General features: G+C 46.2%; 4 protein-coding genes across 6 annotated transcripts in view; 2 read left to right on the top strand and 2 right to left on the bottom strand.

Annotated features, from left to right (window-relative positions):
- Positions 1-18,033: 18,033 nt before the first annotated feature.
- Positions 18,034-56,590, top strand: sirt2 (sirtuin 2 (silent mating type information regulation 2, homolog) 2 (S. cerevisiae)). 3 transcript variants are annotated; one of them, XM_052044372.1, is made up of 17 exons: positions 18,034-18,132; positions 19,630-19,687; positions 25,767-25,804; positions 27,468-27,516; positions 31,786-31,902; positions 32,754-32,795; positions 33,750-33,856; positions 35,831-35,887; positions 36,608-36,676; positions 38,885-39,014; positions 40,543-40,602; positions 41,601-41,656; positions 44,806-44,882; positions 47,519-47,570; positions 49,292-49,359; positions 53,051-53,117; positions 55,723-56,590. In XM_052044372.1, coding segments are annotated over exons 4-17 (1,101 nt in total). In that variant the 5' UTR covers positions 18,034-18,132; positions 19,630-19,687; positions 25,767-25,804; positions 27,468-27,515; the 3' UTR covers positions 55,921-56,590. The 3 variants fall into 3 exon arrangements, with proteins under 3 accessions (XP_051900332.1, XP_051900329.1, XP_051900331.1); XM_052044369.1 differs by lacking the exon at positions 18,034-18,132 and adding an exon at positions 18,242-18,340; XM_052044371.1 differs by lacking the exons at positions 18,034-18,132; positions 19,630-19,687 and adding an exon at positions 23,905-24,172.
- Positions 56,591-68,580: 11,990 nt separating this feature from the next.
- LOC127586237 (insulinoma-associated protein 1-like) lies at positions 68,581-69,711 on the bottom strand. The gene has a single exon (XM_052044039.1). The coding sequence runs from the start codon at positions 69,709-69,711 to the stop codon at positions 68,581-68,583; it is 1,131 nt and encodes a 376-aa protein (XP_051899999.1).
- Positions 69,712-72,278: 2,567 nt separating this feature from the next.
- On the top strand, positions 72,279-121,123 carry LOC127586387 (ras and Rab interactor 3-like). The gene is made up of 11 exons (XM_052044311.1): positions 72,279-72,654; positions 78,975-79,170; positions 83,798-83,906; positions 90,184-90,256; positions 91,906-91,997; positions 95,752-96,138; positions 97,892-98,578; positions 108,708-109,013; positions 114,394-114,525; positions 116,463-116,626; positions 120,042-121,123. Exons 1-11 carry the CDS (start codon positions 72,605-72,607, stop codon positions 120,342-120,344), a joined length of 2,499 nt encoding a protein of 832 aa, XP_051900271.1. The 5' UTR covers positions 72,279-72,604; the 3' UTR covers positions 120,345-121,123.
- Positions 121,124-124,464: 3,341 nt separating this feature from the next.
- Positions 124,465-130,806, bottom strand: part of kptn (kaptin (actin binding protein)) — a 21,480-nt gene continuing 15,138 nt past the window's right edge. Inside the window, exons 10-12 of the mRNA XM_052044246.1 lie at positions 130,514-130,649; positions 128,160-128,369; positions 124,465-125,738 (exon numbers count right to left, since the gene is read on the bottom strand). Of these exons, the coding sequence (XP_051900206.1) occupies positions 125,562-125,738; positions 128,160-128,369; positions 130,514-130,649 (523 nt within the window). The 3' untranslated portion in view covers positions 124,465-125,561. The remainder of the gene's footprint in view (positions 125,739-128,159; positions 128,370-130,513; positions 130,650-130,806) is intronic.

Here is a 130,806-nt window from a genome sequence, read left to right on the forward strand (position 1 = left end):
AGAGAGACAGGCGCAGAAAGCGGTAACACCCCCACGCCCTCCAGTTCCTAACTCCTGTGAGATTGCATCCACTGTCAGAGCGAGAAACGGCAGGAGCATCCACACCATGACAAGTACCATAGAACAGTACAGCACAATACAGGTCTTTCGGCCCATAATGTGCCGACCGTTAAACCTCGCCTAAGACTATCTAACCCCTTTCCTCCCGCATATCCCCCATTTTAAATTCCTCCATATGCTTATCTCACAATCTCTTGAATTTGACCAATGTACCTGCCTCCACCACCACCCCAGGCAGCACATTCCACGCCCCAACCACTCTGGGTAAAAAACCTTCCTCTGATATCTCCTTTGAACTTCCCACTGTCACGAACCAGCAACAAAAGAAACACACTGAGCATGATTCAGTGTTAAAAACTATTTTATTAGTCACTACTTATGATAATACGTAAAATAAAAGTAAAAATGTCAGTATGCTAGAATTCAAAAATGTTAAACCTCGAACGTTAACCCCAAAACTAAACTCTTCGTGTGTGTGTGTGGCAAAGTCCAAAACTCCCAGTTCCGGAATGGTTCTTAAAGTTCAGTTCCGCAAGCCATAAGGTGAAACATGAGCAAGGGCTTCTTCAACAACCACCGTTGTCTGAAGATAAGACGTAGATGTAGAAAAACAGAGAGAGAGTAAATACGAAATCCAAATGTTCCACGATGGAACCCAAACGACACTTCAGTGTTTACTCGGTAGTGACTTCCTCACCCCGAAAAGCATCCGAATCGTGGTCGTCCACACACAAATACCTGTTTCCTTCTACAGGTCGGCAACAAAGTGAACTCCACCGGATTACTTCCAATTTCCATACATGGATTTCAGTGGCAAACACAGTTATTGTTTCTCATCCATCGATAGAGAAAACTAGCAGGCTGGTGTCTCTCTCCCTTCTCTCTCTCTCTCTCTCCTTCTTCTTCTTCAACAACGTCATTACGTCCTTTATCTTCTATCGACGTAAGCACGCCCCACACACACATACACACACACTCTCTATCTTAAAGGGACTTTCACTGAGTCCATAACACCCAGCCATTACTTTAAAGCCATGCCCTCTTGTATTGGTGCCCTGGGAAAGAGGCGCTGGCTGTCCACTCTATCTATTCCTCTTAATATTTTGTACACCTCTATCATGTCTCCTCTCATCCTCCTTCTCTCCAAAGAATAAAGCCCCAGCTCCCTTAGTCTCTCCTCATAATGCATACTCTCTAAACCAGGCAGCATCCTGGTAAATCTCCTCTGCACCCTTTCCAAAGCTTTCCAACCATGGGGTCACTGCTCCCGTAAGTCCATCAAACTGGCCCCAAAAACACAGAAAAGTTGTTGCAATTAAATCAACGCTGAAGATCTCACGGATTTGCAGAGGTACCTTTTCTCAGACAACCCGGCCAACAGAAGTCAGTGTCCAAGGGTCTGAACTCCTTTGCAGTCTGCCAATAATTGGCACCTGTGAAGAGACTCTTGGCTAGTCTACCAACAAGCTCTGCAAATGATTTGATGAGAAAGACCAGGAGGTAGTTAACTGCATAGACGAGGTGGTCCTGGATTGGAAACTCTGCTATGCTTAAAGGGGGAAAAACAGCTGTACGGGCACCTTACGACTGGGGTGCTGCACTGTCAGAGGAACAGTAATGAGGGCATGCTGCACTGTCAGAGGAACAGTAATGAGGGCGTGCTGTACTGTCAGATGAGCAGAACTGAGGGAGCGCCACATTGTTAGAGGGGCAGTATTGAGGAAGCACTGCACTGTTGGAGGAGCAGTGCTGAAGGAGTGTTGCACTGAAGGTGTGCTATAACTGTGCACACAAGCAAACATCTCACTGATTCTTGCAGATGTTGGTTGAGCGAGGAATGTTAGCCAGGACCCTAGGGAGAGCTGGATGTAAGATTTCTGAAATGGTGCAAGATAGATCAAAGTCTTTTATTTTAACTCCTTGCTTGTGTGCACACAGAAATTTAAACATGAACATTAATCACACATGTATAATACACAAAGTGTGCCTCCTGAACACTTTTACTGACTAAGTGGGGGTGCCCGATGCTCCTGTTCGTACTTCCACGACCCTGCATGATCCCTGCTCTTTGAATTTGTTCAAGTGCTGCGATGGGATTTCTTTCATCCAAGCAAGTGGCTGCTGTAAATAAAAAACTCGCTCAAAGGGTGACACCTCCAACGGTGCAGAATGGCAGGCTGGTAGGCTGCAGAGCATAAGAAACTAGGAGCAGGAGAAGGGTACTCAGCACCTCACGTCTGCCCCACCATTAAATATGACCATGGTTGATCTGCCCCAGGCCTCAACTCTTCTTCTGTGCTGGTTCCCCATAGCCCCCATAACTCCCTGAAGTTTCAAAAATGTACTTACTTCTTTAAATATCCCCAATGATTCAATCTCCACAACCCTGTAGAGAATTCCAGAGATTCGCCACCCTTTTCAAGATGAAGTCTACCCTCTTGAAACTACGTCCCTTGTTTGAGATTCTCCCCTTAGTGGAAATATCTCGATACCTACTCTGTCATACCCACTCAGGATGTTATATGTTTCAATAAGATCGCCCCTCATTCTAAACATAGAACATATAGAACATAGAACATTACAGCACAGTACAGGCCCTTCGGCCCACAATGTTGTGCTGGCATTTTATCCTGCTCTAATATCTATCTAACCCTTCCCTCCCACATAGCCCCCCATTTCTCTATCATTCATGTGGCTATCTAAGGGTCTCCTAAATGTCCCTAATGTACCTGCCCCCACAACCTTTGCCGGCAGTGCGTTCCACGCACCCACCACTCTCTGTGTAAAAAACTTACCTCTCACATCCCCCTTATACCTTCCTCCAATCACATTAAAATTATGCCCCCTCGTGTTAGCCATTTTCGCCCTGGGAAAAAGTCTCTGACTGTCCACTCGATCTATGCCTCTTATCATCTTGTACACCTCTATCAAATCACCTCTCATCCTCCTTCTCTCCAAAGAGAAAAGCCCGAGCTCACTCAACCTATCCTCATAAGACATACTCTCCAATCCGGGCAACATCCTGGTAAATCTCCTCTGCACCCTCTCTAAAGCTTCCACATCCTTTCTATGATGAGGTGACCAGAACTGAACACCATACTCCAAGTGTGGTTTGACCAGAGTTCTATACAGCTGCAACATCACCTCACGGCTCTTGAACTCAGTACCCCGACTAATGAAGGCCAACATTCCGTACGCCTTCTTAACAACCCTATTAAGAATTTCCTCCCACATCCCAAAAATGAGCAGCTTGGTAGGTTAATTGGCTGCTGTAAGTTTCCCCTAGTGTGTACATGAGTGGTAGGATCAGGGGAGAGTTCATGAGAATGTGGGGAGAATAAAAATGATGGGATTTGAGATAGGGAGCAAGCCAGCGCTGCTGCAGAGAGAGGTCAAAAGCAGGTATGTGTCCTTCAGCCCTACAGATCTCTGCACTTTCATGGTTCTGGCCTCATGTATCACTGCTTTCCATCACTCCACCCAAGATCTTGAGCTTGGGAACTTACTTTCTAAAACTCCCTGCCTCTCTCTCTCTCCAGATATTTCCTCATGAAGCTTCCAGTGTAATGCCTTGGGATATTTACTTGTGTTTAGAACATTATATAACTACAAAGTATTGTCTTAAAAGTATTTCTAAACACTGTACCTCCGCCCTTGCTGGCGGCACATTCCAGATCACAAATAACTGAATAAAATAAATTTGTCTTATCATCCTCCTCTGGATTTTTGCCAATTAAATTAAATTCTTTCCCTCTGCCTGCCTTTGTCCTACCAGTGGATGTAGCTTTTCCCCATTTGCTCTGTTCAGAACCCCTACTCCCAGCCTTCCCACAGTTTTCCATGAGAGTCACTGACCCTGGGAATTAACCCATCAGTGGAGTTTTGACTTTCTTTTGTCTTATTGCTGATTTTGGTTCCAATACAGAACTGTACAATTATCCTGTTGTATGAACAACAGCTTCTTAACAGGCTTGGCTCTTGCTTTTAGAGTCTGCCTTCTATGCCCTAGTCACTACAATAGCAGAAACCTGAAGAACTACAGAGGCTGAAATAAAAACAGAAAGTGCCAGAAACACTCAGCAGGTCAGGCAGCATCTGTGGAGAGAGAAACGGAGTTAATGTTTCAGCTTGATGAGGATATTTGCTACTCTAAGGATTTTTCAATCTCATTCATAGATGCTCACAGCACAGAAGCAGCCCTTTGGTTCACCATATCCATGCCAAGCAACAATTACCCATCTACACTAACCCCATTTACCCACACGTGGTCGGTAGTCTTCTATACCTTGGCAATTTGGTTGTGCGTTTCTTGAATCACTGTTCTCATTAAATCCTGAGATGCACCCTTAATACCACACATGGACAGGTGCCCAATCTTTTCCTCTCTCTCTGCAACAGCTCCAACTTACTCAATCTCAAAGCTTTCCTCGTCCACAGTTCCACTTCATCCATCGCTGCATTTAGTGTTTTAACAAAAAACATTTTTCCTTCCTTTAAGACATCAGAGATCATAAACTTAGCTACTCCAATGAAGGCTAATCAGCCTGTAGCATTCACACATTTTTTTTCTCCACAGATCCTGACTGACCTGCTGAGTATTTCCAACATTCTCTTTTATTTCAGATATCCAGCAGCTGCAATGTTTGTATCCCACAGTTCCAGCATTCTTTTAATTTTCTCTCTCTTCCATCAAATTAATTTTCTTCAATGTAAACCTCCTCCAGACAGACCAGCTGTGATTAACAATCCTTCACCTCCCTCGCTCAGCAGGCACCACCACCACTTATGTCATGCAGTCTCTCCTGGTCCCCACCCTATCACGAACATTCCCCCTGATTTCCTCCACCCTTCCCTCCAACTTAAAGCATTTCTAGCCTTAGAACCATAGAATCATAGAACACTATAGCACAGAAAACAGGCCATTCGGCCCTTCTAGTCTGTGCCGAAATTTTATTTTGCTAGTCCCATTGACCTGCACCCAGTCCATAACCCTCCAGACCGCTACCGTCCATGTATCTATCCAAGTTATTCTTAAAACTTAAGAGTGAGCCTGCATTTACCACGTCAGATGGCAGCCCGTTCCACACTCCCACTACTCTCTGAGTGAAGAAGCCTTTCCTAGTTCTGATGAAAGGTTGTTTCCCTGAAATGTTAAATCTGTTTCTTTCTCCACAGATGGTGCGGAACTGGCGTGCTGAGTATTCACAGCACTTCCTCTTCTTGGTTGAGCAGAAACCCACACGGGGTTCAAGTTCAAGTTCATTGTTGTCATGGGCATACATACACAGGGTATAAATGCCATGAAAGTTAGCTTTTTGCAGCAGCAGCACAAGACATACAAGACGAGGACAAACATAAGTTACAAGAAACAAATTAACATAAATTATACATAATTTACATGTGTAAAATAACAACAAAAAAACATAACAACATAAGTGCAAGATTGAGAGAGAGAAAAAATAAGGTCCGAGGTAGTGTTAAGGTTTTTAAGGTGGGTTCAAGACCCTGATGGCAGTGGGGAAGAAGCTGTTGTTGAACCTTGAGGTGTGGGTCTTCATGTTCCTGTACCTCCTGCCTGATGGCAACATCGGGAAGAGGGCACGGCCCGGATGGTGAGGGTCCTTGATGATGGATGTCGCCTTCCTGTGTCAATCATGAAGGACAATTTAGATGTTGCCACGATTGACTTCTTTGGTTTTATTATTGGCGCCAGGGGAACGATTCACCAAAACTTCAAGCGGTGGCTAAATGGCTAAAGTTGTCCCCTTAATAACTACTGGTATTCTTCTACCTCCACAACAACACCCACTTATCCATTCTCATTTCACCAGAATGCCTGGTTTAACAACCTAGCCTGCTGAATGACCTGGTCCTTCGCAGTGAAGGACCCTGTGGCAGCCTTCAGACAGTACTAGTCTTGGTCGAGCCTGACCACTTCGAGATGGCAGGACTGCTGACCTAAAGTGATAACGGGGCAGGACAGGTGGCAGACCTGGGTCAAGAGATGGTACAGGCCATCCTCAATGGTGTACAGATAATAGAGGATCGCACCCTCACCATTGACCAAGTCAATCACAGGGACTTTCACCAAGCCCAGAAAGGAGGTGCAGTGAGTGCCCTGCCACGTGTACAAACAGTGGGTGGTCGAGCAATTCCGCCACAAAGTTTCCCAGATCTAGAGGTGAAGTCCCCAAATGGAGAAACCAGAGCCAAATCAGCCCTGGAGAGGAAGCAGGAATGGTGTCCCACCTGTTGGCTGAAGGGCTTCACCTGAGCAATGCATGGTGCAGGTCGATGGAAGGTCATTGACCTGAGAACTCTCTCTCTGTACAGATGCCGCCTGACCATCTGAGAATTTCTGCTTTTGGTTTTTAACTCCTCAGATGTGTCACCTGAACTGCTCGTGGCACTTAGAGGGTGAAAACATTTCTCTAGTTTGTGTATCTGTTGGAGGGAACTGGCTGAAGTTGGCATAGGACTGGTGTGATGGCCATTGAAGACATTGGTTTAGAAGAGTCCACCAATGTTGGACCTTATCCTGGACATTTTATAAGTATACTAAGGGCAAAAGAACAACCAAGGAAAAAGTAGGACCCAATGGGGACAAAAGGGGAAATCTGTATGTGGAGCCAGAAGGTATAGGGGATGTCCTAAGTGAATACTTTGCATCAGTATTGTGAAAGGAAATGGACTTTGTAGTTGAAGGATTCAGTAGAGGCGAGGGTGAAATTCTAATGCAAGTCTCCGTAGATAAAGAGACTTCAATCCCTAGAGATCCCTAAAGAGAAATCAATCCCTAGCATGCTTAAAGATGGATAAGTCCCCAGGGCCAGATGAGATTCATCCCAGGCTGCAATGGGAAGCAAGCGAAGAGATTGTTGGGGCTCTGATTGAATGTTTTAAATTTTTCCTGGCCACAGACAAGTGAGGTACCAGATGATTAGAGGATGGAAAATGTGCCTTCCTCCTCCTTTTCGAGAAGGGCAGTGGGAAAGGCAGTAATTTCAGACCCATGATCCTAACATCACTAGCTACGTTGGCCCAATTTCCTGACGCTCTCCTGCTTCCCCCTTGAGAAACTTTCTTAAAATCCACCTATCCAATCCAACTCCCTTTCTCAATCTCAGACTTACTGGTTTGGCTTTCATTCCTGCCTCCTCATTTTTTCTCCATGCCTGTCAAGGCATGCATTATATTCAAAGCACAGGTGGCCCTTTTTATCTTAATTTACCACAGCTTAGGTGTGCCCACAGTCAAAGCATTTTTTCTCATAAAGATTGACATATAATTAATGGCCCCACCGTTCATGCTGGTATTTAGGTTCATCGACCAGCATAACCCTCTATCTACTCCTCCCTCTTGTGCATATACCATCTCCGCTTAAATGCATCTATACTATTTGTCTCAGCCACTCCCTGTAGGATTGAGTTGCACAATCTCACCACTCTAGGTAAAAGACTTTCTTCTGAATTTCCTGTAGATTTCCTGATTTGATTTATTTTGATATCTTTATTAGTCACATGTACATCGAAACACACAGTGAAATACATCTTTTGCGTAGAGTGTTCTGGGGACAGCCTGCAAGTGTCGCCACGCTTCCGGCACCAACATAGCATGCCCACAACTTCCCAACCCATATGTCTTTGGAATGTGGGAGGAAACCGGAGCACCTGGAGGAAACCCACACAGTCAAGGGGAGAACGTACAAACTCCTTACAGACAGCAGCCGGAATTGAACCTGGGTCACTGGTGCTGTAATAGTGTTACGCTAACCACTACACTACCGTGCCTCTGGTTCTGTTCTTCACCACAACTGGAAAAATTCTCTCTGCCCTCACTATATCAAATCCTTTTATCATTTTAAAGACTTCTAACTGCACATCCCTCAGCCACCTTTTCCCAACAGAAAAGAGATTGAATCCGGGTATTCTGGTTTCTTCCCACATTCCAAAGATGTATGGGTTAGGAAGTTGTGGGCATGCTATGTTGGTGCCGAGAGCATGGTGACACTTGCAGACTGCCCCCAGAACATTCTATGGAAAAATGCTGTGTGTTTCGATGTACATGTGACTAATATAGATATCTTATCCTCTCCACACAATTCTAATATCATCCTTGTAAACTCTTTCTACCCTTTCTATAACATGGTGACTAGAAATGTATATCGTGCCCTGAGTGTGGTCTAACCAGGGTTAGTATCTTACCTATTTTTTAGTTCTACCCCCCACCCTAAAAATACACCCGAGTGTTCAGTTTGCTTTTTTGCCACCTTATGGATGAGTGCTTTGTTTGTTTTAGGTTTCTTTTGGACAGTGTAGGAATTCAAAGACAAAGCAATCAGAGTGGGCGTGAGATGGAAAATCAAAGTGAGAGGCAACTTGAAGCTCAGGATTGATTGAGCAGAGATGTTCTGCAATGCAATCACCTAATCCACAGTTGGTTTAACATTGTCGAAGAGAATGCTTCATGGGAAGATGCCATGAGAATCAAACTGGACCAGAACATTCACATGGGGATGGTCCCCAAAGAACGGTGTTAGGGGAGAAAGGATAGTGGGTGTATGTCGCACCATGTTGGAGCTGTTCAAGCTTTTCCACTCTCTCCTCTCGTGGTGAAGCTTCTTGATTTTTTTAGGTGCTTTTGATCAAGGTCACTGCTTTGGGGTTGTCGTGAAAAGGGTCATAAGTCTTGCAAAGCCATGACCCAAAATGTTGACCATCTCTTTGCCTCCACAGATGCTGCCTGACCCGCTGAGTTCCTCCAGCAGTTTGTTTTTTGCTCCAAGTTCCAGCATCTGCAGTCTCTTGTGTCTACGCAAATCATGATTCACTGAGTTGTCATAGGACCATGGGTCCCTTCGGATAGTAACGGGGAGGGCAGAAGATGGACAGAAGCAGTGGATGCGACACCTAAACTCCCCTCCACAATCAGATCATCTCATCTATTCAATCAGCATCATCCAAAGGCCTTGAATATAACCACCTGGAATTTTGTATCAAGATTTTACAGGGATTCAGGGCTGGAGGAAATTAAACGTCTACTGAAGGATTTATTAATATACAAGTATCAGAGTCAGAATGAGATTTACTATCACTGACATATGACGTGAAATTTGTTGTTTTGTGGCAGCAGTACAGTGCAAGACATAAAATTACTATAAGTTACAAAAGTAAATAAATAGTGCAAAACAGAAGGAATAACGAGGTAGTGTTCCTGGGTTCATGGACCGTTTGGAAATCTGATGGCGGAGGGGAAGAAGCTGTTCCTGAATCATTGAGTGTGGGTCTTCAGGTTCCTGTCCCTCCTCCCTGATGGTAGTAACGTGAAGAGGGCATGTCCCGGATGGTGAGGCTCCTTAGTGATGGATGTCGCCTTCTTGAGGCACCGCCTCTTTAAGATGTTCTTGATGGTGGGGAGGGTTGTGCCTGTGATAGAGCTGGCTGAGTCTACAACCCTCGGCAGCCTATTGCGATCCTTTGCATTGGAGTCTCCATACCAAGCTGTGATGCAACCAGTCGGAATGCTCTCCACTTTACATCTATGGAAATTTTCAAGTCTTTGGTGACATACCAAAACTCCTAATGAAGTAGAGCCACTGGCGTGCCTTCTTTGTGATTGCATCAATGTGTTGAGCCCAGGATAGATCCTTTGAGATGTTGACGCCCAGGAACTTGAAGCTGCTCACCCTTTCCACCGCTGACCCCTCAAATGAGGACTGGTGTGTGTTCTCCCGACTTCCCCTTCCTGAAGTCCACAACCAGTTCCTTGGTCTTGCTGACGTTGAGTGCGAGGTTGTTGTTGCGACACCACTCAACCAGCTGATCTATCTCACTCCTGTATGTCCCCTCATCGCCATCTGAGATGAATCAGATATCTGAAACATCTGATGTCTGAAATATCAGACTTGGTGATCAAAAGCTCAGTTAAAATGGAGCATCTTAAATGCAGAGAGGGAATTGGGAGAAGGATGGTGTGAGGGGGTTTAGAGAGGGAAATCTAGAGTGTGGGGCCCAGGTAGTTGGAGGCACAGCCACCAATGATGGAGCCATTAAATTTGAGATTACACGGAAGGTTAGAATTGGAGGAGTGTACAGATCTCAGAGGGCTATGGGTTTGGAGGAGGTAATAAAGAGACGGAGAAGAAAACCTAAGTTGGGATTTGAAAACAATGAGAAAAGTAAATAGACATAGAAACATAGAAACGTAGAAAACCTACAGCACAATTCAGGCCCTTCGGCCCACAAAGTTGTGCCGAACATGTCCCAACCTTAGAAATTACTAGGCTTACCTAGAGCCCTCTATTTTTCTAAGCTCCATGTACCTATCCAAAAGTCTCTTAAAGGACCCTATCGTAACCGCCTCCACCACCGTTGCCGGCAGCCCATTCCATGCACTCACCACTCTCTGAGTAAAAAGCTTACCCCTGACATCTCCTCTGTACCTACTCCCCAGCATCTTGAACCTGTGTCCTCTTGTGGCAACTATTTCAGCCCTGGGAAAAAGCCTCTGACTATCCACACAATCAACGCCTCTCATCATCTTATAGACCTCTACCAGGTCCCCCCTCATCCTCCGTTGCTCCAAGGAGAAAAGGCCGAATTCACTCAACCTCAATGTGAGGTGTTGTCAGATCAGAACCTCAGGGGTGAGGGTGAACAAATCTTCATGCAAGTTAGGACACAGGGCAGCAGGATCCTGGATGAGGTCAAGTATAGAGAGGGAGGGAGTGAGAGGATAATCGGGAATAATCCCAGGCCATCTGCAGGGATTTATGTTGACCTTTTTTGGAAGGCCCAGTCCCTGACAGGGAAATTTGACTCTGCCTGTGATCACACGCAGAATTCCTGCCCTTCTGTACTGTGGAGTAGTGAAATCTCCTCCAGTGAACCCTGTGTTTCCCTGGTGAGGCTTCTTGACATGTTTATGATTATGATCAAAGAGGTAAATTTTAAAGTGTTGTAAAGGAGGTGAGAGAGGTGGAATTCTTTAGGGAGGGAACTCCAAATCTTAGAGCCAGGCCAATGAACGCACAGATGCCAGCAGCAGAGAATTTGAAGCTTGGATGGTCCAAAGGCTCAAAGGAAGAGTTCTCAGAGGGTTGTGGGGCCAGAAGAGCACAGATACATGAGCAGATGGAACCAATAGGGTGATTGAAAACAAAGGTGAGAACTTTGCAATTGAAGCATTGTTTAACCAGGGGCAAGTATTGGCCAACCAGCACAAAGATTCAGATTCAGATTCAGATTAGTTTGTTGTCATATACACCAGGGTGCAATGAAATTCCTCGTTCGTGTGAAGCTCACAGAGTAAACAGAAAATACGGTAATAATAAATACAGTGACGAGCACAAACCATGGTGCAAAGTGAACATCGAACACTACAGCACAGTACAGGCCCTTCGGCCCACGACGTTGTGCCCACATTTTATCCTGCTGTAACATCTATCTAACCCTTCCCTCCCACATAGCCCTCCATTACTTTATCATTCGTGTCCATCTAAGAGTCTCTTAAATGTCCCTAATGTATCTGCCCCCACAACCTCAGCCGGCAGTGCGTTCCACGCACCCACTACTCTCTGTGTAAAAAACTTACCCCTGACTTCCCCCTTATACCTTCTTCCAATCACGTTAAAATTATGTCCCCTCGTGTTAACCATTGTCGCCCTGGGAACAAGTCTCTGACTGTCCACTCGATCTATGCCTCTTATCATCTTGTACACCTCTATCAAGTCACCTCTCATCCTCCTTCAACCAAAAAGAAAAGCCCTAGCTCACTCAACATAAGACATGCTCTCTCAATCCGGGCAGCATCCTGGTGAATCTCCTCTGTACCCTCTCTAAAGCTTCCACATCCTTTCTATGATGAGGTGACCAGAACTGAACACAATACTCCAAGTGTGGTCTGACCAGAATTCTATGGAGCTGCAACATCACCTCGCAGCTCCTGAACTCGATACCCCGACTAATGAAGGCCAACACACCATATGCCTTCTTAACAACCCTATTGACCCGCGCGGCAACCTTGAGGGATCTGTGGACATGGACCCCAAGATCCTTCTGTTCCTCCACACTGCTAAGAGTTCTGCCATTAACCTTGCATTCTGCCTTCAAATTCGATCTCCTGAAGTGTATCACTTCACACTTTTCCAGGTTGAACTCCATCTGCCACTTCTCAGCCCAGCTCTGTATTCTATCAATATCCTGTTGTAATCTCCACCAACCTTCTACACGATCCACAACACCACCAACTTTTGCATCATCAGTAAACTTACTAACCTGCCCTTCCACATCCTCATCCAAGTCATTTATAAAAATCACAAAGAGCAGGGGTCCCAGAACAGATCCCTGTGGAGCACCACTGGTCACCGACCTCCAGGCAGAATATGCTCCATCTACAACCACCCTCTGTCTTCTATGTGCGAGCCAATTCCGAACCACACAACCAAGTTTCCCTGGATCCCATGCCTCCTGACTTTCTGAATAAGCCTTCCATGAGGAACCTTATCAAACGCCTTACTAAAATCCATGTACACCACATCCACTGCTCTACCCTCATCAATGTGCTTTGTCACATCCTCAAAGAATTCAGTCAGGCTCGTGAGGCACGACCTGCCCCTCACAAAGCCATGCTGACTGTCCTGAATCAGCCTATGCTTCTCCAAATGCATAAATCCTGACTCTAAGAATCTTCTCCAGTAACTTGCCCACCACTGAAGTAAGACTCACTGGTCTGTAATTCCCAGGGTTATCCCTGCTCCCTTTTTTAAATAAAGGAATAACATTTGCCACCCTCCAATCATCTGGCACTACTCCTGTGGCCAGTAAGGATGCAAAGGTCATCACCAAAGGCGCAGCAATCTCTTCCCTTGCTTCCTGTAATAACCTTGGATATATCCTGTCCGGCCCCAGTGACTTATCTATCCTAATGTTTTTCAAAAGTTCCAGCACATCCTCTTTCCTCACGTCAACATGCCCTGGTGTATCAGCCCGTTGTAGGCCATCCTCACAATCGTCAAGGTCTCTCTCACTGGCGAATACTGAAGCAAAGTGTTCATTAAGGACATTCCCTACCTCTTCCAACTCCAGGCGCGTGTTTCCTCTTTTATCCCTGATCGGTCCTACCCTCACTCTAGTCATCCTCCTATTCTTCACATACGTGTAGAACGCCTTGGAGTTTTCCTATGCCAAGGCCTTCTTATGCCCATTTCTAGCTCTGCTAAGTCCATTCTTAAGCTCCCCCCTGGCTACCTTGTAACTGTCCAGAGCCCTGTCTGATCCATGCTTTCCAAACCTCAGGTAAGCTTCTTTTTTCCTCTTGACAAGATATTCTACATCTCTTGTCAACCTCGGTTCCTTCACTCTACCATCCTTACCCTGCCTCAATGGGACAAACCTATCCAGAACCCATGCAGGTACTCCCTAAGCAACCTCCACATTTCCGCTGTGCACTTCTCCAAGAACGTCTGTTCACAATTTACGCTCCCAAGTTCCTGCCTAATAGCATCATAATTCCCCCTCCCCCAATTAAATACTTTCCCATATCATCTGCTGCTATTCCTCTCCAAGGCTATGGTAAAGGTCAAGGAGTTATGGTCACTATCTCCAAAATGCTCTCCCATTGAGAGATCTGAAACCTGATCAGGCTCATTGCCTAGTACCAGGTCCAGAATGGCCTCTCCTTGAGTCGACCTGTCCACATACTGTGTCAGGAATCCTTCCTGGACACACCTAACAAGTAGTGTCCAGGACTACTAGAAGTAGTGCAAAAAGAAATACTAAAGTGAGAATAATGGAAGAGGTAGAATTAAGATAAGACAAGATATCTTAGTCACATGTACATTGAAACACACAGTGAAATGCATCTTTTGCGTAGAGTGTTCTGGGAGCAGCCCGCAAGTGTCGCCACGCTTCCGGCGCCAACATAGCACGCCCACAACTTCCTCACCCATACGTCTTTGGAATGTGGGAGGAAACCGGAGCACCCGGAGGAAACCCACGGTGACACGGGGAGAACGTACAAACTCGAGAATGTGGCAGCACCACCAGGAAGGGCATGTGAGAGAGATGATTGGTTCAGAATTCTGATACCAGTGGGGAAGAAGCTGCTCTTGAGTCTGGTTGTCCAGACTTACAAGCTCCTGTATCTTCTCCCAGAATGTAGAAGAGAGGAGCGGGGAATGGACAGAGTGACAGGCATCCTTAACAATACTGTTAGGCTTCCTGAAGCAATGCACCATGAAGATGGACTGGATGGAAGGAAGTGATGGGCCTGTGGCGGACTGGGCAGTATTTACCGCTCTCTGCAGGTTCCAATGGTCCAGAGCAGAGCAGTTGCCATTCCAGCCGAGATGGTGAGTTAGATGCAGGCAGCAGAGTCTCAGACGACCTCTGGTTATGGATGGTAGAACAATGGAGACCCATCTCACGGTCTTCTTCTGAGCTGTCTGATCCTATGGCAGGTTCTAACACTCATCTGTATTGAGCTGGTTGGTCTTAGTAATGCAAGGAGAGACAATAAGAGAGAATAATCTCAACATTGCTGAGAGAGATTGGAATTGGTTTATAATTGGAATTGGTTTATTATTGTCACATGTACTGAGGTACAGTGAAAAACTTGTCTTGCATATCATTCATACAGATCAATTCATTACACAGTGCATTGAGGTAGTATGGGGAAAACAATAACAGAATGCAGAATAAAGTATCACAGAATAAAGAAAGTGCAGTGCAGGCAGACAATAAGGTGCGAGGTCACGATGAGGTAGATTGTGAGGTCAGGAGTCCATCTTATCGTACTAGGAAACTGTTCAATAGTCTTACAACAATGGGATAGAAGCTGTCCTTGAGCCTGGTGGTATGTGCTTTCAGGCTTTTGTATCTTCTGCCCGATGGGAGGGGGGGAGAAGAGAGAATGTCCGGGGTGGGTGGGGTCTTTTATTATGCTGGCTGTTTTCCTGAGGCAGTGAGAATTGTAGACAGAGATAAATAGAATTACATAATTGCACGATAGTATAGTTAACATAGAAACAAGCCATTCGGCCCCTCTGCTCCACAACGGTCTTTCCCCACACTTCTCTAACCCACCCATCAGCAAATCAGTGCATCATAGAGTTGTACAGCATACAAACAGGCCCTTCAGCCTAGTGCGTCTATGCTGTACTATTTCCTGCTCTTCTTAAAAGGTCACAGGACCTTTTATGCCCATCTGGTGGACCAGCCATGCCACTGAAGGACAGTACCTTTGACAGTGCACCACTTCCTCAAGCACTGCTCCGCTTAGATATTTGTGGTGGCCCAGTGATACAACTGGTAGAGCCACTGCCTCACAGCTCCAGAGAGCCAGGCTCAATCCCAACTTTGGGTACTGTGTGTGTGTGTGTGGTGTTTGCATGTTCTCCATGTGACCACGGAGATTTCCTCCGTGCTCTTGTTTCCTCCCACGTCCCAAAGCAGTGTGGGTTGGTAGGTTAATTGGTCATTGTGAATTGTAGCTGGAACAACACACAATACACTGGAGGAACTCAGAAGGTCAGACAGCATCTATGGAGGGAAATGGACAGTGGACGTATCAGGTCAAGGCCCAAATCTGGTGGGAGTTAATGAGAACTCTCACAACTAGTGGGAGTTGGTGGCAGAGTAAAAAATTGAACAAATGTAGGGTTATTGTTGACAGTGAGCATGAACTCAATGGGCTGAAGGGCCTGTTTCCATGCTGTATGGCTCTGTGATTCCATGGCTTGTGCTGTTTTCTCTGGAAGGGGACTTACACCCATGACCATCTAACTAGAAAGCAAGAGTGCAATCCATTTAGTCACAGGTGCTAAGTCACCCTCCTCACTTGGAGCATGTACTACAGTGAGTAAACGCAGTTCCTCACACAGACTCCAAGCTCTTCCCCAACCTGATACCTCTGTCACCGAGGACCAGGGCAGCTGATAATGGCTTAATTTTACCAGAACATCACTTTGCATATGAGTACTCAAATCAAAGCTGTAAGGAAAAAGAAGTTGTAATGCCTAATGAGCTTGGCATGCCAGAAATTACAGAGCTGGTAGTAGCTCCAATGGTGGGAAATGGGAGGGGTAAAATCTGAAAGCAATATAGTGAGTGGAAGGGTCTTTTCAGCATTTCCTAAGTGATTTTGAAAGTGAGAATGTGAATTTTGAATTTCCCCGTGTTACATTTCAGCCAAGCCTGTCAAATCTGGCTGGACCCATTTCTGCACTTCTGCTCCCACTATCAACTGACCCATCCACTCAACAGCATTCTAGCCTCCATATACCACATGAACAATAATGAAAAAAGAAACCCTTACAATGTTTTAATGCTCTCATTCCATGTGAGTCTTGCTTGTGATTGTACTCTGAAGGATAACCATTCACTCACTGAGCAGCCCCAGAGTGATTACAACTCAAAGCAACCATACACTAAGTTGCTGACCAATAAAAAAAGATTTGTCTTTATGATTTCATTCCAATGATTGTGATGTTTCAGGGTTTTGTTGCCATGGCTTCTCTACAAGAATCTTCTGGTACCAGACACTTGCCTGCTACTTAGATAAGCCGCTGCATGTATTTTCACTTTTTTCTTTGAGATTTGGCAAGTGATATTAAGGGACTTTTGCCTCCCACTCTGGTTCTGACTGGTCCATTCCAGTCTGAACGATTGAGTAGATAGGTTTCAGATTAGTGTGTGGACCTGACAATTTTTTCCAGTTGTGTGTGTACCGGTGTGTAAGTATGCCTAGGCAAGCCTTTGTGTGCCTGGTCACATCTTTGTGTAAATGTGTATGAACGTGTGTTCATACTTGAGCATTTTGTGTGCCTGTTTGTCAATGTACATTTATTATGACTGTGTGTTTCACTATGTTTGTGACTTCGCATGCACACAATTCTATCTGCATGTGCAACTGAGTGCATGTGCCTGTGTCTGCTGATATGTTTGTGTCAATATGTGCATTTCTTTGTGTGTAGATGTGTGCATTGGTGAGCAAAATGAAATAGTTGGGTTTTCAGTGGATTTCTCTTTTAAGGACAGGTTTCACAGGTTGAAATCTTGATATCATATCGCGAATGACTCACCTCCCAACAACAAGGCACAAGTGATGAGTATGATGAAAAGTGTCCACTTGCCTGGATGAGTGCAGCTCCAGCAGCTCTCAGGAGGTTTGATACCATCCAAGACAAAGCAGCTACTTAATTAAAACCCCATCCAGCACCCTGAGCATTTATTCCTTCCATCATCAGCACACCATAGCTGCAGTACCATCCACAAACTGCGCTGCCTTTGCTCACTTGGACTGCTCCAATAGCACCTCCCAATCCATGCACAGGGGGAGCAGGTACAATACCCTTTGCAGGCTCCCCTTCAAATTGATGTTCCTGTCCCTTCCATTGTCACTTGTCTAAATACTGCTTAGCTTGTCCCAGTGGAATTGTGAGAGCTCCTTCACCAGGAGAACTCCAGTTGTTCAAGAAGGCTGGTCACCAACACCGTCTGGGGCCAATTAGTGGAGGGCAATAAACTCCCGTCTTGCCAGTGATGATCACATTCGCAAATACACCAGGCTCAAGGACAGCTTCTACCCCACTGTGATAAGACTATTGAACAACGAGATGGACTCTGACCTCACGATCTACCTTGTTGTGACCTTGCACCTTATTGCACTGCACTTTCTCTGTAGCTGTGACACTTTACTCTGTACTGTTATTGTTTTTACCTGTACTACCTCAATGCACTCTGTACTAACTCAATGTAACTGCACTGTGTAATGAATTGACCTGTACTATCGGTGTGCAAGACAAGTTTTTCACTGGACCTCGGTACAAGTGACAATAATAAACCAAAACATAAAAATTAAAAGGTTTGGAGGTGGTGTGGTATGGGGAAAGAAATAGTGCCATTAATTTTCGTAAATTTAGGGTTTGCAATTTTCTTTGTTCACCGCAGCAGGTATGATCTCCATTACGGTGATAGTTTTCGTTATTCTTCTCTTCCTTATCCGGTATATCGTCGATAGATTGAAAAACGCCTCCCAACCAACCTCCACGCAACGACTGGAACTGTATTCGAGGTAGGAACCTTTATTAACAACCACAGTTCGCCGGCCGGAAGTATTGTAGGGTGGGTAAGCATCGAAGGGGGAAGATTTATTCCACGGGACCCGAGCTCAATTACGTTTGGAAAAAGACCCCGTTATGTCGGTATTTAGATCCGCGGGTATAAGCGCGTTGGAAGGAACAGCGAGCGGTCACTTCGCCGACTCCTCGGCTGCGTCAAACGTAACTTCACCCGACATTATTAGTCAGAAAAGAAAATGGCGCCGCCGACGTCCCTGAGATGATTGACAGACCCGATAGCCTATCACAGCTGCACTCCTGTCTGCGTTGCAGCCAATCGTGTTTGGAGGAACGGGGATTTGACTACCCCTCTAAAGCTCTCTTAAAGCATTAAGGCGTAATTAATGTCGGCAACATTTTAATTTGTTATAAACAAATTTTAGCCTCTTTTTAAGATGATTGATAAAACCTGCTTTTTAATCCAGATTTTGGTCAACAGCTTTTCTGTTCTAATTGTGCCCTTTCTTGTATAATTTTGTACAATTTATGTTTTTCTTGTGAATGTTGTGTCTCTGATGCTATGTTCCTGTGATGATGCTGCAAGTCAGTTTTTCATTGCACTTGTGCACACGTGTTTGTGCATCTGACAATAAATTTGACGTTGAACAGCCCTCATATAAATATTGGCAGGCATGGTAGTGTAGCGGTTAGCATAACACTTTACAGCACCAGCGACCCGGGTTCAATTCCGGCCACTGTCTGTAAGGAGTTTGTATGTTCTCCCCGTGTCTCTGCGTGGGTTTCCTCCCACATTCCAAAGACCTACAGGTTAGGATGTACATGTGACTAATAAAGATATCTTATCTATTGCTTGGCAATTCTTTTGTACAAGATTAGGCACTTTAAATGCAAGACATTATAATTATTAGAATCCTTTGCCTTAATTATAAAGACATGAGAAATGTGTGTAGTACTGGTCACCACATTACAGGAAGGATGTGGAGGCTTTTAAGAAGGTGCAGATGAGGTTCACCAGGATGTTGTCTGGATTAGAGGATATAAACTATAAGGAGAGGTTGGACAAACTTGGATTGTTTTCTCTGGAGTGTTGGAGACTGAGGGGAGACCTGATAGAAGTTTATAAAGTTATGAGAGAGAGAGTAGATAGAGTCTTTTTCCCAGTGTGAAAATGCCAAGTACTAGAGGGCATAGTTTTAAGGTGAGAGGGAAAATTTAAGGAAGATTTACGTGGCAAGCTTTTTTACAGACAGGGGTAGGTTCCTGGAATGTGCTGCCAGGGGAAATGTAGAAGCAGACATGAAAGCAAGTTTAAGGGGCATTTAGACAGACACATGACCAGGCAGGGAATGGAGGGATATAGACTATGTGTAGGCAGATGTGCAGTTTAAATTAGCATCATGGTTGGCACAGATATTGTGGGCTGAAGGGCCTGTTCCTGTGTTGTACTGTTCTATGAGTCCTGGCCATTCTTACTCAGTCTTTTCCCACAGGACAGATGTCTCAACCTAGGAAATGATCCGGTGAATCTACTCAGAATCTGGCCTCAAGGCAAGTATATATCGTTTTAGTAAATTTACTATAAGACCTTTGAAGTCCAATCTGCCTGCAATGAAGACCAATCTACCATTTACCCATGGAAACGAAATAACTGCAAATGCCTGAGATCTAAAATAAAAAAATAAAATGCTGGAAATACTCAACAGGTTAGGCTGCATCTATGGGAAGAGGAACAGAGTTAACGTTTCAGATCAATGATGCTTTGTTAGAACTGGGAATGAGGGAAAAGAGCTAATAAGCAAATGGCTGGCGGAACTCAGAGGGTCAGGCAGTATCCATGGAGGGAAATGGACAGTCAATGTTTCGGGACTTCCAGATGAAAGGTCTCAATCCAAAACATTGACTCTTTGTTTTCCTCTACAGATGCTGCCTGACCTGCTGAGTCCCTCCAGCAGTTTATATTTTGTTCCTGATTCCAGCATCTGCAGTCCCATGTGTCTCCAGGAGAGGAAAGAGCTTTGTTAATCTGTGATGAGGGCTGGGGTGTCTGGTAATGAGCTGCCTTTCTCTCCTTCAGCAACACAAAACGCGCTGGAGGAACAGCGGGTCAGGCAGCATCCATGGAGGGAGATGGACAGCTGACGTTCTGCGTTGAGACCCAATATCTTTTCTCTCCTTTCCAGTTCTAACAAAAGATCTTTAACCTGAAACACTAGCTCTGTTCTTCGTCCCACAGATGTGGCCTGACTTTCAGTATTTCCTGCATCTTCTCGTTTTATTTTACATTTACTCATTGTAGGAGCGAATGAGAAAGGCAACACTGAGTTGGTGTCCGAACAACGAGCGATTTATTGAAACTGGTGTGTACCAGGTGACCAGACAAAGCTGACCTCCCCGGAAACTCTTTTGGGACAGCCTTGTACACCTCCCTGCCTACGTAATTGCACAGAAAACACAATTAACTAAGTTTTTGTTGTTACATTTCTCCATTTACATCATTGCACAGACTTAATTAACAGTAAAACTAGAATAAAGCACTTATTTAGCTGTAAGTCTAAATTAGTTAACAGCAAACCCAAGTTTCAGCCACAACAATAGTGGCATGCTATAACATAATCATCGAGCTTCCATACCCTTGGTGCAGCTACAGCTGTATCCCATCTCTCTATTGTTGAACCTTATCAGTGGTTCCCTGTCACTACATCAGCACAAGCTACATCCTACTTTACTAGTTATTAACCCTCTCTATTCCTACCACTACAACACTCCTGAACTCGCTCACTGTACCTGTGTGTTTACTTCCTGGACCCCTGGGGCACCACAGCTTTTAAAAAAAGAACTTCTCCACACCAACACTTAGTGGTTTGTCACCATTTACAGTTTAATAGGAAGATTAACTCTGGCTAGGGCTCAGGACTGTGATCAACCTGGGTATTGCAGGATGTTGACTGAAATTAAGTATGAATAAGAAACTGGATCATTTGGAGAAGCTGTGGCCTTTTGCTTCAGGTAAGAAAATGTTAACATAACATTGCTGCCTGGATTACAGGGCAGGTACTATAAGGAGAGCTTGGACAAACGGGTTGTTTTCTCTGGAACAGCAGAGGCTGAGGGGAGACCTGATAGAAGTTTATAAGATTATGAAAGGTATAGATCAAGTTAAACAGCTGGTATCCTTTTTCCAGGGTTGAAATATCTAATACTAGAGAGCGTGCATTTAAGGTGAGAGGGGGTAAGTTCAAAGCAGATGTGTGGGACAATTTTTTTTTACAGAGTGGTGGGTGCCTGGAATGTGCTATCAGGGGTGGTGGTGGAGACAGATATAATAGAGGCATTTAAGAGGCTCTTAGATAGGCACATGAATATGCAGAGAATGAAGGGATACAGACATTGTGCAGGCAGAAGGGGTTAGTTTAATTAGGCATCATTAGCTTAATTAGTTCAGCACAACACTGTGGGCCGAAGGGCCTGTTCCTGTGCTGTAGTGTTCTATGTTCTAAAGAAATAAAAGCAAGAATTGTCCATTCGGCTTGTCATGTCTGTTCCACCATTCAATAAGATTATGGATGATCTTTTACTTCAGCTCCACTTTCCTGCACCAACCCCATATCCACTGATTCCCTTAATATGCAAAAAATCTATCAATCCCCGTCTTGAATTTATACTCTGTCACTGAGCCTCCACAGCTCTCCTGCTTGCCCTGAGAAGCTACTTTTATGAACTACTGCAAAGCATCTGGTGAAAGTGTTTCCCACTGCTGTTGGGTTAGGGAGTTCCACAATTTAAACCCAATGGTGATGGAACATAGAACAGTACAGAAGTGGACAGGCCTATGATGTTGTGCTGATCTTGATGCCAATTTATGCTAAATGTCCTCCTCCTGTGTATCATCCACATTCCTCCATTTCCTTCATATTCATGTGTCTATCTAAAGGCCTCTTAAACACCAAACTGCCTGCTTCCACTACTACCCCTGGTAACCCTTTCCAGGCACCTACCACTGTGTGTGTGTGTGTGTGTGTGTGTGTGTGTGTGTGTGTGTGTGTGTGTGTGTGTGTGTGTGTGTGTGTGTGTGTGTGTGTGTGTGTGTGTGTGTGTGTGTGTGTGTGTGTGTGTGTGTGTAAAAAACCCCCCCACCCACCACCATCACCTTAAAAGCATGTCCTCTAGTGTTTGACACTTCTACCCTGGGGAACAGATTCTGGCTGTCTACCTTATCGATGCCTCTCATAACTTTAAAAACCTCTATCGGGTGAAAGTGTTAGTGAAAATTAGGGAGTTCCATGATTTAGACCCAATGGTAATGGAGGATCAGCCTTTCCAAGGGAGAATGCTGCGTGACTCAGAGGGAAACTGGCTGTGGTGCTCATGTGCACCTGCTTCCCTTCTCATGCGGTGAGAAGTGTCATCAAAGCAGCCAAGTAAAACATCTCACCCATTTACTACCCTCTGGCTGAAGAAACTTCTCATCTTAGTCCTGACTGGCCAGCCCTTTATTGTGATACTGTGATCCGATGGGTCGAAAGAACCCACAAAGGGACCATCATTCCTGCATTTATCCTGTCAAGCCCTGTAAGAATTTTAAATGTTACAAGAGTAGAGGCCTTTTCTGCTTCATCTCTCTTCATGGGACAATTCTCCTATCCCAGGAATCAATGCGGAGAACCTTCATTTCACTGCTTCTAGTCAGAGATTCTCTCAATGTTTAAGAAGTACGTAGGCAAGCATTTGAATTGCTAAGGCATAGAAAGCTATCGACCAAGTGCTGGTTAATGGGATTAGGAAAGATGAGCACTTAATGGTCAACATAGACATGGTGGGCAGAAGGGCCTGTTTCTGTGCTGTCAGACTCTGACTATTATTGCCATGCTCAGGGCACAGAGCTACAGATTTCAATGTCTTTCTCATCATGACCATTGTGCAATGATAGATAAGATTTAAGGTGAGAGGGAAAAGATTTAAGGGGGACCTGAGTATTACTCTATGACAAGTATATTCTTGTTCACAAAGACCACACCTGCACACAATATTCCAGGCACGTTCTCACTAGGGCACGATATAATTGTACTCAGAATTATAACAATGAAGAGATAATTTGCTATACCGGACCAGCACTGTTGTTCAGCAGGTAGTGCTGTGGCTTCACACCTCCAACAACCTAGGTTCAATCCTGTTTATGTGGAGTTTCCATGTTTTCCCCATAACCACTCGTGTTTTCTCCCAGATCCCAATTATGTGCGGGCTGGTAGGTTAATCGGCTGCTGAATCATAGAATTATACAGCATGGAAATAGGCCCTTCAGCCCAACTGGTCCATGCCAACTAAGATGCCCCATCAAGCTAGTCCCATTAGCCAGTGTTTGGTCCATAACCTTCTAAAGCTTTCCAATCCATGTAAAACTGCTCCAAGTAGGTGGTGGCATCTGGGAGAAGTTGTTGGGAACGCTGGGAGAACACATTACAAGGAAAGTTAGGGAGTGGAAGAGCTCTGTAAGTCAGCACAGATTGATGTCAGAATGCCCTTTCATGTCATAAGGAAAAATGCAAATATGATTGATTTCAATTCGGTAAATAACACTGAACCAGACCTAAGCAGAAAGTGCTGGAAATACTCAGCGGTTCAGGCAGCATCTGTGTTAACGTTTCAAATCAGAGACCCTTCGTCAAACTATTCATTAACTTTTGTTTCTCTCCCCACAGATGCTGCCTGACCTGCTATTTCCAACACATTGTGCTCTTATTTCCCATCTATGTACATTTTCCTCTCTCCAGCCCTCATACGTTATTCCAACAACAACCAACATTGGCTCGGGGAACAGCACCTCTTGGTACCTTTAGCCTGAGGAACCTAATGTTGGGTTGAACGTTGCCCAGGCAACACGGCTCAGCTCGACGACACCGGCGCGTAGGACGGAACCTTTCTTCGCGTCCCTCGTTGCTGGACCGGACGTTATTTCCGGGTTGGGCGGGGCAGACGGACCGGAGCGTCGGCAGGAGGGCGGCTGACAGTAAATCAGCTCGATGTCGCGGTCGGCAGGTGAAGCGCTGGGCGGCGGAGGCTCCCGCTCCCGTCACACCGGCTTATCATTACTTGTAAACCCGCTGCATCATCAAACCGCCGGCCGGACCGAAAATGGGCGGGAGCCGAGTCTTGGGAAGGGGGGGGCGTGGGCCTTATGGTGACGTGATATGATTGATAAGAGGGCCGACGAATGGGAAGCCAGGAGTAGCCAGCGTCTGTGTTAGCTCAGCCAATCAGAACAAAGATGGGGCGGGATCTGTTTTTAAAGAGCCTGTTTGACTAATTAAAGGGACACGCCGCAACAAACCCGGTCTGTCCGCCCATCTCCAGCAAGCCGGCCCCTCCTCGCAGTTCCTCCCTTCAGCTTTCCATTCCCACCACCCCGGGTCCCGGACAGTGTCTGCAGGTGAAGCAGTGACTCACTTGCACTTCCTCCAGCCTAGAGAACTGCCCCTGGTGCTCAGTGATGTGGTCACCTGCATACAGGTTGGACCAACAACTCTGCACAACGCCTCTACTCAGTCTGCAAGGATCACCCTGAGCTTCCAGTCTCTCTTCACTTTCCATCCCACCGTCCAGCTTCTGCTGCAGAAACAATGCGCTGGAGGAACTCAGCGAGGGAGGAGAGAAATTGTTGACATTTTGGGTTAAGACCTGAAATGTCGACATTTCCTTACCCACCTCCCCCCTCCCCCCCTTCCTCCCCCCTCCCCTCTCCCCTCCCCCCTCCTCTCCCCTCCCCCCTCCTCCCCCCCTCCTCTCCCCCCTCCCCCCCTCCTCCCCCCCTCCCCTCCCCCCTCCCCCCCTCCTCCCCCCTCCCCTCCCCCCTCCCCTCCCCCTCCCCCCTCCCCCCCCCTCCCCCCTCCCCCCCCCTCCCCCCCTCCCCCCTCCCCTCTCCCCCCTCCCTCTCCCCCCTCCCTCTCCCCTCTCCCCTCTCCCCTCTCCCCTCTCCCCTCTCCCCTCTCCCCTCTCCCCTCCCCCCTCCCCCCTCCCCCCTCCCCTCCCCCACCCCTCCCACAGATGCTGCTCGACCCGCTGAGTTCGTATAACATTGTTTGTTGCTCCAGATTCCAGCATCTGCAGCCTCTTGTGCCTCTGTCCGACATGTCTTCGGTCTCATATGTTCCTCCGAAGGTGCTCAAGAAACGACACCTCAAGTACATTATAGCCCTCAGAACTTAATGTTGAATTAATGATTTCAGAGAATGCCTACACTCCACCCCACCCATTTCCACAGATAGGTCTATATCTCTCCTCTCCATCCTTACCTTTCTATGCAACTGAAAACATACTTGTCTTCTCACTTTTCCAGTTCTGATGAGGAGTCCTTGACCCAAAATGTTAGTTCCATTTCTTTTCCCACTAATACCGCCTGACCCGTCAAGTGCTTCCAGCATTTTCTGATTTTGTTTTTGTATTCTAAATATCTGCAGTTTTTTGCTCTAACAAGTTTGTATTTACATAGCAACATCTGCCTTTAACACAAAGAAACTTGCATTAATAGGGCTAAACTCATTTTTGTGGTGAAACTTCATGGGTACAAATTCCAGGAAAATCTCCCTATTATGTGATTAAATTATCTTTAAACTAATTTCTTTTCCTTCATCAGCTTCAGACCTGAAGACTGGTACGGACTCTGACAGTGAGGTACCAAAATAATTTTTATTAATTAATAGAAAAATGTATTTGTTTTCAGCTGGTTTGTACCACTGGTATTCAAAATTATTTGTGTCTGCAGTAACATCCATATGATGGGGTATGATACCAGGATGGTAAGTATTATTACTGTACTCGCATTGTGAATCTGGAACCTTACTTGTGTGAGGTACGCTTCATATCTTAGGAAGAAATCCTGGGGTGTAGTTGGTGAGTTAGAAAAAGGGAAACATATTTCTGTCTCTGCACAGAATTATTAGTAAAACTCAACACCCAGTCAAGTGGTTTGGGGAAGCCTACATCAGAAACTTGAGGGCATAACCTAGGCAGGTCTCCCAGTGCAGTACTGAGGGATTGCAGCACCTTCACAGGAGTCATTCACTTTGGATGATGTGTTTTATTTTGGCTACTTTGATAACGCCTCTCATCCCACCAGAAGGGCAGCAGTGTATGTGTGCCCTATTCCCTCCCAGTCATACAGCATTCTGCCTTGGAAAGATGTTTCTCCATTAGCGTTGGGTCTAAATTCTGGAACTCCCGAACCCAAAAGCAGTGGGAAGCACTTTCACCAGAGGGATTGCAACAGTTTGGAAAAGTGACTCACCACCACCTTCTTGGGAGCAAGGAGGGAGGTGTCATAAATCTTGGCCATGCCAGTGTCCTTTTGTTATGTAAATGAGGAAATGTCAGAGGACACGGGGCACGACAGGACCACAGATAAGATAGAGGATCAGCCATGATCTTAGTGAACAATAGGGGAAGGTGCACAGCTCTTAAGTCAGAAAAAAAACTAAATATTAGTGAATGAAGATATGTCGAGGAATTCTTCTAATGTTCTTACCACACAGAATGAAAAGGAAATTAATTACTAAACCCCTCCCTTCCTCCCCTCAAAAATTGATTTATCGCTTTGCTGACTGCATTGGCCAGCATGAATTGAGTGGGAAATGTGTGGGGCACAAATTAGCACTGATGGGTGTGGGATGTTGTTCCCTTTCACACCTGGGTATTGGTATTGGTTTATTATTGTCACTTTTACCGAGGTACAGTGAAAAACGTCTTGCGAACCGATTGTACAGGTCACTTCATTACACAGTGCAGTTACATTGAGTTAGTACAGGGTGCATTGATGTAGTACAGGTAAAAACAACAACAGTACAGAGTAAAGTGTCACAGCTACAGAGAAAGTGCAGTGCAATAAGGTGCAAGGTCAGGTCCCAGCCGTCTGCAAACTGCCCCTCTCCAGCAGAGCGGGCTCGCTCCCCGAATCCTTCGCAGGCTGTTCATCACTATTTTCCCTACTCTCTGACAGTTGCGGGCCCCTGACTCAGACCCACAGACACTGATCCCTCTGCGTGTTCCTCTTCACGTCATTCTCTCTCCCTTACAGACCAACATATGGAACGTTGTGACTTGGTGCATGAGAGAGAGAGGGAGGGAGACATAGTGGGGGAAGGAGAGGTGGGGATAGAGAGTGTGTGTGTGTGTGTGTGTGTGAGAGGGGCGAGGGGGCCTACCTTGATAGCCCAGACCAAAAGTAGAGACCTAATATTGCAGATTCTGCAATATTACAATGCAGTCAGGGTCTTAGTGGATTGATACAGATGAGACATTGTATTAGCAGCCAAAACTAGTTCTCATTATTTTGTTTCAGAGCCCGGACTCCCAAGGAGAAGCAAGTGAGGCACTGGACGTTTCAGAAAGTATGTACGTTTCTGTCACTGATATTTAATGAGAAGTTTATTCATATTTGTAATATTATTTCCCCTCCCTTCTTTTATTCTCTCTGTCTGAAATCACTGGTTTACTCTTTGAACTCCCACAACTGATTATTGGTATTGGTTTATTATTGTCACTTGTACCGAGGTAGTGAAAAACTTGTCTTGCATACCGATCGTACGGGTCAATTCATTACACAGTGCAGTTACATTGGGTTAGTACAGGGTGCATTGAGATAGTACAGGTAGCAATAACAGTACAGAGTAAAGTGTCACAGCTACAGAGAAAGTGGAGTGCAATAAGGTGCAAGGTCACAACAAGGTAGGTCGTGAGGTAAGAGTCCATCTCATCGTATAAGGGAACCGTTCAATAGTCTTATCACAGTAGGATAGAAGCTGTCCTTAGGTCTGATGGTACGTGCCCTCAGGCTCCTGTATCTTCTACCTGATGGAAGAGGAGAGAAGAGAGAATGACTTGAAGTTACCCACACATTATTTACCAACTGAACAGCTCTGCCTTTGCCCTTAGCTTGTGATTGTTCAGTGTGACGTCTCACTTGGATGAATATAAAATAATTCAAAAATTTACAATCTGTAAATACATCATGACTTTAAGCACATCATAACTTCAATTAAGTCTCACCTCAGCCTCCTCTGTTCCAAAGAACGTACCCTTAGTTTAACTGGTCTTTCTACATGCAGAAATGTTCTGGTCTTAGCAGCAATTTCATAACTCTCTTCTGCAACTCTACAGTGCAATTGCTTCCTTCCTGTAATGTGATGACCAGAACTGTACCTAGTACTCAAGTTGTGGCCTACCAAGTGTTGTATATAGTTCTTGTATAACCTCCCTGCTCTTATGTATTTTGCATCAATGTGAGCAATGCTATAGGAGGCTTCCCACTATTTTTAATTCTTCTGGGGTTGAAATGCTGACTTCAAACAGAAATGTACACACATACAAATTGGTACCAGGAGTAGCTCACTTTGCTATTTAATAAGATCATGCCCGATCTGATCGTAATCTCAATCCTACATTCCCATTTACCTGTGGTAACCTTTCACCCTCTTGTTTATCAAATATTTAGCTATCTCTGCCTTAAAAATGCTTCCATTGCCCTAAGAAGAACAGTTTCAAAGACTCAGGACCCTCTGAAAATGAAAAAAAAACTTCTTCTGTGTCTTATGTGGGTATTGGTATTGGTTTATTGTTGTCATATGTACCAAGATACCGTGAAAAGCTTTGTTTGTGTGCCATACAGTTAAATCATGCCATACATGAGTACTTATTTTTGCACTATTTATTTATCTTGTAATCTATAGAAATTTTGTCTTTGCTCTTTACAGCTACTGAAAAACAACAAATTTCACATCCTATATCAGTGAAAATAAATCTGATTCTGAGATAGTAAAAAGAAAGAATGCAGAATATAGTGTAGCAGCTACAGGGAAAGTGCAGTGCAAGTAAACAAATAAAGTGAAAGGGCCATGGGTCCCTTATTATCATTGACCCACTGACCTAGATTCTTCCATAGGAGAAACATTCTCTCCACCTCCAAGCCCACTCTTATGTGTTTCAATCGTCCCCCCGCCCCCCACTTCCAACATCTCTACACCTTTTCTTAAGTAATAAGATCAATATTGTACAGAGCAGTCCCGATGAAGTCTCACCAATGCTCTATCAATGCATAACCTCCCTATCAATGTACTGATTTCCCCAGCAATATACAATAACATTATGTTAACTTACATAATTACTTGCCGAAACTGCAGATCATCTCATTGCAAATCATGCACTTGGACACCCAGATCCACCTGCCTCTCAGAGCTCTGCGATCTCGCACCATTTAGAAAATATCCTGCCAAAATGGCCAATTCCACATTTCCCACATTGTGATTCCATTTGCCAGATTTTGCTCACTCACTTCACTTATCATTGTCCCTTAGTATCCCCTGTCATCAGCCAGTTTAGCAACCATGCTTTCGATGCTTCATGTATATAAATTGTAAAAAGTCGAATCAGATTTATTATCACTGACTTGTATGACATGAAATTTGTTGTTTTCCAGCAGCAGTAGAGTGCAAAGACGTAAAATTACTATAAATTACAAAAATAAATAATGGTGCAAAACTAAAAGGAATAACGAGGTAGTGTTCATGGGTTCATGGACCATTCAGAAATCTGATGGTGGAGGGGAAGAAGTTGTAGAATCATTGAGTGTGGATGTTCAGGCTCCTGTGCCTCCTCCTCGGTGGTAGTAACAAGAAGAGGGCATGTCCCAGATGGTGAGGGACCTCAGTGATGGATGCCGCCTTCTTGAGGCACTACCTTTTGAAAGTGTCCTCAATGGTGAGGAGGGGTATGCCCGTGATGGAGCTGGTTGAGTCTGCAACCCTCTGCAGCCTCTTATGATCCTGCACATTGGAGCCTCCATACCAGGCTGTGATGCAACCAGCATCACAGTTGAGGACCCAGCACTGATCCCTATTGCACTCCACTCATTACATCTTGCTAACCTGTTTAACAAAAACACATTTATACCTACTCTCTGTTTCCTGTTAACCAGCACTCTTCTATTCACATCAACATATTACCACCTGCACATGTTTTATTATCTGCAATAATGTTTGATGACCAATAACCTTATCAAATGCCTTCTGAAAATCTAAGTACTTTCCCTTTTTCCACAGCACATGTTGCTGCTTCAAAAAGCTCCAATAAATTGGTGAAATCTGATTTCTCTTTCACAAAACCATGTTGACTCTGCCTGATTACCTTGAAATTTTTCTGAATATTACGTCTTTAATAATAGTTTCTAACATTCTCCCAAAGTGGATGTTAAACTAACTGGCCTGTCATTTCCTATTTTCTGTTTCCCTCCCTTTTTGAATAAGGTAGTGACATTTGTTATTTTCTAATTAATGGAACCTTCACTAAATCTAGAGAATCTTGGAAAATTAAACCCAACACATCGACCACCTCACTTGCTACTTCTTCCCCAGGGTGAAGTCTGAAAGGACCTGAAGACCTGTCAGTCTGCAGCTCCAACAACTAGCTCAGTGGCACCACCCTGGTGATTGCAACTTTCCTGAGTTCCTCCTTCCCATTTCCCAATTTAGAGCTATTTCTGAGGTGTTATCAAGTGAAGACTCTTGCAAAATATTTGTTTAATTCATCTGCCATCTACTGGTCTGTGTACAGTAAAACTCCAATAATCCGATACCTGACCATTCAGAAATCTCGATGGTTCAGCTCACCAGATGATGTTTCTTGTGCTCCCTTGAAACTCACCGAGCCCCGGTTCATGCTCCATTGGGTTCACTGGAAAAATTATTATAATATTGCATAACACCTTAAAAAATGAAGTAAAAGTATATTGGGCTATTAATAAACATCCAGTTATTTGGAAAATCTGCCATTCCGGCACCACCAATAAGAAGACGCTGGAGAGAGGTAACATCTTGCAGGCAGCAGGCTGTAAAACACTTTTATGTTCACGTTCTGAGCTTTTAAAGCTCGACTTCAGTGTGCCACAATATTGGAGTTTTACTGTGTTCTGGAAGATCCCCTTAAACGTCTGCCACTGCAACTCGACTGATGCAGGGTTTTGACCAGAAACATCGACAATTCCTTTTCTCCATCAGATGCAGCCTGACCCGCTGAGTTCCCCCAGCAGATTGTTTGTTATTGGTATTGGTTTATTATTGTCACTTGTACTGAGGTCCAGTGAAAAACTTGTCTTGCATACCAATCGTACAGGTCAATTCATTACACAGTGCAGTTACATTGCGTTAGTACAGACTGCATTGATGTAGTACAGGTAAAAACAATAACAGTACAGAGAAAAGTGTCACAGCTACAGAGAAAGTGCAATGCAATAAGGTGCAAGGTCACAACAAGGTAGATCGTGAAGTCAGAGTCCATCTCATCGTATGTCATCGTAACTCAACTGACTGCTCCCATAACTTGTATATTGCTTTTATTTCTACTCAAACTTGTGAGGAATGAGGTACCTTTTTGTAAGGCAGCCAGAGTTTGTGTCAAATGTTGCGCTGTAGAGTGAAGAACTTGAAATAGATTTGTTAGTTACTTTCAAAAGTGAACTGGATAAATATTTGAATCCGTGAGGCTGTGGTGCAGTGGACTAGACAGAGAGCTCTCCCAAAGAGCCAGCAGAAGGGCAATGGGCCAAATGGCCTCCTCCTGCATTGCAAGAATCAATAATTGCTTACTATCTGGACTTCCCTCCACAGTGGACTTCCTGAGGAACTTGCTGTCTCGCTCCCTCGATCTGCAACAGGCAGCACCTGAACAGGTACTGGAGGAACGGAGCCTCAAGGGGATAGCCAAATACATCCTCAGCAAGAAATGTAAGTCTCCAATCATTCAACGGTTACTGAAGCCCTGTAAATTATATCTGGCAGGTTGAGTGGCTGTAAGCTTGTGTTTTCTTTTTGAGTTCAAGTTCAAGTTTATTATCATGGGCATACATACCCAAGGAATAAATGCCATGGTAATTAATTTTTTGCAGCACAGTACATAACGAATATGATAAACAAATTACATAAAATTATACATCATTTACACGACATAATGAACAAAAATATAATGGCATTAGTGCAAGTTGAGGGACGTTGATATTCATCAGTCTGAGGAATGTTAGTGGGGAAAATGGAACAGTAACATCTTCATGCATTGGCAAAGCAACCTTGTGTAGCAAAGCAGCAGATCAGCAAACAAAATTTAACATTGAGTCCCACAGAGAGTGATATCTGGTATTAATTATATACCTTTGTGCTCAGTTACTTTATATCTAAATCAGAATCAGGTTTATTATCGATGTATTATATGACATGAAATTTGTTGTTTTGCAGCAGCAGTATAGTTTAAAGACATAAAATTACTATAAATTACAAAATAAATAAATAGTGCAAAAGAGGAATAACGAGGTAGTGTTCATGGGTTCATGGACTGTTCAGAAATCTGATGGCTGAGGGGAAGAAGCTGTTCCTGAATCATTGAATGTGGGTTTTCAGGCTCCTGTACCTCCTCCCCGATGGTAGTAACGTGAAGAAGGCATCCTCTCCCTCTCCCTTATATCCCCTTTTTCCATCACTTGTTTCCTGAAGGCAAAGGGGAGTGGCAAAAGGAATACACTGGAACATTAGACTTTGTTAAGCAACTATTCAATGTTTATTGTTTTAACTTATTTTTCTTGCAGGCGGAAGGATAATATGCATGGTTGGAGCTGGCATATCGACATGTAAGTTTTGATCTTCTGCTTAAAATTATTTTCACTGAGGGATTTATTCCCACTGTGGTCCACACTTGATTTTGTAGAATAAAAGAGTTGCATTTCTATAGCAGATTCCACATCCCTGTTGGGATGTCCTGAAGCACTTTGCAGGCAATGAAGTGCTTTTGAGTAGTGTTTAAACAGCAGTATGTTAATGACAAAATAAGCTCTCTTTGTGAGATTGTCCCCTGAATGCTGCAGAAAATTCCTGTGCTCTTTGAAAGAGTTTCATGGGATCTTCTACATCCACCTGAAAGAGCAGGCACGACCTCAGTCTGAGGGAGCGGGAGGGAGGGGGAGAGAGAGAGAGAAACACGAACGAACTGCGGAAGTGAGAAACGGTGGGTTGGAGGACTGCAGAGGTGGTGGGGAGAGCACAGAGCCAAAGGAGTTTGCAGAAGTAGGGAGGGGAGAGACTGTGGAGGGGTTCAAAAACAAGGGCAAGACTTTTGAGATGTGCATTTTGCCTGAATACATACTGTTCTTTTGCATGTTCATCACCCTGGGCTGTCCACGGGATCGGGCTGATGCAGACTGGAAGCAGGGGTTTTCCAAATAATGGCACATCCTGAACTTGGAATAATACCAGAAAATGCTGGAAATACTCAGCAGGTCAGGCAGCATCTGTGGGAAGAGAAACAGAGCTACCTTTTCAAGTCACCAGCCCTTCATCAGACCGGTCTCTACCACAGTTCTGACAAAGGGACGCCAACCTGAAATGTTAGCTGTTTCCCTTCCCACACACGCAGCCTGACCTACTTCACTTTCTGTTCTTATTTCAGATTTCCAGCATCTGCAGTTTTTTTTGATTTCTTGAACTTGGAAACCAGTTTATTGTTAAGAGATCACTGACATGATCAGCCACCACTTAGTATCGAGCATCTTCCTAACTGCTACCTCTGACATCTATCCTACAAACAGCGGCAGGAATCCCTGACTTCCGCAGTCCTGGAACTGGTCTCTACCACAACCTTCAGAAGTATGACTTGCCATATCCAGAAGCCATTTTTGAGATGGGCTACTTCAAGGTAACTGGGGCTTATATTTTTCTTAAAATGTCACGTTTTACAAACTTGATATTGAATTGGTTTATTATGTCACATAAGATATTAAGATATTTATAAAATAAGATATTCATATATTAGTCATATATAGTACATTGAAGCACACAGCGAAATGTGTCTTTCTGCATTACTGAGAATGTTCTGGGGGCAGCCCGCAAGTGTCGCCACGCTTTTAGCGCCAACATAGCATGCCTACAGCTCCTAACCTGCGCATCTTTGGAATGTGGGACAAAACTGGAGTACCCGGAGGAAACCCATGCAGGCACTGGGGGGACGTAAAAAACTCCTTACAGACAGCAGTGGAATTGAACCCAGGTTGCTGGTGCTGTAATAGCGTTACACTAACCGCTACACTACCGTGCAGCTGATGCATCTAGAAGCAGTGAAAAGCTTTTGTTTGCGTGCCATCCAGACAGATCATTCCATACATAAGTACATCGAGATAGTAAAAAGAAAACAGAATGTAAAATATAGGGTTGCAGTTACAGAGAAAGTGCAGTGCGGGTAGACAACTAAAGTGCAAGGGCCATGATGAGGTAGATTGAGAGATCAAGAATTTAGGAGTACAACATGATTTGTGCCCTGGCTCCATGGAATTGGACATACTGCTCCATGATGTTCAACAAGGTCAAGGCTAATCTGATCTTGGGCTCAGCTCCACTTTCCTGCCTCCTCCTCTCCCTCGCCTCTACAGACAGATCTTTGTAAGAAAGTAAGGGTGGAGTTTGCATATTCTCCCCATCACGATGTGTGTTTCTCACGGGTGCTCCGGTTTCCTCCCACATCACAGACATACGGATCGGTGGATTAATTGGCTGCTGTAAATTGCCCCCAATGTGTTGGTGGATGCTAGAATCTGGTGGGAGTTGATGGGAATGTGGGGAGAATAAAATGGGATTAGAGTAAATAGATGCTTGAGTCTATCTTTAACAAATAGGAGCAGAAGTAAATTATCCTTTTTTATATATTCATTCAAGATATGTGGGCTTCGCAGGCTGAGGCAGCATTTAGTTGCCCATCTGTAGTTGCCCTTGGGAAAGCGGTGGTGAGCTGCCTTCTTGAACCGCTGCAGTCCTTGAGGTGTGGGTATCCCCACAGTGCTGTTAGGGAGAGAGTTCAGGATTTTGACCCAGAGACGGTGAAAGAACAGCGAGATATTTCCAAATCGGGGTGGTATGTGGCTTGGAGAGCAACTTCCAGGTGGTGGCATTCCCCATGCTTTTACTTCCCATTGTCCTTCTGGCTGGTAGACCTGGTGGGTGTGGAAAATTCTGTCTTAAGTGAGTTGCTGCAATGGATCCTGTGGATGTTCAAACTGCTGCTATTGTACGTCTGTGGTGGAGCGAGTGAATGGTTGTGGATGGGGTGCCTATCAGATTCAAGTTTATTTATGTTCTTGTGACGTGCTTGGGACATTGTACAACTTAAAATTGCCATCTAATTCTCCTTTTAATCTTTCTCTTACATCACACAACGTTCTGTTGCAGTTTCTTGACCTGCAATGTTATTTGAATTTTACCCAGAGTTCCCCCCCTATCATTGTTCTTCTTCCAACTGGATTGTGGGAGGGCAGGAATTTAAATCTGCCTGCTTTTGGTAACACGCATACATGATTCCTTCATAACAGAGCGAACCTGTGCATGTGTGTTCACAACCTTGCAGCATACATATCTTTTAGATGGCTATGGGGTGACAGAGGTGTATGATGTCCTCTGCTTGCTCCAACACCCTCAATCAGAGAGAAGTTGAAGAGTGGGAAACAGGCTGGGGATTGAGTACTTCCCCTGTTTATGTGTTGTGATGCTGAATACTGTTTCTTTAGTTTCTCTTTACTGGGACCAAGGTTCACTTTGTAATGAATTAGACTCCCAGTTGGCCACTGTCTAATTATGCCACATCATTAATTAACAAGATCGACCTTCTTGTGTTAAATTTCAGCAAAATCCAGAGCCCTTTTTTGCACTGGCCAAAGAACTGTACCCAGGACAGTTTAAGGTAAGAAATGAAGTTAAAGGAGCTGTGTAAAACCTCAGTTGGGCCACATTTGGAGTATCGTGTGCTGTTCTGGTCGCCCTATTACAGCAAGGATGTGGAGGCTTTGGGGAGGATGCAGAAGAGGTTCACCTGGATGCTGCCTAGGTTCGAGTGTTTTATCTATAAGGAGAGGTTGGACAAACTTGTATTGTTTTTTCTGGAGCACTGGAGGCTGAGGGGAGACCTGATAGAGATTTTAAAAAATTATGAGAGGCAGAGATAAGATAGTCAACGTCTTTTCTTGCAGGGTAGAAATGACAAATACTAGCGGGCATAGCTTTGAAAGGAGGAAAGTTTAAAGGAGATGTACGGGGCAAGTTTTTTTTTACACAGAGTGGTGGGTGCCTGGAACACACTGCCAGGGGTGGTGGTGGAGGCAGATATGAGAGTGCTGTTTAAAAAGCATTCGGACAGGCACTTGAATGGAGGGATCATGTACAGGCAGGCAGGTTTAGTTTAATTTGGCACTGACGAGGTAGGCCAAAGGGCCTGTTCCCATGATAAAGCAGGCCTTCATTGGTTGTAAAGTGCTTTGTGGCATCTTTAGTTCACGAAAGGCTCTATAGAAATGTCAAGTGCCCTCAAGATTTATTTCTTTATTTGTCAGAGGCTTTGGCTGTGAATAACAAGCACCTTCCTCGCATTCGATTCCCTTTAATTATGAATGTGTCTCCCCTACAGCCCACAGTTTCCCATTACTTCATACGGATGCTAAGAGACAAGGGGCTGCTGTTACGCTGTTACACACAGGTAAACTCTGCGGTTACCCATTTCCCTCATTCCTGTTTTACTGCCTACTTGTGCACCTGCCACTCCCTCGCAAACCCACCAGCCCCCGACCCCCTCCACCCTCACCCCATGCCCAAAGTCCAATAATGTCTGCTATTAACACTGCCACTTTAAATGATGGAAACTGTGCGATGGCTGCCACCCAGTGGCGTAGCAGATAACTGCAGCCTTCCCTGCAATGATATGGCATGCAAGGAAGTCATTTGGTCCTGATGCAGGGTTTCGACCCGAAACATCGAAAATTCCTTTCCTCCCACAGATGCTGCTCGACCCACTGAGTTCCTCCAGCAGATTGCTTGTTGCTCCCGATTCCAGCATCTTGGGTCTCAGTCACTTGGCCTATTGAGCTGTGCTAGAATATTTCATTTAATGCTTCGCCAGTGACTTTAGTTTGCGTCCAACAGCTGAGCACTGAACATAAAATACTCAGCAGGTCGTGACAAGCAAAGCGTTCTCTTGTATTTATTCTCTCGTGGGATATCAGAGCCTAGGTCAGAATTTATTGAGGACAAAGAACCAGCCATGTTGCTACAGGTCACATTGAGGCTGGAGCAGGTCAGGGTCCTGCCGGATGCTAGTGAATCAGATCAGTATCCTTCATATGCCCAACTAGTGTCCCGCAGACAGACTAGGCATCCTCCTGCAGTGATTCCATTCTGTTCTCCCAGCTTCTCCAGTGCTGGCATCCCACTCCATTTCCGACCTCTCTGTTGGTCTCTAACATTGTCCCATCCTCTACACAATAGACGTTGATAAACTGTGGGTGAGGGGGAGGGAATCCAATCAAAATGTTTTAAAATGACATCAATAGGATTTTTGTAAGGGATATAAAGGTGGTATATAACCAAAAAAAAAATTGGAAATACTCAGCAGCATTTTTCCAGCATGTTCTGTTTTTATTTCAGATTTCCAGCATCTGCCGTTGCTTTTTGATATTGAGTTGGGATATTGATAAACCAATACTGAGCAACGAATCAGAGGGCCAAACAGGTGTCCCTGTTCCAATGAAAATTAATAACCTTTTGATCCAGACAGCAACTGAATTCTGCAAGTTCTCATCCACCTTACACACAGTGTAGTGCCCATCAGGTCTCTCACATCCAATCACTATGTAGCCCCAATCCATCGTCAAACTCCAAACTCCCAATCTCCAGGGAGAAAAGCAAAGATTCTGTGCAATTACAAAAAATATCCCTGGCAATTTCCTATGTAATCCAAAATTTCCTATGAAATCCAAAATATAATTAGAAAAAAAACTGCATCAATTATTAAGATAACAGTCTTAACACAGTGTTTCAGAGCAGTGTCTCTAGTCATCAATCAAAATCCAAACCAGCCACAAGAGACATTTGAATGGTGTCAAGTAGCTCAGTCAAAGTGGTGGACATTAAGGACTGAGAGGGGAGAGAGAGGCTGAAAGGTTTAGGGAGGGATTTCCAGAACCAAGACCTTGGCAGCTGAAGGTGTGGCCATCACTGGTGGAACAACAAATTTGGGGATGGTGTGGAATTCAGATTTGGAGGTGTGCAGAGTTATAGAGACAGGGAAAAGTGAGGCATGGTGGAGTTTGAAAACAAGGGCAGGAATTTCAAAATCAAGGTGTTGATTTAATGAGAGCTAGTGTAGATCAGAGAGCTCAGGGAGAAGAATGAATGGGATTTGGGACTGCAACATTCTGACTGCCAGGAACTTGGAGAGCCATACAGCATGGAAGCAGGCCCAGCATGTTCTTGCCGAACATCAAACACCCATTTGCAATAACCCCATTTTATCCTCCCCACATTCCCACCAATTCCCCCCAGATTCTACCACTCACCCACACACTAGGGGCAACATACAGCGGCCAGTTAACCTGTCGACCCGCACGTCTTTGGGATGTGGGAGGAAACTGGAGCACCCGGAAGAAGCCCGCATGGTCACAGGGAGAGTGTGCACACTCCACACAGACAGCAGCAGGAGGTCAGGATTGAACCTGGGTCACTGGAGCAGTGAGGTGGCAGCACTACCTGCTGCACCACCACGTCACCCTTATCCACCTTCCTCTTGAGCTGCAGTGACTGCCGAACTGCGCACATTGGCAATCTGTTTCAGAGGCTGATGACAAGGAACACTCGCTGGCTTGGAACCTGACCGTCTTTTCTTGTTGTTTTTCCTCCTTCTGTACATTAGAACATTGACACTCTTGAGAGAGTAGTTGGGTTGAAAGATGAGGACTTGATAGAGGCTCACGGGACATTCTACACCTCCCACTGCACCAACAGTGCGTGCAGGAAACAGTACAACTTGGACTGGATGAAAAGTAAGTCGGCATTGATGTATTCGTTCAAGTTACTTTATTGTCATTCACTCACATGCTATAAAAACACATGGAGGAACGAAATGTCGTTTCCCCCAGACTCTCGCAACAGAGGACGTACATAAAACAGAAGACATACAATAAATACAGACAAAAAAAATTGTGCAAGTACAAATAATGCAAAAAAACAGTATATACAGAATACAAATTTAGTGCAGAGTTAGTGCAAAACTGAGCTGGACGTAGAAAATACAGAACTCAGTGCGTTGCACTAATTGTATAAACATGTTCAGCAGCGGCCAAAGTTCTTATACGCCGTTGTGCGAACCAGGGCTTTTGACGCAGCATTTGTCTGAAACTGTCTCCAAGGTATTCAGGAGCCTGACAGCCTGGGGGAGAAAACTGTTGTACCGTCTAGTAGTTCTGGTACCGCTTGCCAGACGGCAGTGGGACAAATAGGTCATGGGAGGGATGAGAAGGGTCATCTATGATTCTGCAGACCTTGCATGTGCATCATGTGTTGTAGATGTCCAGGATGGAGGGAAGAGGTACTCCAATGATCTTTCCTGCTGTACTCACAATTCTTTGCAAAGACTTACGGTCAGAGTCTCAACTCATGCCCAACTCATAGACCAGGATGGTAATCCAGTATTTTTACAACTCCTTGGGTTGTCCACTAACACAGACCTCCAGCAGTGTCACATTCCTCACTTGTGTGCTGTAGTGTCAACATGGATTGTGTGTTCAAATCACTGGAATTGGAACTGAACCTGTAACATTCTGCTACATGAGAGAGAAAGATTTGTAGTTGTGCAGTGGGTTTCACACCCCATCGGGACGTGCCAAAGCAACTTATGGCCAATGAAGTACTTTTGAAGTCAAAGAGAGTCATACAGCGTGGAAACAGGACCTTCAGCCCACCAATTCTACACTGACCACCAAGCACGTGTTTGCACTAATCCCGTTTTATTCTCCCCACACTTCCCCTAGGTTCCACCACTCATCTATACATGAGGGACAATTTACAGCGGCCAATTAACCTACCAGCCAGCGCATCTTTGGGAAGTGGGAGGAAACCCATGTGGCCACAGGGAGAACATGCAAACTCCACACAGACAGCACCAGTGGTCAGGATTGAACCCAGGTCGCTGGAGCTGTGAGGTGGCAGCTCTACCAGCTGCACCAATATGCCACTCACAAGGTCACTGTTGTGATGCAGGGATACATGGTGGTCTGTTTGCTCACAGCCAGATCCTACAGCATTGTGATAAGAACGAGGACATCTGTTCACTGATAAGGTGGAAGGGATGGGAGGTAAGTCAGGAGAGGGGATCAGTAGCTTGAGAGACGGGCAGAGTCAATCTGGTTACTGGTTTCCACTGGGAACCTGTTGTCATGTGAATGTGGCACCATTGATAGGCTGCTCCACCTCTCAAACCCCCTCAACAGCACAGTGCATTGGGTTCTTCAGTTTCAGCTTTGTGTTGCATTAGGTTTGCTCATTTCCTTTTCCTTTTCCTTCCTCAAACAGCACAGATCTTCACCACTCCACTCCCAAAATGTGAACAGTGTGACTCTGTAGTGAAACCTGGTGAGTGGAAGAGCAGATCCTGGGCTGGTACCTTGGCAAGGTTTGTGACCTCCTCCATGGGTGGCATTACTAGGTGCGTGAGAACGTGAGGAGACCGTGCGACCCCTCAAGCCTACTCTGAAATTCAATTGGAATGTGGGCAATCTACACATTAACACTTGCTTGGGTTTGCTTCCATAACCGTTCATATTTAGCTAATAAGGTCCATTAATCATAATTTTGATATTGCTATTCCACCCCTGGCTTCTTGGAGGAGAGAATACCAGACCTCCACACCACTTTTAATTAAAGCTTAGATGCTGGGGGGATGTTTGGCCTGGTGGGAGAATCTAGAACTAGGGGACACGTGTTCAGATTTAAGATGCTCTTCACTCTGTGTTCCCGGGAATTCTACACCCCAGTTTCACTAGGGGCAATATATGGCAGCCAATTCACCTACCAACCTGCACATCTTTGGGATGTGGGAGGAAACCCATGCGGCCACAGGGAGAATGTGCAAACTCCACACAGACAGTACCTGAGGACAGGATTCATCCCCAGTCTCTGGAGCAGTGAGGCAGCAGCACTACGTGCTGCACCCCGTGCCGCCCTTTCATTTTAAGGCTGCCTGCCTGGCACCCTCCTGCTCTTCCTCTGCCTATCCCATGCCCTCCCTTCCTCCCTCTGGCTCCCTCATTACCTTCTTCAGGAGCAGATTGCTGCCTGTTTAATGTTACCAGCTAGTTCTGCCTGGGAGAATGAGAGATTCATACAGATAGTCAAAGGGACAACTTTTGCAGGGTGTAAATGCTGAGGTTTGACAGCAGTGTCAGGCCCATCTTGGGAGAGAAAGGGAGCCTGTTACATGTCCTTCTGTCGTCCTCCACCACATCTTCTGGAGGTCAGGAGACTATTGTCTTGTCCTGCTGCTCAAGTGAAGCTGTGACTTTATAATCCGTGTGTAGTGTTGGGAACGATGAGCACTGTGTGCCGTGTTTAATCTCCATTTCCTTCCTTAGATATTGTATTCTTTGGCGAAAGTCTCCCCCATCGATTCTTTGCCACCATGGAGTCTGTGAGTATGCCTCAATCAGCATCATCTACATTGAAACGTGATCTCAGAGTCGGGACAATTAAGTTCACTGGCTAATCCTTCATAGCTGTGCTCAGTCCATGGGAATGACCACGAATTTCTGGTTGCCTGTCACTTTAATTCACCATACCACTCTCATTCCCACCTTTCTGTCTGTGGACTCCTGCATTGTTACAAGGAGATCTAACACAGGCTTGAGGAACAACACCTAGTCTTCAGTCTGGGCACATTGCAGCCTTCTGGACTCAATATTGAATTCTCCAACTTTAGGTGACTCGCTCTTTCTCTCTGTCTGTATCAGAACGGGCCACTTCTGCCTGTCAATATTTTGGCTCAGTTTTTTTCATTCTTTTTGTACAGATAAGATTTCTTTATCACTCACAAATATATCGAAACACACAGTGAAATGCATCTTTTGCATAGAGTGTTCTGGGGGCAGCCCGCAAGTGTCGCCACGCTTCCGGCACCAACATAGCACGCCCACAACTTCCTAACTCGAACGTCTTTGGAATGTGGGAGGAAATCGGAGCACCCGGAGGAAACCTACACAGACACGGGGAGAACGTACAAACTCCTGACAGACAGCGGCCGGAATTGAACCTGGGTCACTGGCACTGCCTGTCCTGTTGGACACATTCCATAGCCTTGACATTAACAAATCATTACACAGGCAGAGGGGCATAATGTGCTTGTAGCTGCACCCAGGAACCTGTTTGGTCTCACCCTGTCAGAGACATCGTCTTTCTCATAGAGTCATACAGCATGGAAGCAGGCCCTTCGGCCCAACTGGTCCATGCCAATCCAAGATACCCATTCAAGCTAGCTCCATTTGCCTGTGTTTGGCCCATATCCTTCTAAACCTTTCCTATCCACATACCTGTCTAACTGGCTTTTAAAATAATGAGTATTGTGTCAGAATAAGTAAAGGTTTAAAGTGAGAGGGGAAAGATTTAAAAGGGACCTGAACAGTTAAATGACATTTGGACTGGCACATGAACAGGAAAGGTTCAGATGGATATGAGCCAAACGTGGGCAGATGGGACTAGCTTAGATGGGCATCTTGGTTGGCATGGATGAGTTGGGCCAAAGGGCCTGTTTCCGTGTTCAGTTCTGGTCGCCTCATTATAAGAAGGAGGTGGAAGCTTTAGAGAGGGTGCAGAGGAGATTTACCAGGATGCTGCCTGGATTGGAGAGCTTGTCTTATGAGGATAGGTTGAGTGAGCTCGGGCTTTTCTCTTTGGAGAGAAGGAGGATGAGAGGTGACTTGATAGAGGTGCACAAGATGATAAGAGGCATAGATCGAGTGGACAGTCAAAGACCTTTCCCCAGGGCAACAATGGCTAACACGAAGGGCATAATTTTAATGTGATTGGAGGAAGGTATAAGGGGGATGTCAGGGTAAGGTTTTTACACAGAGAGTGGTGGGGTGGGTGCGTGGAACGCACTGCCGGCAGAAGTTGTGGGGGCAGATACATTAGGGACATTTAAGAGATGTCATGAATGATAGAGAAGTGGAGGGCTATGTGGGAGGGAAGGGTTAGATAGATCTTAGAGCAGGATAAAATGTTGGCACAACATTGTGGGCTGAAGGGCCTGTACTGTGCTGTTATGTTCTGTGCTGTATTACTCTGTGACTCTACTAAAACTGCAAAAGCCACATGTGGAAATTGATAGCAAAATTGAGCAGAACTGCAAAAAAAAAATTCAGAGGGAGATTTGCTTTATTGAATTACTGAAATTTTAACTATTTTAGTGCATAGTTCTGGTCACTGATGAGCAATTTCTTAAGAATGCCATGATGTGCTCCTGATTTGAATGGAGGGAGAGAACAGCCAGTCAGTAATGCACAGTCAGTTGTGAGTTTGAGGTGAGGTCACCATGTGTGGGGTGCAGCAGAAATTCCAGGTTCTTCAAGGAATCTCTCAGCTGAGAAATGTTGCACTCAATGTTAAACCTCATCGGACCTTTGGAACAGTAAATGTTGGCCTCAAGAAGGCTGCATCCATCACTTAAGGACCCCCACCATCCAGGACATGCCCCCTTCTTGCTACCATCAGGGAGGAGGTACAGGAGCCTGAAGACCCACACTTAACGATTCAGGAACAGCTTCTTCCCCTCCACCATCAAATTTCTAAAGGGTCCATAAATCCATGAACACTACTTGTTATTCCTTTTTTTATGCCCTATTTATTTACTTTTGTAATTTATAGATTTTTATGTCTTTGCACTGTACTGCTGCCACAAAATGACAAATCTCACATCATCTGTACAGTGATAATTATTCCGATTCTGATATTACCATAGCTGTTAAATTATTGAAGTAATGATCCAGAGGTCAAGAGAGACCATCATGGCCGCTGGGAAATTTAAATTCAACTGAATAAAATTTGGAATTACAAAGCCAGTCTCAGTAATAGAAACCACCAGGGTGGTAAACCAGACATAATTTAATCAATGCTGTTTAAGGAAGGAAATCTGATGTCCTTATCTGGTCCTGCTGTATGAATCTTCAGACCCACAACAACGTGTTGCTCTCTGAACCATTCTCTGAAATGACTCAGCAAGCCTGTCAGATGATTTCCTGAGTAGTTCAGAGCAGGCAATAAATGCCAGCCTTGCAGGCAATGCCCGCATCTAGTAAACAGATAAAACAATGTCCTCGGTTTACCAACACATCTGGTGTGGAAATAATTTCTTTTTATTTATCAAAATCCCTCCATTTTGAATGCCTTGGCTGAACCTCACTGTAATTTTCTGGGGACTAAAGAGGTGACTATGGTGAAAGGATGGATTTCAAGCTGATCGAATGGATAAGTTACCTCGATTTGATTTTATTGACACCTTGGGAAAGCCCAGTACCGTTCACATTGTGCCTTGTTTGTAACGTGTTTGGTTTTCAGTGGCAAATGGCACCTCTAGCTGAGTAGTTCTGTGCTCGGTCGATCTGCTCTGACACACCCCACGAGGACACTTAAATTGAACAACTACACCCACTAGTTATTGCACAATGCATGAGTATAACTTTGTGTTTCCTAAGACATATTTTTAAAAATTAATGAACAAGAAGCTGATAATTTACAAATTTGTATTTTCTCCTCCCCTTTAATGAACATACTTTGTCTTTCATTTAGGATTTTCCAAAATGTGACCTTCTCATCATCTTGGGCACTTCTCTGCAGGTCCAGCCATTTGCATCTCTCATCAACAGGTCTGTGGCATTCGTTCCCCAGGGGTGGGAGACACTTTGGAAATGTTCCAAATTAGAATTAAACGTAAAATGCACCACAGAGGGTATGTGGTCAGGAGGGAATCACGGAGATTTATAGAACCAAGAACAGCACAGCACAGAACAGGCCCTTTGACCCACAAATGTTGTGCCAACATATCTATTCCCTCCTACCTACAGAATGCCCATATCTCTCCATTTTCCTCTCATTCGTGTGCCCATCCAAGCCCTTCTTAAGGGCTTTGGTCACCTTGTTATAGAAAAGATGCCAGTAAACTAGAAAGAGCGTAAAAAAGACCTACCAGGATGTTGCCTGGACTTAGGGGTCTGAGTTATGAGCAGAGGTTGAGCAGACCATTTATAGCACAGGATGAGGCCATTCAGCCCAGCATGTCATTGCCAGCCCCAAAATTGGACCTCTGGTTAATCCCACTTCCCAGTTCTCAGTCCAAAACCCTGCAGTTTATGGTTCTTCTTGTATCAGTCAGATCCCTTTACATATGGTCACACAGCATGGAAACAGGCCCTTTAGCACACCTTGCCTACATTACACTAATCCTATTTTATTCTCCCCACGTTCTCATCAACTACCCCCTCCTCCCCCTGATTCTTTCACTTGGTTACACACAAACGGTAGTTTACAGTGGCCAATTAACTTATGAACCCGCATCTCTTAGAGATCTGAGAGAACCCATACAAGTCACAGGGAGAATGTGCAAGTTCCACTCAGACAGCCAGAGGTCAGGATTGAACCTGTGCTACTGTGAAGAAGGTTTCTGCCTCTAGTAGTCTTTTCAGCCAGTGAGTTCTGGGCCATGCTGCTCTTTGGGTAAAAATTATTTTCATGAACTTCCCTCTTGTCCTTCCACAAATCACACTAAACCCAAGTCTCTTGGTTATTGATGTCAATGTTCATGGCAATAGGACCTTTCTGTTCACACTGTCTCAACTTATAATTTTGTAGATCTGAATTAAACCACTCTTGTGCTTCAAGGAAGATGACACCAAACTGGTCAAATTCCCCTTATAACTATAATTCTTCACTTATGGCAACATTCTTTTAAGTCTCTCTAGTGGTACCACATCTGTAGTGAAGTATTTCGCAACAGTTCAATATTTCACAGAGACCTGTTTATTCAAAATCCAGAAGCTTTGTAGGGTGAATTTACAACTCAGATTCTCAGCCTCTTTTCAGTCAATACTGATCCTGCTTCTTGCATTCAATCCAACCCCCTTCATAATGCTGTGATTTCACACTTGGGTGTCGGTGTTTACTTTCGATCTGTACTGTACTGCTTGTGCTAAGCAGAATGAGATGTCTGTGCATTTCACCCTTTCCCCCATTTGGTTATACTTACAGGCACTGGTTTGCCGTTATCGAGTGAGGGAAATTCCCTTTGTGTCATCTGTAATTCAGATTTCCTGTCCTGCCCTGTGAATCACTTCCAGAATGTCCCTTGTAAATTTGAGGCCCAGATTACAAATGGTTCCTTAGCTGTATATTCCTAAATTGTCTCTATGTAATTTTGTATCGTAGAGCCTTGGAGGCGTACAGGAGCCATAGAGATATACAGCAGAGAGAGCAGCAGTTTGGCCCACTGAGTCTACACTGATCATCAACTGCCCATTCTACATTAATCCCAGTTTTTATTCTTCTCACGCTCTCACCAGCTCCCCCTGGATTCTACTACTCACCTAAGAGCAACTTACAGTGGACAACTAACGTACTTTGAGATGGAGGAGGAAACCAGAGCATCAGGGGAAACCCTCCCCGTCACAGGGAGAACATGCCAACTCCACACAGACAGCGCCGGAGGGGAGGATTGAACCTGGGTCTCTGGCGCTGTGAGGCAGCGGCTCTACCAGCTGTGCCGCTGTACTGCCTTTTTTTTATATCATTTGCAGTTTGCAACAGATCGTAAAGCCCCTCAAGAATGATGTCCTCAATTGGGCAGGAGAATCTGGCAAACGAAGCACAAGTTCTGGTCTCAGGCTGAAAGCCTCAAGAGGATTGATCTCCAGAGCCCTGTCAGATACATTTATTGCAGGATCAGCTGAAGTAGCTGACGTATCTATCCCACTGACAGCATCCTGGGGATGGATAGGGAACGTACTAACCTCAGCCATGCAATGCGATTCCTTATCCCCAAGCCCTCCCTCACCCTGCCAACCCCACCACTCCGAGGACATTCTTAAACAGCATAGGTCCCACTTCTGCTTTTTTTTAATAGGTGCTTTGCCAGTCACCAGAATCACCACCTCTGTCCTGCTCAAGCAGCCAGTGACTGACAGTAGGCACCCACAATGTCCAAGTGCAGATATTCGAAGGCAAAACAGCAAGATCAACTGATGCACCCCAGGTGGAGGATTGAAGCAGGAAGGTGCCGTGGTATAATTCTGCAACCCATGGCTCACTCATTTTTTAGTTCTAGCTTTTGCATTGTTCTGATCAGAGATGTGAAGATGTAGGGGATGCTCCCTGAAGAGGTGACTTAATTGCTCAAAATAGATCTGCTCTGACTCCGCGCTGCTGCTCATTACAGGAAGCTAGGACTTTACAAGATGTGATAGTTCACATGAGAATTGTGGTAATGATGCTTTCTTCCTTTCTCATGCAGAGTGTCCAAGTCCACACCAAGGCTGCTCATTAACAAGGAGATCACTCGTCAGGTGCGTCAGAACCCTGGAAATTTCCAGCGTGGCTACATAACCCATCATTAACTATTTTGTTCCCTCCACCTCACCTCTAACTATCACCCTACACATATTCTGATGGTACAGTACTCCAGTTGTTGCATAGAGACAGACAGAGGGAACAAAAGGAAAGGAGAGAGAGAGAGAAACCTTGTACATGCAATGTACTACAATGTCTTTAGGAACCTAAAACAGTTCAACAGTGCTTCACTGGGTGTTAAACACTTTGAAAGAATTTCAAAGTGTTTAACACCCAGTGAAGCACTGTTGAACTGTTTTAATGTAGGAAATGCAGCAGTCAATTTGCTCCCATAAACAGCAAAACAAAATAATCATAATATTTGTGTTTAAGGAATGTTGGTAGAGGTAAAAATATTGATCATGTCATTGGGGAGAGCCGCCCTGCATTCCTTGAAATAGTAACCATGGGATCTTCCCCATACATGACTTTTTAGAAGCCTGAAGTTAGAGATGTGTATAAGGAAGAGAGGAAGGTACACTGGGGAGGTGAGGTGAGATGGATCTGGGTAGGAAGTGTTTGGTGGAGCATTAATGATGATGGGGAGCATGAAGCCAAATGGCCTATTCTTCTGCCATACCTTATTTTGTTAAATTCTGGAGAAATTGTCTCCAGTGATCTGTCAGTAACCAGGAGTAAGGTAACTAGCAATCGGAATTGGTTTATTATTATCACATGTACCAAGATACAGTGAGAGCTTTTGTTTGTGTGCCATCCAGACAGATCATGTCATACATAAAGTACATTGAGGAAGACAATGGAAAGGAAAACAATGCAGAATATAGCATTACAGAGAAAGTGCAGTGCAGGGAGATAAGTAAAGTGCAAAGACCATGATGAGGTAGATTTAGAGATCAAGAGTTCATCTTTCAGCATATGAGAGGTCTGTTCAAGAGTCTGATAACAGCGGGATAGAAGCTGTCCTTGAGCCTGGTCGTACATGCTCTAGGGCTTTTCTACTGCCCGATTGAAGGTAGGGAACGACTGGGCTGGGAGAATTGGATATATATTTAGATAAGGAAAGATGGTAGGAGGCATCGGTGGAGTACAAACACCAGTATGGACTGGTTGGGCTGAATGGCCTGTTTCAGTACCTATATATATGTCAAAAGGAAAACAGGGCTGTGGAGAGAGAGCAGAAGGAATATGATTAATTAGAGAGCTCTCTGAAAGGGCTTGCACAAGCACAATGGACTGAATGGCCTCCTGTGCTGTATCATTCTGTGGCTACTCTCTTGATTAGCTGGTCTCTGGAGAGTAAATGTTCCATCACCCTCCATCCAAATGTGCACACATTTAGCAGCCCAGTGACCACGTGCAAGAACCCTAATGTGCGTTTTCTTCCTAGAGTGCATGGGTTCTGAGGGCAACTTGTGTAAAATAATTCTGCTTTGCTTCTCTCAAAAAAAAGGGGCAAAGAAGGTCAAAACAGACTAGTAAGATATTCTTCAGTTTAAAAGGGTTACTAAACACGTGGCTAAAAGATGGAATGGAGATATCAGTTACTGAATGAAGAGGCAGCAAGACCTCCTCCTGCCCGTATACTCCTCAGTACTGACTGCAAATCCACCCTGAGATCTGGTCATGAATGGGAGCGGGTCTCCCGGGCAGTAACTTATCCTGACATAAATCATTACTTCCTATTAGTTCAATGAATGTTTTTATTTCTTTCCTTCAGGGAGATCCCATGATGGCACTTCTGGGGCTTGGAAATTCTCTTGACTTTGATTCAGAAAAAGCCTACAGGCAAGTTTGTGTCAAGTTATTTTTTCACCTCAGTGCCTTTGAGCACTCTTGGAGCTGGAGACATTTGCAGGCTGTTTCTTATGAATATATCCAAGTCATTTCTTATAGATGAAAAACAATACACCAAGTCCTTTTACGCTCTAAACCAAAATACTGTGAATGTTGGAAGTCTGAAATAAACCATAAAATGCTAGAAATAGTCAGCAGGTCAGGCAGCGCGGTAGAGAGCAACAGATTAATGTTTTAGGGCACAGGATTGTAGAATGGTTGCAACATAGAAGGAACCCATCAGTCTATACCAGCGCAATATAAGAGCAATCCAGCTCGGTCCATTCTCTCCAAAGACCCTGCAAATCCTTTTCATTCAGATATTTATCCAGCTCCCTTCTGAACACCACAATCGAACCTGCCTACAAACTACTACTGGCAGTGCCACTTTTAGTTCTTTTGACAATCAGCTTCATTCCATGTCCCCTAATTCTTGATTAGTCATGTTTAGGAACAGTTTATCTGTGTCTATTCTGCCTATACCCTTCACGATTTTAAATGCTTCTATCAAATCTTGCGAGCCCTGCAGAGAACAACCGCAGCTCCTCCAGACTCTCTGCACAACCAACATCTCTCATCCCTGAAATCATTTTGGTAAATTACTTCTGCACCTTCTCCAAAGCCCTCACATCTTTCCTAGACATTACCCCAGTTGTGGCTAAACCAGTGTTTTGTAAAGTTTAAGTATGACTTCCTTGCTCTTGTACTCTATACCTCTGCTTATAAAGCGCAGATTGCATGCAGTTTTTTTAACCACTTTCTCCAACTGCTCTGCCACGTTCAACAAATTATGCACATGTACTCCCAGGCCGCCTCCTTGTATCCCTTGTGTCCTCTGATTTATATTACTTCTCATGCTTCCTACTGAAGTGTAACACTTAACATTTCCCAGCATTCATTTTCATCTGTCACCTATCTGTCAATCTAAATACTTTGAAGCCTATTACTGTCCTCCTCACTAATCACGACACTTCCAAGCTCTGTGGTATCTGCAGATTTGGAAATTGTGCCGTGTACCCAAATTCAAATCATTAATATATCTTAAGGAACGCAGAGGTCTTTGTACTGCCCCTGGGGATCCCTCCAGTCCTAGTGACCTCATTATCCCTTTACTCCCCGTCTGCCTTCCACCCTATTGCCAGCTCCGTACAGCTACACTTCCCTTAACACCACTTGTTCATAGACCTTTTGCTTGTACCTGTTGAAAACTCATAGGTACAACTGCATGTTCTTTAACTGTATAATTTCTAATTGATTTTTTTTAGACATTCTGATAAATCAGGTATGACCTTCTCTTTAGAATGTAGACTGACTGTCCTAACCATCTGTACACATCGCAACGTGGTAGAATAACAGGCTCTTCTCGAGAACAAGTGACAAAACAACAACATGTTTAGAACCGTAATAAGTTTATCCCTAACTCGTGGTTTATAATTTGGCAACACCCCTCTTTTTGTTTTGCTCCTTTAAATAACACATCACATTTGCCAGCCTCTAGCTGTTTGACATCACTAAGACTTTTTGTGGAAGATTATGGTTAACCTACCAACCATCTCCTTCCCTACCTTAAGTAAATATTCTCAGATGGATTCTGCCTGACCCTGGATATTTAACCACTTTCAGTCCCATGAATCCTTTTTAATTACACTTTATGTTGGAACATTTGTCGTGTCTCCTTAGATAAGCTTAAAACATTATTTTAACTTTCCTTTGCAAAAACTAACTTCTAGAGGACATGCACTTAAGTTGAGAGGGGGAAAGTTTAAAGGAGATGTGCAGGGCAAGTTTTTTTTATGCAGTGAGTGGTGGGTGCCTGGAATGGGCAGCCAAGGATAGTGTTGGAAGCAGATACGATAGTGGCGTTTAAGAGGCTGTTAGGCACATGACTGTGCAGGGAATGGATGGATATGGGATTGCACTGAGAGCTGGATAGACTCAATGGGCCAAATGGCCGCCTTCTGTGGCATAAGAAAATATGACACGTAGACCAGATAGAAAACATCATGAGAAACAAATGTGGTTCTGGGCTGCTTCAGCAAGGCACTGAGTATCAAAGGAAGTCGCTGACGCTGAATTGGGTTACCCATACCTGTGCATACTGTGTGCAGCCAAGGGAACACCATATTGAAATGTTATAACAATGATATTAGCAGTGAAAGGTTGTTTGATCCTTTTTATAGAATCAATAGCACAGGAAGAGACCATTTGGTTCTCCTTACTAGTGCCAGATTTTGGAAAGGCCATTCAATTGGTCTCATTCCCCTGCTGTTTCCTTGTCCCTGTGATTTCTTCTCGATATTTATGGGGCACCTTTTGCAAGCTCCCTCCAGCACTCCAGCAGCACATTCCAGATGACAACAACTCACCATGTAAAAAAAAATTCTTTCAATATCAGCTCTGATGATCAAATGGAAACGTTGAATGTGGTTAGAACATAGAGCAGCTAAGTTGATTTGTTCATATAAACATTAGGGATAACGGTATAGCAGCTGCAGTTGGGGAGGAGATGACGTAAATACAGACACAGATAGAGGGGCTGAATGTCTTGTTTCTCTGCTGTTAATCGAAAAAATGCTGGTCTTCAATTTAATGGAATTCAGCTGCAGAATTTGGTAACTGCTGCTCTTAGCTTCCACATATTGTGACGGCAATCAATCTTTTTAACCCATTGTTATTATTCTTCAGGTAAACAATTACAGCCAACACATCCTGTATTTTTGCAGCCACTTCCTTTAAGATCCAAGCTGGAGGCCATTAGGTCCTGGGGTGTGGTTGGTCCTTGCATTAGTTTTCCTCGTACTTTCATTACGGTGATAGAGGTAGTTTTAAGTTCCTCCCTCCTAATAGCCCTTCGGTTAACTATCATTATTGGGATGTTTTTAGTGTCTTCTGTGAGGATTGATCGAAATTAATTATTTTTGGATCTCTGCCACTTTTCAATATCTCATTAATCCTCCATTTTAATTCTATATGGGACCAACATTTATTTCAGCTACTCTCTTTTTTTATATACCTGTAGAAGCTCTTACTGTCTGTTTTTATATTGTTTGCCAGTTTACGCTCATACTGGATCTTCACCCTCAGTGAAATCAAGTATTTGTTTGAGAATTGGGTAGCGTAGAACTTGTCTTAAGTGGGCTTCCTTGACTTAACTCACACTTCTGTGGGCCAGGTGATGCATGTGAGTTTGGTTCTCTTGAGATCTTCCTCATGTCACAGCCTTGATATTAACAAAACACAGGCAAGAGGTATAATGTGCTTGTAACTGCACCCATTAACCTGTTTGGTCTCACCCTATCAGAGACATTGTCTTTCTCATCATGAGCATCGTATAATAATAAATAAAGGTGAGAGGGGAAAGGTTTAAAGGGGACCTGTGAGGCAACTTCTTCACACAGGGTGGTGCGTATATGGAACAAGCTTCCAGAGGAAGTAGTTGAGGCAGGTACATTAACACCATTTAAAAGACATTTGGACAGGTACATGGGTAGGATACGGGCCAAACCCAGGCAAATGTGACTAGCTTAGATAGGCATCTTGGTCAGCATGGACAAGTTGGGCCGAAGGGCTTGTTTCCGTGCTGTATTACTCTGTGACTCATGTTACCTCACTATTCTGATGTGGCACAATTTTGTCTCAGCAGGGATGTAGCTTACGTGGGTCCATGTGACGATGGGTGCCTGGCTCTTGCTGATTTGCTAGGTTGGAAGGTACAGCAATATTTCCTTTACATTCTAAATCTCGCTCACTCCATCCATTGTAGCTTCACCCCTGGCCAATTGGGATCATTGGAAAATAACTCACTCAGTGAAAGGCTACAGGACTGAGAAGCAGAATTGTTAATAATATTTAAAGCTTGTATTGATAGATTTTTGGACTAAAGAGGAATCGGGAATATTAAGGATCAGGCAGGAAAGGTACCAGCAACCCGGGTTCAATCCTGACCTCAGGTGCTGACTGTGTGTTTTCCCTGTGACTCTGTGGGTTTCCACCAGCAACTCCAGTTTCCTCCCACATCCTAAAGAAATGTGGGTTGGTAGATTAATTGGTCACTGTAACTTGCCCCTAGTGTGTAGGTGAGTGGTAGAATCTGGAGGGAATTGGGAATGTGGGAAGAATAAAATGGGATTAGTGTAGGATTGGTGAAAATGGGTACTTGGTGGTTAGCATAGACTCTGGGCCAAAGGGCCTGTTTTCATGCTGTACAACTCTTAACTCCACTTGGAGAACTGTGCCAAGATGACTTTATTGAATGGCTTGAGGGGTTTACTCCTGCTCCTATTTCTTTTGTTCTGAGCTGAGAAAAGTGGCAAATATTTGAGATGGGTTTGTGCACTATTCTTTCCCGACAAGAGAACATGGTTTAGGATAACCCCAACCGAAGGAAGGAAGATATAGTTTGGTGTTGGCAACCCTATAAGATTTACAGCACTCAAAAAAACTCTACACTGAAGAGTCACTCAGAAGGTAGACTGTTAGCTCAGCTTAATTGGTAGCACTCTCATCTCTGAGTCAGGCAGTCACTTCAACACAGTAAGACGAAATATTGCTCTCCACCAGTTCCAGTCTTGATTATCTCTGAATTCAACTGCTCCATTGTTAGGAGCCTTCAGCTGCCTGGGCTCAGAAATTCATTCCCCAAACCTCTCTGCTTTTCTCCTTGATTACGATGTATAAAATGATGAGGAGCCTGGGTAGAGTAAAGAGGACCTATTTTCTTTAGCGGAGAGATTAAAAATCCCGATGACTCTAAAGCCATAACCTTACCAGGCTTTTAGTCACGTCACCTTATGGGTTGTAGTAATTGGTAGAGGGATTAGAGAGGATAAGAAGGTGCTAAAGTCTGGAACTCACTACCTGAAAGAGTGTTAGAAGCAGTAGTCTTGATCACATTTAAACAGTACTTAGACATACTTTGATGAGCTGTAACTGTAGGGCTACAAACCATGTGCTGGAGGTGGGATTAAGTTGGTACTGGCAGGTAGAACATAAGACAATAAGATATAGGCGCAGAATTAGGCCATTCGGCCCATCAAGTCTGCTCCGCCATTCAATCATGACTGATTTTTTTTTCAACCCCATCATCCCGCCTCCTCCCCGTAACCCTTAACATCCCTTTACCAATCAGGAACCTATCAATCTCTGCCTTAAATGCACCCAATGACTTGGCCTCCACCTCCCTCTGTGGCAGTGAATTCCACAGATCCACCACCCTCTGACTGATGAAATTTTTCCTTTTCTCAGTTTCAAAGAGACATCCCTTTATTCTGAGGCTGTGCCCTTGGATCCAAGACTCTCCTACTGATGGAAACATCCTCTCCACGTCCACTCTATCCAGGCCTTTTATTATTCAGTAGGTTTCAATGAGATCCCCCCTCATCCTTCTGAACTCCATCGAGTACAGGCCCAGAGACATCAAATGTTCCTTATATGTTAAGCCTTTCATTCTTGGGATCATTCTTGTGAACCTCCTCTGGACCCTCTCCAGGGCCAGCACATCTTTCCTTAGACACGGGGCCCAAATTGCTCTCAATATTCCAAATGCGGTCTGACCGACGCCTTTTAAAGCCTCAGCAGTACATCCTTACTGTTATTTTCTAGTCCTCTCGAAATGCATGCTAACATTGCATTTGCCTTCTTTACTACCGACTCAAGCTGCAAGTTACGATGGGCTGAATGGCCTCCATCTGTGTTGTAATGTAGATGTGGCAAGCTGTTTCCCTTGGTGGTTGAGTCCAGGACTAGAGGGCACAGTCTTAGATACCCGTTTAAAACAGAAATGAGGAGAAATTTCTTTAGCCAGAGGGTAGTGAATTTATGGAATTCTTTGCCACATACAGCTGTGGAGGGCCAATCATTGGGGGTGTTTAAGGAGGAGATTGATAGGTATCTAATTAGTCAAGGTATCAAGGGATATGGGGATAAGGCTGGAAATTAGGGCTAGATACGAATAGTTCTAGTTTAGCTCATGGAGCAGACTCAATGGGCTGAATGGCCTGCTTCTGCTCCTTTGTCTTGTGATCTTGTGATTCTAAAGCCAACCTCTGCCAAACTTCTATTCACCTGTCACTTACAGTCAAATTTTGTTTGATAACTTTCCTGTGTAGTGCTCTAAGATGTCACATTTCATTATGGGTGCTAAATAAGTACAAATTGTTTATGACATTGTGAGAAAAATATTCAAAATCAAATAGAGTTTCCATATTTAATCTTGAACTGTTATCTTGAAGGTTTTGTAATATAGAAGTAAATGGATTCATCAGACCCTCTGTTCCTGCGTCTGACCCGTGTGATTATCTTTAACTCTCTGTGCAGGAAGAGCTTGAAGAGATTGTGAAAAAGGAGCACGCTGTGATAGACAGTAAGGCTGAAGGCACACAGGCCTCAGCCAACCCCCAGGCTCCAGAGGAGAAGAAAAGCAAGCAGGAGGCAGAGACGGTAACAGAGAAAGAGGCTGAGAAGCCAGGTGTCTCAAGAAAGCATGGCTCTCAGACAGACCACAGCACCAAATAACCAGGCCAGATGGCTAGCAGGGAAAGTGAACTGTCCACAATCTCTTTGATACCTCATATTAACTGATTTGAAGGGTGACTGTACAGTAATGGAACTCATCATCCCCTCAATCTCGCTGCGTCAAAGACAATATTGCTGCTCCACTAATATAAATTACCAGTTTGCTTTCCCTTTGATGGTTTGAGTATAGATATCTAGTCAGGGGATCAAATGTGTCCACAGCGGGCAGGTTGCAAAATCAGCAATTTTAACAGTTTTTTTTTGCTCTTTTTTTTAATAATCCTTGCCCCTTATTCCTGTAAAATGGGGATTAGTTTCTGCTCTCTGGGAACCAATTCCATAAGTATCAAGCAGTAAATTGTAAATACAGTTTTGTTTCTCTGACCATATTGACTCAAAACACTCTTTGTTTCGAGAGCAGGAGCTGCAAAAATACCGTCTGCCAAGAATGAGCAGCTTATTGATGGAGAATCTAATTGGATGGGTGACACCTTGTAGAAACAGAGTGAATTTTAAAGTGTGAACACCTTACCCTTAACGTCTCTAAATTGCCCATGGTGTGCATTTACGGATAATTAACTGTGATCTTTCATTAATGATTATATACTATATATAAAGGTTGGCATGTTTCTGATGTCTAAGTTAGCAAATAAAACTACATATTAATTCATTTGATTCACTTGTTATTTTCTTCTCTCACTCAGCTCTCAACTTCGTTAGCTCTCAACTTCGTTAACTCCCAGCTACTCAATATGTTACGGGCCTTGTGAGTGCAGTGCGAGCCATTAGCAGACAAATGCAGTTCCATCCGGCAGAGAATTGAACTGGATTGCATGGACTAGGTGTGAACTCCCTCATCTATTGGAGATTAGGAGGTGAATCTAATTTGGCAGGGTGGGTGGGAAGAAATGATTCCTTCTAGGGCAGGGCAGAGGGAGTCTAGAACAAGGAATTAAAATTATTGTAAGGCTATTCAAGAACAATACCAGAAGTGGTTTGTCTTACACAAACTGAATATGTTGCGCCAAGACTATGGAATTTTATTCTTTTTTTTGTCAGGGACTTTGTGATACCTAAATACTCCCAATCTTAGAGACATTGCCATTATTTTGTGAGGTGTTGAAACTTATTGCAGTGAAATCCCAATAGTTTGCTATCCCATTGTTCAGAAATCCCGGTGGCTCCCTGGGGACCCAATCCCATGCTCCCTTTAAGCTCACTGGATGCCTTGTTGTCACACTCACTTTAAATGCACCAGGCCCCTGTTCACTTGCTCCCTTTAAACACACCAGGGCCCCATTTCTATGCTCCTTTCAAACTCATCAAGACTGCGTTCCCACGCTCTTTATAAACACACCGGGGTCCTATTTCCACACTCCCCTTAAACACACAGGGGTCCCATTCCCACACTCCCCTTAAACACACGGGCGTCCCGTTCCCGCACTCCCCTTAAACACACGGGCGTCCCGTTCCCGCACTCCCCTTAAACACACTGGGGTCCCGTTCCCGCACTCCCCTTAAACGCACGGGGGTCCCGTTCCCGCACTCCCCTTAAACACACGGGCGTCCCGTTCCCGCACTCCCCTTAAACACACGGGCGTCCCGTTCCCGCACTCCCCTTAAACACACGGGGCTCCCGTTCCCGCACTCCCCTTAAACGCACGGGGGTCCCGTTCCCACACATCATGGCCCTTTTCCCTTCCTTCCTTCCAACTCGCTGGGTTTTATTTCCCATATTCCCTTTAAACCCACCTAGTTCACTGGAAAATTTATTGTCCCAGCCTTTCCAAATGTATTATTAAAACCTAAAAAAAAAGGTGAATTAAGTGTGTCAGGAACTTCTGCCGGTATGGTACCACCAGCCTTGAGGGCCATTGCCATTTTGTTTTGTATTTGTTGCTTTGTCTGATGATTGTGCGTGTGATCACACCCCACGCTCGACATATTCATTGAGTAGAAGAATACTGTTGGAATTGGTTTTGCCCACACTTTCCTTCCCAATGGTGCCACTTCATGCATCAAAGTATTGGTCAAACCTTGTTTTAAAGTTCCCCTAGAGAACTGTGTTATTTGTTCTGGTAACAGATGTAGAAGGATTCTTTCTGCTCATCTTTGGTGTCAAATGTCTTTGCTTATGATGGTGGAAAATGACATAAGCCATATAGATGGGGCAGGGTCAGGATGTGTTTATTGATGCTCATGGGGACCGGAGACACAAGAGACTGCAGATGCTGGAGGAACTCAGTGGATCAGGCAGCATCTGTGGAGGAAGGTCAGATGAAAGGTCTCAACCCAACAAATCGGTTGTCGATTTCCCTCCACAGATGCTGCCTGACCTGCTGAGTTTCTCCAGAGGTTTGTTCTTTGCCCCCTGTATTCACTTATCACTTACTGATTTTCCTTTCTAAACGAAGATTCACTCCTCACCTTCCTGAGTGACTTCATCTGTAGTCTCTCTGAGAGCAACTATGTTGGTGTTATTCCTCCAGAGTCCTTGGGCAAAAATTGCCACTGTACATTGGGTCGTTCTCCTTCCGAGTCCAGCAGGGTACGGATATTCCAGCAATAGTATAGCATATGCTTGGGGCACCATTTCTAGCACGGTATGTGCAGAAATGTTCCCATAAAGGCCCATGTGGTGATGACCACAGCTGCTCCCAATCCAGCCCCGGACCATGTGATGACCCTGTAGTCACCACCTTCATGTGGGTCTGTGACTACACAGTATTGGTGAACACTTCACCTGTCCCTGCCACCACTCAACCATCATCACAGGACTGTAAATGGGGAGAAGGTTCGTCCTGTGAAGGAAGCCTGCATGTGAATTGTTTAATATGGGGGAGCTGTGGATCACCAGTAGCCACACAGGAGAGAGAACCGTATCCAACAGCAAGAAAGTCCATGTGGAGCATAAATCTCCACATATAATCTCAAGGTAATAAGTTTACTTTTTATCCTTGCTCTTCAGTGTAGTCTGAAGCAAAGTTGACATAACAGAACTAAATGGGACCTAGTGACTGAGTAATTTACAGTGCTATATGATATCAGAGAACTACAAACCATGAGAAGGAGGGATGTTTATCAACAGGGCGTGTACATCCTGACCATTCAGAAATCTGCTGGAGGGGAAGAAGCTGTTCCTGAATCGTTGAGTGTGGGTCTTCAGGCTCCTGTACCTCGTCCCTGATGATAGTAACGAGAAGAGGCCATGTCCTGGATGGTGAAGGTTGTTAGTGATGGATGCTGCCTTCTTGAGGATGTCCTCGATGGTGGGGAGGGCTGTGCCCTTGATGGAGCTGGCTGAGTCTACAACCCTCTGCAGCCTCTTGCGACCCTATGCATTGGAGCCTCCATACCAGGCTGACTGATTCAGAAAGAAATAGTCAACGTTTTGGGTCTACCACCCTGCTAACTTTTGTCAGTATCTCTTTAGGTTTATCTGTGGCTGGGAGAGTGTTGGGGTCTACCTATCATTTTCAAGACAGCCATATCCCCAGCATAGAATGACAGCTCAGAAGGAGGCCATTTGGCCCATCACACCTGTGCTGGTTCTTGTCAAAAGTTATCCACCATATCCCCCTACATTTACTCAAATTTTCCTCACAAACTTCTTTATTCAGTCCTGTTCTGCATAGCTTTCTCCATCTATGTTGAAAGCTGAATGTTTGAAAGCAGTCACAATTAGCATTTGTTAATCCCCTTTCTTAATTTAGCATACATTTCTCTTCACCTAGCAACACACTGTTTTATTTTTAAACATCTAGCTGTCATTCAGGTCTCTACTCTTAGTGCATTGCAGCTGGGGACTGATTGAGGACTGTGACAACCAGCAAAGTACCCCCGTCACCCTTGGCTCCAGGGACCCTCGAGGCACTGAAAGGCAAGCTGGAAGTGTTCTGCCTTTCGCATGTGGTATCCATGGGAAGCAGGTGAGTGCTGGTTCTCTGCAGACTCCAGCAATGATTTCTTCTTACTTACTTGTTGATACAGCTCAAACTATTCTGTTGAAGTAGTGCAATTATCTTCTACCCCAACAGTGGACATAATTCAAAAGTATGTCATTGGCTGTAAGTCAGGACCACGTCTTTCCTTTCCACAGTGTGGTCCTGACCACCATTCCCACTAGTGCGTGTAGGAGTATAAAGTTAACAGAAGCAGCAGGAAGTTACGATACTGAGCCACATAAGGAAATTGTAGGACAGGTAACCAAAAGCTTCACTCATAGGCAGAGCATAGAAACAGAACCTTTGGTGCAGGATCCCTGGTGGCCGTCAACCACCTATTTACACCAATCTTACATTAATCCCATTTTTTAAAAATTCTCCCCACATTCTCATCAACTTCCCCCAGATCCTATCCCTCCCCTCTCCACCAGGCCAGTCAACTTACCAATCTACTCATAAGGTATCTTTATTAGTCACATGTACATTGAAACACACAGTGAAATGCATCTTTTGCATAGAATGATCTGGGGGCAGCCCGCAAGTGTCACCACGTTTCTGGCACCAATATAGTATGCCCACAACTTCCTAACCTGTACGTCTTTGGAATGTGGGTGGAAACCGGAGTACCCAGAGGAAACCCACACAGACATGGGGAGAACGTACAAACTCCTTACAGACAGCGGCCGGAATTGAACCCAGGTAATAGTGTTATGCTAACCGCTACACTACCATGCCCCTGCCCTCTTGTTTGGGATGTGGGAGGAAACCCACACGGTCACAGGAAGAACGTGCAAATTCCACACACAGACAGCACCGGAGGTCTGAACCAAACCTGTCAAAGAGCTAGAATGAACTTCCATTTCTGTTGCTGTTGCAACTATCAAAATCTTGGGTTGCCTCAAAATGCCTTGTAGCCAATGAAGCACTTTTGGAAGTGTTGTAATGTGGGAATCACAGCAACCAATTTGTTCACAGCAAGCTTCCACAAACAGCAAAGTGATATAGACCAGACTTTTTTTCAGTAACATTTATTAAGGGATAAGTTTTGGTCTCAGGACACCAGGGAGATCTCCCCTGCACTTGTATGAAGTACTGGGATCTACTTTCCATCCACCTGTGAGAGGATCTCAATTTAATGCTCATTTGCAAAACATTGCACAACCCCCTCGGTACAGCACTGCAGCATCAGCTCAGACCTCGGTGCGGGGAGGTGGACCTGAACCCACACTTACTGAGAGTGCGGCTGACTGAGCCACAACTGATACAGTGAATGCATTAGAGAAGGAGAGAGATGCAGAGAGGTTTTGGGGGGTGGGGTGGGGGGGTAATTCATGGAGGAGCAATTAATAGCAGGAATGTGCAAGAGTCTGCAACTGGAGAACAAGTGAGGAAGCTTTACTTCCTAATTTGTGACCATTTTCTATCTCACATATCTTTTAATAGCACGTGTATCTGCTCACAATTGTTTGAAAACATACTTTGCCAGCCTCATAGCAAAACAAAGTTAGAACAAAGAATAGTTTAACACTGCTTAACTTATCAATTGCCATGAAAGAAGTATGTGTTGCCGCGGATATCTTCAATGTTTCCTCTCAGTCACTTCCTGTTAAGTTATATATGAAGCTCAGCGAGATTGCTTTCTGTAACTCGGCAGGGCTGGAAATAGCAACATGCACACTTTGGCTACGGAGAGGAAAGCTGATAATTGATTTGAGTTTCAAACACCCTGACTTGTGAAAACAGGCTGACTGCTGTGTCTGTCTGGATCATAGGTAGCTGCTTACATTTAGAGAAATGGCTCACACGGTGTCTGCACCTTAAAGGAACCGCCCCCGTCTATGAAACTTCCAGTGAAAGTTAGTGGTACGTTGGCTTAACCCTTGCATGAATTAGAAATTGAACTTGATGCAATAATTTAGGCACATCATATCAACTCTCATCTTTGTTGCAAAGTTCAACCAAGGTCCCATCTTCTGCCTCAGGTGATCATAGGATGGGAGCCATTTTGTTCTCCCTCATAAGTCCATCAATATTTATAACCTCCAATGGCATCATCAGTTGTAAAGTGCTGTGGCATAGCCTGAGGTTGTATTAAGTACTATAGAAGTGTATGTCTTTATTTCTCTTGTTACTTGGGGGATCCCCGTCAATGAGCTACACTGAGGTGTGGTCAGCTTTATGGGGAAAGGCAGCATATGGCAATGTCTGATGGAGTCATAGACCCAGCATGGAAACAAGCCCTTCGGCCCACTGAACCTCCATCCACCGTCATTTGCCCATTCACACTAATCCTACACTAATCCCACATTCTCATCAACTCCCACCAGAACCCACCCAAATTGTGGGATGAATTTCAAAACAAAAGATTCTGGCTGAGTTGCAGACAAGGAAGGTACCATTGCAAAAGCCAGCAGGCTTATTCATTTCTGGGGAGGGAGGAGCCTGAGTGGTGCAGTGGTGCAGCAGTTAGTGCTCCTGTTACCCAGCTGCAGGGTCCCAGGTTCAATCCTAACCTTGGGCGCTGTCTGTGTGGAGCTTGCGCATTCTCCCTGTGACTGTGTGGTTTCCCCCGGGTGTTCCTGCCATGTTCCCAAAGACATTAATTGGCCACTGTAAATGAACTCTTGGCATAGATAAATGGCAGGAGAATTGGGGCAGTTGATTGGCATGTAAGAGAGCGAGATAGGGAAATAAGTAGGGAAATGGGACAGATAGGAATCTCTGCAAACCAACAAAGACTCGGGGCCAAGTGGCCTCCTCTTTTGTTGTAAGGTTATATGAGAAAATAAAAAAAAGAGAAAACATTTGTTACATAGCACAGGAAAAGGCCTTTCAGCCCACAATGTTGTGCCAAACCAATTACATTAGTAATAAAAAGACCAATTAAACTAATCCCTTCTGCCCACACAGTGTCCATATCCTACTATTTCCCTATATTGACGTGCCCAGCTAAGAGCTGCTTGAACGCCCCTATTGTATCTGCCTCCACCACCACCCCTGGCAGCGCATTACAGGCACCCACCACTCTCTGTGTAAAAAAAAACTTGCCCCACACATCTCCTTTGAACTTACCCCCTATCACCTTAAATGCATGCCTTCTGGCATTAGACTTTACATAAATGTATTACATGAACATGTTTTATGTATTCCTAAGACATATAAGTCACCAAATAGTGTTGATGGAATAGTTTTACTTCAGTAGCTCGTGCTTTTTCCCCCAATACTTGTCCCTTCGTGCAAGAAACAACGTACTGGAGGAGTCATTTCCCTGCCTAATGACATTCACCTTTATTGAACCAACAATTGATTGTCTTCATTGGTCAGTGCATTGACTACAGGAGTTGGGGCATCATGTTGCAACTGCGCAAGTCATTGGTGAGACCACACTTGGAGTTTTCTGTGCATTTCTGGTCCCCCAGCTACAGGAAGGATGCCATTAAGCTGGAAAGGGTGCAGAAAAGATTGACAATGATCTTACTGGGACTGGAGGGCTTGAGTTATGAGGAGAGGCTGGACAGGCTGGGACTTTTTTCCCTGGAGCATAAGAGGCTGAGGGGTGACCTTATAGAGGTTTATAAAATCATGAGGGCATGGATTAGGTGAATGGTCGCAGACTTTTTCCCAAGGTAGGGGAGTCTAAAACCAGAGTACATGATTTAAGGTGAAAAGGGGAGAAATATTGACCTGAGGGCAGTGGATATATGGAACGAGCTGCCGGAGGAAGCTGTAGAGGTGGGTACAGTTACAATGTTTAAATGACATTTAGACAGGTACATGGATAGACAAGGTTTAGAGGAGTATGGGCGAAATGCTGGCAAATGGGACTAGCTTGGATAAACATCTTGGTCGGCACGAACAAATTGGGCTGAAGGGCCTATTCACGATCTGTATAACTCTATGTCCACATTGATCTGTCCTTGACACCAGGGGTAGAGTTGCCAGCCTTCTGACCAGATGTTCAGGATTAATCTCCAGGACCCCAACAACTCAGAGGCAACAAAAAGAATGGTTTATTTTCTGTTCATTTTCTCCAAACACATCTCTTTATTTGTGACAAAATGATTACAGTTGCCGGGAAAAGCCTCCTTGGTTAACGGTCAAGAATTGTCCAAGCACATGTTGACATGTCAAGTTTTCTTCCCAAAGCCCCTGGGAAGGCGGGGCTCAGGAATGATGGATGGGTTGAATGTCCAATGGCAGATGTGCAGTGTGGGTAAGACGTGAGAACTCCAGGAAATTCACAATCAGTTGCCGATCTCTAAGCACACTTTCCAAGGTTTTTTTCCTCCTTGAGTATTAGGCGTTGCAATCAAAGGTGATGTATTGAGGCAGAGGAGAAACAGAACTGCACATAGCCTCAACTGCAGATGGCCATGGTTCATTGCAATAATAAAATGTAGGCTACTTCAGTGGGTCACACTATTTATACAGTGACAAGCACAATAGTAGACAGTCCAATTTCACACACAATTGCAGGTGAATATAATGCTCAATAAGACTTCGGTGCTCAAAACTGTGGGGTGTCTTGATGGAGTAATTCAGGAGAAACTCTTTCCGTTAGCAGGTCAGATTTAGGGTAAAGAAGTTAGAAGGGAGATGAGAAAAAGAAATATAATGCAGCAAGCTGAGATCTGGAACCTGTTCTTGTTTTGTACCTAAGGAAGGTGGCCACTCAGCTCATTGGGTCCCACAGGACCAATCCCATCAGTCCTATTCCCCATTCTCTCTTCCCATCAACTCCTGTTTGATTCTCTTGCCATTAAGGGGTAACTTCCAGTAGCCAATTAACCTTCCAGCACAACTTTAGGATGTGGGAGGAAACCGTCAGCCAGACAAAACCCACAGGGTGGTGGAGAAAATGTGCAAACTCTACCATGACAGTGCTCAAGATCGCAGGTGAACCCGACTCCCTGGAGCTGTGAAGCAACAATTAGCACTGTGTCATTTTACAGAAAGGGTAGATTAAACCATGGCTTTTCAAAGGAAAGATGTGGGGGGAATTTGTAGCTTGAGGAGAAAGTGAAGAATGTGGGACTAACTTGCTCTTTCCAGGAGCCAGCATTGGTAGATGGACTGAATGACTCTCTTCCTGGTGATGTCATTCTGTGATTGTCTCTCTGGGTTGTTAGGGCTCAAACCACCATGTCCTCTTAAAATCAGCTGTTAATTGTGGGAATTAGTATTGGAGAAGTCAAAGCAAAGCTTAATGCCATCAGCAATGGTCAGCAAAATGTTATGCTTTGTAAGGTTATACTTTACTAACTCACTGTGAAGTGCAGCCAGTATCAAAGAGAATTGAATCCAGGGATATTATGGGTTCCACTTGCTTCTATTGTGAGGCTTAAAAGCTAACTGGGAGATTTGAAGGAACAAGTAGTGAAGGAAGGGTCATGATAGAACCTTATAGTGAGATATGCCTCTGAGGATGGACTCATCAGGTATAATTTGGGGCTGTAATATACTTCCACCAATGTAGTTAGTGTACTCTGGCTCAGCAGAGATTTTGTGGTTGAATCCCCTATGTGGGATTTGAACCCAAGCATCTTCCGACTGAGAGGTAAAGTTCTGCCCACTGAGACAAGGCGGCGTTATAAAGATGCGAGGCAGAAAAAGTCTGGATGGTTAACTAGCAAGCGGCCACATACAGCTTTGATCTAAAAATTGCTTCAGAGTAGGAAGTTTAGACTTCCTGCCGGGTATCTGGGGTGTTAGCAAGGAGGTACAAACTCAGATGTTTCCACCCATCAACTGGATCTCCATCCCACGGATGCAAGGTGTTACCATCCACAGACCCTTACTGAGCAAATACATATGAAAACTGTGGTGGAAAGTCTCTGGGGGTGGGCAGGGGATCTCCCGGCAAGTGAACTCTGTCATCAAGAATTTTTGAGTGTCCATTAACAGTGGGTGGTACGTAGAACCCTCTTTTTCTTTTTAAACAAAAAACTGAACAGCTGCCAAATTATTTTAAATAGAAATCCTCCTTTCCCTGAGGTTGCAGAGGTCGATTTTAAGGCAGTAATTGCTGAAGGCATTTGCATGTGCTTTGGAGAGAGCAGGAGGAACGGACCCACTGGAGAGCCGGCACAGGCACGATGGGCTTGAGTATAAATTAGGATCAGAGGTAGGCCACTCGGCCCCTTGACCCTGTTCCTCCATTAATAAGATCATGGATGATCTGATTGTAGACTCAGTACTGCATCCCCATCTACCCACAGAAACATTTCACCCCTCTGCTTCTCAAGAATCTTTCCACCTCTTGTCTTAAAAGTCACAGGGTTATACAGCATGGAAGCAGGCCCTTCAGCCCAACTCGTCCATTCTGACCAAGTTGCCTGGCTGAGCTGCTCCCATTTGCCCACGTTTGGCCCATGTCCCTCTAAACCTTCCCTATCCATGTACCTGTCCAAATGGGTTTTTTTAACATTCTAATTGTACCCACCTCTACCACTTCCTCTGGCAGCTCGTTCCACATACGCACCACCCTCTGTGTGAATAAGTTGTTTTCCACCCCCCCACCCCCACCGATCCTCTTTAAATCTTTCCCCTCTCACCTTAAATCTATGCCCTCTGGTTTTAGACTCCCCTACCCTGGGAAAAATACAGTGACCATCCACCCTTCAACTATTCCTCCAGATGTAAGGGCATGCATTTAAGGTGAGAGGGGGTAGGTTCAGAACAGACATGAGGGGTACTGTATGTTTTTTACTGAGAGAGTGGTGGATGCCTGGAATGTGTTGCCTGATAAGGTGGTGGAGGCAAATTCATTGGGGCTTTCAAGAAGGGCTTGGATGAGAGGAAAATAGAGAGATATGGGCATTCTGTAGGCAGGAGGGAATAGATATGTTGGCACAACATTGTGGGCTGAAGGGCTTGTTCCGTGCTGTACTGTTCTATGTTATTTGAAGACAATGCTTCCACTGAGGCAGAAAGCTGCAACCACCCACAACCCATTGAGAGAAAAACTATCACCCCTGTCTTAAATGGCTAACCCTTGTACTTAAACAGAACACCTACTTCTAGATTCTCCCACAAGAGGAAACATCCTTTCCACATACACCCTGTGAGACTCCTCAGGATCTTGTCTGGCTTCCTATGATTTGGGGAACTGTTACTTCATGAATTCCTTCAAGCCACCACTGGCATCAGGCCCCATTCTCTAAGACCTGATTTTTTTCCCTCAAAGTTATCCTTATAACGATTTCTTAAAATCTACTTCTCTGACCAAGCTTTGATACACCCTTCTGAATATATCCTCGTGGCTCAATGTTCTTTCCAATGGTAACTGTACTCTGGAAAAACATTCTTCATCAGTCAGGGCATTGAGTACCGGAGTTGGGACGTTACGTGGCAGTTGTACAAGACATTGGTGAGGCTGCACTTGCGGTATTGTGTACACTTTTGGTCACCCTGTTATGGGAAAAAGGTCATTAAGCAGGAAAGAGTGCATAAGATTTACGAGGATGCTGCCAGAACTAGAGAGCCTGAGTTATAGGGAGAGGTTGGGCAGGCTGGGACTTTATTCCTAGGATACTGAAGGGTGACCTTATAGAGGTGTACAAAATCGTGAGGGGCATAAATAGGATGAATGCACATAGTTGTTTTCCCAAGGAAAGGTAACGGAAAAGTAGAGAGTGTAGGTTTAAGGTGAGAGGGGAAAGATTTAAAAGGGATGTGAGGGACAACCTCTTCACACAGAGGGTGGTGCATATATGGAACGAGGTGATAGAGGCGGTTATAACAACAACACTTAAAGGACACTTGGACAGTTATATGGGTAAGGATAATAATATAGATAGAGGCTGATACAATAGGGACATTTAAAAAGGATGTAAGAAGAATGATGGGCTGTGTGGATTGATCATGGGGTAGACTTATATTGGTCGTCACAAGATTGGCCCATACCGTGCTGTACTGTTCTATGTTCTAAAGGTTAAGAAGGATATGGGCCAAATGCCGGCAAATGGGAATAGTTTAGAGGGGCACCTTGGTCAGCATGGACAAGTTGGGCCGAAGAGCCTGTTTCTGTGCTGTGTTACTCTATGACTTTGAAAACCTTGGGATGCTTCCTGCGTTAAGAGTGCTCTGTAAGCGTAAGCTGTTAAATTGTACAGTTCGAGGATCAGCCTCCTGAGTCATAGGACTCAACACTGCACCCAGTGAGGATTCATGAACCAACCACTGTTGGGTGTAGGGTGGGGATTATGGAAAAGGTGAGGCACTACACACAGGCACCTCTGCTGCAGTGGATCTTGGTTATTGACCATTAAGAAACAGAACCATCATATTCATTGACTCCATGATCGTTTTTGCAAATAGCTCTTTAGTCTACAGTCCAAAGCCACAGCTTTGAGATGTTCTACTGGTCCTGCCACAGTTTGTACGCCCGGTTCACAGGAGCATTCAAGCCATGAAGGTCTGAGGTCTGACCCCTGCCTGGCTCTGTGCTGAATCAGCTGATCTCAGCCAGGGTCAGACTTAAGGTCTTCACGTTCCCACTTACAGAATGGGTAAGGTGATCCTGGCCATGGTGTCTCCCTGAACTTCATACTGAAGTGGAGGAGAGAGGGAAATAAAAAAAGATGGATTGTTAACAAAAAGAGCCATGAGATGGGGATGGTTACCACAACGACAGCAAGATAACAGCATGCATCCTCATCAATATCAGACTAATGGAGATGAGGGATCCACAGTCCTGAACAAGTAGCTGGTACATTTAATAGCCTGGCATCTCCTGACTGTTCTCCACTGGCTCAGGTTTGCTCACCTGCTTCCTTGCTTCAGATGTAGTAAAGAGGGTTCCCAGGGAGCACCTGCAGGGAATGGCCTCCAGCACGTGCTGAGAATTGTTGACCCCATGGATGCCATCCCCAAAGACCTCATCAGCCTGGAACAGATAAGAGGAGGCCTCAGATCTGGAAGGACCACCCAACACCCACTGACCATCCAGTGGATACAGAAGACCCCTGAAGTGGCCTGAATGGAGATTGCTGTCTGTCCAATACAATGGAGCCACACAACCGAACGTCTCCATTCTTACTAGCTTGGGGCCATTGCCACGATGGATCTGCAAACCCTCCTTCATCTGAGACAATGGTGGGTTCAGGTTCAGATAATCCAGTGACCTCTCCTTGATATCACGGCAACTGTGTGAACCCTTGAGGGTTGGGCGTCGTGCTTCCTTCTTCTTGCCTTGGCTGGTAACACCGCAGGGGGGCCGGTGCCATCGGCGGTGAGAGGCGAGGTTGGCCAGGCATCCGAAGACCTTGCTACACTCCGAACATCGATATTCCACCTGGACTATCCCAGAGCATTTGTGTTGGGCAAGGGCAAAGCAGTCTGGATATTCCTCGCCACACAACTGGCAAATGTATGCTCCTAGAACATCGCAGCTCGATCTCTTTGTGTCTCTGGAATGCCTCGCTTTGTCTTCAGCACTTTGCTTAACAGGGATGGTTCCTTTGTCTTCACTTACTGCAGTACTTGGTTCCTCCCCCAATGAGTCCACACTGCTCTGTCCCAGTGCCTCAGGGTGAGTTGACTTTTTTCTTGATTGAAGTGAGTCAAAGATTGGAGATGTCACAAGCTCCATGGCCAGTGATCCTGTGTTAGGCTGAGCATCTTCATCTGACATTGAGAATCCATTAGGGAAAGCATTTTGGCTCCAGGACCTCACTGTGCTGGGTCCTTCCTTTAGTTCTTGTCCTTGAACTCCAGTCCAGGTCCCGTGCCCTTCCATCAAGGGCCATGAACTGGGACCATTTTCAGGATACCCCATGACCTGGCTCCCTGTTGCCTTGTGTGACGTGGCCCTCTTCTTCCTTTTGATCAAAAATCCTCTGGGCATCTCGACGGGAAATGTCTTCCAGCAACAAATCTGAAATACCTGCAAGAAGCAAGCTCGGAAAGACCAGGATAAGAGGTTACTTCTGCCTCTACCTCTCTGAGTGGCTTCTGAACTAAGCATGAGGTTCTTAATTAGCACATACCCAATTAACACGCTGAAGGAACTATGGCAATTCTGATTGGAGGAGGACATTTCTGATGCGTTTGATCACAAATCATTAACACTGTATTAATGCTTTATGGGTCCACTGGGAATGGGAAGGGAAAACTTGCCAACTATTAGTGAAATATTCCTAATAAAAGTCCGTCCAAAAAACATCTGTAAAACAATTCAGACAGTATAAACGCATTTGCAGGGTGATACATTCTTTTTGAACATTTATTTGTTCATAGGATGTGGACATTACAGGCAGTGGCAGAATTTATTATCCCTGCCTAATTACCCTTGAGCTGAGGAGACAGTTAAGAAGGGTGGTACAGTGGCCTTGCCTCCCAGCATCAGAGTCCCGGGTTCATTGCTGACCTTGGGTGCATGCTCTCCCTAGGATTGTGTGGGTTTCCTCTGGATGCTCCAGTTTCCTCCCACATCTCAAACTTAAATCATTTCCTCACCGTGCCCACTGTTGTCATCAGTACGTCAGTAACTTCTGAAATACACACAATTGTTCGATAGACATGGACAAGAAAGCCAACTCAACCCACCCAAAGAGCTGGATAAGTTAAATGGAGTGAGCCATTTTGTCCAACTGATTTACGCTCCACTTGACCAGAAATTCCAATCCCAAGAGCCCACCAGTTACTGAGTCCCACTTTCTTACAATCACCATTCGAAGGTCTTCTGAAATGTTAATATAGCGATGAAGTACAGCAAAGAAGTCACAAGATGATTATGGAGAGGGACCCTCTGTCTCTGCAGAGGGAAACCAGTAAATTAATCAGAGAACTTCAAACGATGTGTCAAACATGGAGGTTCTAAGGTTCTCTAGGAGAAACCGATCATCAGGATAGTCCAAAGGTTAGAGTCAGGCATAAACCTCCCTGAAATCCATCTGCCAACTCAGGACTCTGGGCTTAATCTTGTTTGTACTGAGTGTATTTATCGTGGGATACCTCAGGGCTGCGCTAGCCTTGCTATTTTCATGTACTTTCCACCTCCTTTGTTGTTGGCTCCCTCTGTTTTGATCCCTCACTTGACTAAGACATTCTGTTGCAATTTTTTCCACTCACGAGTCTTCTATGGGTAATTCTTTACATTTTTCCCCTACCCTGGTTGCTTTTAACTTTCTGTTTTGGAGTTAGATCAGCAGACTGCTTGCCTGTCTGTGGTTCCATTGCTTTTGATTGTGACTAACCTTGTAAATACCCATTAAATGGAGACAATGAGGATGCATAGAGTGGGAGAGAGAGAAGGGAGGTGGGAGGGAAGGGTGAAGGGGGAAAACATTCCCAGAGGAAACAAGGGAGAGAGAGGGAGGTCCCTGAGAGGGAGGGGAACCCCAGACAGAGAGAAATTCCAGAAGAAAGGAAGATCCCAGAGGGAAAGAGAGTGGGTCCCCAAGAGGGAGGGATCTTGAGTGATGAATCGAGATGTCAGAGGGAGGGAGGGAGACCGAGAGGGAGGGAAGATCCCCAGAGAGAGGAGGGAAGAAGACTGCCCGAGTCCTGGAAGGAGGGAAAGGGAGGACATGCCTCCTGATTGGACGGAAGGGAATGGAATCCATGGAGGGAGGGAGGACCTCTGGAGGGACATATGGAGACTCCACACAGAGGGAGGAAGGGGCAGAGACAGATACGTGATGGAAGGAATGAGTGAGGGACATTCTATGGAAGGAATAGAGACCTCTGGAGGGAGGGATTGAGATCCTTGGTTGGAGGGAGCCCCAGAGGCAAAGAGGAGGGTGGATGACCACTGGAGAGAAGGAGGGTCTGAGGGTCAGAGAGAGATTGGAGCTGGGTGGAGAGAGAGAGAGAGAGAGAGAGAGAGAGATGTATGTGAGAGATCGATTGGCACTGAAGCAGAGGGAGAGAGAGGAGGGAGATTGGAGGTGGGAGAAGAGAGAGGTATTGGAGGGAGGAGAGAGAGAGATTGGAGGGAGAGGAAGAAAGAGGGATCGGAGGGAGAGGGGAGATTGGAGGAGAGAGGAGTCGGAGGGAGAGATTTGAGAGAGAGGGGAGAGAGAGATTGGAGAGGGGAGAGACGGATTGGAGGGAGAGGGAAATTGGAGGTGAAATAGAGGGAGAGAAAGGGACTGGAGATTGGAGGGAGAAAGAATGAAAGAGAGAACAGTCACACATCCATGATCCAGAAATGTGAGGGAGGTGAGGGGTTCTCTCCCCATCTCGAGGACAAGACTCTAAGCCTCAGGAGAGCTTAGCTTTGAATATTGTCTGAAAACCAGAGTGGAACTGACTTTAAATTGGGTCACACAGTTTAACTGTCTGCACTCGTATTGGCTGAGGAAAAAGGGCATCTGTGAAAGCATCGAATGAGGCAACCACATAAGGGCTGTGGTTTACTCTTGAACTATTATAACCCAACTCGCTCGATCTCACAACAAAGTCCTGGGCTCCAGTGGATTGTGAGCAGAGAAAGCAGCTCCGGAAATCGTCTGATCTGAAACAAGCATTCATCTTTGGACTAGCTTGTGCACAGTTTGTGTTCCCAGTCTCTGACCGTCCCTTCCTTCTTGCTAACACTTGGATTATCAGCTGCTTGGACAGAGGGAAGTTTGGCTGTGGTTGCCTGTGTGGCTCGCCTTGCATCGAGGTCCACCAGTCTTATGGTGGTTGGGCGTGAGTGCATTTGTGTGCACAGATACAGGAGGGACTTGGGCCACAGCATGGCTCAGATAGGAAGGCACCCCTGTGAATAGAAGATTGACCTGACCAGGAAAATGCTGAGGACATCAAGCCCAGACACCAAAAACTCCAAGGAACATATGAGGTACCTCTCAGAACTTTCCAATCAATCCTTGGAATTGTGTAGAATTTGTAGAGCCAGGCCATTTGGCCCAGCAGAGTCTTTCCACCCCACACCACCCTCTCTTCATTTCTCCCTCTCCTCGCATTCCTTCTCTGTCAATGTTCTAACCTTGGGCTGAGCATGACTGTTGTCCACCCACCCATTCCACATCTTCCCCCCCCCCACCGCCCCCCCACCCCCCCCCCGAGGGAGAGGAATTTCTGTTGGATTTAGGAGGGACTGGTTTACAAGCGGAAAGGTCGTCCCTACCTCTATCTTACTGAACTCTTTCATGTTTGCTAGAAGCCTCCATCAGATCAGGGGGAGTTGAGGGATGGGGGATTGGAGTGGTGGAAGGGTGGGGGTTGAGATTGGCAGAATGGGTTCAAGCCTCACCCCAGGGACTTTAGTGCAGCACTGAGGGAGCCCTGCCTTGCTAGAGGTGCTGTTTTATGGGTGGGGCATTAAATCGAGGACCCCTGTTGGTGTGGACACAGAATCGTATTCATCTGCCCTGTCAGATGTTTCTAACAGATTGCGTAACACTGGGGAAAGAGGAGACACACTTTATGAGTCAACCATATTGGTGGGTCTGGAGTTACACGTAAGTCAGACAGGGTAGGAACGAAACATTTCCTACCCTGAAGAGATATTGCTTGACTTTTCGTTCCGGGTGACCGAGTTTTGACCATGTGCTCACTCTGCGAACTTCAGTAACACCAAGGGCCAAGGGATGAGAGGCCAGCAAACTGCTGTTGCATGTTCTCTTTCATACAGAGCAGTTTCAGGATCTGGGTCCCAAGGGAGTTGGGGTGGGTGAGTGGGTGCTGGACATTGGGGTCTGATTGAGATCCAGAAGGGGCATGGTATGGCAGCTGGTCAGAAGTTGGTGCTTTCTGGCTGGGAATCAGTGGGGGAGAGTTGGGGGTTGGTAACCTTGGCCAATCAAGTGGGGGGGGGGGGGAGGGGGGGGAGGAGGCAGACTTGGGGAAGGTGAAATTTGTCATAATAAATTCTAGCCCCATTTTAGAGACCAAGCACAAAACTCTAGGATGGCACTGCAGTGCAGTACTGAGGGAGACCCACACTGCCAGTGGTGCTGTCTCTTGTGTCCAGCTGATCGATTGCATCACATCGTAGAAAGAGGGGTGGAATTCTCAGCATCCCCTACACCAATACATGTCCCTCGACCAACAAGGTGGCTACCATCACCTTGTGTTTGTGGGAGCTTGCTATGTATAATTTGGTTCCCATGTTTTTCCACAGTACCACACTTAAAGGAAGTTCATCATTGGCTGTAACATCCTGGGGCTGCTATACAAATGCAAGTCTTTCTTGTTATTAACCAGATGCATTTGATTGAGCAAATAGCAGTTTAAGGTAGAGGGTAATGGTTAGAATGTCTTCATGCACATTTATCACAATTTATAATGACAGGAAATGACTGCAGCCTGCACATTACAGAGCACAGTTCTCTGCTCAGAATTAATCACTTGTCTCTTTTATAACTGTTTCACGCCTCCTTCTCTGTTGCCACACAGCTTGCTGAACCCACAAGAGATAAGAAAATTGCTCAGCCCAGAACATACAGTATTTGACGGCATTTCAATGCCAAAATTAGATTTCAAAATTCTTTACCCAGAGGGATTTGGTTGCTTATTGATAGATAAGTCAAAGTCGAGGTTATTGTCATGTACGCAAATCCATGTGTGCACAGATGCAATGAAAAACTTACTTGCAGCAGCATCACAGGCACATAGCATCAGATACACAACATTCACATGAAAAACATAAATTAAACAATTTTTATAAGAAAAACACAATTAAAACAATAAAAGCAAAGTCCATTTTAGTTCAAAGTTGTCAAAGTGTTGCTAAACTCCAGTGATCTTGCGCCAGTTGGTTCAAGAACCAAATGGTTGAAGGGAAGTAGCTGTTCTTGAACCTGGTATTGTAGGACTTCAGGCTTCTGTACCTCCTGCCTGATGGTAACTGGGGGATATGGATAGGGGGAGGCTGTTCAGCCCATTGATCCTGTTCTGCCATTCAGTTGGGCTGTGACACACCCCTGGTTTTGTCATCCTCAACTACACTGAGGAGGTCTTCTCAAGTAGTTAGTCCAGCTCATTGGACCCCAATGCATTGAAGGTTAATTTGGCTGAGTGCACAGGGGAACTTGAATTTCTATAGCTCCTTCCACATCCATTACAAAACATCCAAATGCACCAAACACTTAATGAGGTACTGATGAAAAACACTATGATGCTGGAGGAACTCAGCAGGCCAGGCAGCATCCGTGGAGAAAAGCAGGCGGTCAATGTTTCAGGTCAGGGCCCTTCTTTCAGGACTGAAGATAGGAAAAGGGGAAGCCCAATATATAGGAGGGAAAAGCAGAGCAGTGATAGGTGGACAACAGAGGGGAGGCGGGGTGGGCACAGGGTGGTGATAGGTAGATGCAGGTAAGAGATGGTGATGGGCAGGTGCGGGGAGGAGGGGAGAGCAGATCCACCAGGGGATGGGTCAAAGGCAAGGAGAGAATGGGAAAAAAAGTTAGAAAAAAGGAGAGGCTGGGAAAGGGAGGAAGAGAAGAAGCCTGGTTAGGGGGTTACTTAAAGTGGGAGAATTCAATGTTCATGCCGTTAGGCTGCAAGGTTCCAAGATGGAAAATGAGGGGCTGTTCCTCCAGTTTGCGCTTGGAATTCTCCCGGCAGTGGAGGAGGCCGAGGACTGACATATCTGTGATGGAGTGGGAGGGGGAGTTGAAGTGACTGGCAACGGGGAGATGCGGATCGCGGTTACGAACAGAGCGCAGGTGTTCTGCAAAACAGTCACCTAGTCTGCGTTTGGTCTCACCAATGTAGAGACCACACTTGGAGCTGCTCTGCTTTTCCCTCCTATATATCGGGCTTCCTCTTTTCCTACCTTCAGTCCTGAAGAAGGGTCCTGACCCAAAACGTTGACCACCTGCTTTTCTCCACGGATGCTGCCTGGCCTGCTGAGTTCCTCCAGCATCATCGTGTTTTACATCTAGATTCCAGCATCTTCAGTCCTTTGTTTCACTTAATGAGGTACTGCTGTGATGTAAGAAATGCAACAATTAACGTGCATATGAAGATCCCACAATGCAACTATGTCATGACTACCAGGTCGTCTGTTTTGGTGATGTGTCTGGGATAAATAACTGCCCCAGGACACCAGGGGAATCTCCCCTGGTCCTTCTTCAAAATAACAGCACAGGTTCTGTCATGACTGCCTGAGAGAGTAGCCACATTTTACGTTTCATTGGAGAGTGGCACCCTTTTTTCAGTTCATTGCTTGGGTATCACTGGCAAAGCCAGCATTTATTGCCCATCCCCAAATGCCCTTGATAAGTTGGTGATGAGCTTCCTTCTTCAGCTGCTGACGTCCTTCTGGGGAAGGTGCTCCCCCAGTGCTGTCAGGGAGGGAGTTCCAGGATGTAGATTCAACGCTGATAAAGGAATGGCGATTTTCTTCCACGTCGGGTTGGTGCGTGGCTTGGAGGTGAACCTGCAGGCGGTGGTGTTCTAATGCACCTACTGCCCTGGTCCTTCTTGGTCACAGAGGTCTCAGTGCCTGGGTGAGTAACTACAGCCCGCACTGCAGCCACTGTGCGCTGGTGATAGAGGGAGTGAGTCCTCCAGTACTGCACTAGCAGAGTTAGGTTGAGGTTAAGAAGGCATGCGGTGTATTGTCCTTCATCAATTGTGGAATTGAATTTAGGAGCCGAGAGGTAATGTTGCAGCTATATAGGACCCTGGTCGGACCCTGGTCAGACCCCACTTGGAGTACTGTGCTCAGTTCTGGTCGCCTCACTACAGGAAGGATGTGGAAGCCATAGAAAGGGTGCAGAGGAGATTTACAAGGATGTTGCCTGGATTAGGGAGCATGCCTTATGAAAACAGGTTGAGTGAACTCGGCCTTTTCTCCTTGGAGCGACGGAGGATGAGGGGGGACCTGATAGAGGTGTATAAGATAATGAGAGTCATTGATCGTGTGGCTGCCGGCAATGGTGGTGGAGTCGGATACGATAGGGTCTTTTAAGAGACTTTTGGATGGGTACATGGAGCTTAGAAAAATAGAGGGCTGTGGGTAAGCCTAGTAATTGCTAAGGTAGGGATATGTTTGGCACAACTTTGTGGGCCGAAGGGCCTGAATTGTGCTGTAGGTTTTCTATATTTCTATCTGTGCTGGAGCCTCTGATGTGGGGCTTGCTTCCCGAATCACTTAACATGGAGGGTAAGACTGGACCCACAGAGTAAGAAGGAAGCTCATGTGAAACTCTAGAGGGCAATGAGTCATAGAGTAATACAGTATGGAAACAGGCCCTTCGGCCCAACTGATCCATGCTGACCAAGCTGCCCATCTAAGCTAGTCCTATTTGCCTGCATTTGACCCATATCCCTCTAAACCATTCCCATCCGTATACTTGTCTTGGTGTCTTTTAAATGTTGTTATCTACCTGCCTCAACCACTTCCTCTGACAGCTCATTCCATATACCGACGACCCTCTGGGTGAAAAAGTTGCCCCTCCGGTTCCTATTAAATCTCTCACCCTAAACCCATGCCCTCTAGTTCTTGATTCCCCAGCCCTGGAAAAAAGACTGTACATTCACCTTATCTATGCCTCTCAATAATATCACCCTTCATTCTCCTACACTCCAACGAATAAAGTCCCAGCCTGCTCAACCTCTCTTCATAACTCAGTCTGAGTCCTGGCAACATCCTTGTAAATCTCCCTCTACACTCTTTGCAGCTTAATAGCATCTTCCTATAGCAGGGTGACCAAAACTGAACACAATATGTGGCCTCACCAACATCTTGTACAATATCAAATATATTCAAGGCAGAGACAGTAGATTTTTGGTCCAGAAGGGAATAGGGATTAATGGACAGGATCAGATCCACTATGATCTTCCTGAACGACACAGCAGGATTGAAGGGCTGAATGTCCGTCCCCTGCTCCCATCTCTTAAATTCTAACAGGGGAGACCAACTTGGACAAGTTGGGCCGAATGGTCTGCAAGGTCGATGTAACTTTATGATTCACTCCTTTCATCTTGTCCAAAGTTTGTCCCCACTTTGTCTGCTGAGTCACCAGTTTTTGGGAGAAGGGGGTAATTGGGCAGGAGAGGAGCTAATGAGTGGCAGTCAGCGATGATGGAGACAGGGATGTTGGAGACAGGATGTGAAATAAAAAGTGCAAACACTCAGCAAGTCAGGCAGCATCTGTTGAGAGAGAAGCAGTGCCATTGCTTCAGGTCAATGACCCTTCATAATCCATGACCATAAGATACAGGAATAGAATTAGGCCATTTGGCCCATCGAGTCTGCTCCACCATTCAATTATGGCTGATTTTGTTTACAACCCCATTCTCCTGCCTTCTCCCCCTAACCCTTAACTCCCTTACCAATCAAGATCCTATCGATCTCTACCTTAAATACACCCAATGACTTGGCCTCCACAGCCGTCTGTGGCAACGAATTTCACAGATTCACCACCCTCTGGCTGAAGAAATTTCAGTTTTAAAGGGACGTCCCTTTATTCTGAGGCTGTGCCCTCGGATCCCAGACTCTCCCACTGATCCTCTGCACGTCCACTCTATCCAAGCCTTTCAGTATCTGGTAGATTCCAATGAGATCCCCCTTCATCCTCCCGTACTCCATCGAGTACAGGCCCAGAGACATCAACCGCTCCTCGTACGTTAACCCTTTCATTCCTGGGATCATTCTTGTGAACCTCCTCTGGACCCTCTCCAGAACCAACACATCTTTCCTTAGATTCGGGGCCCAAAATTGCTCACAATATTCCAAATGCAGTCTGACCAACACCTTATAAAGCCTCCACAGCACATCCTTGCTTTTCTATTCAGGTCCTCTCAAAATGAATGCTAACATTGCATTTGCCTTCCTTACTAATGGCTCAACCTGCAAGTTAACCTTTAGGGAATCCTGCACTAGGACCCCCAAGTCCCTTTGCAGCTCCGATTTCTGAATTCTTTCCCCATTTAGAAAATAGTCTACACCTTTATTCTTCCTACCAAAGTGCATAACCCCACACTTCCTTACGCTGTATTCCATCTGTCACTTCTTTGCCCACTCTCCCAACTTGTCCAAGTCCTTCTGCTGGCTCCCTGCCTCCGCGACATTACCCATCCCTCCAACTCTCTGGGTACCGTCTGCAAACTTGTCCGCAATGTCATCAGTTCCTTCAACCAATGACGGGGAACCTCAACAAGGCCTCAACACCCTGGTAAAGGTGCCTTAATCTACTGTTCTTTCAGTCCTTACAGCCCCCAGAAGCAACTGTGCAATGGAGAATATCGGAGGTCCTGGGACAAGGAAGAGAATCAGAGCCAGTCGCTGCCTGGAGGCCAGCTCAGTCTCTTCGACAAGCTCTCACTGTCCCACCAAGTTTGGTTGCAGCTTGGAGTCAAGCCAGAGCAAGTCAAGGAAATTCTCGGAAAGCAGCCCCCGGGGGTAAGTAGGCATCTCAGAGTGTGACTCAACTAATTCACAAAATTCCTGACTCATGGGCATTTACTGTGCAGGAGGTTTCTTCACTGGCAGAAAGGAAAAGCCACCTAGCCTAATCCACCTTCCAGAGTTGGGCCCATATCCCTGCAGATCCTGGCTCTTCCATTCCGTGTCCAGTACTGTTTGTGTGGTGACAGTTCCCACCTCCTCCACTCTTTCAGGCTGTGGGACCCAGACCCTCACCACTCTCTGGGTGAAAACCTACAACCCCCTCTCTCCTCTCACTCTACTACCAGTTACCTTGAATCTATGGCCCCTGATTATTCCATGCTTCTCCATATTTTCTCAACACAGAAGCCATTTGGCTCATTGAGTCTATGCTGGTTCTCAGAGCAATCCTATCAATCTCATTGTGACACATATTTTCCCATTGTTTATTCTCTCTTACATTCCCCTCAACTTCACCCCCCCCCCCCCCAATTCCTCTGTGACGCACCCACACTGGAGGGCAATTTACAGCGGCCAATTAACCCACCAGCCAGCCAGCCTTTGGGATGTGGGAGGAAACTGGAGCACCCAAGGGAAACTCACACAGTCACAGGGAGAACGTGCAAACTCCACACAGACAGCACCGGAGGTCAAGATTGAACCCGGGTCTCTGGAGCTGTGAGGCAGTGGCTCTAACCACTGGATCATTGTGTGGCCTAATGAACCCTCTGACAAGGGAAATGGCCCCTTCCTTGTGTAGCCCCCCTGTGCTTTCATATCCTTCCTATAACATGGGGACTGGACTGTAAGTGGCTGAGTATTGATGGTAATCGTTGAGGTTGCACCTGTCCATTACGGTGGTCAGGATCTCCTTCGAGCGCTGTTCCAGGGTGAGAATCAGTGCTGCCCAACTCTGTGTCACTGCACTCTGCTGTAAACCCCACCCTTGGACTGCCGGTTGCACCTAATGTTAACAAAAGAAAATAATAAGAACTTGTATTGCTCCTTTCATAACAAGCTATGCATGTATAACAGCTTTAACGCAGCCACACAATTCTACATCAGGAGAGGTTAGGACAGGTGACCTAAGTTTGGAGGGTTGAAGGGGTCTCTTGGAGAGAAGGTCAGTAAAGATCAGGGAGAAATTGCAGAGCTTTGACAGCTGAAATACAGCGGTGATAAAGAAGCCAGAATGGCAGAGTGTGGAGGTCACGAAGGGTTGTAGGGCTGGAGGAGGTGTAGATAGGGTGAGAGGTGAGGGGGTGGAGGGATTTGAAAATTTTAAATTTGAAGTTTTGCCTAATTGGGAGTCAGTGCAGGTCAGTGAGCAGAGGGTGAAACCAGAGGTAGCCCCCAGGGCAACAGAGTTCTGAATAATGGAGACACAGGAGACTACAGACGCTGGAATCTGGAGCAACACACAAAGTGCTGGAGGAACTCAGCAGGTCAGGCAGCTTTTGTGGAGGGAAGTGGACAGGTTGAGACCCTTCATCTGGACATCATAGATGTTGACCCCTCCACAGATGCTGCCTGATCTGCTGAGTTCCTCCAGCATTTTGTGTGTTCCTCCAGATTCCAGCATCTGCAGTCTCCAATGGAATAGACAAGTCTACTGAAAGCATAGAGCAGCAAACAATCTGATGGGGAACTCAGTGGGTTGAGCAGCATCTGTTGGGGGGGGGGGGGGGGGAGGGTGTGGGAAGGAATTGTCAACGCTTTGGTTTGAAACCCTGCATCAGATTATGTGTTGCTCCAGATTCCAGCATCTGTAATCTCTTGTGTCTTACAATGAAGGCACGATGGTGTCCTGTGAGCAGACTAGGTGAGCTGCAGCAGAATTGGACATCAGGAGATCCCAAGCCCTCCTCAGCCAATGAACTACAACTGCAGTGTAGGAAATTCAGCAGCCAATTTATGCACAGCAAGATCCACAGGCAACAGAATGCTTGATTTATTTCAGCAATATATTAGAACATAGAATACTACAGCACAGTACAGGCCCTTCGGCCCACAATGTTGTACCGACATTTTATCCTGCTCTAAGATCTATCTAACCCTTCCCTCCCACATAGCCCCCTATTTTTCTATCATTCATATGTCTATCTAAGGGTCTCTTAAATGTCCCTAATGTATCTGCCCCCATAACCTCTGCTGGCAGTGCGTTCCTCGCACCCACCACTCTCTGAGTAAAAAAACTTACCCCTGACATCCCCCTTATATCTTCCTCCAATCACCTTAAAATTATGTCCCTTCATGTTAGCCATCGTTGCACTGAGAAAAGCTCTGACTGTCCACTCGATCTATGCCTCTTATCATCTTGTACATCTTTATCAAGTCACCTCTTATCCTCCTTCTCTCCGTAGAGAAAAGCCCGAGCTCACTCAACCTATCCTCAAAAGACATGGTCTCCAATCCAGGCAGCATCCTGGTAAATCTCCTCTGCACTCTCTCTAAAGCTTCCACATCCTTCCTATAATAAGGCAACTAGAACTGAATACAATACTCCAAGTGTGGTCTGACCAGAGTTCTATAGAGCTGCAACATCACCTCGCGGCCTTTGAACTCAATACCCTGACTAATGAGGGCCAACACTCCATACGCCTTCTTAACAACCCTATCGACCTGCGTGGCAACCTTGAGGGATCTATGGACGTGGACCCCAAGATCCCTCTATTCCTGAAAGGTAAATGAAGCCAGGGAAAACGGTTCCTCTCATGGTACCCTTCACACATCTGTTCTGGGGAACTGAGGTCTCCGTTTAACAGCTCATCTGAAGAACAGCACTCCTGACTGTGCAGCACTCCCTCAGTAGTGCACTGAGACTGAAATGTGTAGGATTGTTGCTCAGGTATCTGTGGTGAGGCTTGAACATTCAACCTCCTAGCTAGGAGGAGAGCACGAGCCGCTGACCCCATTACCTCTACCCAAGGAGGGGCAGGGGGTCACCACCACCTCTCGGTTCCCCTCCAAGTTACACCACCATCTTTTTCCCAGGATTGGGGAATCAAGAACTAGAGAGCATAGGTTTAAGGTGAGAGATTTAATAGGAACCTGAAGGGGCAACTTTTTCACCCAGAGGGTGGTCCATATATGGAATGAGCTGCCAGAGGAAGTGGTTGAGGTAGGTACCTTAACCACATTTAAAAGGTACTTGGACAGGTACATGGATAGGAAAGGTTTAGAGGGATATGGGCCAAACGCAGGCAAATGGGACTGGCTTAGATGAGAATCTTGGTCGATATGGACCAGTTGGGCCGAAGGGCCTGTTTCCGTGCTGTATGACTCTATGACTCATTCTGACTGGGAAATATAAAGCCATTCCTATCATTGTCACTGCAATTAAATCCTTGAACTTCATACCCAACAGCACAGTGGGAACACTTTCACCAGAAGGACTGCAAAGGGTTCAAGAAGTGGTTCACTATCACTTCTCATGGGCAATGAATGCTGGCCTTGCCCATGAGGACCAGATTCCAAAAAATAAACAGTTATTTAAAAAAAAATCACAACACAAAACAACACGATAATGGGGCTCATCCTGGAGCTCCAGTCTCCTCCCACATCCCAAAAATGTGCAGGTTGGTAGATTAGTGACACGAGAGACTGCAGATGCCGGAATCTGGAGCAACACACAAAGCACTGCAGGAACTCAGCGGTCAGGCAGCATCTACGGAGGGAAATTCCATCGGGTAGAAGATATAGGAGCCTGGGGGCATGTAGCATCAGACTTAAGGACAGCTTCTACCCCATTGTGATAAGACTATTGAACGGTTCCCTTATACAATGAGATGGACTATGACCTCATGATCTACCTTGTTGTGACCTTGCACCTTATTGCACTGCACTTTCTCTGTAGCTGTGACACTTTACTCTGTACTGTTATTGTTTTTACCTGTACTACATCAATGTAACTGCTCTGTGTAATGAATTGTTCTGTACAATCGGTATGCAAGACAAATTTTTCGCTGTACCTCGGTACAAGTGACAATACTAAACCAATACAAATACCAATACCGAATGGATAGTTAACATTTTGGGTCGAGACTCTTCATTTGGTAATTGGTTTATTATTGCCACATGTACTGAAATACAGTAAAAAAAAACTTTGTTTTGCATGCCATCCATACAGATCATTTCACCACATCAATACATCGAGGTAGTACAAGGGAAAAACAATAACAGGATGCTGAATATAGTGTTACAGCTACAGAGAAAGTCTAGTGCAGGCAGACAATAAGGTGCAAGGCCATAACGAGGTAGATTGTGAGGTCAAGAGTCCTTCTTATCGTGCAAGAGGTCCGTTCAGTAGTCTAATAACAGTGGGATAGAAGCTGTTCTTGAGTCTGGTGATACATGCTCTCAAGCTTTTGTATCTTCTGCCTAATGGGAGAGGAGAGAAGAGAGAATATTTGGTGTATTTCAGCAATATATTGAGGGGTGAATGAAGCCAGGAAAACTGTCCCACTCATGGGATCCTTCACATCTCTGTTTTGGGGTAGATGAGTCTCTGTTTAACAGGTCTGCCATTATAAATAATAATTTATTAAATCTTGGGAACCCAAGATGGATCTCCAATTATAAATAATTTTAAGATAAGAATTAGAGTTATATTTAATTGTTCTCTCATTCTCTGTGATTCCAGGCATTTTTGGTTTGGAGTAATAATTGTGGGAAAAATAAGATCCTGACAGTCCGTCTGGGACATGAGACTTGTGAAACGGAGGATTTTATTGTCAAAGAGAATCGCTCAGGTAAACCCTTCTCCACAACTTTCCTGAAGGAACTAACAAGTGTTGTGTCTGGGAGGCTATTGAACCACAGAAAGCAGCACACTCACAAACAGGAGTGGGTCACACTCAGAAACGCACAGGCTACAGGGGCCACACTAGAATGCCCTCTGTCTGGTAGTCCTCAGAGTGAATGCTACCTGCCTCTTCCCTCCCCGTCCTCAGTTTTGTAAGATGTTTTTTTTTTACTTTTAAGGTTCAATTTAATCTTTTTAGCTGTTGCTCCACCCCTTCCTTTCACTTTTTTTATACCAGCTCTCTCCCCTCTACTCTTTCAGTCCTGATGAAGGGTCTTGACCCGAAACGTCGACTGTCCGTTTCCCTTCACAGATGCTGCCTGACCCGCTGAGTTCCTCCAGCAGCTTGTTTGTTGCTCCTGATTCCAGCATCTTGTGTCTTCAATTTAATTTAATTGAAGAGACTTGTCTGTGATTCCAACCCTGTGCGTGCAGGTGTACTGATTATAAGCACAACAGATTTATTAAGTTGCATCCAGTACAAAGAAGCAATACTTAATGAAGATAATAGACACACTGTCTGTTCTTCAAAACCTCAGAGGCTTCTCTTCTGAATGACTGCCGTGCGGTCTCTTTTCCTCCTGTGACCTGTTGATCACTTCTGGTTCTCTTGCTTTCCTTCTCAGACTCCCGTATTCTTATGCACTTTATTTCCCTTTGATCTTGTGTGATAACCAACAATCTCTCTGGAGTAATCTCTTGTTACTCCTCATCCTCAATAATTCAACCTAATTTCCTTCTCTAGGCTTCTGAACTCTTATCCTTTGTCTTTCATGCTTCCAGTCCTGTACCCTGGTAACAATGTGGGACCTTGCCTGACTCCATGTGCTGGCTGGTATTTTCCTTTCCACTGCTCTCTGTCCCTTAATCAATGTTCCACCCTTAAGTCCACTCTGTTTGGCGACCGTCCCATCATTCTTCGTTAAGGTAAATGCTAAAAGTTGAACTCTTGAACACTTGATCTCCCAATCTGTCTCATTGTGGCCCTTGCACTTTATTTGCAGTGCAGTTTCTCTGTAAATGTAACACTATATTCTGCTTTTCTTTTTACTACCACAGTGTAATTATGTACGGCATGATCTGTCTGGACAGCACACAAACAAAAGCTTTTCACTGTATCTTGGTACATGTGACAATAGTAAACCAAAACCAGTATCTTTGTTGAACTGAATAACGTCTCAACTAAACCTCATCAATTAAGTCTCCGAGGAACGTGTCCATGGTTTCGTCCCAGTTACTTGTTGATTCCACATACAAAACAATTCAGCTCATCTTGTATTTGGTCTCCTGACCCTGGAAGCTGCAGCTGTATCTAAGCTACACTTTAACATCTTTGTACTTGGCATTGATTTTGATTTTCACTTAAAAGACTTCTCTGCACTGCTGTTTAAACTTACACTAGGTTAATACTGAGTCAACACATACTGTATTGAAATAGTTAATACATATTATAGTTGTCTTAGTCAATTGGAATGTTGCTCTAAAACAGTATAGAGTCATAGAGTATTACAGCATGGATACAGGCCCTTCAACTCAATGAGTCCATACTGACCACGTTGTCCACCCAGCTAGTCCCAATTCCCTACATTCAGCCCATATCCCTCCAAGCCCTGCCCCTCCATGTACCTATCCAAGTGCTTCTTAAATGATACTGTTGTGCCTGCCTCACCCACTTCCTCTGGCAGCTCGTTCCATATACTCACCACCCTCTGCGTGAAAAAGTTGCCCCTCAGGTCCCTTTTAAATCTTTCCCCTCTCACCCTAAAACTATGCCCCCTAATTTTGGACTCCCCTACCCGTGTGGGTTTCCCCCCGGGTGCTCCGGTTTCCTCCCACATCCCAAAGACGTGCAGGGTCGGTGGGTTAATTGGCCGCTGTAAGTTACCTTCAGTGTGTAGGAAAGGGGTAGAATCTGGGGGGAGCTGATGGGAAGGTTAAGAGGGAAATAAGTAGGTCGGTTTGATCGATGGGATTGCTCAGAGAGTCGGTGTAGACTCGATGGGCCAAATGGCCTCGTCCTATGCTGTATGGAAATATGGAAATGTAATGAGATTGCTGGAATTGCTCTGAAAGCTAGCATAGACTCAATGGGCCAAATGGCCTCATCCTGCATCTTCAGAAAAAGAAATAAACAAATAAGGAATTCTTCCCTCCCCATTCTTCCCTTGCTCCCCTCTCTATCCCCCCATTCTTCCTCTATCTCATCCCTCTATCTTCTTCTCCTCCTTTCCCCCCATCCTTCTTTCTCGCCCCCCCCCCCCCCCACCCCACACCATCACCCTCTCAACCAAAGGCACTGAGATGAGCTCTGCTCCAGTCAGGCTGAAGCTCAGAGTTGGGATCTCCCAATCTCCCAGCTTGAATGAGTCAATTCCACTCCATGTTGCCCTATGAAGGTTTTAAAAACAAAGTCTGAATGAATTAAACCATCTTATTTTTGAAACACTCTCAAAATAAATTTACAGAAGGAAAAATAAATGCAAGATAAATGGAAAATAAAGTTACAAGAGTTATGCAACGATGATTTATCTCTGTTCAACATAAGAAAGGAGGCGTTACTTATATTCATGTTATGTTCAGTGTGGGTGTTACAAAAGAGAAAAATATATGTGGCTCAGGGACTTGAAGAGGAAGTTTACCCATGTAACACAAGGAAATAATCTGATTCTGAGTGACTCATGTAATCCAAAAAGTGGAAGGTATTAATAACATGTTGTTGTAAGGCTGCCCTCCTTTGTGGTACTGACTCACCTACCCAAAGAAACACTGGTTAATGTTCTGTTGAAGGGTCTTCAACCTGAAACATTAGCTCTGTCTCTCTTTCCAACATGTTGTCTGACCTGCTGAGTGTTTCCAGCATTTTCTATTTTTGTTTAGGATTTCAAGCATCTGCAGTTTTTTTTTGGTTTTCAAATCGTGTTGACTTCTTCACGGCCAAGCTCAGCCGTAAATGACCTTGGAGCCCCCCTCTATACTGGGCTGGAGTGAGTCACTCAGGGTGTCTGCTCCTGGTCCCTGGTTGTATTTCATCCTGAAAAATATGAGGGTATAAATGGCTGCACTTTGAACACTGCCTCCACTCAACACCTAAGCTTCTCCACCTTGCTCACCTCCTGAGGTTGGTCCTACAAACCCACCCTCTTGACGTTTCACTGCATTAAGATGGACATGGCAGTGAGGATTTGTTAAAGGATGAAGTGATGGGGGGGGGCAGGGGCGCAGTGGTGCAGCTGTAGAGTCACTGCCTCGGAGACCCGGGTTCAATCCCAACCTCCGGTGCTGTCTGTGTGGAGTTTGCATGTTCTCCCTGTGACCGTGTGGGTTTCCTCCGGGTGCTCCAGTTTCCTCTCGCATCCCAAAGACATGCGGTTAATTAGCTGCTGTAAATTGCACCGTGTATAGTTTGGTGGTAGAATCGGGGAGAAGTTGATGAGAATGTGGGGAGAATAAAAAATAAGATCAGTGTAGGATTGGTCCAAATGGATGGCTGGTGGTCGGCACAGACTCAGTGACTATCAAAAGACGTTTGGACCCGTATGTGGATAGGAAAGGTTTAGAGGGATATAGGTTAAACGCGAGCAAATGGGACTGGCTTAGATGGGCATCATGGCCAACATGGACGAGTTGGGCTGAAGGGCCTGTTTCTGTGCTGTATCTCTCTATGACTGGCACAAAACCTTGCCTGGGCTACTTTGTGCTGTGCGATCTTTGACAGCCACGGTCCAGGGCAGCTTTGAGAAAACTACTTTATCATTGAAGAGAAGGTTAGAGGGACCCTGAATAGGCTTGAGTGAGAGGATATTTCTGGTGATATTCAGGAGAGGAGAGGGAAAGATTGGGGGGGTGGGGAGGAAGAATGAGAGGTGGGGGGGGGGGGAGAGTAGGAGTGCGAAAGGGTGAAAGAGGTGAGGAGAGAGAGAAATCGGATCAGACAAGACGGAAAATGTAGAAAACAAGGAAGAAATGTTTTTGCTTAGCATGTAATATATCTCAGGAGGGTCATTGTTCCAAGTAACAATGTTATCAATGGACCTGGCAGGTTTGGAGAATTGGATTACTATGGTTGAAGAGCTCCAATTATTCCGCAAACTTTGCACAGTCTTGGGTTTTGCAATCTGTCATCTGTACAATTTCAGCCCTCCAGTGAGAGGGGAAAGATTTTGTCATAACTCGAACGTCACTGGGGAGTCTCTGTTGCGTCATTGGCCGAGTCTTTCCATTCATTGCTGTGTGTCCTGTGGAAAGGAGATTGTTGACTTGAGGTCAGAGGAATGAGAGTTAGCTGACTGACTCTGTCCTGTGATCATCCATGTTGTAACCAGCTTGTCTCTTCCACTCAGCCCTGGCTGCCTTCCTTAATATCACACTGCATTTAATCCTGAATTTTGTAAAAGGAAAGACTCATGCTTCAGTTACAACTGGTGTTTGCCTTCAGTTCCACCAGCCTCCCCTCCATGGACTCTGTCTTTACCTCTCACTGCCTTGGTGAAGCAGCCGGCATAATCAAAGACCCCACCCACCCGGGACATTCTCTCTTCTCTCCTCTTCCATCAGGTAGAAGATACAGGAGCCTGAGGGCACATACCACCAAGCTTAAGGACAGCTTCTACCCCACTGTGATAAGACTATTGAACGGTTCCCTTATACAATGAGATGGACTCTGACCTCACGATCTACCTTGTTGTGACCTTGCACCTTATTCCACTGCACTTTCTCTGTAGCTGTGACACTTTACTCTGTACTGTTATTGTTTTTACCTGTACTACATCAATGCACTCTGTACTAACTCAACGTAACTGCACTGTGTAATGAATTGACCTGTACGATCGGTTTGTAAGACAAGCTTTTCACTGTACCTTGGTACAAGTGACAATAATAAACCAATACCAATAGTGTCAGGGGACAGGCAGCACCGAGACTGTAACACATCTTCCAGGCTGACGCTCCAGTGCGGTATTGAAGGGAGTGCAGCACTGTCAGAGATGTCATGACTCACTGAGACATTCTTCCTTCTTTGACCCCCGCATTACATTGAGGAAGAGCAGGGGAGATCTTCCTAGGGTCCTGAGGCCAATATATTTCATTCATCATTTCTGAAAACAAATAATCTGATAATTGTCATTATTGCTGTTTGTGGGAGCTTGTTGTAAGCACATTGGCCATCGTAAAGGAAGCCTGAAAGTTGGTAACTTGATAAATTAGTTTACTATTGTTACGTGTACCGAGGTACAGTGAAAAACTTTGTTTTGCATGCCATCCATACAGATCATTTCATCACATCAGTGCATTGAGGTTATACAAGGGAAAAACAACAACAGTGTTACAGTTACAGAGAAAGTGCAGTGAAGGCAGACAATAAGGTGCAAGGCCATGACAAGGTAGATTGTGAGGTCAAGAGTCCATCTTATGGTACTAGTGGACCATTCAAGTCTTATAACAGTAGGATAGAAGCCGTCCTTGATCCTGGTGGTACGTGCTTTCAGACTTTTGTATCTTGGGAGGGGGGAGAAGAGAGAATGTCCGGGTGGGGGGGGGGGGTCTTTGCTTTACCAAGGCAGCGGGAAGCGTAAACCAGTTCTATCTTTATCTCAGGACAGAGTGGGAGTAATGTACCCAGGTCTTCTCAGGCTGGTGTTATTCAATCCCACACCAGTTTGTGCCATTACAATAAACAGTAAATGTTACCCATTAATTTAAGTTTACAGTCTCTGCAGGGAGTGCAGCACAGCGGCACAGCTAGTAGGGCCGCTACCTCACAGCTTCAAAAACCCAGGTTCGATCCTGACCTCAGGCGCTGTCTGTGTGTGGAGTCTGCACCTTCTCCCTGTGACCGCATGGGTTTCCCCAGGTGCTCCGTTTTCCTTCCACATCCCAAAGACCTGCGGGTTGGTAGGTTAATTGACGGCTTTTAATTTCCCCAAGTGTGTGGGTGAGGGGTAGAATCTGGGGGAGTTGGTGGGAATGTGGGGAGAAAAAGGATTGGTGTAAACTATGTGCTTGGTGGTCAGCATGGACTCTGAGCTGAACGGCCTGTTTCCCTGCTGTATGACTCCATGTACCTGATCTTGCTCAAGGCCTTTTAAGGTAACTGGAGTCACGACACACAAACTCTTTCATTGCCTATTACTTGAATACACAGGTATTTATACAGCAGACATTCTTCCGGCTGATGTGTTCAATTGTGGGAACTGATTCTAGATTAATTCTATTTTTTTTCCATGCAGTTTATTACCTGGAACATTCTTATCTGGGATTTACCAGCATCTTCCAGCTGATTGGCTATTACTGTGTGAGCCGGTAAGTATAACTGCTTTCCTGCACTCACTTTTAGTAAATTAAGACTAATTGAAAGTTAGGCCTCCCTCTAATGGTCACCAGTCCTCCAGGTTGGACCTGCCGTCTCCAGGAATTGATGATTAATCTGCAGACCACTTATTTAGCATCATTTAAGAAAAAAAAATCTTCTTAATCATTCTTGTGGAGGTTGGTTCCATAGCTGCTATTGAATCCGCTGTTCAAATGCTCCCTTCGTTACAGAGTGGGGGACAGTGCAAGTTATTGACAGGCATGTTGACCAAATAGGATGTCACACCCAAGCCTGATTTTGTTTCCAAAAATATAGTTTATGTGTAAAATTTGCTATTATACAACACCAGGCATTCATCTGTTATCTGCAACAAGCATATCAATGCACTTGCCAACAGTATCAGTTATTAATTCCCAATCATTCCATCAGCAATATGTTGGGCCCAGCCCTTCAGTGTCCAGTGACAGCAGGACCATAGACTATGGACATATGGACTATGGACATAGACTATGGTCCTTCCCCACAGAGACTTTGAGTTCACTTTCAGACATCTCCTTGCACTGGAAAGACCAGCAAGTTTCGGTCAGACCAGTGTTTGGGTTTTCACGAGCTGGTGACCTTGTGGCAGTGTGCATTCCCAGGAAAAGCCCATTGAGCACAGACCCCTGTGTGTGTTCTTATTCACTAGGGTAGGCAGAATTTGGGGAGATCTCCCTAAAACCCAAGCCAGGGCTGATGGAAGAGGGCACTTCACAGGGAGAATCAGCAACTCTCCTCCCTAAAACACTGCCAGTTGAAAATATCCACAACTAAGGATTGGTGGCTTTCAGCAAGAACAGAGACAAGTTATTCAGTTCCTCAATCCATTCAGTAAGATGGAAACTGACCACCTCTCACTTACATTCCTTTGTAACCCCATAACCCTTGGTTTGCCAAACGTCTACCAGCTTCACCCTCAGAGAGAGAGAATTCCAAAGATTTGTAACCCACATCAACTGTCCAATATTTCTGACCCTTTATGCTGAGACTCTCCCAGCCCTGGCTCTAGACTCACCAAGCAAAGGAAACAGTCAGCATCCAGCCTGAGAATTTTAAGTTTTTCCAATGATATCAACTCTTATTCTTCTACAAGGAATAAAAGCCTGCACTTTTCTTAGGTCAGATCTTCCATCCCAGGAATTGTTTTAGAGGACCTTTTTTTTCCCATGCACTTGTTCTGAAATTGGTAAATTGGTTTATTATTGTCACATGTACCGAGGAACAGTGAAAAACTTTGTTTTGCATGCCATCCACGCAGATCATTTCACTCGATCAGAGCAGCACCTAGTACTCCAAAGTGATGGTTCTCGAGTTACTGTAACGTTGCCCAATGTCAGGAAACGATTGAGGGCAGCACCTCACCCAGTGTCCACACAATAACTGATACACAATAACTGATGCACAATACCCAGGGAGGTCTTCATAGAACAGCGTAGACCTTCTTACGGTAAAGAACTAAAAAAAAACCACCGCCAAGGTTTGTACATTTTGTAATTTCAAAAACAGGAAACTCTAAAGTGAAATAAGGAACTCCTGTACTATTCATTGCATTGAGTGCCTGTGGTCCCTTTCTAATACAAGTACCTGTTCCTCTGCACAGGGATGTCCTACCCTCTCGCTTGCAACTACCACTTGCCATCTTATGCTCGACCTACAAGGAGGAACTGGAGGAGATCTCAGCACTTGGCATCAGTGAGTTCATCTGACCACACTTGCTTTACTTTCGTATTTAGTTTGTATGGCTTCCTTTATTCTGGGCCTGTTTCCTGGCCTGTGCTTCCTCTTTGTTGCTCTCACTTCAGCTCTGCTTTCTCTTGCTTGTGCGTTCAGTGTCGATCCTTGGTCCTCCCTCTCCGTCCCCCTCCCCACCCGCCGATGGCAATGGCACCTCACTGGTGTTCCACGGTCGGCAGATTCCCTCCTACACCACGGGCCGAGCTATCGGCGTGGACAGGGTGTGGCAAACCTCCTGCCCTTTGGAATTGTCCTGCATCATTGAATGCAAGGTTCAAAACCAGGGAGAACCTTTCATGGTTCAAATGCATTCAAATAAATTAAAAGCTGATTCACTAATAATTTAAATCATGCATACGCCTCTCCACAGAAGCACTTTCTCACCTGCATCCAAAATTATTCCTCCAAACCTTTTGGGGCAAGTGTCTGTGCTGCGGAGTGTCATCTTCCAAATGCAATGCCAAACCAAGCCCCACCTGTTCTCACAGGTGGGCACAATGAATCCCCTGGTGTTAGAGAAGGAGAGGGGAGTCTCTCCCCAGTGCCAAAGAGCTAATACTTAACCCTCCACCAACATCACTGACAAACTGCAGTTTTTATTACCGCATTACTTAGATAAAGGTACAGCATGTATTGGTATATTATTGTCACTTGTAGCGAGGTACAGTGAAAAACTTGTCTCGCATACCGATCGTACAGGTCAATACATTACACAGTGCAGTTACATTGAGTTAGTACAGAGTGCATTGAGGTAGTACAGGTAAAAACAATGACAATACAGAGTAAAGTGTCACAGCTACAGAGAGAGTGCAGTGCAATAAGGTGCAAGGACACAACAACCAGATCGTGAGGTCAGAGTCCATCTCATCGTATAAGGGAACCATTCAATAGCCTTATCACAGTGGGGTAGAAGCTGTCCTTAAGTCTGGTGGTACGTGCCCTCAGGCTCCTGTATCTTCTACGTGATTGAAGAGGAGAGAAGTGAGAATGACCCATGTGGGTGGGGTCTTTGATTATGCTGTCTGCTTTGCCAAGTCCATGGAGAGGAGGCTGGTTTCCATGATGCACTGGGCTGTGTCCACAACTCTGTAGTTTCTTGCGGTCCTGGGCAGAGCAGTTGCCGTACCAAGCCGTGATACATCCAGATAGGATGCTTTCTATGGTGCATCGATAAAAGTTGATAAGTGTCAAAGGGGACAAACCAAATTTCTTTAGCCTCTTGAGGAAGTAGAGGCACTGGTGAGCTTTCTTGGCCATGGCACCTACGTGATTTGACCAGGGCACTTGCAGTATTGTGTACAGTTTTGGTCACCCTGTTATGGGAAAGACATCATTAAACTGGAGAGAGCGCAGAGGAGATTTATGGGGATGTTGCCAGGACTCGAGGGCATGAGTTATAAGGAGAGGTTGGCCAGGCTAGGTCTTTATTCCTTGGATGGTAGGAGACTGAGGGATATTATAGAGGTGTATAAAATCATAAGGGGCATAGATAGGGTGAACACACAGCCTTTTCCCCAGGGAAGGGGAACTAAAGGCTAGAGGGCATAGGTTTGAGGTGAGAGGGGAAAGATTTAACAGGGACCTGAGGGGCAACTTCGTCGCATATATAGTGTGTATATGGAACGAGCTGCCAGAGGAAGTGGTTGAGGCGGATACAATAACAATATTTAAAAGACATTTAGATAAGTACGTGGATAGGAGGGGTTTAGAGGGATATGGGCCAAACGCAGGTGAATGGGACTAGCTTTGTGGGCACCATGGTTGGCATGGACGAGTTGGGCCAAAGGGCCTGTTTCAATGACTCCACAGCACAGGAACAGGCCCTTCGGCCCACCATGTCTGTGCTGACCATGATGTCAATGCATCTGCCTCCATGTAACCGGTGTCCCTCCATTCCCCGCCACATTGCTGTTTGTGGGAGCTTGCTGTGAGCACATTGGCAGTCGTGTTTCTTACATTTCGACAGCGACGGCACTCAAAACTGCTTGGGGATGTTGCTATAGAGTTTGGGAGTAGCTGAGGTAGAACTAAAAATGGAAACTGCTGAAAACGCTCAGCAGGTCAGGCAGCATCAGTGGAGAATGAAAATCAACATTTCAGATCCCTTCATCAGAACCAGAATCCCAACCTACAAGTGTTACCAGAATTTTCTGTCTTTAGGAGACACAGAGACAGCAGATGTTGGAATCTGGAGCAACAATATTCTGCTGGAGGAACTCAGCGGGTCGAGCAAGCTGTACTTTCTGTTTTTTATTTTGGATTTCCAACATCTGTAGTTTCTTGAATTTTGTTTGCTGGTTTAGAAAGAGTGGATGAAGGGGAGATGTTCCCACTAGTGGAGTTCAAGGAGAAGGGGGACACTGATTTAAAGCTCTGGGCAGAAGATGTGTGAAGCAGAAACCCTTTTACTCAGAAGGTAGTCACAGTCTGGGATTGAGTGCCAGCCAAAGGGAGTGGGATTGGCAGATCGAAGAACGGGAGAGAGTGGGGATGGAAAAGGGATGGACAGGATTGCTCCACTGGGAGAGGCCAAATAGAATGGGCCAAATGGCTTCCTTTAGTGCCACAATAATAGGAGCAGGAGGAGGCCATTCAGCCCCTCAAGCCTATTCCACCATTCAAAGACGTCATGGCTGATTTTTTTTGTACCTCAGCACCATTTCCTGCACTAATCCCACATCCCTTGGTTCTCCTTAATATCTAAAATCAAAGGATGGTGCAGCCGGTAGAGCCGCTGCCTCACAGCACCAGGGATCCGGGTTCAATCCCGATCTCAGGCGCTGTCTGTGTGGAGTTTGCACGTTCTCCCTGTGACCGTGTGGGTTTCCTCCGGGTGCTCCGGTTTCCTCCCATATCCTGGCATGGGTTGGCAGCTTAATTGGCCACTGTAATTTGCCCCCAGTGTGTGGGTGAGGGGTAGATTGATGGGAATTTGAGGAGAATTTAAATAAAATGGGATTAATGTAGGATCAGTGTAAATGGATGTTCAGCACAGACTCAATGGGTCGAAGGGCCTGTCTCCATGCTGCATCTCTCTGAGTGTCTAACACTTCCAGCTCTATTTTAGCAGTAGCACCATTAAACATAGAACAGTGCAGCACAGGAACAGGCCCTTCGGCCCACAATGTCTGTGCCAAACACAATGCCGACTTAAACTAAATCTCTTCTGCCTTCACGTGATCCACATCCCTCCATTTCCTGCATATTCATGTGTCTATCGAACCACCTCTTAAACACCACTATCGTATCTGCTTCCACCACCACCCCTGGCAGCCTGTTCCAGGCACCCACAACTCTCTCTGTGTAAAAATACTTGCGCCACACATCTCCTTTAAACTTTCCCCTCTCACCTTAAATGCACAGCCTCTAGTACATGACATTTCTACCCTGGGAAAAAGATTCTGTCTACCCTATCTATGCCTCTCATAATCTTATAGACCTCTATCAGGTCTCCCCTCAGCCTCCGACACTCCAGAAAAAAACAACCCAAGTTTGTTCAACCTCTCCTTATAGCTCAGACCCTCTAATCGAGGCAGCATTCTGTTGAACCTCTTCTGCACCCTCTCCACATCCTTCCTGCAATGGGGTGACCAGAACTGCACACAATACTCCAAGTGCAGCCTAACAGAGCTTTATACAGCTGCAACATGACTTCCTGACTCTTGTACTCAGTGCCCCGACCAATGTTAATCTCTCCCTTGTTTCCATTCAGTGTTCTGGGATCTGCCATTGAACCAAAAGCAAGATGCGTCCTGCCAGGAAACGACAGGGGATGCCATGGAGGTGAATCCGACCACCCCCACCGCAGAGCTCCTGAGGGAGCAGCACCTCCCGATGTGTTCGATCCAGGTTACTGGAGAAAACGGGGCACTATTCTTCATCAACCCCCTCTTCCTGAAGGAGCACGGTGATAGCTGGCTGGAGCCAGCACCCACGTGCACCTTCAGACACTCCCGCTTGGCCACCAAGTGCAGGAAGCGCTCTGTGGGACGCACAGGGAATCCCACTGCCCCTCAAAAGCACCAGGAGATCCTCGGGCGAAATGACAGCGAGAAGTCGGATTCGGGGAAGAGTGTAGAAGAAGAGGAGATATTTAAAGGTAAGCAGCTCTTTCCATTTCTCTTTAAAGATGTTGCACAGTTAGGAGCAGGAGGAGGGGACTCAGCCCCTTGATTCTGTTCAATGATATGGTCACTCCATTGATGCTCCACCTCCCTTGGAACATCTGGCTGTTGGGATGTGAACCCACAACTTTCTTCAGGCAAGAGGGCAGCATTGGGGAGGGTGACTTAAGCAAGTCAAGTTGAGTTTATTGTCATGTGCACCAGTACGGTGAGGTACAGGTACAATGAAAAACTTCCTTGCAGCAGCATCACAGGCACAGGTACAGACAACACACAGACCATAAATTATCCAAGATAGTGAAGAAAAAAGGACTGTGCAAAGCAAGACATTAGTGCAAACAAAGACACAATCAGAGACAAGTCCATAAACCAAGAAGTGGTTTGTAAAGTTCTGTTGCTGACGTAGGGTTAGGGTTGCACAGGTTGGTTCAAAACCTGATAGTTGTAGGAAAGTAGCTGTTCCTGAACCTGGTGGTGTGGGACCTTGTTTCAGAGTCAGAGCAGTGGTTGAGTTTGTGGATTTAACTCTTTCTGTGGTGTTCAGGTCCAACTTCCGATACACATGGCCTGTAATGTTCCCCCTGCTCCAGAAACTTACCCAGTCTACAGAAGCTGCACAGTATTACCCGCCATGTTTGGTTACTGGGACCTGCCGGACACGTCCCAACTCTTCCTGAACCTTTATCGCAGGAGCTACCATTGGTTGCTACTGGCCGCAGGCAAGGAAGATGGCTCGTCGCCAAGGTTCAGGTGACAGGGCTATGTGGGTCAGCCTCAAGATGGTCTGTTTGTCCCTGCCTGGAATCCAGGTGCCCAGATCTTTGCAGGTGAACCTCTTTCCTCCCTCTGAGTGGATGTAACCTGGGTCCTGGTGCATGTCTGGTGAAGGGGCTTCCATGGGAGAGATGGACAGTGCTGGCCAAATGGCTACCAACTAAGCTGGGACACTTGTCCAGTTGGAGATACAAGAGAGACGGCAGATGCTAGAAATCTGGAGCAACGTGCAAAAAATGCTCGAGGAACTCAGCAAGTCAGGCAGCATCTACGAAGGGTCTCAACCCGAAACATCGACTGTTCATTTCCCTTCACAGATGCTATCTGATCTGCTGAGTTCCTCCAGCACTTTTTGTGTGTTCCCCTCACCCAGTTGATGTTTTAATGTAAATTTCGTCTTCATAGCACAGACACAAGATGGTTGGCCCCTCTGCAATGGTTTCTTCCCCCTCCCCCCATTCCTCCCCCCCCCCCTCACCCCCAGAATCTGAGAGAGACACAGCAGGAAACAGGCCCTTTGGCCCACCACAAGAACATTAGAAAGAGGAACAGGAGAAGGCCAATCGGCCCATCGAGCCTGCTTCACCAGTCAGTAAGATCACGGTTGATCTGGTTGTGGACATGCCAACCACCCATTTGAACAAAACCTACATCACTCCCACGTACTTTGACTGCATCTCCATTTCTCTCTCTTGAATGTTTATCCAGCTTCCCCTTAGGTGTGTCACTGCTGGTTCCCCCCCTCCAACCCTGTGGGCGAGAGTTCCCCATTCTCCCCGCTCTCCAAATTGCCGGCTGCACTCGTTAGCAACTGCCTTTTACTTCCAGCTCCCCACCCCACCCCACCCAAGGTGGGATCCCCTAGAACATGTGGCCGCCCCTTTGAACCCGTCCGCCGCCCCATCATCACACTTGGTTGCCTTAACCCTCTCTGTCTCCGCCGTTCCTCCTCAGCCCAGAGCCCGGAGCCACCGTCGACGGCGCAGAAGAGAAAGACCTTCATCCGGAGGGCTGCCTGGAGCTGGGGCGACACTCCCGAGGCCGACTCCATGGAGGTGAAGGAGGAGGCGACGAGCCCCCGGGCCGGGGGGAAAGGAGGGGCGGGGCGGGAGAGCAGCACCCTCCCGCCCTACTACCGAGCCTCCTGGATGGAGGGCGGAGGGTTGAGGTGCCCCACCTCCCTCCGCAAGTCGCACTCGGAGACCTCGCTGCTGGCCTGCGACAGCCCCATGCTGCCGCCCATCTCGGAGATGGACTCCCTGTCCATCAGCAGCGTGGAGGACGAGGCGGGGACTTCCACCACACCCCAGAAGCATCGGCACAAGCGTCAGTCCAACGCCCTGACGGACAAGGTGAGGAACCGGCTGTCGGCTGTCAGCCACGCCTTCACGGGGCTGGTCTCCGCCGACCGCAGGATCAGGAACAAGATTGAGGAGCTGGGGCAGAACAAGGGCTGCTACTTCGGCAGCCTGGTCCAAGGCTTTGTCTCCTACACGGTCAAGAGCAGGGACAAGCACACGAGCAGCACCGAGATGTTGCAGGGCATCCAACAGATGATCACCAACCTCCGCAACTACCTGACGCAGAGCTCCGAGCTCACCCACATTCTGGACACGTGTGACCACGAGGAGTGTGACACAGGTAAAAAGCGCTGCGCCCCGTTCACTGCTCGCCCAACGTGGCTCTGCACCTCACATCCTCGCTGGCCCTCGTTCCCCTCCATCCTTCACTGTCCCCCTCTGGCCCTCCACACCCCCCCACAAACCCCTTCCCATCTTTGACCCCCCCCCCCCAACTTTGTGACCCCCCTCCCCGTCTCTGTGACCCCCCTCCTAGTGACCCCACTCCCTTGTGACACCCCCCGTTCCCCCCCATCTCTGACCCCTCCCATCTCTGTGACCTCCCCATCTCTGACCCCCACTCTCCCCATCTCTGTGACCCCCCCCCCCTCTGGTCCCCCACACTCCTCCAGCCCCCCACACCCCTCCCTGTCTCTGTGACCGTCCTCTGGCCCCCCACTCCCCTCCCCATTTCTGTGACACCGCTCCTACCCCCACACCCCATCTCTATGACCCACTTCAGCCCATATACCTCCCAATCCTTGTAACCCCTCCCTATCCCTGTAACCCCCTCCACCCCTCCCTATCGCTGTAACCCCCTCCACCCCTCCCTATCGCTGTAACCCCTTCCAGCCCCTACATTCCCTCCGATCTTGTTAACTACCTCCAGCCCATACATACACCTCTCCTATATCCATAACCACCCCTACACATCCTCCCTATTTCTGAAACCACCCCCATCCCCCACACCTTTCCCTCTTCGTATGGCCCTTTCACTTCCTATCCCTGCAACCCCTCTGTCCCCTACACCCCTGCCTATCCCTGCAACCCCTCTGTCCCCTACACCCCTGCCTATCCCTGCAACCCCATCAGGATCCTACAACCTCCCTAACCCTGTAAACCTCTGTTGCCCCTACACCCCACCCTACCTCTATAACCCCCTGCGGCCCCTTCATCCCTCCCTCTCTCTGTAACCCCCTCTGGCCCTGACACCCCTTCCTATTTTGATAACCCTCTCCCAGCCCCATTCTATCCCTGTAACCTCCTCCAGCCCCTATACCTCATCCCTATCTCTGTAACCCCCTACACCCCTCCCCATCTCTTTAAACCCTCTACAACCCTTTATCAATGTACAAGGGTGTGTATAGGTGGGGGGAAGGAGACTGAGGGACAGACTCCAATAATCATTAAAATTAAGAACGTGTGTGTATGTGAATATGTGTAGAATATTTGTGAGCTGGTCATAGCCTCTAGAATTGGCCGTGTGTAAGCTCCTGTGCACACCATGTCTGTCCCTCCAGTTCCAGCCTTTCACTTCTCCCCACATTTAATCACTCCACCACTGGCAGCCAGTTCCCTGACCTCTGAGATCCTTCCCTAACCATCTCCAAACCCCACGTGATCGAACCATTGGCTCTCACCTCACAAGAACACAAGGGAGTGGGAGTAGGCTCCTCAAGCCTGTCCCATCATTCAATATGATCATGGCTGTTCTACGCTGGCCTCAACTCTTCTGTGCCAGTTCCCCATAACCCTCACCTTTCAATTCTATCTCCACCTTAAATATATCGAATGATCTGGGCTCCTCCGCCCTCAGAGGAAGAGAATTCCAGAGATTCACTGCCCTCTGAGAGAAGAAATTTCAATGCACCTCAGTTTTAAATGCATGGCCCCTCACCTTGTAGCTGTGTCCCCCTGTTCATGACTCTTCCACTGGCGAAAACATCTCAACGTCTACCCTGTCAAGTCCCCTGAGGATCTGATGTCCTGATGAAGGGTCTCAGCCCAAAATATCGACTGTTCATTTCCCTCCATAGATGCTGCCTGCTGAGTTCCTCTAGCACTTTGTGTTCAAGGGTCCAGATTTCCAGCATCTGCCGTCTCCCCTGAGGATCTTGTATGTTTGAATAAGGTCTCCCCTCATTCTTCTGAACTCCAAGGAATACAGATCCAAACTGTCCAGCCTCTCACGATAGGACAACCCTCTCTTCCCTGAAATTAGCCTGGTGACTCTCCTTTGGACTGCCTCCAATGCCAGTACACCCTTGTGCACAGTATTCCAGGTGTGGCCTCACCAACACCCTGTACAACTGCAACAAAACCTCCCTGTTCTTAAACTCCATCCCCTTTGCAATAAAGGCGAACATCTTCTCCTTGCTGGAAGATTCATTTGCTCAAGATCCTGTGAGAAGCTGTGGGACGTTTCACAATGTTAGAATTTACAGCACAGCAATAGGCCATTCAGCCCTTCATCCATGCTGAGGTTTCAGGTCCATTCAAGCCTCCTGTCTTCTGCCTAACTGTCGGCACAGTGGTGTAGCTAGTAGTGCTGCTGTCTCATGGTGTAGAGACCTGGGTTCGATCCTGACCTCCAGCACTGTCTGTGTGGAGTTTGGACATTCTCCCTGTGACTGCGTGGCATTCCTCCGGGTGCTCCAGTTTCCTCCCATGTCCCAAAGATGTGCTGGAAGATTAACTGGCTAATATAAATTGCCACTGGTGTGATTGGTAATTTACCATTGTCACATGTACCAAGATACAGTGAAAATCCTTGTTTTGCGTGCCATCCATACAGATCATTTCAAGTATAAGTACATCGAGGTAGTACAAGGGAAAAGCAATAACAGAATGCAGAATAATTTGTTACAGTTACAGAGAAAGTACAGCGCGGGTAGACAATGGGGTGCAAGAGCCACAACAAGGTAGGAGTTCATCTTTATCGTACAAGAGGTCCTTTCAAGAGTCTTATAACAGCAGGATAGAAGCTGTCCTTGAGCCCGGTGGTGTGTGCTTTCAGGCTTTTGTATCTTCTGCCTGATGGAAGGGGGAAGAAGAGAGAATGTCCAGGGCGGGAGAGGGCTTTATTTGTGTTGGCTGCTTTCCTGAGGCAGCAGGAAGTGTAGACAGAGTCAATGGAGGGGAGGCTGGTTTTCATGATGGACTGGGCTGTGTCTACAACTCTCTGCAATTTCTTGCAGTCTTGGGCAGAGCGGTTGCCGTACCAAGCCGTGATGCATCTGGATAGGATGTTTGCTGTGGTGCAATAATAAAAATTGGAGAGGGTCAAGGTTGAGTTTATTGTCATATGCACAAGTCCATGTGTGCACAGGTGCAATGAAAAACTTACTCGCAGCAGCATCACAGGCACAGAGCAATGATGGCATGCCAAATTTCATTTGCCTTCTGAGGAAGTAGAGGCACTGGTGTGCTTTCTTGGCCATAGCGTCTACGTGGTTGGACCAGGACAAGCTATTGGTGATGTTTACATCAGGGGAATGGAGGAATTAATGGACATGTGAGGGAGAGCAGTGTAGACTTGATGGGCCAAATCGCCGCCTCTATATCAAAAGAAAATATGAGAATATTAAAAAATATGAGAACATTTACCTAACAATACCCTTCTTCCTTCTGCTTAATCCTGCTTCCCCTTAAATATGTGTTCTCTTTCCCTCAAACACTCCCCGTGGGACTAAGTTCCACATTCTCAAAGTTTTGTGGGGAAGAAATTTTCTTCCGAATTCCCTGTGAGATTTTGTACAAAAACATTGATGGTCTTGACTTGTGCATTTATAAAGCGCCTTGGATGTAACAAGGCAGCACAAGGCTTCTTCACAGCCAGAACCTGTTAAACTGTAACTTGGAGCTACCTGTGGAGATATTGGGATGGGTGAGCAAACATTTGGTCAAAGAGAGAGGTTTTAAGGAGGCGCAGAAAGGTTGAGGGAGGAGATTCCAGAGCTCGAGTCGAGTTTATTGTCATGTCCACAAGTACGGTGTGGTACAGGTGCAATGAAAAACCTGCTTGTAGCAGGATCATGGGCACTTAGATACAGATTATAAACTCTACATAAATTATTCAAGACAGTGAAGAGAGAGGAAAAAAACTGTGCAAAAATAAGACCTCAGTGCAGACAAAAACACAATCAGAAACAAGTCCATGGTAGTGCAAGAGGTCATCTGAAGTCTTCCGTTGCTGAGGTGGGGTTAGGGTTGTGCAGGTCAGTTTAAGAACCCGATGGTTGTAGGAAAGTAGCTGTTCCTGAACCTGGTGGTGTGGGACAAGGCTTCTGTACCTCCTGCCCGATGCTAGCAGTGAGAAGAGGGCATGACCCAGATGGTGGGGAATCCTTGATGGTAGATACTGCCTTCTTGAGGCAGCGCCTCATGTAGGTACTTTCAGGGCCCAGGCAGCTGATGGTAGAGTGATGGACATCAGGGAAGTGAAAGAGAGGAGAGGTGTTGGAGATTGCAAGGCAAGAATGACTTCAGGAACAACTCTTTGGTCTTGAAACTTTGGGATACCAAAGAAACTACAATATTGCAAATTCTTTCTCAATGGTTTCCCAGCTACTGGCTCTAAAAATTCCCGACATTCTCCCCCCCAACTTTCACACCCATCCTAGTCCCAACTGTTGCTCATTCATTTGCCTTGAGCACACACAAAGACAAGACCTCCACAAACAGACCACGGGGTCCAAGGTTCCTAGGCCTCCTCGCTTAAGTAAATGCATTAGAAGCAGTAGCTCCTGAGGTTGAAAAAAGTGCTACAAAAATGCAGGACTTTCCTACTAGGGGTGACTGCATTCCCAGAGCAATTATTTATTTACTCCTGACCTCTACCACCTAGAAGGGCAAGTGCAGCAGGGGAACACCACCACCTGCAGGTTCCCCTCCAAGTCTCACACTGCCTAGACCTGGAAATGTGTCACGGTTTCCCTCCTCATTGCTCAGCCTGTTCTGGAATTCCCTTCCCACATCACTCTAGGAGCCTCTTCACCACACAAACGTCTGTGGTTCAAGGAGGCGACTCAACCCCACCTTAGAATCATAGAACCATAGAACAGTACAGCACAATACAGGCCCTTCGGCCCACAATGTTGTGCTGACCTTTAAACCTCGCCTAAGACTATCTAACCCCTTCTTCCCACATATCCCTCTATTTTAAATTCCTCCATATGCTTATCTAGCAATCTCTTGAATTTGACCAATGTACCTGCCTCCACCACCACCCCAGGCAGCGCATTCCATGCCCCAACCACTCTCTGAGTAAAAAACCTTCCTCTGATATCTCCCTTGAACTTCCCACCTATTACTTTAAAGCCATGCCCTCTTGTATTGGGCATTGGTGCCCTGGGAAAGAGGCGCTGGCTGTCTACTCTATCTATTCCTCTTAATATTTTGTACACCTCTATCATGTCTCCTCTCATCTTCCTCCTCTCCAAAGAGTAAAGCCCTAGCTCCCTTAGTCTCTCCTCAAACCTTCTCAAGGCCAATCAGGAATGGGCAGTAACTACTGGCCTTTCTAATAATCTCTACATCCCATAAATGAACAATCATAAATGAAAATCAAAAAAACTGCAGATGCTGCAAATCCAAAATAAAAACAGAAAATACTGGAAAAACTCAGCAGGTCAGGCAGTGTGTGCAAAGATGGAGAAAGTCAACATTTCAGGTCCGGGACCCTTTGTTGGAATGGCAATGATGGTGTCCAGGTGAAGGGTCTCAACCTGAAACAGTGACTGCCCACTTCCTTCCACAGCTGCTGCCTGACCCGCTGAGTTCCTCCAGCGCTATGTGTGCTGTTGAAAAAAAAGAACAAGTTAGTTTTCTGTAGGAGCGAAGGTTGGGGAGAGATGGGTAAACAGAGGAAATACATCTGACAGGGTGAGACCAAATGGGTTAATGGGTGTGGTTGCAAAGACGTGATGCTGCTTCATCTGTGTAATGTGTAGTTAATGGCAAGGTTGTGCGAGGTACCCAGCAGGACAGACTATACACAGAATGAGAAAGACTGAGCCAAAATGATGCCCAGCAGAAGCGACCAGTTCTGATACTGACAGAAAGAAAGAGTGAGTTATTTAAATCTGGAGAAGTTAATGCTGTAACATAATAACACTTGGGGTGATGAATTTTACAGTGAACAAGTAAATCAACTTCTGTGTAGTTCTAGCCTTCCTTTCTCGAAACACTTTTCGGGGAAGTCATATGACCAGTAAAAGCCAGAGTGGTGTTGACACAGCTCGATATGTGTATTCAGGCCTGGATCTAAGTCACTCGCTATCGATGAGCTTCTTTAGCCACAGGAACCTGTGGTTTCCCTGAAGTCATGTCAGCACGCAGACAGATATATTCATCGCCTTTGAAGGGTTCGTGTGAGAGCCCTTCGAACCTCAGCATCAATCCTTCACTCTGTTTAAGCTGGATTTCCAATGCCCTGGAGTCTCTTCATTAATATCTAGAACACACCTGCCTAGAAAAGTAAAATCTATAGGCATTTCAAACCTATTTGTAATGTTTTCTTATTTTTCTGATCCTGAGTTCTGAAAATATTGAGGATGGGCTCATCAGACTGATAGGCAAGGATTGTCCAGTTGAATTAGGAAGAGCTGGCTGATTTTTCCATTGGCTGTGGCAATGGGTGGTGACAGGCTGATGGAAGTGTTGGCTAACCAATGGCAGGAGTGCATGGTGTGATGGAGTTACCCAATTCCTACGCACCCAGGGTGAACAAAACCCTGTAAGAGGTGTCACCGGGGCCATTAAAATGACTCTTCAATTCCTTTGGACATTTGTTAGTGATGATGGTACTCCAGAGAAACAAAGGACTGCAGATGCTGGAATCTAGTTGAAAAACACAATGATGCTGGAGGACCTCAGCAGGCCAGGCAGCATCCGTGGAGAAAAGCAGGCGGTCAACATTTCGGGTCAGGACCCTTCTTCAGGACTGAAGATAGGAAAAGGGGAAGCCCGATATATAGGAGGGAAAAGCAGAGCAGTGATAGGTGGACAAAAGAGGGGAGGCGGGGTGGGCACAGGGTGGTGATAGGTAGATGCAGGTAAGAGATAGTGATGGGCAGGTGTGGGGGAGGAGAGGAGAGCAGATCCACCAGGGGATGGGTCAAAGGGAAGGAGAGAAAGGAGAAAAAGGTTGAAAAATAGAGGCCAGGAAAGGGAAGAAGAGAAGAAGCTTGCTGGGTGGTGGTAGTTACTTAAAGTGGGAGAATTCAATGTTCATGCCGTTAGGCTGCAAGGTTCCAAGACGGAAAATGGTACTCTAGTTGGGACTTAAACGCTGTTAACCTAAGCCTCATTAATAAAACTCTTGTAGGTTTACAGCAGAGGCTGAAGGCCAGAGGTTGTGTGATGAACATTCCAGGGACACTTTCAAACAGATTTGGACAATCGCTAATGACTAAGTCATTAAGATTATCCAAGTCCTGTGAAGCTTTAAGAGTGCATCAATGCTTGGTCAAGAGAATAATAGCCAAAATATCAATAATGGCTTCAGGGTGAGGTTATCAGTATGGCCTGGATTATTGCTTACATGGAGACCTAGCAGGATGTTATAACTGAGTTGGATTTAAACTACCAGAGCATTGTAAAAAGGAACTGGGCTCGATTAGAGGAACAAAACTGAATCTTGAGTATTGCAGAAGGAGAAATATTGGATGCATTTTTGGAGATGAAATGACCCTCAAACAAAGAATGGTGTTAGCTTAAAAGTTAATAATTCAAAATAAACCACCCAGCTCTACTTTTGTCAAAAACGCTGGGGTTTTCATTTCATTTCATTGAGTTTATTTGAATTATTCTGAATTCAATTCATTTACTTCTTACAAAGTTTTACCAAGTCACAATCTAGACCTTATTTATCCTCATAGGTTTAAATTTGGGCCCAGTTACTAATACATTCACGTCACTGCCACCTCATCGATATTTCAGTGGGTTTATACTGGAACCAACAACATGCCTTGCTGACAGTAATTGAAAGGAAAAAAAAAACTGCAAGTTCTGGAAACCTAAAATAAAAACAGAAAATGCTAGTAAACCCTCCCTGACCAGGAGGGAAAGAGTTAACATTTTAGGTCAAAAGCCTTTCATCAGAATTGGGGAAATTAAGAGAAAACCAGTTAGCTTTAAGCTGCCCAGAGAGTGGGTTAGGGGTGGACCAGACAAAGGAAATATCTCCGATTGGGTGAGACTAGGTCCGCCCAATTCACAGAGCCCTCTGCTTGTTAGTTTAATGGGGGAAGTTAGAAAGATATCAAACAAACAAAGGGACATGTAAAACTTGTAATGTTCTGCAAAGTCTATATCAAGGCTCACATCAAGCCAAGGCAATGGTTTCACAGACTCGTACTGCTGGTTGGTAGTTTCTCAAATTTCCGTCCATTAAGTTATAACTTAATCCACAGTTAATTATTTAGAAGCACTGTTCCCTCCTACACTTTGTCACACATAATAAAACTTATTCTTAAATGGTTTCAATAGTTTTCATGCAGCTGGTTTATGTGGTAGTAAAGTATCACCAAGGTGCTGCCCTTTACTGACCCCTCCTGGGAGATGTAGGTGACAACACCTGACACATAGATGAATGGGAAGCTACCTTGATACTAGCACCTAGGGGCTTGGAGACTGGGTAGAAAACACTGTGCTTTAGAAAACAGTATGAGAATGAAGGATATGAGGTGAGAAATGGAAGCAGGAGCTGGCCAATCACCCCCTCCAGCCTGCTGCACCATTCAGTAGGATCACTACTGACTCTTTGCCCCAGCGCTACTTTCCTGCATGAATCTCACTTTCCTCGATTCCCCCAGCATCTGAAAATCTACCGATCGCTGTCTTCAGTACTCAGTGACTGTGCCTCCACAATCCATCTGAAAATCAAGTCGAGTAGAGTCGAGTTTATTGTCACATGTACAAGTCCAGGTGTGCACAGGTGCAATGAAAAACTTACTTGCAGCAGCATCACAGGCACAGAGCATCAGATAAGCAGCATTCACAAGAAAAATCATAAATTAAACATTAATTATTTAGGGATAAGACTAGAATTATACAAGAAAGGACACAATTAGAACCCAAAAATGAAGTTAATTGTAGTGCAAAGTGGTCGTAGTGTTACTATACTGATCCACTGCCCTCTGGATGGAGATTTCTTCTCATCTCTGTCCTGAACTGGCTGGCACCTTATTAGCTGGGATGTTATTGGTGAGGTTGTAATTGTGTGCAGTTCTGGTCACCTAACTATAGGAAGGATATCAGTAAGATTGAAAGAGTGCAGAGAAGATTTACTAGAATGTTGCTGGGTCTTCAGGAGTTGAGTTACAGGGAAAGATTGAACAGGTTAGGACTTTATTCCTTGGAGTGTAGAGGAATGAGGGGAGATTCGATAGAGGTTTACAAAATTATGAGGGGTATAGACAGAGTAAATGCATGTAGGCTCTTTCCACCTAGATTAGGAGAGATAAGTACGAGAGGACATGGCTTTAGGGTGAAAGGGGAAAGGTTTAGGGGGAACATTAGGGGGATCTTCATTCAGAGAGTGGTGGGAGTGTGGAACGAGCTGCCATCTGACGTGGTAAATGTGGGCTCACTCTTAAGTTTTAAGAATAAATTGGATAGATACATGGATGGGAGAGGTCTGGAGGGTTATGGACTGGGCAGAGGTCAATGGGACTAGCGGAACAACGTTTTGGCACAGACTAGAAGGGCCGAATGGCCTGTTTTCTGTGCTGTAGTGTTATATGGTTCTATTATTTTTGAGACTGTAACCCAGCAAAAATTTCCATAATATTTTCTCCATATTTTATGACAGAATGCCATTTGGCCCATCAAGTCTATGCCAGCTCACAGAGCAATCCCAGTGCCTGACTAACTTCCCCTGCAACCTACTCTCCCCATATCCCCCACACCTCCCCCCAGATTCTACCCCCCACTCACACACTGGGGGCAATTTACAGCAGACAATTAACCCACCAACCCGCACGTCTTTGGGATGTGGGAGGAAACCGGAGCACCCGGGGGAAACCCATGCGGTCACGGGGAGAATGTGCAAACTCCACGCAGACAGCGCTGGAGGTCAGGATTGAACTGAGGAGTCACTGGAGCTTTGAGGCAGAGGAAGATGAGAGAAGGGGGGCAATGGAGGGGTGGGTGCTGGGCGAAAGAGAGAGGAGAGTGGAGTCAAAGAGCAGGATGAAGGGAAAACGTGCAAACCCCACACACAGCACCAGAGGTTGGGATTGAACCTGGGTCTCTGGAGCTGTGAGGCAGCGGCTCTATCCACTGTGCCACTGTACTGCCCTTTGCAATCGCCCTCTGAATGTCCCCATTTAGTGTAGACTTGACAAGGAATATTTCAGTAGTGGCTTTAATGGAGTCCTCCCTGGGAACAGTCCCCTCCTGACTCTGTTCACCTCCCTCTCTTCCAGAGGTTGCCATCCAGAAGGCTTTGCAGAAGTGCGTGCTGAAACCACTGCGGGACCACATCTACTCATGCCTGCTCGACTTCCACACCAAGGACGGCTCCCTGAAGAAGCTGACGGACAACCAGCTGATCCTGCAGACCCAGAGTCCGGCACAGCTGGGCGTGACGGCTGGCGTTCCTGATGCCGTGGGCCTGGAAAAGATCCAGCAGAAGCTGACTGCCATGCACCTGGCATACTCACCCTTCAAGAAAGTGGCACAGCTCCTGAAAGCCTGCAAACTCATCTATGAAGCAATGTCCGGGACATCAGGTGAGGAGCAGCCCGAGGAGACGCTGTAGTTCGCAATATCCGATTCATGGTTTCATTACCACTGAAACCGTAAGAGCTGGACTCCAAAGGAATTTGTCCACTTACAATGTATCTGATAAAACAGTGGTTGACCACTGGATTCTGCCTCTGAGAAGAGTTCCTTAAGATTAATATAAAGTTGGTTGGAAAAATAGAGTCATACGGCACAGAAACAGGCCCTCTGGCCCAACTCACCCATGCTGACCAAGATAAGATATCTTTATTAGTCACATGTACATCAAAACACACAGTGAAATGCATCTTTTGCGTAGAGTGTTCTGGGGGCAGCCCGCAAGTGTTGCCACACTTCCGGCGCCAACATAGCACGCCCACAACTTCCTAACCCGCACGTTTTTGGAATGTGGGAGGAAACTCGAGCACCCGGAGGAAACACACTCAGTCACAGGGAGAACGTATAAACTCCTTACAGACAGCAGCGGGGATTGAACCCAGGTCGCTGGCACTGTAATAGTGTTATGCTAATCGCTACACTACCGATGTCTATCCAAGCTAGTCCCATTTGCCTCCATTTAGGCCGTATCCCTCTAAATCTTTCCTATCCAGGTACCTGTTCCAATGTCTAATTGTACCCGTCTCTACAGCTTCTTCTGGTAGCTCGTTCCACAAACCCACCAACGTCTTTGTGGAAAAAGTTGCCTCTCAGGTCCCTTTTAAATCTTTCCCCTCTCACCTTAAACCTATGCCCTCTAGTTTTAGACTCCTCTAACCTGGGAAAAAGACTGTGTGCATCCATGGTCTATGCCCCTCTTGATTTTATTCACCTCTATAAGGTCACCCCTCAGCCCCCTACGCTTCAGGGAAAAAAAGTCCCAGCCTGTCCTTATAACTCAAGCCTTCCAGTCTCGGTAACATTCCTCATGAATCCTTGCTGCCCCCTTTCCAGCTCAACAACATCCTTCCTGTAGCTGGTGGCCACAGCTGCACACAATACTCCAAGTGTGGTCTCACCAACAAAGCGCAGTACCTAAACCACTTTGGGCTTGGAACTAATTTTATGCATTGTTGGTCTAAGAGTTCGTCCCAGAATGTAACCACAGTGCTAAGATATTGTCGATGATGGCAGCTGATGTGCATCCTAAGTTGAAAAGCAAAATAACTGCAGATGTTGGAAATGTGAAATAAAGACAAAAGGCTGGAAATACTCAGTAGGTCAGGCAGCATCTGTGGAGGTATTGCAGAGGGGAGAGACTTGGATCTAATCCATATTTGATTGCATGTCAAAAATTCCAGCACCACACTAACTTTGGAGAAATAACATTCAAGAGTTTTCAAAGTAAATGCCCATGGCACATTGTGGGAGCAATGTTCTTATGACATTTCCTAGACTGTGGAACCAGTCAGATGGAATGTGGTAGTATTCCATCCTGACAGAAGTTTATAAAATTATGAGAAGCATAGACTGAGTAGACAGCTGGTATCTTTATCCCTGTGGTTGAGATGTCTAATACTAGAGGGCATGCATTTAAAATGAGAGGAAAAAGTTCAAAGGAGATGTGCGGGGCAAGTTTTCTTTTTGACACAGTGAGTGGTGGGTGCCTGGAATGTGCTGCCAGGGGTGGTGGGAGGCAGATATGATAGAGGCGTTTAAGAGGCTCTTAGATAGCACAGGAATATGCAGAGAATGGTCACCTCATTATAGGAAGGATGTGGAAGCTTTAGAGAGGGTGCAGAGGAGATTTACCAGGCTGTCTGGATTGGAGAGCATGTCTTATGAGGATAGGTTGAGCGAGCTCGGGCTTTTCTCTTTGGAGAGAAGGAGGATGAGAGGTGGCTTGATAGGGGTGCACAAGATGATACGAGGCACAGATCGAGTGGACAGTCAGAGACTTTTTCCCAGGGCAACAATGGCTAACACGAGGGGGCATAATTTTAAGGTGATTGTAGGAAGATATAAGGGGGATGTCAGAGGTAAGTTTTTTACACAGAGAGTGGTGGGTACGTGGAACACACTGCCTGCAGAGGTTGTGGGGGCAGATACATTAGGGACATTTAAGAGACTCTTAGATAGACACATGAGTGATAGAGAAATGGGGGGCTATGTGGGAGGGAAGGGTTAGTTAGATCTTAGAGCAGGATAAAATGTTGGCACAACATTGTGGGCCAAAGGGCCTGTACTGTGCTGTAGTGTTCTATGTTCTATGGAGGGATATGGACCATGGGCAGGCAGGAAGGATTAGTTTAATTAGTCATTAGCTTAATTAGTTCAGCACAACATCAAGGGCCAAAGGGCCTGTTCCTGTGCTGTACTGTGCTATGTTCTAAATGGTGAGAGATTTGCAAAGCTTTGAGATACAGCAAGTAATTAGGAAGCTAACAAAATGTTATGGCCATTTTCTAGTGGGATAATACAAATGTAGGGAGGTAATGTTTTAGTTTCACACTGGAGTGCTGTGTAGTATAGATCTCCTGATTGTTTAATGGGGAAAGTTTGGACCAGATGGTCCTGTAACTGCTGGAGTTTCAAAGAATTGGAGGTGATTTGATTGAAATATATAACACACAGAGTAGACGTGGAGAGGATATTTCCTGTTATGGGATGTTACAAACCAGCAACAAAAGAAACACACCGAGTCATGATTCGGTGTTAAAAACTATTTTATTAATCACTTCTTATGATAATATGTAAAATAAAAGTAAAAATGTTAGTATGTTAGAATTCAAAAATGTTAAACCTTGAACATTAACCCCAAAAACTAAACTCTTCGTGTGTGTGTGTGTGTGTGTGTGTGTGTGTGTGTGTGTGTGTGTGTGTGTGTGTGTGTGTGGCAAAGTCCCAAACTCCAAGTTCAGGAATGGTTCTTAAAGTTTAGTTCCACAAGCCATAAGGTGAAACATGAGCAAGGGCTTCTTCAACAACCACCGTTGTCTGAAGATAAGACGTAGATGTAGAGAAACATAGAGAGAGTAATTACGAAGTCCAAATGTTCCACGATGGAACCCAAACGACACTTCAGTGTTTACTCGGTAGTGACTTCCTCACCCCGAAAAGTATCCGAATCGTGGTCGTCCACACACAAATATCTGTTTCCTTCTACAGGTCAGCAACAAGGTGAACTCCACCGGATTACTTCCAATTTCCATACATGGATTTCAGTGGCAGACACAGTTATTGTTTCTCATCCATCGATAGAGAAACTAGCAGGCTGGTGTCTCTCTCCCTTCTCTCTCTCTCTCTCCCTTCGACTGACCTCTTCAACAACGTCATTACGTCCTTTATCTTGACGTAAGCACACCACACACACACACACACACACACACACACACACACACACACACACACACACACACACACACACACACACACACACTCTCTCTCTCTCTCTATCTTAAAGGGACATTCACTGAGTCCGTAACAGGGAACATCTACAATGAGGATCACTGTTTAAAAATAAACAGTCACCTGTTCATGGCAGAGATTAGAGTTTTTTTCCTTCAGACAGTCGAGAGTCTTTGGAATTCTCTTCCTCAAAGAGCTGGAAGCAGAATCTTTGAATATTTTTAAGGAAGAGCTAAACAGATTTTTGACAAGCAAGGGGCTGGAAGATCACCATTGGTAGACTGGAATGTCAATCAAATTGGCCATGAGCTTATTGAGCAAGTCAGCAGGTTTGAGGGGCCGAGTGGTCTCTCCTGCGTGCATATGTTAATAGAACTAACTTTCAGGAGCAGAGTACAGCACACAGCCACTACTGTGTGATATATTTATCTCAAGCAACTGAGGACAAATTTCTGCAGCTAGTGAGAAAAGAGTAAACAAACTAGGACTAAAACTTGTGTAAGTTAGAAGATTAAATGGGATCTGATCAAGGTTGACAAGAGGGACTAGGGCAGAGTCTAAATATTAGAACCAGGCCTTTATACAGACTCACCTACACACAAGGAATGATAGAAATCATCCTCCCTTCCCCTGCCTTGGCTGCATTCATTCTCAAAGCAGCAACACTCTCCAGTAGTTGGAAGAGGGCTTTTGCAAAGAAGGTTTGTCCCTTTAAGGGCTGGCCCCCCAAGGTTCTAGTTACAAGGCTAAGTCCCAGCAAATGCAAGATATTGCTCGTTAGAATACCACATTCTGTTACTGATCCAGTACATGGTGAATAACGGGGAAACCCAACGCTATTGTTCTGGGAACCTTGCAAATGAAGATTGCGATCTCAATGTGGTTTATGAAGAAGCAGCGTAGGGTTGTGTGATTTTGCTGTTATTAAAAGTTAGCAAGGGAACTTTTGGGCTAAAGGGATTACAAAAGGAGCAGATTGAATATGGGAAATGTGAGTTTATTCACATTGTAGGAAGAATAGAAAGACGGTTAATTTTACATGTTAAGAAATTAGTATATGTTGGTGTACAGAGGGGTGGGGTTACTGTGCTGGTTGGGGAGATGCAGAGAGGTGGGGGATTTGAGTTCAAAGAAACTTGTAGATGCTGGAAATCTGAAACAAAAATTGAAAATGCTGGAAACAAAATTTCAGAGAAAAGTTTTAGCGGAGTAAAACAAAGGCTTCAAGTTGAAGACCCTTTGTTACAGGAATAGAGTACAAATTTTGCCAAGGTTGTACAAAGTTTAAGCAACAAACTGTTTGCAGTTTTGGCCTGTGGACTTGAGGAAGGATAGACTGGCCTTGGAATCAGTGCAGTGGGGATTCCTGAATGAGTCCAGGGTGAGGACATGGAGGAGCAGCTGAGCAGAACAAGTCAATCTCTTTGAAAAATACAAGGTTCTGAAGTTGACTGAAAGGGTGGACACTGAGGGGCTGTTCCCTCGGGCTAGAACCAATGGGTACGGAGTCAGGGTAAGGTGGAGATGAGGAGGAATTTCCTCTCTAAGAGGGATATCTAAGATAGTCACATGTGCATCGAGACACACCATGAAATGCATCTTTTTGCGTTACTGATAATGTGTTGGGGGCAGCCCGCAAGTGTCGCCACTCTTCCTGCACCAACATAGCATGCCCACAGCTCCTAACCTGTACGTCTTTTTGGAATGTGGGAGGAAACCGGAGCACCCGGAGGAAACCCACGCAGACACGGGGAGAACGTACAAACTCCTTACAGACAGCGGCAGGAATTAACCCGGGTCGCTGGCGCTGTAATAGCGTTACGCTAACCGCTACACTACCATACCATACAGGGAATCTTTGGAATTCTCAACTGCAGTGAAGGCTGAGCCTTTGTGTAACCAAGGCTGGGGTGAACAAGTTTGGGGAGTATTGAGGAATGCAGGGTACATGGAATTCGGGAGTGGGTCACCTCCATCTTACTGATTGGTGGAGCAGTCTCCAGGGGCTGAGTCCTGCCTTAACAGTTAATTCCACCGTTGCAGGGAAGCCTTACGGAGCGGATGACTTCCTCCCCGTGCTGACCTATGTCCTGGCGACCAGCAACCTGACCAACCTGTGCCTCGACGTGGAGTACATGATGGAGCTGCTGGACCAGAACCAACTGCAGGGTGAAGGTAAGGTGGTCATTGGCCAAACAGCGTCCCAGCCAACCCCGTACCTCTTGAAGCGCAGCTGCTATTGTGTGGGGAAGGATGCCAGCCTACCACCACGGTGCACAGCAAGATCCCAGACAGCAGCATGAGATGACTGGTAAAATGTGTGAGCTTTAGTGATGTTAGTTGAAGGATGAATATTAGTCCCAAGGAGAACCCTTCCCTGTTCTTCCTCAAACAGGAGCCACAGGAATTGTCTCAGATAGCAGACTTGCTTAGCATATTACACACAGCCACGCCACACTGAAACAGGCCCTTTGGCCCAGCGAGTCCATACTGACCATCAACCATCCACTAGCACTAATCCTACATTAATCCCATGTTTTATTGTCCCTACATTCTACCTCCCAGATTCTACCCCTCACCTACACTCTAGGGGCAACTTACAATGCATATTAACCCAGCAACCCGCACGGCATTGGGATGTGGGAGGAAACCGGAGCACCTGGGGGAAACCCACCCGGTCACGGGGAGAATGTGGAAACTCCACACACAGACAGCGCTGGAGGTCGGGATCGAACCAGGGTCAGTGGAGCTGTGTGGCAGCAGCTGTATTAGCTGTCCCACTGTACCGTCCTATTCTCACAGTGCAGTGCTCCTTCAGTACCACACCGGAGAGGCAGCCTAGTGCCTCGAAGATTCTAGAATGGGGCTTGGAACCCTCTTCCCCCCACCCCCCCCCCACCTGCTGACGGTGGAGTGAGAGACCACATTACGTCCCACCACACTGCCCTGCTTTGTGCCAAGTGCCCAGTGGGCCCTGGTGACAACTTCCTGCCCTATCTCCAAAGCCGCTGATCTCACCAGGTTGTCATGTGGAGTTCTGCCTGTGGTGGGGGCAGTGACGGGCATCACAACAGCCTGCCGAGGCTGGTCACCTTCCCTCGCCTATCGTGGGTTCGAGTCCCACTCCAGGGACTTGACCACAAACCTAGGCTGACACTAGTGCAGGACTCCTGTCCCACCGAGAGGTTCCGTCCTTCCCCTGCCCTCTCAAGTGGACATAACAATCTCCCGCAGGCACGAGAGGAACAGCAAGGGAGATCTTGGTGTCCTGGGACCAACGTTGACCCATCAATCCACATCACTAAAATGGGCGATGCGGTCAATATCACGTTAGTTTGTGGGATCTTGCTGTGCACATATTGGCTGCTGTGTTTCTGACAGTACAATAGTGACAGCACTCTGGAAGTGCTTTGGGACATCCTGTGGTTGTGGTAGGTGCTACAGAAATGCAAGCATGTCTACTTTTTCTCTCACTGGGAAACCTTGATTTTTGGGCGCAAAATGATTGGCAGTGAGTCCGAATTGCTTGACGTAATCCCCCTGATTAAATGGGAGCAGAGTTAGTGACTGAGCCCGTGTCTTTCAATCAATGATTTAGTTTGATTAAACGTGGGATTGTGAAAAAAAAACTTCAATTAGGTTTTTGGCCTGGATTAAACTTCAGGTTTAGATGGAACTGGAAGTTGTTTAGATGTGGCCTAGAATTTGGTTTGTGTGCAGACAAATACTAACATGGACCAGTTGGGCCAAATGGCTCTACGTCCATGCTAATACTGAAGACTCGGCCTAAATTTGGGTCTGGGTCTTGATCGAAATCTAACTTAAGGCCTCGCTGGTTCACCCCTGGGAACACTACAGATCTGAACTGGAGCCTCAGGAAAGTTCCCAGGGCACAGGAGGAATATCTGAATCACAGGCCTAAACACCCCTCTCCCAACCGCACTCCACCTCATTATACGCACTCAACGTCCCTGCTTCACTGGGCCCTAGTTGGACCTGCACTGTCTCGCTCCAGAAGATCCCAGATTTAGACCTGTGGGGTGGGTTTAAATGTTAGTGGCCGGCTGATCAGGAAAAGTGGTACCTGTTCTTACAACCTCATTGTTTCACAGGGGGATATTATTTAACAACAATGTTCGGGGCTCTGTTCCACATCAGCAACTTCCAGCCCAGGTTGCTGACCCGTCAGATGAGCGATGAGGCCAAGTCATCTCTTTACCAGTGGAAGAGGAGGAGGACGTTACATCACAACCAGTCCAAAAGGCGCTCGGCACAGGTTCGTGTCTTGGGTCCGGCGGGTGTCATCAAGCAGCTCCATGTAGAATTTGATTGTCTTGAAGTTGAGTTACTGGTAACCCGGCAGCCCTGAGTTCACTCTGCCTGCATCCAAGTGTTATAATCCTCATCCCTTGCCTTAACAGCCCTCTGCAAGCTTGCCCCCATCTCATCCATTATCTCAGTGACCTTCCAAAGCTATTGAATACTTTGTTTCCGACTCAGTCATCGAGATGTACAGACAGAAACTGCCCAACTCGTCCATGCCAACCAAGATGTCCATCTGTGCTAGTCCCAGTGGCCCATTTTCCTCTAAACCTTTCCTATCCATATACCTGTCCAAATGTTTCCTAAACTTTGTAATTATATCTGAGGAAAGATGTTCTTGCTGTGGAGAGAGTGCGGCAAAGGTTCACTGACCGACTCCTGAGATGGTAGGACTGATGTGTGAAGAGAGATCGGTATGATTTAGCTTATGTTTGCCAGAGTTTAGGAGGATTAGAGGAGACCTCAGAGATAAAACCCTGATGGGACTGGACGGACGATGCAGGGAAGATGGTCCCGATGGTGGGGAGGTACAGAACCAGGGGTCTCAGCATAAGGATACAGCGTCAGCCATGTAGGACTGAGATGAAGAGAGATGTCTTCACCCAGAGAGTGCTGAGCCTGTGGAACTCTCCTCCCACTGGAGACCAGATCATTAAATATACTTAAGGAGAAATTAAGTTTAGTTCTACTGGCTAAAGAGATGAAGGGATACAGGGAGAAGGCAGGAACAGGCAACTGATTTGGGTGATCAGCCATGATCATATTTAATGATAGAGCGGATCTGAAGGGCTGAATGGCCTTCTCCTGCTCTCTAGGAACAGGGATCAGCCACATCGCTTTTCAAGCCTACCTTTTCATTCAATAAGCTTATGTGTTGATCTGATCTTGGCCTCCATAACCCTCCAATCCTCTACAGAGGAAAAGTCTTTGGTCAATGAGCTTTTTGGGATAAATCCACTGAGAAAAGAAATTCCTCTATATCTTGGTCTGAAATAAGTAAGTGACCCCTTTCGCTCATTCCAGGTTCCCCACCCAGAGAAACAGGCTGTCAGCGATCACCCTGTCAAATTCCCCTCCAAACCTTGTTTGTTTCAATAAATCATCTGAGCCCAGATTAGTAGAGGCCCAAATGGGCCTGTCATTTGTCGATGCTCTGTCATTGGCAGCCATGCCTTCAGCTTCCTTGACCCCGAGGTTTGGAAGTCCCTCCCTGACATACCACCTTAAAGGATACAGTGAAGACATCCTCATCTCATCTCAGGAGGAGGGTAACGTGGCAGTGCAGAAGGTGCTAAAATAGAACTGACCAGAAATGGGAGGTTCTATCGATCAGCGACGATTTGACAGTGTCTTGTTACTTTCTCTAGAAATGGGAAGGAAGTGGGTTGACCTATTGGAGATCTTTAAGATAATGGGTCGAGTCATAGTCACACAGGACGGAAACTGGCCCTTAGACCCAACTCGTCCATGACAAAAAAGATGTCTATCTGAGCTAGTTTCATTTGCCCGTGTTTGGCCCGTCCCTCCAGGCCTTTCCCATCCATGTACCTGACCAAGTGTCTTTTAACCATTGTGATTATACCCGCCTCTACCACTTCTTCTGGCAGCTCGTTCCACACACCCACCACCCACCAAAATGTTGTCCCTCAGGTCCCCCTTTAAGTCCCCTCTCATCTTCAACCTATGCCCTCTAGTTTCAGACTCCTCTACGCTGGGAATGAGACTGTGATCTTATCCACACCCCTCATGATTTTCTACCTCTCTATAAGGTCACCCCTCAGCCTCCTACACTCCAGGGAAAAAAGCCCCAGCATATCCTAATAATTCAAGCCCTCCAGTCCTGGTAACATCCCTGTGGATTTTTTCTGCACCCTTTCCAGCTTAATGACATCCTTCCTGTACCCATTTCCTGGGTAGAGACAGAAGGTAGAGCCGCTGCCTCATAGCTCCAGTGACCCAGGTTCGATCCTGACCTCGGGTGCTGTCTGTGTGGAGTTTGCACGTTCTCCCTGTGACTGGGTTTCCCCCGGGTGCTCCGGTGTCCACATCCCCTAGTGTGTAGGTGAGGGGTAGAATCTGGGGGTGGGGGGGCAGTTGATGGGAATGTAGGGAGAATACAGGTTGAAAAAGAACTCGGCCTTTCCTCCTTGGAGTGACGGAGGATGAGGGGGGACCTGATAGAGGTGTATAAGATGAGAGGCATTGATCGTGTGGATAGTCAGAGGCTTTTTCCCAGGGTGGAACTGGTTGCCACAAGAGGACACAGGTTTAAGGTGCTGGGGAGTAGGTACAGAGGAGATGTCAGGGGTAAGTTTTTTACTCAGAGAGTGGTGAGTGTGTGGAATGGGCTGCCAGCAACGGTGGTGGAGGCGGCTATGATAGGGTCATTTAAGAGACTTTTGGATAGGTACATGGAGCTTAGAAAAATAGAGGGCTCTGGGTAAGCCTAGTAATCTCTAAGGTAGGGACATGTTCGGCACAGCTCTATGGGCCGAAGGGCCTGTATTGTGCTGTAGGTTTTCTATGTTTCTAATAAAATGGGATTGGTGTAAAATAGAAGCCTGATGGTTGGCACAGACTTGGTGGGCCGAAGGGCCTGTTACCGTGCTGTGGGCCTCTGTTATGAAGGGGTTCGTAATAACGTGACCATTTGTGGGTTAGACTGACTGGGGGATGACTAACCTGTCTGATCCAGCAGCGGACTGGCACTCTTGCCCAGTGATGCCCAACCTTCTCGATGGGAAGCCCGAGCTGGGTAAAATATGCATTCCCTCCCTGTAAAGTCATGTCATTGAGATTATTGTCATGTGCACAAGTATGGTGAGATACAGGTACAGTGAAAAACTTACTTTCAGCAACATCACAGGCATGTAGGTACAGACAACACACAGAAAATAAGTTATACAAGACTGTGATAAAAACAAGACCTTGGTGCAAAGACACAACCAGAGACAAGTCCACGGCAGTGCAAGAGGTGGTCCGTAGTGTTCCGTTGCTGAGGTGGGGTTAGCGTTGTGCAGGTCGGTTCAAGAACCTGATGGCTGTAGGAAAGTAGCTGCTCCTGAACCTGGTGGTGTGGGGACTTCAGGCTTCTGTACCTCCTGCCCGATGGGAGCTGTGAGAAGATGGCACGGCCCAGACGGTGGGGATCCTTGATGATAGATGCCGCCTTCTTGAGGCAGCGCTGTCAATGGTGGGGAGGGCTGTGCCTGTGAGGGACCGGGCTGTGTCCACCACTCTCTGCAGGTCCTTGTATTTGACCTCACGGACTTTTTAAGGAGTTGGGACTCTCTCCGGGATTCCCTGCAGTTACTGGGACAGGTTAAAGGTCACCGTCACTAACTCCGCCTTCTCCTCTCCTCCCAAAGGATTTGCTGTCCGTCTACTTACAGGAGCCCAGCGGGAACCAGGTGACCATCCTGGCTCCTGCGCACATGACCGTGACGGAGGTGTGCAAGGCGTGTGCCGAGAAGTTCGAGGTGGTGGAGCCAGAGAGTTACAGCCTCTTCGTGGCGAGGGACGACTCGTACCGGCTGCTGGAGGGCGACGCCTGCCCCCAGCTGGTGAAGCAGGAGATCCAGCAGAGGGAAGGCGCGGCCTTCACTTTCGTGTACGCGCCCACGGACAGGACCCCGTGCTCCCAGCCCGAGGAGCAGCTGACCCCTTTGTGAGAAGTCCCCCGCACCCTTCCTCACCCCCCTCCTCCAATCCTGGACAGACTGGCAGGCCACCAGGAATGACCAATCCAAAGGACTTGCTGGGGCTCCCCATTGTGAAAGGCCATGTCCAGTCACCGCAGAAGGATGAAGGAGCGCGCCTATTGGAATGCTGGGAACAGGAGGCCATTCGGTCCCTCGGACTATCTCCCACCCATGTAGCTGACCTGCTTTGGGATTCTATTTGCCTACTTTCAATGACCCACCTCGTTGGGATGACCAGGTTCCTCCCAGTGTCCAGATGCCGGTATCAGAATCCCCCTCGATGCTCAATTCAACCACCCACCAGTTTGGCTCCTGCCCGTTTAACTCACACTGGGATTCTGTGCCGGGGATCGAACCTCCAACCTGTACAGACAACCTGTCGGCCTTAACCAGACTCCTCTTATCGCCACTCCCCATGGTCCTAGTGCTGATAGATGTGCATTGAAGCAAACCTCTCATTGGACTTGGTTCCCGCGTTACCTCTCATCATCTGGAGATTTCAGCGGCATGGAGAACAGGGGCAAGTCACAACCAGCTGTGATGCCTGTCACAGTCAAATAGTCTGTGAATAAGTACATGCCACCTGGGCAGGTTACTAGCAGACAGGCAGACACACAAACAGGAGACCCAGGGAGAAGCAGTGGGATGAAAATTAATGTGTGACGTACAGTAAATTCAAACCCTACATATAAATTATATTTTGCTTTTACTATTTGTTACAGCACTGTGTAAAGATTTTTAAATAAATATAAAACATTCTTTCTGGGTCAGTTCTCACTTCCTTCTAACTCCCTAAACTTGCGCCACTTTCCACCTGACCCTGACTGCACTGCCCACAGGCTGGGAGGGAGGGGGCTACTGCTCTCCAAGGGCAGGGACCCTATCTTACAAAGTAAGATCCCATAACTCTGCCAGGGCTGAGTGGCCTCTCACTTTGCCATTCTCTGTGGGACGGATTGGCAGCCGTGTTTCCCATCTTACAACAGGCAGCTGTGTTCTTGGCAACGTGCTCTCGGACATCCCGAGGTTGGGACGGGCACCATTGCAACGTGGGGCTTATTTTAAAAGCTGAATGAAAAGTACCTTGAGTTTCATGGAATCGTTGTGGCAGAGAATGAGGCCATTCAGCCCAGAGTCTCAGCCAGCTCCTAGCAGAATTCATCCTTGCTCCTGCATATTATTCCCTCTCAAAACAACCCCAACAGAGGCAGTTTCCACTCTCCCAAAAGGTTGGGAATTCTGGATCACAATCACTGGGCAAAACATGTTTCACATCCTCATTGTACCTTTACCCAAAATGTTAAACCTTGTCCTCTGCTTTAGAGAGGGCAGGTGGAGGGGAGCAGATGGTTCAAGGACCAATGACCTTGTCCATTGCCAACCCCCTCAACCCTCTTTGCTTCAAGGTTAACAACTCCAGCCTCTCCAGTTTAAACATAGAACAGTACAACACAATACAGGCCCTTTGGCCCACAATGTTGTGCCGACCTTTAAACCTTGCCTAAGACTATCTAACCCACATATCCCTCTATTTTAAATTCCTCCATATGATTATCTAGCAATCTCTTGAATTTGACCAATGTACCTGCCTCCACCACCACCCCAGGCAGCGCATTCCACGCCCCAACCACTCTCTGGGTAAAAAACCTTCCTCTGATATCTCCCTTGAACTTCCCACCCATTACTTTAAAGCGATGCCCTCATGGGTGCCCCGGGGAAGAGGTGCTGGCTGTCCACTCTATCTGTTCCTCTTATCATCTTGTACACCTCTATTATGTCTCCCCTCATCCTCCTTCTCTCCAAAGAGTAAAGCCCTAACCCTGCACTCGGAACTTGCCACTATTAAGGAACACTCAATACTCCTGGGCCAGTTGAGAGGGGGTAGAGGAAGGAAGCTGGGACCCTTCTGTTGGAAAACACAGGACAGTTGCAGCACACTGACGCAGCCGGTAGAGCCGCTGCCTCACAGCTCCAGGGTCCCAGGTTCAATCCTCACCTCGGGCGCTGTCTGTGTGGAGTTCGCACATCCTCCCTGTGACTGCGTGGGTTTCCCCCGGGTGCTCCGGTTTCCTCCCACATCCAAAAGATGTGGAGTTTGGTAGGTTAAATGGCGGCTGGAACTTGCCCCCCTAGTGTGTCGGTGAGGGGTAGAACCACGGGCTGTTGATGGGGATGTGGGGTGAATAAAAATGGGTTATTATAAATGGGTGATGGATGGTCAGCACGGACTGAGTGGGCCAAAGAGCCTGTTTCTGTGCTGTATGTCTGTGACTCTAGTTACACTGCTTGCAAATGCAGAGTTCTTACCTTACATTGACACAGGAACCATCCATTCAGCCCATCTGGTCCATGCCAGCTCCTCGTGGTGCTATCCCATTGCCCCCTCCATTTCCTGCACCCCTGCAATTTGTCTCCCACAAGTCCATCAACCCCACCCCCCCCCCCCCCCAATTCTTTTTGCCATTAACCTTCAGCCGGGTCAATTCACTGTGGCCAATTAACCCACTAACCTGCACATCTTTGGGATGTGAGAAGGAACCAGAGAGCAGTCACAGGGAGAACTCCACACAGACAGCACCCGAGGTCAGGATCAAACCCAGGTCACTGGCACTGTGAGGCAGCAGCTCGACCAGCAGTACCACTGAGGAACATTAGTGAACCAGGCAAGTTTACTGGTCACAATTACTGGAACTTGTTATACTTGAATTTCACACTTCCAGCTACCGTGATAAGAGTCAGACCTGCCCACGGATCACCCATCTCAGCCTCTGACCACTAATCCAACAAGTTTCATGTCACACAAGTGCGGGGCAATGACGATAATCAACAAGGGAAAATCCCGCTGACATTCAATGGCTTTACCATCAGTGAATTCCACCCCTTATCCATTGGCCAGAAAATGAACTGGGGTAGCCGTATACACAATATGACTGCAAGATCAGGTCAGGGGCTGGGAATCCTGCGGCAAATAATTCACTTGCTAACTCCCCAAAGCCGTGGCTCAAGTCAGGGGTGTGATGGAACACTCTGCACTTGCCTGGATGAATGCAGCTCCAGCAACACCCAGGAAGCTCGACACCACACAGGACAGCAGTTTGCTTGATAGGCCCCCCGTTCACTCACTCCATCACTGATGCACAGTAGCAGCAGTTTGTACCATCTACAGGATGCTCTGTAGCAACTCACCAAGACTTTAGACAGCCCCACCACCTCTACCAGCTAGGAGGACAAGGGCAGCAATAGCACGGGGAACACCAGCCCCTGGAAGTTGCCCTCCGAGCTACACACCGTCCTGTTGGAAATATATCGCCGTTCCTTCACCGTCACTGGGTCAAAATCCTGGAACTCCCTCCCCAGCGTTGTGGATATACCCACAGCTCAAGTACTGCCGTGGTTCAAGAAGGCAGCTCACCACCACCTTCTCAGGGGTAACTAGGGATGGGCAATTAAATGCTGGCTCAGCCTGTGAAGCCCACATCCCTTGAATGAATGAAAAACTTTGCAACTATGCTTCTGTACCCCAGCTTAACAGCAGCAACACTCATTAGTGAACAATTCTACCCTCTGCTGGTATAAAGACAAGATGCAGCTCAGGTGGAGCTGCCCACAAAGATACTGCCTATATTACAGACATCTGAATATCAGTGAGTGGTATAAAACCGCAGAACATCCTTCATGCATTGGGCAGAAATATTTAAGTTGTTTCACTGCGGTAGAAGCTTAGTGCTGCTTCAGGGCCACAGCTCCCCACAGTCTCTGGTTGTGGGAGACACCCCTAATACAAACCAGGCCTCTGCCCCCAATCTCACACACTAAACAAGCCCTACACACAGCTCCAGTGATCCAGGCTCGATCCTGACCTCCGGTGCTGTCTGTACGTGGAGTTTGCATGTTCTCCCTGTGACTGTGGGTTTCCCCCGGGTGCTCCAGTTTCTTCCCACATCCCAAAGACACACTGGTAGGTGAACTGGCCATTGTAAATTGCACCCAGTGTAGGTGAGTGACAGGAGACTTGGGGGGGGGGGGGGGGTTAGTTAATGGGCATGAGAGATTGAATAGATAAATTACTTGTGTGAAAGAGGCAAATTTTCAAGAGTGAGAACTGATTGTTTAATTAAATAACACACATTAGGCAGTAATTTAACAGAATAAACGCTATTTCTAAAACTTTTAAACATCAAAACTAAGGATTTATACAATACCTTCCATGACTCCAGCACGTCAAAGAATTGTCTCTTGAAGCGTTGAAGTATAATTGTGCACAGCAAACTCCCATGTATGGCAACGTGACATCCAACTGATAACCTGCTAGCTGTGGGATTGACTGAGGGTTGAACAACGGAGAGGTACTGGACAGAACTCCCCCGCTTCACTTTCCTTTACATCGATGTGAGACAGAAGCAGGACCTCAGTTCAACATCCCTGTCTCTGGAGTGGGGCTTGAACCCCTAACCTTCTGACTCTGAGGCAAAGGTGCGCTCCACTGAGCCACAGCTGACATCAATGAAAGCAATGCTCCGAAGTTGGAGTTCGGTACAGCTGATAAAAGGAATCCCAAGCTGGGAAGGGGAGAGGGGCTGGATCGGTGACTGTCAGTGTGACATTGCTGGTCAACTTCCCTCCTGTAACAAGCAGTCTTCATCAGCATCAGTACGGCTCAATAATCTTTCCATTCAATCACATTCATAAAGATATCAGAAGGGAGGAAACAGATTAGCAGGTGTTTAAACACTGTCCCTTACCTGTGGGACACAGCTTCAGGTTCTTGTGAACTTGTTCCCTGAATAAAATAAAGTTTAAAGAGAGGGGGCTCAGGAACCATTTCCTTTTCAACTTCAGTGACCTCTGCCACAAATCTGTGCTTCCATTGTAGCAGCAGAGACCTCAGCAACTTTGGCAGGGTACATACAGGGGGAGTGGGAGAGAAGGGAGATTTAGGACGTTTAATTCCACCCCCCAACCTTCCTGTTCCTCCAGCCGACACTAATCCCAACACAAAGGCTTCCTTCCCCCTCCAATGCTTCTCTGGTTGGTAAAAGTACCCCTAAAAGTGCAAAATCTTTCCAGGAAGAATCACCAAGCGGTTGCTGTTGAGTGGGCAAAGTGAGAACGCTTTGAGAAGGGGAAGGTCTTTGGGTGGGGGTGAGGGTGCAAAGCAGTTGCATCGGAAGCTCGGTGAGTTTGACTTCAACTGGTGCATTCAGCTGCCTGCTCCCGATCCACCTCCGGGATATTCCCTGGAGCCTCTGTCAGCTGTCCGTCATCCTCAGGCTCCACCTTCTCCACTGCCTCCTGGCTCTCCAGCACCGGCACCCTGGAGCGAAGCCTCTCCAACACCAGGCCGGCCGTCTTGGTTAAGCTGTGCTGTGGCACAACAAAGGAAGGAGCCACGTTTGATTATCTTTCTCAGGGCATTTAATTCCCTGCCCTTTAACAACAGCGGAGAGGGGAAGGGATGCGATCAGGGAGGGAAGGAGAGGTTAAATATTGAAGTGGATGAGAACGAAAACAACAAAAGTCAAAAGAAAGTGTAAGTGCAGAATAATTATCTGAAGTTACCAACTGAATTTTAAAATACTGGGAGAAAATTGCGAAATAAGCAAGACAGACACTCTTAGGGCAGCACAGTGGTGCTACTAGTAGTGCCGCTGCCTCACAGCTCTAAGGTCCCGGCTTCAATCCTGTCTGTGTGGAGTTTGCACATTCTCACTGTGACCGTGTGGGTTTCCCCTGGGTGCTCCAGTTTCCTCCCACATCCCAAAGACATGCGGGTGGGTGGGCGGGCTAATTGGCTACTGTAAATTGCCCCTAGTGTGTAGGCGAGGGGTAGGATCCAGTGGCGGGGGGGGGGGGGGGGGGGGAGTTGATGGGAATGTGGGGAGAATAAAAAATAGGACTGATGCAGAAATATTGTAAATTGGGAGTTGACGGTCAGCACGGATTTGAAGGGCTGAAGGGCTATGTGACTCTGTGAAACAGGAGGCCATTCAGCCCGATTTCATTACATCAGTGCTGACCTATGTTCTTACGCTGCCTGCCCCTATAAGCTGCTGCTGCCAAGAGTATTAAGAGTTCAGGAAAGGCAGACACATGGAGGTGGGTCACTCTGACCTCTCCGCTCCGGTTATAGCAGCTCATTACCCTGCAACCAGCACATCACACCACACGGAAACACACTCTTGGGCCCAACAAGTTCATACTGACCATCAAACACCCACTGACACTAATCCTACTTTAATCCCACATTCTCCTCCCAGATTCTAACACCCACCTACACACTGGGGGCAATTTACAGCGGCCAATTAATCTACCAACCGCGTGTCTTTGGGATGTGGGAGGAAACCGGAACACCCGGAGGAAACCCACACAGACACGGGGAGAACATACAAACTCCTTACAGACAGCATGGTAGTGTAGCGGTTAGCGTAATGCTATTACAGTGCCAGAGACCCGGGTTCAATTCCAGCCACTGTCTGTAAGGGGTTTGTACGTTCTCCCTGTGTCTACGTGGGTTTCCTCTGGGTGCTCCAGTTTCCTCCCACATTCCAAAGACGTATGGGTTAGGAAGTTGTGGGCGTGCTATGTTGGCGCCGGAAGCGTGGCGACACTTGCGGGCTGCCCCCAGAACACTCTACGCAAAAGATGCATTTCACTGTGTGTTTTGATGTACATGTAACCAATAAAGATATCTTATAAACTGGAGCATCCGGGGGAAACCCGCGCGAACACGGAGAACGTGCAGACTCCACACAGACAGTATAGGAGTTTGCAAGTTCCCCCTCTGATCACGCGGGCTTGAATTGAACCCTGTCAGGATTGAACGAGGGTCACTGGAGCTGGAAGGCAGCAGCTCCACTACTGCACCACCGTACCACCTCTACACCCCTCAACCTTCACTCCTTGTCGCTGATGGGTTACTTGCTTCCAACCAGCTGGGGTCTTTGTGCCCATCCCAATCCAGCTGGCTTCCAGATCCTGGACCAAACCTTCCCAAGGCCTCCCTCACTCCCAGTCCTCTCCAAACCCACAAAGCCTCCAGGCTTCCTCACACCTTCAAAACGCACAAGGTCTTCAATGTGAAGAATTGAACCATCTAGAATAAATATTTTCATTCAACTTGCATTTATAGAGCACCTTTAATGTAGTAAAACAGGCCGCACTTGGAGTATCATGTGCAGTTCTGGTGGCACCATTACAGGAAGGATGTGGAGGCTTTGGAGAGGGTGCAGAAGAGGTTCACCAGGACGCTGCCTGGATTAGAGGGCATGAGCTACAAGGTGAGGTTGGACAAATTTGGGTTGTTTTCTCTGGAGCGGTGGAGGCTGAGGGGAGACCTGACAGAAGGTTATAAGATTATGAGGGGCGTAGATAGACAGAATCTTTCTCCCAAGGTAGAAATGTCAAATACTAGAGGACGTGCATTTAAGGTGAGAGTGGGAAAGTTCAAAGGAGATGTGTGGGGCAAGTTTTTTTTTACACAGTGATGGGTGCCTGGAACAGGCTGCCAGGGGTAGTGGTGGAGGCAGATACAATAGGAGCGTTTAAGAGGCTCTTAGACAGGCACATGAATGTGCAGAGAATAGAGGGATATGAACAATGTGCAGGTAGAAGGGATTAGTTTAGTTAGACATTTAATTAATAATTTAATGAGTTTGGCACAACATCGTGGGCCGAAGGGCCTGTTCCTGTGCTGTTCTGTTCTATGCTCTACGAGAGACAACAAGGTGGGGAATACAATATAAGCAGCTGGTTACTAGTTAAGCAAACACAACCCCTGTGGATTACCTGCAGAATGTGCAACCCCTTCAGGGACTCGACCGCAAGTTCACAGACGCCGTCACAGGTCAGGTCAACGTAGGCCATGGACAGCAAGGGGCTCTGGAAACTTCTTCTCCACAGCAGCCGGAACTCTCCTCGGAGCTGGGAGGCAAACCCTGACTCCAACACCTCTGGGTCTGGAATACCCCCGACACAGGACTTGTAGCAAAGCAGCTCCTGCAGGGCAAGAGAAAGCAGTTTGAAAACATGGTTGGCAATCCAGGTCCTGGAGCAGTTGACACATGACCTCTTGCCTCCGATTGCCACACCCCATTCTCCTCCCATTGGAGAGTGAACACCTCCCACAGCTGTCGGAAACTGATGGGCACTGTGCAATCCGATTGGATGATTCTTGACTTTTCTTTCCTCCAATGTATAATAAGCAGAACCATTCACTGGAAAATCTAATCTCACTAGAGTTTACTCTTCCCCTTGCCCTAGGACCCCGAAGAATAATTTTTAGTTCCCTGGGGCTGGAGTTTGGATTTGTAAATCAAAGATTTTGATGCCGACTCTGTGCTTCACCCTCAGAATGGAGCCCGACCAGTTCCCAATCTCAACACAAGATTGTATCAGGACTCGGCAGTTTAAAGTCAGAAAGACTTCTTAGTATGTTTTAGAAAATCCACAGATTACTGATGTGCACAGATCACTTTATCCTCCCAAGTTGGTGTTGGGTAAGATGATTTTAAATGCACTCAAGTTTCAAGATGAGCTTATCCTGACATACACAGTTCACATTAATTCAAGTGCTTTAGTGTTGGGCAAATCCAAGTGATAACACAACAGCAATTTATATAGCATTCCTAATGTGTTAGTGTCCCAGGGCACTCTGCAGGGGTGTTATGGAACAAAACTCCACGTACATAGATCCCTTAAGGGTTGCCACGCAGGTCGATAGGGTTGTTAAGAAGGCGTATGGAGTGTTGGCCTTCATTAGTCGGGGTATTGAGTTCAAAAGCCGCGAGGTGATGTTGCAGCTCTATAGAACTCTGGTGAGACCACACAGAGTATTGTGTTCAGCTCTGGTTGCCTCATTATAGGAAGGATGTGGAAGCTTTAGAGAGGGTGCAGAGGAGATTTACCAGGATGTTGCCTGGATTGGAAAACATGTCTTATGAGGATAGGTTGAGTGAGCTCGGGCTTTTCTCTTTGGAGAGAAGGAGGATGAGAGGTGATTTGATTGAGGTGTACAAGATGATAAGAGGCATAGATCGAGTGGACAGTCAGAGACTTTTTCCCAGTGCGACAATGGCTAACACAAGGGGACATGATTTTAAGGTGATTGGAGGAAGGTATAAGGGGGATGTCAGGGGTAAGTTTTTTTTTACACAGAGAGTGGTGGGTGCGTGGAACACACTGCCTGCAGAGGTTGTGGGGGCAGATACATTAGGGACCTTTAAGGGACTCTTAGATAGACACATGAATGATAGAAAAATAGGGGGCTATGTGGGAGGGAAGGGTTAGATGGATCTTAGAGCAGGATAAAATGTCGGTACAACATTGTGGGCCAAAGGGCCTGTACTGTGCTGTAGTGTTCTATGTTCTATGTAAAACTTTGACACAGAGATACAAATGAAATGAAATGAATGAATTAAAAAGACAGCAAGACATGCATTTCTATAGCACCTTTTACCTCCCTCTCAGGACAACCTATGCCCCTAAAACACCTTTAATCCCCAACCATCTCCTCATGTGGCATCTGTAGTAACATGGGAGACATGGCAGTCCATTTGCACACAGCAAGCTCCCACAAACAACAACATAACAGTAACAAGATAATCTAATTAAAGAAATATTAACTGAGGGATAAGTTTCACTCAGGACACCAGGAAAAAACTCCCCTGCCATTCTTCAAAAGGCTGCAAATGAAGCTTTTCGCAACACACACAAAATGCTGGAGGAACTCAGCAGGTCAGGCAGCATCTGTGGAGGGAAATGAACAATCGATGTTTCAGGCTGAGACCCTTCATCAGGACTGCTTTTTAAAAAGGGGCAAGTAAGAGGAGATCTCCAAGAGTTGCTGCCTGGCCTCGGCGAGGTAGAGATCAGTCCGCCAGACTACAACATCACCGAATGAAAAGCTTCAAATGAAGCTTCGATGTTCATTTGAGAGGCAGGATATTTCCTTGACTTAATGGGACGTGTCTAAGGTCTTGGCCAAAGAGGCTCTGACAGGAGGAGAGGGGGACAGACTGGGAGGGAAGCCCAAGGGTCAGAACCAGGCACTCGAAGGCACGGCCGCCTGCAATGGGACAAACAAATTCAGGGCTGATCAAGAGGCCACATTGAGGGGGGTGGGGATGGATTGAGCTCAGTACCTGGCCGTAGGTTCCCAGGAGAATTTCTTTTACTCCATCGAAGTCCACGTCAGCCACCATAGCACAAAGGACGGTGTCATACTGGTCACTCTCTGGCAGAATGACCTGGTCGTTGAGGCCATTTTTTAGCACATCCCTGCAATCAGAAAGGAAAGGGACTCAGACACTGAGGCTCCTTAAAGGGAAAGTCTGTGACTGCAGCACTAATACGTCACTCCATCTGGGAGTTAGCTTCCCCAGGCATTACACACCCACCAGTGCCCTATACTTACTCTCATCCAGAACTCTGTAGC

Source organism: Pristis pectinata, chromosome 35, assembly GCF_009764475.1.
Source record: "Pristis pectinata isolate sPriPec2 chromosome 35, sPriPec2.1.pri, whole genome shotgun sequence".
In the NCBI taxonomy this organism is placed as follows: domain Eukaryota; kingdom Metazoa; phylum Chordata; class Chondrichthyes; order Rhinopristiformes; family Pristidae; genus Pristis; species Pristis pectinata.

Bases quoted from the DNA above. Each gene is read 5' to 3' on its own strand.
- sirt2 (XM_052044369.1), top strand. From the start codon at position 18,257: ATGTCGGTATTTAGATCCGCGGGTATAAGCGCGTTGGAAGGAACAGCG. The intron at 19,688-25,766 runs GCAAGTATATAT...TTCCTTCATCAG, and splicing joins ACTCAGAATCTGGCCTCAAG to CTTCAGACCTGAAGACTGGT. The intron at 44,883-47,518 runs GTCTGTGGCATT...TTTCTCATGCAG, and splicing joins TTTGCATCTCTCATCAACAG to AGTGTCCAAGTCCACACCAA.
- LOC127586237 (XM_052044039.1), bottom strand. From the start codon at position 69,711: ATGCCCAGAGGATTTTTGATCAAAAGGAAGAAGAGGGCCACGTCACAC.
- LOC127586387 (XM_052044311.1), top strand. From the start codon at position 72,605: ATGCTGAGGACATCAAGCCCAGACACCAAAAACTCCAAGGAACATATG. The intron at 83,907-90,183 runs GTAAACCCTTCT...TTTTCCATGCAG, and splicing joins TGTCAAAGAGAATCGCTCAG to TTTATTACCTGGAACATTCT. The intron at 109,014-114,393 runs GTGAGGAGCAGC...CCACCGTTGCAG, and splicing joins AGCAATGTCCGGGACATCAG to GGAAGCCTTACGGAGCGGAT.